Below are 135213 nucleotides of genomic sequence, written 5' to 3'. Positions count from 1 at the left end.
CAGTCCTTCTTACTCATTGAAGTAATAGGTTAAAGCTCTGTTAGCTTATTTGTATCTTTTAGACTAACCCATGCTGTCTATTGACCTTATTTTTGTGGGTTGGACTCAAGCGGTCAAGCCGAGGGTCGACTGAGCCATTTCTATCTTTAATAAGTTTATTTCTTAAACTTGGTAGAATAACTTTTTTTTAAAATGAGATAGTGATGAATTAAGCCATTCTTCTCCACAAACTAAATAAAAAGTCAGAGAGTAAAGATAATACACTACCTTGTTCGTGGAAATTTTAGTTTTTGCCATTTTCTACTGAAACAAGGTACAGGCATAGTGAGAATTGCAATCAGTACACGCCGCATCTTTGAATGCTCTAGTTTGATTTTGGTGAATTGATGAAACCCTAAGTGCTAACCTAGTTCATCTAAGTGATCATGAGATAGGTAATATTATTCTAAGTGATGAAGCAACGGTAAAGATCATGATGATAGTGATGCTATGGTGATGATCAAGTGCTTGGACTTGGAAAAAAAGAAAGAGAAAAACAAAAAGCTCAAGGCAAAAGTGAAATTGATATGAGCTTTTAGGTTTAGTGATCGAGACACTTAGCGAGTGTGATCACATTTAGGATCGATATCCGTACTATTAAGAGGGTGAAACTCGTATCGAAATGCGGTTATCAAAGTGCTACTAGATGCTCTAACTCATTGTATATGCATTTATGATCTAGTGGAGTGCTAACACCCTTGAAAACATTTGTGAAAATATGCTAACACATGTGCATAAGGTGATACACTTGGTGGTTGACACATTTGCGCAAGGGAAAAGAAGATAGAGTTGAAAAAGAGTTAGTCGCGCTGGTCACAGAGTGACCGGACACGTCCGAAATTGGGACTGGATGCGTCCAGTATTTTATCCAGTCTTGGGGTAGTCAGACAGAAGTGATCGGACATGTCTAGAATTAGGATCAGACGTGTCCGATATTTGGACCCGAGGTGAGCGACTAAGTGAAAGTGACCGGACTCTGGCTCAGTGGAGTGACCAGACGCTGATGAGTTATTGTTCAGCGTCAGATCAAAGTGATATAGCCCGAAGTAGGATTGCAGAGAGCGAACGGACACGTCCGGTCACCACACCGGACGCGTCTAGTGTGAACCAGCAAGTCTTGGGTTTTCAGCGCAATAATTCATCGGACGCTGGTATCGTCCGGTCCGGTGTGATCGGATGCGTCCGGTCGGCCCAGAGCGGCTCTAGGAGCTCTTTGGACTTGACCTGACGCCGCGTCTCTCGGGTTCGGTCGTTTTCTAACTGCTCGTCCGATCACGTAGTATTACTGTGCACAGAGATAGCCATTGGGCGCCAATGGCTAAACAATTTGAAAGGGACACGTGGCGGTGCACACGACCTGTGTGTTCGGTCGTCCCGCAGTCAGCCCAATAATTGAGCCAACGGCTCTATTGTTTTGGGGTGTCTATAAATATCGTTTGGTCGGCTCTAGCTCACACTCTTGGCCATTTGCATTGACATAGCAACCTTGTGAGCTTAGCCAAAGCCCTCCCACTCATCTCCATCTTTGATTCATCGTCTATGTGAGATTGAGAGAGAATCCAAGTGCATTGCTTGAGTGTTTGCATCTAGAGGCACTTGGTATTCGTGTTTCGCTGCGGGTTTGTCTTGTTGCTCTTGGTGGTTGCCGCCACCTAGACTACTTGGAATAGCGAGGATCGTCGAGCGGGGATTGGTGATTGTCTCTGGCTTCGATCGTGGTGTTTGTGAGGGGTTCTTGACATTTTCCTGGTAGAGAGCCAAAAGATACTCTAGTAAATTGCTCGTGACTTGTGTGATTCTCATCCTGTGTTGGTTGTGTGGCACCCTATTGAGGGTTTGGCGTGTGATGCCAATTAGCGCGTGAACCTCCAAGTGAGTGAATCACCACAACGGGGACTAGCTGTCGGCAAGCAAGTGAACCTCAGAGGAAAAATCATTGTGTCTTAATTATCTCCTTGGTATTCATTGGTATTCACTCATTGGTCACTTGCCACAGCGGTATACCTCTCTACCACTCTCTTGTATTTCTTTATACATTCACTTGGATAGAGCTAGTGATAGTTAAGACTAGATAGTGTATCATTTAATTGTATTACTCTCACTAGGTTGATCACATAGGTGTATATTAGTGACATAGCTTTGTTGTGATATACTAGAGATAATAGAAAATAGAATTGGGTAGGTGGCTTGCAACCCCAAGTATAGTGCTAGCGCAAAATTCGTTTCGTCATCTTATTGACTAATCATTTGTCTTAGTGTTGTTGTAGAAATTTTTAATAGACTATTTATCCCATCTAGCCATTAGGACCTTTCAATCTTTAAGGGCCTATTTGGATCCTTTAGTCTATGGATTAAAGTTTAGTCCATATCATGTTTGAATGGAGGGACTAATGGTCATTAAGGCTATTGTACAAGGATCAAAACGTCCCCAATTAATACACACAATCTTTATTTATTGGAATTAGGGAGGGGTACGGGAGTCTTTTTAGCCGTTTAGTCTTCTTTGATCACCCCCATTGGATTAATAATGGACTAATTAGTTTAGTCACGCTCCAGACTAAAGTTGTCACTCTCATCCAAATAGGCCCTAACACGACGAATCTTGTACCAATAACTCTGGCGTCTCATTTTTGCCACGTCTTCAGTACTTCACACGTCCAGGCGTCCTTTGAATGGACTCAGTTTGGCGTCTCAATCTTCCATGTCTTCAGCTTTTCACCTGGCGGTGGATGCTAGTATGCTACCACATCTTTGGATTTCGATCGGCGACACCACTAATGACCAAATCTTGCACGGATCAAACCATATTTCATCTACGTTTGAAAATATATACTCCTTTCGTTTTAAATTATAAGATGTTTTGGTTTTTCTAGATACATTACTTTTCCTATACATGTAGACATAGTGTATATCTAAGTGCGTAGTAAAAGTTATAAATCTAAAAAAAACCCAAAACGTCTTATAATTTGAAACAGATTGAGTACTAGAGAGGACGAGAGCTTCATATTTTTTTTTCCCTGCCCTTCTATAGAACTTTACACTTATCCTGTGCTATTCCAGAAAACACATTTCAGAGAACTCTCCATCCCTCCACCTGAACACCTTGCTCTATAGATCCAGGGTAGCCACAGGTATAAGAAAAAAAATCTCTATTTCTATCTTAACTGAACCTGCTACTCCTGTACTCTTTATCGTTAGCAACTAGCACTATCGTTAACAACTCGCTGCACAACTTGACAGACGGGAGAGAGCCTAAAAGACCGTTATTGGGTGCGAAAACTGAGACCTCTTGCCGGCCAACAAGAAGGAACTATGAATCCTCAAACACGATTGATCTTTATCCGTAAGAGCAACACTGGAATAATCTGTTTTTTTTTTTACACTGGCATAATCAAATGAATAGCGCGGCGAGGCCGCACCTATTTTCTAGTGAGATATTTGCCTGATCTGGGCACAAACTTTCCGCACCAAAATTCTATTGCCCACAATTCAGTTAATGATTGACCAGCAATTCTTATAAACACAAGCCGATGGGATCTTTCAAAAAAAAAAAAGATTTCGGAGTAGACCACTACCAAGGAGGCAAGCTTACCATTACTCTGTCATGCATCCAAATGAGCCCAAACTATGACAAAGTTGGCTCAGCCACAAGCGAAAACGGCTGTATTCAAATCTTGCACCTTCAACGTTTTTGTATAAGAATATAAAGTGATGGAAAAGAATAATGGCCACAATTACATCAAGCTTAGCACGAGAAAACATTTCCTCTTCCTCAAAGTCATGGTCATTACTCATTACCAATTACCACAAGAATCCTTGGATAGTAGGGCACACACAAGTTTTTGCCGTCCTACAAAAGCAAAAGTGGATCGCATCGATCCAAAACACTTTCATACTGACCTGCACTGTATAGTTTCCATTCACAACCTCCTCCATATCGACCTCAGCATCTGTGCCCAGCAGCAGCACTAACAGGAAGATTATACACAATTTTTGCTGCTGGGTACAAACTTTACACCTACAGTTTACATACATCTATATGTTACCACCCTCTGACTTGTATACCAATTGCTATGCTGTGTACATTAATATGCATGTACCTGCACAAACCTCACAACAGGAATAACTCGCTTGAATGACCCTATTTTGCTGGATGCTTGAAGAAAGATCCAGCTATCGACATCCAGCTCCCCGAAAACAAAAACTTCAATATTCCTTGTGCCTGAGGCATGAACAGAAAAAAATCCTGAATATCTGATGTTGGAAACGACTTCAACAGCGGCTTCTTACTGTTTTCATATTCACCAACGAAGCTCGAACGCAATATGACAGCAGAGCCTAACTGACTGCATTGTACCTCTGCTTCATTAGTTGGTGCCCCATCATATGCTGTGGCAGCTTTTCTGAGTAAACTGAGAGATCAAAGATACTTTTAGGCAGCTGGGGAGGCCCAACAATGGACATTGTGATGTCTGAATGGGCACATTTTTCCTTTCCATAGATGTTATTGCAGACGCTTTTCATGAAATCTTCTTTGAGAGAACTTGTGCAGATTTGAATATTCCTTCTGTAGACAAGACCCCAGAAGAATACAACATTTGGCTCAGTGATGGTATGATCAACTTGTTCCGAGGGATCTGGGTCACAGTAAATGCCAAGACTCTCCAGCTGCAGAACATCATTGGAGAGTTGAAGATCAACATTAAAGCTACTACCCAGAATGTGGCAAAGAAAAACACAAATGCACAAAGAAAATGTGAAATAACCTTGAGAAGAAGGTTGCGGAATCGTGATTTCACCCATCCAACCCAGTCACGCAATTCTTCATCCAATGGAGCAGAGAGAACTATGCGGAGAAAGCATTTGTATCTTGCACCGTATGGAAAAGATGCAAATAGCCAACTCCAGTCAAAATCAGTACTTCTGGTATCCTGTGGAAGCAGCAGATGAAATATTACCAACCTGACAATTAGGGACACATGCAAGCCTTAACCCTACATTGCACCAATAATAGAGCAAGGTTCCAAAAAACGCTAGGCGCTAGGCCACTGGCTAGCGCCTAATCGCGATGAAAAGTTTATGTTTCAGTAACACAATAGCTATGTATATGGAGATGCAGCTGCATATATGAAAGAATAAATGAGAAATAAAGAGTTATGTCTATAAAGCCCACTCAGACCATTGTCTTAGGAAAGCCCACAACCCATCTAAGCATCATATAGCCCATCTAAGCACCATATGTGCTACCGGTGCCCTAACAGCCAGCACCATTCCAGCAATTCCCACCCCACCGCCGCCAGTTCTCAGGTTTTGCGCAGCAGCTTCCGCTCCCTGCGCTCCCATCCTGTCCGCTCTCTGCCCCATGGCGCGCTACCTCCGCTCCACTTGTGGGCAACCTCGTCTCCTTCTGCTCCCCCTTCGTGGTGCACGGCCTCCACTCTCTCTGTTCGCGGACATGAGGCGAGGCAGAATCGAGCAGAGGGCAAGCAAAATCGAGCGACATGGACACCATGAGGTCCTAACCCTGTCGCTTCTCTTGTTTTCTTCACCATAGATGGGTCTTTCAGCTCGCCCCCACGTTTAATTGGACGCCTATACCCTAGGCGATGCACTCGGGCTCTGTTTCGCGCTTAGTCGTGCCTAGGCGAGCGTTTAATGATGTTTTTTCGAACATTGGGGGTGAAATGGAACTGTTGACATTTAGCATTAAGACTTTACCACATAACATATTTGGAGAACTATCAGTGAGTAAAAATCTAAACCATAAACACAGCAACTGATCCAGAGAGCTAATTTGGTGGGTTGGCATTGGGTGGGTCCCACGGTGGGGGCAGGGACGTGGGCACATGTAGTGTCTTCCTGAGTAGTTAAATGGTGAAAAATTATAGTGCCTTGTGGGGAAATGAGAAATTTATTGAGCCATGTCCACCCTGGACTCCGAGAAGCCAACACACCCAGAAATTGCATTGTAAGACACTATAGCTATCCAATATTCAAACAAAACCAGTTAAACCCTTCCTATTAAGAGAAAATGGAAACATGGCCACACGAAAGGGAAATTCATCAATTGAAAAGAGAGCCTTAAAATAAGAAACAACACCTTTCAGTTTAAATTACTTGGTAGCTTGTAACAAAATGCTACAAAGGAAATAACTTGCAACCTCAATTGATAAATATACACATTCTAGCAATTTGTATATAATATCCCAGCATGGTGTGACAGTGGAAACATAAGCAAGGAACCTTTCAGGGAGAAAAAAAAGCATCAATAAAAAAAAAACAGCAAGAATAGCTGTACCTTTGTCAAAGCATAACCACGCCGAAGTTCTTCTTTGATTTTGCTGAAAGTACTTTCTGTTGTACTAGAGGAGCAAAATTCTGGTGGATTACAGGGCAACATTATGGGCATGAGAGAGCACCCATCAGGACCCCGACAAAGAACTGGTGGATCAAGCAAACTCACTGGAAGAGGCCAAGGCCAGTGAACAAAAATATCGAAGAACAAAGACAACAAAGTATTTATACTAGCATTCGGATGTCTGCGGCAAACATATGCAGCAAGAATCGTCAAATGAATTCCAGCGAAGAAGCCAAGTAGCTGAAATACAGAAATACCATCAGGCAATCAATAACAGAGTAATTGTAGAAAATAAAGGACATCATAATCGACTGTAGACAAAGCACCTACATGGCAATGAAGTCCTCTTCTTCTTGCCCATAGTTTGAGGCACCGCAACAGATATTGAAATTTCTGCATTGATACTCCATGAAAAGGTAAAATTAGAATAGGAAGAGTGGTAGCAAGAAAGGTTTAAAGAAGTCATAAAAAGTGCAAGTATGCAACAGTGCTAACAAAAAAGGACATCTGATTCAGCATTGTCAAAACACATTAACCGAGACTAAACTGAGAAATATAGGATGTATATAACGAACAAAGTGATACAGTTGGAGACAACCAATAGGTCCCAGATACAAAAAGGCACAGAGTAAACAAAATAAATGAAGGAAAATGGTACATGGATAAAACTAGTGAGGTGGTTTTTGGACCTTCATATTAGGAACTAATTGAATGATTTGTCTATTAGCACGAACTCCAGATAGACATCTCCAGCTTGGCCCATCCACATTCTCTAGCACATGGGGATCAAATGCATGCATAGCCTGCAGTGTACAGCCAGTGAGAACTTAAAATAAGCACCAGATATCATGTACAGCATTTTGTTCTACAAACTAACCAATAGTTTAACGAATTCAAAGTAATAGTAAAAACACATGATGGGCCAGGGAGGACAGAGTTATGATGTAGTACACCTCCGTTTCAAATTATAAGACGTTTTGATTTTTCTAGATACATTGTTTTTCCTATGTACCTAGACATGTTGTATATCTCTTGCGCAAAAAAAAAGACATGTTGTATATCTAAGTGCATAGCAAAAGCTATGTATCTAAAAAAAAGTAAAAACGTCTTATAATTGGAACGGAGGGAGTATAGCATAAGGACATCAAAGATAATTTCTCACAAATGTTACCATGCTTTGCTCAATCACGTGAAAGACCCAAACATGTTGAAATGAATGTACTAACGTACAATTCATTAAGGTGCTGGACTGAAATTTCTTGGTCTTATGAATTAGGCATAGATTTCAAAAGATATTACATATGCCTCACTGCATGCTACCAAAAGTTGTGGCAAGCAATAGCTTATCAAGGTACAGCATGACCAAGACGAAAGCAGTGTTACAGGGTGGGCAGACAAAAAGGATGTTCTGAGAAAAGTAGAAATACAAATTACACTGAGTCAACAAATATAACACATTTAATATATAAATATATAATGTAGTGAAAGACCGGATGCTTACCTCTGCAGCATTGATCACTGGGAGTTGAACATAAGGAAAGTCAACTAAAATCCCATTGAATTTAAAACGCATCAATGGAACCTTAGCTCCTTCAATTGAATGCAATTCTGATACTTCTGGCCTCCCTTCAAGCATTTGTCGCAGGACAACAAAAAAATGGTGCTGAAATCAACACAATATTCTGAGTAAATTTCAAAATTTGTCAGCAAAAACAAAATACAAAATTGACACTTACTTGCAGTGTTGCAATATAAGGACCAATACAGAGGACATCAATATCAGATTCAGGTCCATATGCCTTCAAAGTAGAAAATTTTTAGTCAAGGTTTGTCATAAAAAGATAAATCACAATATTCAAAGGAGCAACTACAGAAGCATACCATATAAAGTATAAACAAGCAAACTCAAATTATAATTCTCCATAGCTCAGCTGCTTTACATGCAATTAAACTATCAAAAGCTAATTGACTCAAGGTTCAGAAACTTGCAACAACGAAAAATGATGGCATGCTAATAATGATTTGGAATGCAAAACAAAGCATTCTACGCACAAGTATCATGTTCATTCTTGAAAACTTGCATACAGTTATCAATACAAATTCATATTTAAAACTCTTTCTAACTCCCTGATTACCTGCCTGGATTGAACTTCTGTTAAAGCTTGCAGAGCACAGTTGCACACAGTTTATACAAGTTCATGCGTACTATTAACCATAGAAGCAGACTTGAACAAAAAAAATTCTCCCATGCTCCTTAAAGTCGTACAAATGTCATATTTAGTTATGCACTTTTAAACTTTAAACACATGGCAGCTATCTTTTTTACATTGAGATTCGATATCTGAAAACAACATGAGTAGACTTATGTTTTATTAAGAAAAGAAAAAAAACTTGACCCCAGGGAATAGCCTTCCCAGAGGCATTATCAATAGAAGGAGCCTCAACCACACAAGCCCGAGAAAGGGCCCCGAACCCTGACTTCACCCATACTGCCACACCGTAGCCCAGGCCGGTATCCTGCAACTACTATGTGGATTGCCAGTGAGGGAACTTTTTTCACGTGCAAACCAGGGCCAGAAATTGACCAGCGTCACCTCCGGAATGTGGGTCCTACCGCCGTGTTATCAGCATGTTTGTTATTGCTATGTTTTATATACAAATTACAACACAATTTTGCTGAGACAAAGTGTTTTAGAGGTCATGTATGCCCAAAACAGCACTTCTTTCTGACCGGAGAGAACTTAATATGAGCAGCAACTCTCTTCTTAAATTTATGACTGCATGTTTTGATTAACCTATCAATCATTGGGCTTACATTAGTGTGCATAAGAAACACAATCAGACAGATCACTCAACCAGATCATTAACTCAGCAAGCTCAGGAAACAAATGACAGAAAGATTGAGGAGCTATATGCTGCTTGTATTTCTTTGGTGAAACACTATCAAAGTCGTCATAATTGGCAGATTTGTCAAAGCAGGAGACACCCTTTACTAAACTGATCATGTCACATATGCAACTCCAACACATACTTGCACAGAAGATAACTTGTGGAAATAAAATAAATAATGTAACAAACTAACAGTACTGCATGGCTAGCTTATAAACTTAATGCCTTGCTGGAAAATATCAGGGCAATTAAAGACTCGTGATATCAAATTCAGCAACAATTAATTTGTTTAAATAGAACACAACATACAAAAGATACAGTAAATGCAACACGGACACTACATATCATTCTAAATCAATACCATGAACAATTAAACATTTAAACTGGATGTTACATCACCATAAAGGTTTCCAAGAAATTGTGGACAAATTTAGCATCATCCTTACCCCTAAGGCATAGGAGCCAAAGGTCAACACTGTGGCTGATGCGATCCAGTGCTGTTTGCCCTGCTCGTGCGCCACCCTCTTTGCCCACTCCATCACTATCTGCAACAAAATCACAACCAGATCAAAACATCAATTTCAACCGGCATTGCAAGCAGAAGCCTTTAAGCCCGAAACCCTAACCCCCATTACCTTGCCGAGCTCGCGTACTACCCGCTCCCTCCTCAGCTCGTCCTCTAGCGAAGGCACAATCCCCGCGTCGGAAATGAACTACACCACGTAAAACGTCAGTTCCCGAAATCAACCACGAATGCACACGAAATTACACCATAAGGGACAGCCGTGCGTGCGAGCTTTAAGCTCCAGAGTTCACCTTGAGGAGGGAGCGGCTCCGACACTCGTCCATGTAAACGATGACCTCGCGCGGGAGCGCCATGGGGATCGGGCGCGACAGGAGCGCCCCCGGGGGCGGGGGACCGGGGAGGTACATCCCCGTCGTCGGTGGGATCGGCGGTGGAGGCGGCGGGCCCATGAGCAGCACGGGGGCTAGGGTTTGGGTCTCGGCCCTGCGGGCCGCCGAGCCCCCGACAGCGAGGTCCAGTGCCATTGCTTCTGGAGCGGGCCGCTGGCGAGGGAAAGGAGGCGGCGGTCGGCGGCGAACCGGCCGCGATTTGCCGCCGCGTTGTTGAGTGGGTGGCGGACGCGGAGACGACGACGCGAACAGAGCTTCACGCTTTGTTGTCGCTTTGAAATCGTTGAGACTCGAGACCGCTTTGGGGTTTAGTTAGAAAGGGCATGGACCCGAACGGAACGGGATCGGAGAAGGGGAGGGAGGGAGGGGAGACGGGGACAACCACGCGAGAAGGATGGAGTTTATACTTGGCTCGTTGGGGGTTTGGTCGGCCGGAGCCGGATGGTAGGAGTCGCGAGCCGGCACGGCGGAACATTTTTTTTTTTTTGACAACAAACGATTCCATTTCAGCAGCGAGACGCTGCAATAAGTTTTACAGACTGAAGGGATACATCAGTCAGTGCATCATAGGGGGGCACTGAGTATAGTGGCTCACGTAGGAGCACACAGGCTGTAGAGCTGAATCAGAGAGATCTGAGGTAGCAAAAACATTGGGAAGTTGGGAGCGTGCCACGCGCGGTAGCTGGCTGGCTGGCTGGCTCTGCCTCAGGATGGCTGGCGAGGAACGAAGGAAGAGGAAAGGTCAGGTTGCTGATTTGGTCTCTTTAAGTTTTTATTTTATATAAGGTTGTGTGCTCGCTTTCAGAGCTGTCAATACTTAATAGATTAACAATATTATATTGTTGTTGGCTTTCTATAAGTTCACTTTCCTAATTCTAAAGCTTCATGGTGTTGTTAGTTGTTCCTATGGACCCGATTTTTTTATAATTTGGCCATTTTTTAAGAAAATTTCTGTTTAGCTCTGTGGGAGGCTGAAAGCTCTAGTTTGGTTTTGGTTAATTGATGAAACCCTAAGTGCTAACCTAGTTTATCAAAGTGATTATGAGATAAGTAGCACTACTCCAAGTGATGAAGCAATGGCGAAGATCATGATGATGGTGATGGCATAGTGATGATCAAATGCTTGAACTTGAAAAGAAGAAAGAGAAAAATAAAAGGCTTAAGGCAAAGATATAAATAGTAGGAGCTATTTTGTTTCGGTGATCAAGACACTTAGCGAGTGTGATCACATTTAGGTTAGATAGTCATACTATGAAGATGGGTGAAACTCGTATTGAAATGCGGTTATCAAAGTGTCACTAAATGCTCTAACTCATTGCATATGCATTTATGAACTAGTGGAGTGCTAATACCCTTGAAAATGCATGTGAAAATATGCTAACACATGTGCACAAGGTGATACACTTGGTGGTTGACACATTTGAGCAAGGGTTAGAAGGGTTAGAAACTTCACCGGCGGAGTGTCCACCGGTGCCCTATACAGAAAAGACAGGGGTTCATAGAGTGACCAGACGCTAGTGGTGCAGTGACCGGACGCTGGGTTCAGAGTCCGGCCAGTGACAGCAGTAAGCACACGGTCTCGGTCTTGTGACCGGACGCTGGCGTGTAAACTGACCGGACGCTCATGGTCTAAGTCCAGTCAATATGTTGACGTACGCTGACGTGAGGCGTACAGAGGAAACGTTCAGTGACCGGACGCCGGGTGAGTCCGGTCGAGCATGACCGGACGCGTTTGGTCGTGAAATTTTGCGTTTGGAACCTTACTGGAAACGACCGGACGCTGGGGTCCTGCGTCCGGTCACTTTCTAACTGACGCGTCCGGTCATCACTTGACCGTTGAGATCGGGCGATCAACGTTTGAAGCCGATGACACGTGGCAAGCATCGGGCGACCGGACGCTGGAGTCCTGCGTCCGGTCAGCCCGTGTTGTGCCCAGTGAAGGGGTACAACGGCTCTATTTCGTGGAGACTTCTATTTAAGCCCCATGGCTGGCTCAAACTCATTCTCTTGGCCATTTGCATTGACATAGCAACCTTGTGAGCTTAGCCAAAGCCCTCCCACTCATCTCCATCATTGTTTCATCATCATTGTGAGATTGGGAGAGAATCCAAGTGCATTGTTTGAGTGATTGCATCTAGAGGCATTTGGTGTTCATGTTTTGCTGCAGGATTCACTTGTTACTTTTGGTGGTTGTCACCACCTAGACGGCTTGGTGCAGCGGAGGAGGATTGGCACGAGTCGGTGATTGTTCGTGGCCATCTCCAGTGATTATGAGGGATTTGTACCTTCCTCGGCGGAGCGCCGAAAGGTAACTCTAGTGGATTGCTCGTGTCATTGAGTTATCTCACTTGTGGGTAGGTTCTTGCGGTGTCCAAATTGTGTCTTAGCCGCCAAACCACCAAGTGTTGGTCAACACAAACGGGGATGTAGCGTGTTGACAAGCATGTGAACCTCGGGAGAAAATTGGTTGTCTCTTGCCATTTGGTATTCTCCTGATGATTGATTTAATATTCACCTTGTGATTAGTTCACTCCTCTACATGACGATATAATCACCCTACTCACTCATTTATATTCTTGCAAACTAGTTGTGGCAAGCTCTTTAGTGTAATTAAAATTGAGAGCTTGCTTTGTTATTTTAAGTTCATCTAGTGGAGCTCTTTAGAGTAGCAAGATTGAGAGCTCTTAGTGAGTAGTAACATTACAAGTTGTGTGCCTAGTAATCATTGCAACTAGAATTGTTGGATAGGTGGCTTACAACCCTTGTAGAGCTAGAGCAAGTTTGCATTTCGCTATTTGTCATACTAATCAAAGTGCTCTAGTTGATTTGTAGATTTTTAAATAGGCTATTCACCCCTATCTAGCCATATTAGGACCTTTCAAGTGGTATAAGAGCCGTGGTCACCGTTTGATTGAAGGCTTAATAACCTCGGTGTCAAATTATGGCTCAAATTGTGTTCAACCATGTGGAGGGCAAACCACCGTTCTTTGATGGCATATGCAATGATTATTGGAAGAGAAAGATGAGGATGTATCTTGGTTCAATCAATGATCAAGTATGGGAGGTGACGAGAATGACTATGCTATCATTGATCCCGATGACCCCATCAACCAAGACAAAACCAATAAGCAATGCAATACAATGGCTCTCAGCACCATATACAATGCCATTGATTATAAGGTATTTGAGCAAATTAAGAATTATGAAAAAGCAAATGAGGTGTGGAGGAGATTGAAGGAAACATATGAGGACACACTGGCGGTGAAGAGTGCTAAGTTGTACATTCTCAAGGATAAGTTAACAAGCTTCAAGATGAAGAAAGATGAGAGCATTCCAGAAATGTTCCATCGGTTGCAAGTGATTGTAAATGACTTAAATGCCTTATGAGAGAAGATCAAGGATGATGATGTCTCTCATCGGTTCTTAATGTGCTTACCTTCAAGATTTGAGATGTTGAGATTGCTTATCATAAGAGGAGGATTGAAGGAGATTACCCCTAACCAAGTACTAGGTGATGTCATGACCCAAGAGACATGCCATGTGGAAAGAGAGGGGGATGACAAGGATGATAAGAATGAAGAAGAAGACAAGAAGAAGAAGAGTATAGCATTTAAGGCTAGGTCATCATCATCCAAGAACAAGGGCAAGTCTAAGAAAAAATCAAGTGATGATGATGATCTTAGTGATATTGATGATGAAGCTATGGCCCTTTTTGTATGCAAGATGAGAAAATTCATGAAGAAGAAGGGCTATAGTGCAAGAAAGAGAAGAGATCACACAAAAAACAAAGAATATATGAGAAGATGCTACAATTGTAAGAGTTTCGATCATGTTGTAGCACATTGTCCCTACAAGAGTGATAATGATAAGGATGAGAAGAAGCACAAGAAGGATAAGAAAGAAAAGAAGGAGAAGAGAATGACCTTCCAAAAGAAGAAGAAGGGTGGAGGCTATATGGTCACTTGGGATAGTGATGGCTCTTCAAATAGTGATGACTCTAGTGATGATGGCAAGAAATCTATTAAGAAAGCACTAGCAAGCATCACCATCAACAACAAGTCCTCCATCTTCGACACTCCTTCGACATGCCTCATGACAAAACCTACCAAAGTAAAATATGATGTGAGTGATGATGATGAATGTGAATGTGATGCTTGTAGGAGTAATGATGATAATGAGGAGTACTTTAAGGAGGAGCTCATGGACATGTGTGAGCAAGTGCATACTTGCTTTGAGATAAAGAGACAAGCGAAATCCACAGCAAAACACAAACACCAAGTGCCTCTAGATGTAATCACTTAAGCAATGCACTTGGATTCACTCCCAATCTCACAAAGATGATGAATCAATGATGGAGATGGGTGGGGGGACTTTGGCTAAGCTCACAAGGTTGCTATGTCAATGAAAATTGCTAAAGGTATTAGCTTCAACCGGCCATGGGGCTCAAATAGAAGCCTCCACGAAATAGAACCATTGTACCCCTTCACTGGGCACAACACGGGCTGATCGGACGCTCCAGTCATGTTGATCGGATGCTGGACCTCAGTGTCCGGTCGCCCAACGATAGCCACGTGTCCTGAACTCAATAGTCACTGAAGTTGACCGGATGCTACGCTATAACTAACCAGACGCTGAGCCACCAGTGTCCGATCGTTTCCAGTAAGGTTCTAGAAACGCTTTTCGCCCACCGAACATGTCCGATCATGCACGACCGAACCCTTCCATCGTTCGGTCAGAGACCCTAGCCTCTAAGCGTTGCCCAACAATAGGACCAGACACATCTTGCCAACGTCTGATCGCTGAGCGACCCAGCGTCTGGTCGTTTGACCGACGCCAGCATCTTCGCTGTAACAACTGACCGGACGCGCTGATTCCTTTGGGACCAGCGTCCGATCACCTTGTGACCAGCGAGACTAACTCCTTTTTACCTCTAACTTCTTCACCCTTGCTTAAATGTGCCAACCACCAAGTGTATCACCTTATGCACATGTGTTAGCATATTTTCACCAACATTTTTAAGGGTGTTAGCATTCCACTAGATCCTAAATGCATATGCAATGAGTTAGAGCATCTAGTGGCACTTTGATAACCGTATTTCGATACGAGTTTCACCCCTCTTAATAGTACGGCTATCAAACCTAAATATGATCTCACTCTCCAAATGTCTTGATCACCAAAACAAAATAGCTCCTATGGTTTATACCTTTGCCTTGAGCTTTTTGTTTTCTCTTTCTTCTTTCCAAGTCTAAGCACTTGATCATTATCATGGCATCACCTTCATCATGCTATGATCTTCATTTGCTTCACGACTTGGAGTGTGCTACCTATCTCATAATCACTTAATAAACTAGGTTAGCACTTAGGGTTTCATCAATTCACCAAAACTAAACTAGAGCTTTCACTTTGTCACTCCCAAAGTTAACTTTGTAAAGGGCAATGGCCGGTTTTATAATAGATGCAAGCAAGTTGGGCATGTATAGCAATATTGCAAGATTAATAAGAACAAGCTACCTATTGTATCCTCAATTAAATTTGATTCTTGTTACATGCTTGTTAAGGGTGCCAATAGTGTGAAGGCTAAGTTCATTGGTACACCTATTATGGGCCCAAAGAAGAAGGCCATTTGGGTACCAAAGACCTTGGTAACAAACCTTTAAGGACCTAAGCAAGTTTGGGTACCTAAAAAGAATTGATCTTTTTTTGTAGGTTAATTATAAAGCCAGAGGAAGGCATTATGTGCTTGATAGTGGGTGCACACAACACATGACTGGTGATCCAAGAATGTTCAATTCAATCAATAAAAATAAGAGCAATGGGATTGATAGTATCACATTTAGTGACAATGGCAAAGCAAGATCAAAGGGCTTGGTAAGATTGTAGTATCCAATGACTTGAGCATTTTCAATGTGCTACTAGTAGAAAGCTTGAACTTCAACCTTTTGTCGGTAGCTCAATTGTGTGATCTTAATTTTAAGTACATATTTGGTATGGATGATGTAGAGATTATAAGTGTAGATGGCTATAACTTGATATTAAAAGGATTTAGATATGAAAATCTATACTTGGTTGATTTCAATGCTAGAGAAGCTCAATCGACAACATATTTGATCACTAAGTCTAGCATAGGTTGGTTATGGCATAGAAGGCTTGGTCATGTTGGAATGAAACGATTGAACAAGTTGATTAAGCATGATTTAGTTAGAGGTTTGAAAGATGTCACATTTAAGAAGAATAAGCTATGTAGTGCATGTCAAGCCAGAAAACAAGTTGGTAACACATATCATAAGAAGAGCATGATGAGCATATCTAAGGCATTTGAGTTGATACATATGGACTTATTTGGACCAACCACATACACAAGCATTGGTGGAAACAAATATGGATTTATGATTGTGGATGATTTCACTAGATACACATAAGTATTCTTTCTTGTTGACAAGAGTGATGTGTTTGCAACATTCAAATCATTTGTCAAGGGCATTCATAATGAGTTTGAAACAACCATCAAGAAAGTTAGAAGTGACAATGGTAGTGAATTCAAGAACACTAGAATTGATAACTTGTGTGATGAATTTGGAATTAGACATCAATTCTCAGCCAAGTACACTCCTCAAGTAAATGACTTAGTTGAAAGGAAGAATAGAACTTTGATTGACATGGCAAGATCAATATTGAGTGAGTACAATATGAGTCATTCATTTTGGGCCGAAGTAATCAACACGGCTTGCTATTATAGCAACCGCCTCTATTGTCACCCCATGATGGAGAAGACACCTTATGAGCTTTTGAATAGAAGAAAACCCAACATAGTATACTTTTGAGTTTTTGGTTGTAAATGCTACATATTGAAGAAAGGCACTAGATTGAGCAAGTTTGAAAAGAAATGTGATGAAGGTTTCTTGCTTGGATATTCCACTGCTAGCAAGGCTTATAGAGTTTGGAATTTGGCTAGTGGTACTCTTGAGGAGGTCATGATGTGGAGTTTGATGAAATAAATGGTTCTCAAGAGTAAGATGAGAATCTAGATGATGTAAGAGGCACTCAATTGGTCAATGCAAAGAAGAACATGGACATTGGTGATATAAGGCCTAGAGAGGTGATTAATGTTGAAGATGACAAGAATCAAGCGCTCTCTAACTCAAATGTGCAAGCTAGTAGTTCCTATAATCAAGTTCAAGCAAGAACTAGTGATGACAAAGTGCAAGATCAACAACAAGTGGCTAGTTCATCATCTCAACCAAGTGATCTATCAAATGCAAGCAATCAAGTGCAAGTGCTTCAACCAACCAATGTTGCAAGAGATCATCCCTTGGATACTATCATTGGTGATATTTCAAGAGGTGTGCAAACTAGATCAAGATTGGCTTCATTTTATGAGCATTTCTCATTTGTGTCATCCATTGAACCTAAGAAGATAGATAAAGATTTGAAAGATGTTGATTGGATCAATGCTATGCATGAAGAGCTAAATAACTTTACAAGAAACCAAGTATGGGAGTTAGTTGAGAGGCCTAAGGATCATAATGTGATTGGAACCAAGTGGGTCTTTCAGAACAAGCAAGATCAAGATAGGACAGTAATAAGGAACAAAGCAAGATTAGTGGCTCAAGGTTACACTCAAGTTGAAGGTCTTAACTTTGGAGAAACATATGCTCCGGTTGCAAGATTGGAAACAATTAGGATCTTGTTAGCCTATGCTTGTGCCCATAACATCAAGTTGTACCAAATGGATGTGAAGAGTATATTTCTCAATGGGTACATCAATGAGCTTATGTATGTTGAGCAACCTCCCGGTTTTGAAGATGAGAAGAAACCCAACCATGTTTATAAGTTGAGAAAGGCTTTGTATGGATCAAAACAAGCACCTAGAGCATGGTATGAGAGATTTCCTACTCTCTAAGTGATTTAAGATGGGAAAGGTTGATACCACTCTCTTCACCAAGAAGCTTGGGAATGACTTGCTTGTAATCCAAATATATGTTGATGACATCATTTTTGGGTCAACAAATCAAGATTTTTTGTGAGGAGTTTGGTAAGATGATGGCAAGTGAGTTTGAGATGTTCATGATTGGAGAGCTTAGCTACTTTCTTGATCTTCAAATCAAGCAAATAAAAAATGGCATATTTGTGAGTCAAAGCAAGTATATCAAGGACATGCTCAAGAAGTTTGGAATGGATGATAGTAAAGCTATTAGTACACCAATGGGGACAAGTGGAAGCTTGGATAATGATGCTAGTGGCAACATGGTGGATCAAAAGATGTATTGGTCTATGATTGGAAGCCTACTTTATGTGACCACATCAAGGCCGGATATGATGTTTAGTGTATACATATATGCTAGACTCCAAGCCTCACCAAGAGAAAGTCATTCGAAAGCAACAAAGAGAATATTGAGGTACTTGAAGCATACACAAAATGTTGGATTGTGGTATCATAAAGGAGCAAGATTTGAGTTGATTGGATATTTGTACTCCAATTATGTGGGATGCAAAGTTGAGAAAAAGAGCACATCGGGCACATGTCAACTATTGGAAAGATCGCTTGTGTCTTGATCATCAAAGAAGCAAAATAGTGTAGCACTTTCAACCGCCGAAGCAGAGTACATTTCGGGTGGTAGTTGTTATGCTCAATTACTTTGGATGAAGGCTACTTTGAGTGACTTTGGAATTAAATTCAAGCAAGTGCCATTGCTATATGACAATGAGAGTGTCGTAAAGCTCACCAATAACCCAGTTCAACATTCAAGAATAAAGCATATTGATGTCCGCTATCATTTCATAAGAGATCACCAACAAAAAGAGGACATTTACATTGAGAGTGTGGGCACCGAAGATCAACTTGCCGATATCTTCACCAAGCCACTTGATGAAAAGAGATTTTGCAAGCTAAGAAATAAATTAAACATACTTGACTTCTCCAATATGTGTTGATGCACCCCCATTATATAACATGCCTCTTCTTTGAGCAAAGCAAGGTAAAGTTGATTGACATGTCATCCATCCATTGCTAAGGACTTGTTTAGTGCATCTAGTCATTCCTATTATGTCCTAGGCTCATTCATTAAAATCAAATGAATTTGATGCTTGTATGGTACCACTATTGTTTGTATGTTTGAAATGATCTAGTGGTAGCATATGACATGTTTATGGGCTTGTAAACCTAGTGTTTGATCTAGAAAATAAGCTACAAGTGTTTAACTCAATATGGTACAAGATAACCCTTATTTGGAGGTGTGAAGAAGCTTGTCTTTGAAGCAAGTAATCTAGATTGACATTGGGAAAATGATCCTTATTTCATATGGTTTCTCCCCAACCTATCTATAATTTGAGCTCACCGTTTGTGCTAATTGTTGACAAAGGGGGAGAAATTCACAAAGATAGTAAGATAGAAGGAGCAAACAAATGAAATGAAATGACATTGACATTGCAAGGGGATCATAAAAAAATGCACATAAATAGGGGGAGCAAGCTCATAAACTTGTATGTTGCATCTAAATGTGTATTTCATATATTTGCTTACATGTCACAAGTTCTAAATTTCAATATCCATGCTTGTGTGGTGTATGCTAGTTATATGCTTGAATGGTGAAATAAAAACTAGCATGCATAGGCTAAAGTAACTAGACTTATGTTCATTTTATGGAAACTAGACCCTTGCTTGTAATGGTGATCTCATGGGGTATTCTAGTTTTTATGTATGTATAGTTACTAATGGTGCTAAGGATGGTATATTGGTGCACTCTGATTGGTATCACGCTTCAAAGGTCCATCTCTTATACCTTAACATCATATAGTAGAAATTGTCTCCTATATTTCCTATCTAAACATATATGCAAGCTATAATCCAAACTCTTAGCACATATGTAGGGGGAGCAATTGCTACCATTTGGAGTTCATGAAACTTGTCCATATTCTTTTATACATGGTAAGTATGCTTGGGCAAGCAACATGGATTCAATTAAATCTCAATTCATATCTTTGTGTAAGGGTTGTCATCAATTACCAAAAAGGGGGAGATTGAAAGCTCTAGTTTAGTTTTGGTTAATTGATGAAACCCTAAGTGCTAACCTAGTTTATCAAAGTGATTATGAGATAGGTAGCACTACTCCAAGTGATGAAGCAATGGCGAAGATCATGACGATGGTGATGGCATGGTGATGATCAAATGCTTGAATTTAAAAAGAAGGAAGAAAAACAAAAGGTTCAAGGCAAAGGTATAAATAGTAGGAGTCATTTTGTTTCAGTGATCAAGACACTTAGCGAGTGTGATCACATTTAGGTTAGATAGCCATACTATGAAGAGGGGTGAAACTCATATTGAAATACGGTTATCAAAGTGCCACTAGATGCTCTAACTCATTGCATATGTATTTAGGAACTAGTGGAGTGCTAACACCCTTGAAAGTATTTGTGAAAATATGCTAACACATGTGCACAAGGTGATACACTTGGTGGTTGGCACATTTGAACAAGGGTTAGAAACTTCACCAGCGGAGTGTCCACCTGTAGAGTGTGAATGGTTCGATGGTGCCACCGGCACCCTATATAGAAAAGACAGGGATTCACAGAGTGATCGAACGCTGGTGGTGCGGTGACCAGACGCTGGGTTTAGAGTCTGGTTAGTGATAGCAGTAAGCACACAGTCTCGGTCTTGTGATTGGATGCTGGCATGTAAACTGACCAGACACTCGTGGTTTGTGTCCGGTCAATGCTGACGTACGCTGGCATGAGGCGTACAGAGGAAACATTGAGTGACCGAACACCGGGTGAGTCCGGTCAAGCATGACTGGACACGTCTGGTCGTGAAATTTCATGTTTGGAACCTTACTGGAAACGACTAGATGATGGGGTCCTATGTCTGATCGCTTTCTAACTGATGTGTCCGGTCATCACTTGACCGTTGAGATCGGGCGATCGGTGTTTGAAGTCGATGACACGTGGCAAGCATCGGGCGACCGGACGCTGGGGTCCTGCGTCCGGTCGAACTGACCGGAGCATCCGGTCACCCCATGTTGTGCCCAGTTGAAGGGTTGAGATGGCGACTAGAGGAGGGGTGAATAGTCTTTTCTAAAACTTAATCGCGTCAGCTAACCGATACAAATACGGAATTAAAACTATCGGTCTAGCCAAGACTATACCCCACTATATATGTTCACTAGCACCTTGCAAAGATACTAATTATGCAACCAAGGTGTCGGGCTAGCTAGAGCTCTCCTAAACAATTCTAAGAGTAAGGTTACACAAACCTATGCCACTAGTATTTTAAGCAACAAGAGAGCTCCTACACATGCTAGTAAGCAAAAGCACAAAACTAACTAAGCTCACTAGCAATGCTCAACAACAAGGCAACCAATGCCTAATTAGAGAGTGCAAATACTTAGCTACAGAAACTAAGCAATGTGACTAACAAGGTTACTAAAACCAAATTAGCCACGCAAGAGAGCTACTTCTATGCTACATAAGTAAGAAGGTAATTAGCAAGCTACACAAGCTATCTAATTACAAGAGCAACTACACAAGCTTAATATGTATAAAATTAATTGCAAGCTTATGTAATGGGGATGCAAACCAACAGGAAGAACAAGGTTGAGACGATGATTTTTCTCCCGAGGTTCACGTGTTTGCCAACATGCTAGTCCCCGTTGTGTCGACCGCTCACTTGGTGGTTCGGCGGCTAATTAGCATCACCCGCTAAGCCTGCACGTCGGGCACCGCAAGAACCTACCCCTTGAGTGAGGGTAGCTTAATGACACGCTTTACTAAAGTTGCTCTTCGCGACTCCCGCGGGGCGAGCACAAGTGCCCCTCACAAGCACTTCTTCGGAGCGTCGCACAAGCTTCTTGCACGCTTCGACGGAGACCACCACCAAGCTGTCTAGGAGGTGGCAATCTCCAAGAGTAACAAGCACCACCGGCTTGCAACTCGATCACCTAGTGCCACTCGATGCAACATCATGATGCAATCGCACTAGAATCGCTCACTCACACAATCGGATGATCGCTATCAAGTATGTGTGAGATGGAGGGCTCCTAAGCACTCTCAAGCATGGATACAAAGTCCCCCAAGGTGTTCCACACCAGCCATGGCCGAAGGCCACTTCTATTTATAGCCTCAAGGGCTAAACTAGCCGTTACCCCTTCACTGGGCAAAAATCGGGCCGACCGGACGCTCCGGTCGTGTTGACCGGACACTGGACCTCAGCATCCAGTCGCCCACAGACGGCCACATGTCCCGATTCCAACGGTCACTTGACCAGACCGGATGCAGCAGCTTCAACAGACCGGACACTAAACCCCCAGTGTCCGGTCGTTTCCAGTAAGGTACTGACCTCGACCGGATGCGTCCGGTCACACTTGATCAGACGTAGCCCAGCGTTCGGTCACACTCCAGCTTCTGCGTCATCGTACGTTAGCCTGACCAGACGTAGCCTGCCAGCGTCCGATGCTTTCAGACCCAGTGTCCGGTCAGTTGACCGACGCCAGCGTCTTCGCATTCAACTTGTTTTCACTTCTAACTTCTTCACCCTTGCTCCAATGTGCCAACCACAAGAACTTGCATCCGGCGCAATAGAAAATAGGCATTCCATTTTCCCAAAAGTGCCTTTAAAGATGTGCCAATACCACCAAGTGTACACCACCATATGTATGTGTGTTAGCTTTTGACAATCATTTCCAAAGGATGTTAGCCACTCAACTTGCCACGCCACTCGATCCTAGCGACGATGCAAAGTTAGATCACTCGAGTGGCACTAGATGACCAATATACAAACAAGTTTGCTCCTCTTGATAGTACGGCCATCTATCCTAAACCCGGTCATAAACTTCTTTACACACCTATGACCGGTGAAATGAAATGCCCTAGGTTATACCTTTGTCTTGCGCATTCTATTCCATCTCCTCTAATGTTGATGCAACACATGCACCAACACGATCAATAATGATATAATCCACTTCATATCATCACATGATCATATTGGTTCATCGATCTTGACTTTACTTGCTCTTCACCGTTGCCATCGTCCATCGGCGCCAAGTCTTGCTCAAGCTTCACCGCCACGCGGTCCATCACTCCAAAGCCTTCGACTTGCCCTTCACGCTTGCAACCGGTCCATCAAGCCAAGCCTTGTCTTGATCTTCTCCACCTTGATCACATGACTCAATGTCATGTCTCATGTGCAATAAGCTCCGTCATCATCACATGTGTGAGCTTTGCAACATCTCCAAGCCATTTTCACCTCCATGGCATATGTTGCTCATACACATGTACCTGTGGACTAATCACCTGTGTATCTCATATAAATACAATTAGTCCACCTAAGTTGTCACTCAATTACCAAAACCAAATAAGGACCTTTCACCAGTGAAGGGGTATAATGGCTCTATTTCGTGAGGGCTTCTATTTGAGCCCCATGGCTGGCTCAAGCTCATTCTCTTGGCCATTTGCATTGACATAGCAACCTTGTGAGCTTAGCCAAAGCTCTCCCACTCATCTCCATCATTGTTTCATCATCATTGTGAGATTGGGAGAGAATCCAAGTGTATTGCTTGAGTGATTGCATCTAGAGGCACTTGGTATTCATGTTTTGCTGCGAGATTCACTTGTTGCTCTTGGTGGTTGCCACCACCTAGATGGCTTGGTGCAGCAGAGGAGGATTGGCATGAGTTGGTGATTGTTCATGGCCATCTTTGGTGACCGGAAATGCCTTCGACCCGTTGTGTCTGCCTAGTGGTGTTCCAGTGCCCATGTGCTTTTGCGGCGATCCTTGCAAGGAAGCCAAGTCCGATAAAGAGGACACATATAAGCAGAGGTATTGGATGTGTGCCAATTTTGCGTTTGAGCCTACACTTCATCGGCGCCGCATTAATAAGATGGTGAGAAATTGATGTTGTTTAATATTTATTTTATGTCAAATGAAGTCTTGCATGATTTATTTGTTTGTAACAATTGCATTTGTTGCGGACCCCTCCACCACTCTGTGATTTTGAGTAGTGGATCGACACTGAAGACAAGGAGTGGATGCAAAAACTGTTACGGTAGGAGGCAGATGACTAAGAGATGATGGAGAAGAAACACAAAGAGGAGGCTCTAGAAAAGGAGCATAAGCAAGAACATGAAAGGAGGCGTGTTGCTTCACACATGGAGGAGAGGGAGAGGAAGCTTGAACGTGTGCTCCAAGCGAAGGCAGCGATGGAGGAGAATCCCGATGCCCAAAGGAAGGGAAAGTGGCCTCGTTGCACTCAGTAGTCTTCATAACTTGCTAGTTCTATGGTATATTCATGAACAATGTTGTCAAATCTTAGACTTTGCATTGTGTTGTCATGTAATGCACTTTTAGTTTGTCGTCATGTACTTCAAATGTTGTTATATTGATTAATGTGCTCTATTATTGGACCTTTCATAGTGTTGTTGGTTTCATTATTTGTTGTCATAATATTGAGTTTAATATTGCATAGGTAGTGAAACGAGCTCACGTAGTGCAAATAAAACGTAACGAAGTAGTGGATTACCTAATTCAACACACAACACATGAAATGGTGTCCTCCTCCTCCCATCCGTCCTCCCTGGCTTCCCCTCCGTGGAGGCGTCGTGCCCTCCCTGGATGCGTGGTGGGCACCTAGGCAGGAGCCCAAAGTAATGCGTGCTACACGCAAAGACCCATGGATCGACGCAGTACACTGGCAGAACCACCTTGGAAGCCGCCCACGTGCGTAGAAGTGCCTCGTTATCAAGAACTCAAAGGGCGTTCCTGAACCACACGATGGCCACCCCGACACCGCCTCTCCTCAAGCTCGACGACGTGTACCTCTGGAAGGCCTCATCTGCCACTACGTAGGCCTCTTTGGCATTGAGGGAAGGCACCGACAACGCCGCACCGTGGGGGCAGGGGCAGGGGCGGTGCCACTACGCCAGCGAGGGAGGAGGGGACGACGCGTCGAAGGCGAACATGGCCTGCTAGCGGGCACCTGGGCGGCGGGGCTAGGGTAGGGGTGGCAGTCGGTGCCTCTGGTGCTGGTGGTGGGGGAGGAGGCGACAGCACATCGGAGGTGGATGTGGCCTGCCGCTGCGTGGCGAGCACCGTCGGTGGCGGCTATGGAGGAGGAGGAAGAGAGGAGAGGGATGGGGAGGCAACCGGTACGTGGGGGACGGTGGGCGGTGGAGCGGGCGATAGCTGGCGGAGGAGGCATGGGCGACGATGGGGCTGGCTGGCGGTGGCAGTGAGAGGGAGAGATAGAGAGCATGAGAAAGAGAGAGAGAGAGCGCGCGAGAGAGCTACGGCGGCCACATATGGTTATCCGGTACCTCGGCGCCAGAATACATGGCACCGAGACGCCAAGCTTGGCGCCATGTATTCTAGCGTCGAGGTACCAGCCATGTCAACGCCACGTAGACTGCCCTGGTGTGCTTGGCCAGGCACCTTAGAGCTAAGATCTATGGTGCCGAGACGTGTTACCTCGACACCATGAGTCCTGGCGCCGACCCCCCAGGGTCCAAAGATGTGTTTACGTCTCCCAGGGGATCAAACGTAAATTTTCTTCAAAAAGGAGCCAAATTGTAAAAAAATTAGGTCCTATGGACCACTTTTGCTCGTCGAAATCCTCTTTATTATTGCATAAACAAAAGTAGAAGAGACATCATGACAATTCAATATCAAATCCCTATCAAAACAAACATGTGGAAAATAATAAAGTCTTAACAATAGAATCACATCTTCAAAAAAAAGGATCAAATTAGGTCCAATGTGGTCCAATTTTTTGTAATTTGATCCTTTTTTTGAAGAAAATTTACGTTTGGCCACTAGGAGACGTAAACTCATCTTTGGACCCTGGGGGTCGACGCCAGGACTCATGGCTCCGAGGTAACATGTTTTGGCGCCATAGATCTTGGCTCTGAGGTGCCTGGCCGTGCACAATAGGGCATCCTAGGTGGCGTTGATGTGACCGGTACCTCAGAGCCACATATCTTGTCTCTGAGCTTGGAGCCGTAGATCTTGGCTCCAAGCTCGGTGCCAAGATCTATGTGGATCCTAGCGCTGAGCATGGATTCAAAACTCAATTTGCTATGTGGCCGCACTATTAGGACAAACCAATCTTTTTAACGGGGCACATCTATGTGTTTGTTTTTTTGGTTTAATCTCTAATATAAGGCATGTTAGGGTTAGTCGAAGGAACTATGTACCCTTGTTTGGCACATGTTCTCACATACCATTTCATGTGCTTGTTGTTTGCTTTAATTACCTAAGGCATGTTGGGTTTAGTCCAGGACCTCTGTACCCTGGTTTGGTACATGTTATCACATGCCATTTCATGTGTTGTGTGTGTTGATTTAGGTAATCCACTACTTCGTTACATTTTATTTGCACTACGTGAGCTCATTTTACTACCTATGCAATATTAAACTTAATATTATGACAACAAATAATGAAACCAACAACACTATGAAAGATCTAATAATAGAGCACATTAATCAACATAACAACATTTGAAGTACATGACGACAAACTAAATAACGCAGAACATGTCCTAGGTACGTCCATACTTAAAGTGCATTACATGACAACACAATGCAAAGTCCAAGATTAGACAACATTGTTCATGAATAAACCATAAAACTAGCAAGTCATAAAGACTACTGAGTGCAACGAGGCCACTTTCTCTTTCTCTGGGCATCGGGATTCTCCTCCATCGCTGTCTTCGCTCAGAGCGTACGCTCAAGCTTCCTCTCCCTCTCCTCCCTGTACACAGCAACACGCCTCCTTTCCTCCTCTTCCTTGTGCTCCTTTTCTAGAGCCTCCTCTCTACGTCTTTTCTTCATCATCTTTGTGTCCTCTGCCTCCCACCGTATCCGTTCCTGCATCCACTCCTTGTCTTCCGTCTTGATCTTAGTGTTGATCCACTGCTCAAAATCACAGAGCGGTGGAGGGGTCTATAATAAATGCAATTGTTACAAAACAAATAAATCATGCAAGACTTCATTTGACACAAAATAATTATTACACAACATCAATTTCTCACCATCTTGTTAATGCGGCGCTGACGAAGTGTAGGCTCAAACGTAAAATTGGCACACATCCAATACCTCTGCCTATATGTGTCCTCTTCGTCGGACTTGGCTACCTTGCAAGGATCACCGCACCAGCACATGGGCACTGGAACACCACTAGGCAGAGGCAATGGGTCGAATGCATTTCCGGTCATCTGGCCATAACTACAATTGAACTAAATTTGTTCTAAGAACCGAAAGCAATGAACATTAAACCCTAAACCTAGGGTTTTTCCATTTGTTGCACATAAATAAAAACATAATATAATACGATGATAAGAGATTACCTTGGCTTACTAGCTTTACCACGCTTTGGCATCCTACCGTTACATAATACAAAAAATAAAAAATCACTTCAAACATTAGGTAATAACGTATCTAGGGTTGCAAAATAGACGTAATATATACCAAATCAATGCGTAAAAAATGATAAGGGGAGAGAAATACCTTGCTTGCGAAGATGTATGGATAAAATCCAAGTATCCAAGGTCAAATTCGTCGATTCAAGAGATTGGGACGGGTTAGGGAGAGAAAGAACTCGAGAGGGAGGAGGAAGAAATGAAAGCAGCCTCGGAAAGGAAAACTTGGCTGTGGGTTTTGAATCTATGCTCGGCGCCAGGATCCATGGCTCCAAGCTCGGAGCCGAGGTCCACGGCTCCGAGGTCGGAGCCACAGATCTTGGCGCCGAGCTCGAAGCCAAGATTTGTGGCTCCGAGGTACCGGTCACATCAACGCCACCTAGGATGCCCTGCTGTGCACAGCCAGACACCTCAGAGCTAAGATCTGTGGTGCCAAGACGTGTTACCTCGGAGTCATGAGTCCTGATGTCGACCCCCAGGGTAAAAATGAGTTTACGTCTCTCAGGAGGCCAAACGTAAATTTTCTTCAAAAAAGAACCAAATTGCAAAAAATTGGGCCAATGTGGGATGGCTTGATGATGGGCCCTAATAATTATATCGGAAGAAAAGAAGCCAATCTATTTGGAAGGGTAGAGGAAAGGAAGGAGTAGTTTCTTTTGTAGTGTGCAGTGGAAAAATTTGTAGATTCACATTTAGTAAGCATGTCACAAGCTTATCTAGGCAAGTGTCAATTGATTCTTTAAAGCTTTATGGTTCATATTTTTTTTCTACGAAGTAGAATAAGTTACCACCTTCAACATTTTTTTCTTGAAACAATGGTAAATCTATAGCAGAGAAGAAACTAGGCTCTATGCTCCCACGTAGAAGTGCACTAGCCTCATTTTTCCCTAACCGCTCTTAATTTCTTGCTTATCCTTCTCACAGGCTCAAGTACATAATTTTAGATACATTTAACTACTATATATCCTTACCATTGAGAATCCAAGTCGCTACGTTTTGAAGTTACTGAGTCCATATAAGTGGTACTCATGAAATGTATATCTATATTGCAATTTTCTTATATATAAGTTGACTGGTGATATTCATTCAAACGAAAAAGTGATTTAGAAACGATAATGAACCTTGAAATGTGACAGTGTGCAGGAGAGACAAGGGAACATGTGCTTGCCTTGGTCCCACCAAAGGAACCGCTGCGGTCCAAAGCCGTCCCAGAAAAAAAACACGCGCCGCCAGGTCTCCAATGCTTCTCTCGAGTCTTGAGCGAGTACAACTACAGTCTACAGCGACCAAATCGTAAGAAGCCCCGATCAAATGAAATCGACAAATCCTGCTTAAACCCCCACACCTGCACACATTTATCCGCTCTATTTCATCACAGCACGCACCACTCACAGCAGCTGCCGTGACTCTCGAATCATGTCCGCGCCGCCGTCGCTCAAGGCCCCGGCAACCGCCGTAGCGGGCTCTCCGCGCTCGGCCGCCGCCCCGAGAACAACCGGGCTTAGCAGCGCCCGTGCTCTCCCGACTCGGCGCCTCCGGTGCTCAGCCTCCGCCGCCGTGGCTGGAGCTTCCACCGAGGTGACGATGCACGCCTCCACCACGTGGAACTTCCCGGAATCCTGCTAGTGAGGTATTGGTTGCTTGTGACTTGCGGGCTGTGCCGTGTTGTTCAGATGGCTGATGCTCCGCTGGATTGGGCGGGGAGGTCGCTGGAGGAGTTGCGCAGCTTGCCGGACCACGACACGTTCTGCTTGATGGCGCTTGCGCCGCTGGACGGGCGGTACGATCGCTTCGTCAAGGAGCTGATGCCCTTCTTCAGCGAGTTTGGCTTAATCAGATACCGCGTTCTCATCGAGGTATCTGACATTTAGGACAGTTTGAGCTCCTTGCAAACACTGTATCTGCCTGCAATCTTTACTGGTGTATCTGTGTACAATCTTGATTGGAAATTGGACGCTTGAGAGCCTGTTGCTGGTGTTATTGTCAATGTTGCTTATCTGCCGCGCCTTTCTTGTTCTTCAGATCAAGTGGCTACTGAAACTTTCTCAAATTCCTGAGATCACTGAGGTGCCTCAGTTCAGCAAGGAAGGCCAGGCCTTCTTGAATGCTATTATTGAGAATTTTTGCATTGACGATGCGAAAGAAGTAAAGAAAATCGAGAAAGTAACCAACCATGATGTGAAAGCCGTCGAGTACTTTCTGAAGCAAAGGTGCAGCTCAAATCCAGAGATTGCAAAGGTTGCAGCTAGGATCTTAATGTGTCTAGGAGTAATTATTTCTGGTTAGACTTTAAGCTGAGTGGCTTCTTGAACCTGTTTCCAGGTGTCGGAGTTCTTCCATTTCGGTTGTACCTCTGAAGATATCAACAATTTGTCACATGCATTGGCTCTGAAAGAGGGGGTAAATAGAGTTATGTTCCCTGCCATGATCGACATATACAGAGCATTGTGTTCCTTGGCAACACAAAATTCAGGCTACCCTATGTTGGCTCGAACTCATGGGCAGGTATGACTTATGAAGCCACCTTCACCGTAATATTTTATTACTGTTATACAGCAAGAACAAGAAGGTTTTTGTACCCTTAGTTTGAAGCATATCTTCTCCATAGACAGCTCTCAAAGGCCTTCTATGTTAGATATACGATATAAAATAATTACTTATCGGGGCTTAATGTTTTGTAACTTTGCCTGGTTGATGTAGCAAGGTGATTTTGAGTGATAGTAAATTGATAAGATCATAATGAAAAAGAATGGAATTGAATGATTGATCAACTCATTCAGCTATTGCCAAGGCAACATGGGTGGAGGAAATAACAAAACCTGCATTATGTATCAACATAGTCTAGGAAATTTTGAAAGATTATTATACTATTCTGGCAGGTAATCTTCAACCTTTCCATTTGTACAGGAAAAGGAAAAAATATTTCTATAAGTAAAAAAAAATGATCTTCAGCAGTGTTGCATTGTGGAGTACAGCTTAGTAATTCTTTCGATGCAATATTGAACACAGTTGTCTTGTTCAATTGCTTGTATGTTAGTGGAATGCGTTTTTCTTTGCCAAGAAAGACTTGATTTGGATCCTATCTTAAATTGTTTTCAATTCGTGCATGTAGCCAGCATCACCAACAACCGTGGGAAAGGAGATGGCAAACTTTGCGGCCAGATTATCTGATATAGGAAAGAGTTTCTCGGAGGTGAAGATACTAGGGAAGTTTGCTGGTGCTGTCGGCAATTACAATGCTGATGTGGTTGCATATCCTGAAGTTGATTGGCCTAAGGTGGCAGAAGAATTTGTTAGATCCTTGGGTTTGCAGTTTAATCCCTACGTGACTCAGGTGATCTATATTCTTTATTTTGACATTTAGTTTCTTCTCTGCTCTTCAATGTTCTTGCACAATTAGGGAGGCTTCTCAAATTCTAGGGCCATCAATGTTGTTGGTTCTGATGCAGTTTTATCCCTTTTACAGATTGAGCCTCATGACTACATATCGAAGCTCTTCAATCTATTCACCCAGTTCAACAATGTGTTGACTGATTTTGATAGAGACATGTGGTCCTATATATCATTAGGATACTTCAAGCAGGTAAACTAAAAAGGGTTGACACTACAGTTTGGGAGGATTAAACTTGTACTGCGAGGAAACAAATTGATGGTATTGATTTTTTATCTTTCATATTAACTTGCAACATCTTCCAAAATTCTTTTTTCAGATACCAAAGGCTGGTGAAGTTGGTTCTTCCACTATGCCTCATAAAATCAACCCCATTGATTTTGAAAATAGCGATGGCAATTTATGTCAGGCAAATTCTATATTATCCAGTATAAGCATGAAACTGCCAATATCCCGGTTGCAGGTATTGTCGCTAATCATCAATTTCAGTTTTTCTAACATGAGGTGTCAGGATGAAAATCTGGTGCCTGTATTCATGACACCTATGCGCGATTGAATCTTAAATTATACTTACCATCTCATTAGTATATACGTATACTAATGAACCACCATGTTGTATCATTGACAGCGTGACCTGACAGACTCAACTGTTTTGAGAAACTTGGGCATGGGATTAGGTCATTCTCTATTGGCTTACAAAGCTACCATGCGTGGAATCAGCAAGGTTCAGGTAGGTGGCCCAGAGATTGTCCTTTGTCTCGTTACAGATGATATAGTTGTCCTTCAATATAGTTGATGCATGTTTAATTTTTAGTTTATGATTATTAAGTACTTGCAGAATGCTTATTGATCAAGCAGATAGACCTACCTCACCACTTGCTCTTTTCACAAGTTTTGGCTTGATAGGGGAAAATACACTATAAATTAGTGGTGACTGCTAGGCGTAGGCGTTTAACCAACTAAAAGTTCACACCACTCAAACCAGCTGAGGATAACTGACTTTAGGATATAAGGATGTTCCTTTGTGCAGTGCTCAACTTCACATACTTGTATTCTTAGACCATTGCATGGGAATTTCAGACGTTACTCTTCTTTACTCTACCTGAATAACTTGGTTAAATTTTTGCATGCATTTTTAGTAATTATGATCAGGCTAGAACTTCTGTGCTGAATTGGTGCCTATACAGGTGAATGAATCGCGTTTAGTTGAAGACTTGGAGCAAACTTGGGAGGTCCTTGCTGAGCCAATACAAACAGTAAGGCATCTGTTTTCTTCTGTCTATTTCCCCTTGAATTCCCTGTTCTGGTTGCTGTCAGAAAGTGCTTATTGTGTGCGCATCAGGCATGTATCACGTTACTGTTATTACTCTTTGTAGGTGATGCGAAGATATGGAATACCTGAACCTTATGAGAAGCTGAAGGAACTGACGAGGGGCCAAGCTGTCACCAAGGACAGCATGCAGCAATTCATTGATGGTCTGGACTTACCGGAGGAGGTTCGATCGAAGCTTTCAAAGCTAACCCCACATTCTTATACTGGGCTAGCAGAGGATTTAGCCAGAGACATCGAGAAATGGGTTGATCTGGAATCTGGATTTCAAATCAAATGAGCTTGCATTTAAAGATGGATAACCTCTCCACAATTTTTTCCTTTTTGACAACGATGGAGAAAAAAAATAACAAACAGGAACCCTAGAAAACAAAACTTCAATGCGCCGTGACCTCTGAATTGTCGACCATGATAATTTACGTGGCTCCCATTTATGATATTTTTGGCACATGTAAAATGCGCCTCTAAGGAATTATGCTAGCTGTATCTTGGCAGAAAACTATTCGAGCTAAAAAAGTTGCTTGCTCGATTTCTTATAAGTACGGAGTTGTTTTGCAACGCCTGGTGCGGGAAGCTAAAAATGCTTATATTATGCTATTTTTATTGGCAACATATCAGGTGAAAATAAATTAACCTGTGCAAATTTGAAAACTACCAATCAGGACCACTAGATGTTGATCCAATGGATGGGGTTAGAGGGCTTAAGCGCAAAAAAAAAAAAAAAAAAAGACCGGCGGGTGGGAGGCTTAAGCGTAAAAAAATCTCACCTCTCATCCCATCGATTGAATGGGCATCTAGTGGTCCTGATAGGTTGTCATTTTTATTTAGTTGCCGCATACAATACTAAAACAAACAGTTTCTCTTTCGAAGTGAGAAAGCAGACTTTCTGTTAAGTTGTTTTGTTGAGATCTTGTGGGATGTAAATCTGCCGTGCCGCTTCGAAGCTACAACAATTCTGCAGATGCACTGCAGTGATGTTTTCGATTTTCGGAATGATGCAAAAGCAGACTTTGGTTATCGGAAGCACTGAAATGATGCAAAAGCAGACTTTGGTTATCGTTGGATGCTCACATTGGTTCCACACGCGTTGATCCGTATACAAAGCAATTAAAAAATCCTATTCGCTGGGTCGTATTTGGCTTATAAGCCATGACTTATCAGTCAACGAACCGTATTTTTCTCTTACACCAAACCAGCCAACGGTACCTTCAACCATGACTTATAAGCCAAACAAATCCAAACGAACATGACCTAAACTTTGGTTATCGTTGGATATACTCACATTGGTTCCATACGCATTGATTCGTATGCAAAAAGCAAATAATGCTCGATAGCGACGGAAAATGAGGTTTACGAACTTACCAGTCAGGCAGCCATCCAGAGGTTATGTGGTATCGACACCAGAGGTTGTGTGGTTGTGCGCGGTGTTTATCCTTATCCGGGCCCGTCCAGCAGCCACTGCTACCAGCTCCCGAAAGGAGGTTTTTGCTGCACGGCACGGAAGACGGCGGGGTGAATCCTTCCGTGCGTTTTGCTTGCCGGCGACAAACACAGCGTGTTGGCCGGACTCCTGACTCTGGGAGCCTGGTAGTGGTAGCGTTAGGAGATCGGGCGTTGCTGCCGACGCCGCCACACATGAGATGAGAGCAGCGGCGTCTCTTCCTAGTTCGCTTGGCGCCGTGGCGGGCGCCCCGGCTCGGCTGGGAGGGACCGCGGCTCCTGTGGGTTTCGCGGATGGGAGCATGATTGCTGCTGGCTGGCAGCTGGGCGTTGTTGCTGTGCTACTGCAGTTACTAACGTTAGTAGGCTAGCCGATTCTGGCAGGAACGCGAATGCGACGCGAGTCATGTCTGCAGATGCTTGGAGTTGGCCCTTTGCATACATGTGGGCTGGCGCATACAATGGGATTATTATCGGGCAATCGACTTTACTACCAACAACAAAAATCGAAACAACGAAGAGAGAAGATGTAGGGTTCCGTGTGCGATGCAGGCCCAAAGGCTGAACCAACCCGTGGTTACGATCTTCCCAGGACTTCGACACGAGGAGTATGGTCCAGATGGTGGTCATGCCCCACAAGGAACGGGATAGGAATAGGACAGGACAGTAGCACGAGGCCTGTATTACTGCACTACTAGTACCTCCGGTTTCAGACGGGAGGAATGCCAATGCCAGAGGATGGCAAATGGCATAATTCTTCATTTAACAAAAATAATTCTAGTATTTCTATTAGGAGTACACTGACTCGGCTGATTAAGATAAGAAACTGAGATATTTTCCCCGCAACTAAAAGTCGTTCCGTTCCCACCACGCACCTACTAAGCCCTCCAATTTAGTAATCCCCTCCACAACCCTCGCTACAGTAGCCTGCTCCAAGTCATACAGATCCCCAAATGGCGGACAACCGACGGTCAAATACAATCATAGATCACATCCTAGTTACCATTGCCATGACAGTAACTCTACCAAATAATATAACAAAGCTAATCCACCACAACCACACGCAGTAAACAAAAACGAAGAAATCGCATGGAGACGGATCCATACTGGCAGCAGCAGTACTTGCTTGGCGGCACTGCGAAGTTCGTCAGAGCGTGCAGCCGCAGCAGAGGAAGAAGCAGCACATCATGGAGACGAGCGCGACGGACTCGACGGCCGTGACGACGCCCCAGAGCGCGGCGTCCACCAGGAGCGGCACGTCCCGCACGAGCTCGGGCCACCGCCGCGCCGCAGCGCCGAGCTGCTCGGGGCGCGACCGCTGCCACTGCCACCATTCCTGGACCTGGACCCGGAGGTGCGCGGGCGGCGAGGGGAGCAGCGCGGCCAGGCTGGGCAGGCCGAGGTCCGGCGGCCACCGGAGCATGGACACCAGCCTTCCCCCCATGGGCCCGCCGAGGCGAGGCCACGCGGCGGCGGCGGGCTCCACGCGCGCCGGCTGATTCCCTTCCTCCGTTCCTCTCGATCCCGGCGCAGGGGCAGGGCGCACTGCGTCGGCGTCGGTCGGCCGGTCGCTGTGTCGCAGGCGCGCAGCGGCTGTTCTGTTTAAGTGGCTCCAGGCGTTTGGTTGGTTTGACACTTTGTTTGGTCTTGACGGGGGCGGATGACGTGACGGCGGTGGTGTAACGTGTTCTGCTGCTACTTCTGTCTGCTTGTGTTGTGTGGCGCGCCGTGCTAGGCGTGGCGGGGCGTGGGTTTTCTTTCTGCCACGAGGGGCGCATCGCAATCACGGCGGTGGGCCGGTGGGTCTGGCACCGAGGGCGACCGTCTGGGCTGCCCTGGGCCTGCAGGCCTGGTGCGCTCGGACGGGTCCGGGTGGTTGATGATGGATCGCAGGAGGCCCAGCCATTGCCTGATAGGTTTGTCTTGTGGGTCAATCATCATCCTGAAATATATAGGGATATTTGGATTGAGGTCATTACAATTCTTCAAGTTTTGAAAAACGCCATTATAAATCCTCTATCCGGAGATAGGCCATTATAATTCCCGTTATCCCTGAACCTTGCCATTTTGTACACATGCCGCGTACTGGGGCCCACTGTCAGCACCGTATGCGTACAGGGACGCAAACGAGCGTTATCTATCGGCCTCCTCTGTTAAGCAGCTCGCGTCGCTCTCACTCGCTTTCTCCCCTTCCTGTTCCCCTTTCTCAGCGACGAACCCTAGCTCGGCGATTGAAGGCGACGGCGGCGACTAGCGCGATTCAAGGCGGCGGCGGCTGGCGCGATTGAATCGATTCTGCGGCGGAGGTGCAGACAACGGTGGCTGGAGAACTAGAGTAGGTGGCCGGGCAAGTAAGCAGACGGTGGTGGTTGGGGTCCTAGAGGCGACCGTGCCTGGACTGAAGGCGATGGAGCCCCCATAACCCCCACTGGTGCTCCGCGGCAATTGGTGGCGGCGGTGATGGAGGACGACGACAGTAGGTACCTTTCTTGCACTCTTGATGTCGTTTTGTCCATCATAGTGTTGGGATTAGGGTTCGGATTAGGGTTATATGTGCTTGCTAGTGTAGATGTACGCCATTCTGCATATTTACAATTTCATTTGCGTTAGGTGTGAGATGTTCGTGCTAGAGGTTAAAGTGGAAGCTTTCGCTTCCAATGGCTCTGATGGGAGGAAATTGTACATGAAGGAAACTATTGTTAAGTGGGATGTCGAGTTTGGGAGTTTGACACTTGAGTTGCTGCTGAGTAGTCTGTGTAAAGAGTTGAATTTATCTTCTGCTCAGAAACCTACAGTGTGGTTCTATGACAAAAGATTGCATGAGGATGTTAGGTTAGCTAATGAGATTCAGATGGTTGATATGTTTGAAATGTACAAGGAGGAGAGGAGCTGTTAGGTTGTAGTTGGAGTGTTTGATAATGCAGCTTGTTTAGATGCTGAATTTGATGCACTGGAGCCACTTTGTGTGGTTCCTCCTGATGTAGAGTTAGGCAACCTTGATGCTAACATGCCTACAGAGCCTACAACCAAATGCAATGTGTCTGTTGATGACATTCCAAAGGCAGCTGCTATAGATGTAGATGTAGTGCTTGATATGTTTCATAATGTTGAAGAATATGTTGGAGTGGATGATGAAGCTATGTATATTCCAGTGCCAACTGCACAGGCAACTGGGAATGCAAAGGCAGCTGATGACAATGCACAGACTGACAATGCACATGCATCTAAAAATGCATTTACTTCTAGTATTGATAATGATGATAATGTTGTTCTTGTTGTTGATGAGGTAGAGGTTGCCAGGTTGGTGAGAAAGACCCACTGGATGTTCATGTTCTGCATCATCCTTTGAATCCAAAAATCTAGAAGGGGAGCTATTTTTTGATATCATTGCATTTAGGAAATCCAAAAGGCATTACGCTGTTGTCAAGGGTTTTGAGTTTGCACCTGGGGTCCGAACAGATAAGACAAGGTTTATTGCGAGGTGTGCTGCTAGTGACTGCCCTTGGCGCATACATGCTTCTACCATTTTTGATAAGAAAACTATACAGGTAAGTTCATATCAACCTTATTATGCCTTGTACATGTCAATATGTGTGACTAAGTCATTGTAATATGTCTTTTTCAGATCAAAGTCCTACCTGCCGAGCACAACTATCCTACCACCAAGCTTAGAGAATGAAAAATGGCTACCCAGGGTTGGTGTGCAGACAAACTTGGGGATTAGATTAAGAAGAACCCAACTAAGGGAGCCAAGGATGCTAGAGACAAGTTGGAGGGTGATTTTAGCATAAAGCTGAAGTACTCAAAAGCATGGTCTGGTTTATAGCAAACTCAAAACCACATTCATGGTAAGTATGAGGAAAGCTTTCAACACCTTTTCAATTGGGCTGCACAGATTAAACTTAGTTCTCCTGGAAGTAGAGTACAAATCGAGTTAGAGAAGGTTGGTAAAAAGAATAGGTTCAAGAGAGTATTTGTTGCTTTGAAGCCATGCATTGATGGCTTCTTAGTTGGTTGTAGACCATTCATTGGTGTAGATGCATCTTGTCTGCATGGAAAATATACTGGACAGTTAGCTTCAACTACTAGGATGGATGGGCACAACTAGTTGTACCATATTGCATATGGAATTTTTTACTCTGAGATTGAGGATAACTGGAAGTGGTTTTTGGAGAATTTGCACATAGTCATAGGAGACCCTCCAGGTCTGGTGTTATGCTTAGATGCTTGTAAAGGGTTAGAAAAAACTATGGGGACTATGTTCCCATAGGCAAAGAACAAAGAGTGCATGAGACACCTATATCAAAACTTCATGAAACACTACTCAGGGGATGTCTTCACTAAACACATGTACTCTACTGCAAGGAGCTACATAGAAGGGCTTTTCAAGTGGCATATCTAGCAAATCTATGAATTCACTCTAGGTGCAATTGACTTTCTAGAGTGCTATCATGGCAAAATATGGTATAGGTGTGCCTTCTCAGAGGAGAGCAAGTATGACTACTTGACAAATAATGTGTCTGAGAGTTTCAATGCTCAGATTAAGCAGTTCAAGGGACTTCATATCCATGAGCTAGTGGACAGACTTAGGGAGTTGATAATGGAGAAGAGGTATGTCAGAAAGAAGATAGCACAACAGTGGGAAGAAGGCATACTATCAAGTGTTATCAAGGAACTTAACCTAATAAGCAAGAATCTCAAAGTTGTCAAGGTTGCAGTAAGTGATGAAGACTTTGCAAAGGTGACTATTCTTGATGACTAGAATAACCAGAAGAGGTGCACAGTGGACTTGAAGAATCACAAGTGCTCCTGCAGGGAATGGCAGATTACTGGGAAGCCATGCAAGCATGCCTTGGCCTAGATACTATCAAATAGAGGCGTTAAAATTATAGATTATGTGCATGAGTATTACTCTATTGCTAGATTCAGAGCTGCATATGAAGGAAGAGTTGAGCCTATGCCAGATAGAACACAATGGCCTAAATTTTAGCTTGGGTTCAAAGTACATCCACCTTTGCTTGGGAGAGGAGCAGGCAGGCCAAAGAAAGTAAGGATAAGGGGCTGCCTAGAGAAACAAGCCAGCAAGAAGAAAGTAAGGAGCAAAAGATGTGGAGGTTTTGGACACTTCTCCAAGACATGCAAGCTGGAGATGATAGGTGAAGATGGTGAAACTGCTAGAACAAACAAAAGGTCAGCAATCATTTCCATTTAAATCTATACTAATTTTTGCATTTCATTTCCATTTAAATCTGTACTAATTTTTTTATTTTATTTCCATTTAAATCTATACTAACTGAAGCTGTTGTAATAGAAAGAGGCAAGATGAAGTTGACACTGCTGGCCCATCCAAGAAGGCACCTAAGAAGAAGGCAACTAAGAAGAAGTCACCTAAGAAGAAGAAGACACCACTAAAGAAAAAGCAGAAGAAAGATGCAGCTGCTCCAGCACCTAAAGTGGTTAAAAGCCTCAAGGATTTGTTGTTCTTAGTGGAATAACCTTATTGGGGTTTTGTCATTTTGGTGGCCTGTTAAATGGTTGTCTACTGGCCTATCATTTTGGCGCTGTGACGTAGTAATCTAAACTTGGTGCTATCATTTTGGTAGCAATCTGAACTTGTTGGCCTTCTATGCATGGCACTGTCATATTCCTATTTTGGCACTATGATGTAGTAGTAATCTAAGGTGGTTGGCTGTGAACTTGTTAGCTCCTGTAATGTAGTAATGGCCTATGAACTTGCAATATTGGCCTTCCTGAACCTATTTCTGTGAACTTGTTTGAGTTTAAGTGTGTGTGTGTGTGTGACTTGTTTATGTAATATTGCCTGAATGGCCTGTGAACTTGTTACAACTATCAATTATATTAGCATTTTCTGTTACATTGTGCAAATTTTCTAGTTCACGGTGCAACTAGTTTTTGATAGCTAGTGATTGAATGTGTCGATAGAATATTATTGGCAATCCTCTGAGGGGGTATCCCACGAAGATAGATTGATCGGCAGAGATGCGTGTAATCGAGAACAAGAAGGCAATAGAGATACAAGAGTTAGATAGGTTTGAGCCATCAGCACAACGTAATACCATACTCCTGTGGTCTGTTAGATTGTATTGGCTATCGTATAATATTGCGTGTCTTTTGAGGGGGTCCCTGCCCGCCTTATATAGTCTGGGGGCATTGTTACAAGTCGATTAGATCTAGAAGATAACCAGAAAGTAATAACAGATTACAGGAATCATGGGATCATACGTATCCTAACAGATCTTGTAGTATCCTCAGGATATCTTCTTGGTGTCTTGCAGGGCGCGCTGAGCAGCGCCATGCTCCACAAGGCTTCGTCTTGTGGGCTAAGCCACCCCTAGAACGTAGCCCATGTAGTCTGCCATGGGTATCCGAGATTGTACCTCCCATAGAATGCCAAAAGCATTTATATGATAGCTAGTGTGTGGCTTGCTGTGGCCTGCATTTGTACTTTGTGGCTAGCTTTTGGTCAAATGTAATAATTAAGTAGTAGTCCTTGTGGCTAGCTTTTGAACCCTAGAACTTATGCCCTTTTGTGTGTGTTGTTAGTGAACAATATTAAGTAATGTACTTGCTACTATACTGATGGTCTTGCTACTCTATTGTGATGTGTAATGTGGACATTGAAATGCTACCAAAATCATGTCAAAATGCTGCTGAAATCTTGACTAAAATCAAGTCAAAGTCATGCTAAAATTCTAACTAAAATCAAGTGAAAATGGTACTAAAATTAAGACTAAAATCATTGCAAAATGTTGCTAAAATTCAGCCTAAAATCAAGTCACAATGCTGCTCAAATTATGACTACAATCAAGTCACATTGCATCACAGTCAGACAACAAACACATAACTTCAAGCAACATCCATCCATCCATTGATTCATTCTCAATTCATTACATTAAGACTGATTCACAGTCACTTAAACATTTGGGCAACAACTAAACCTAGCAGTGCACCAACAAGCACACCGACAACAACAAATAGATCCAACACAATCTGCAATTTCCTATGACCTAAATCCTACCTTGGTTCACTAACACTGTCCTGCCTTAGATGAACATCACCAAGTGGCCATGCACCAGTTTGCATCTTCATTTTCCAAACTTCATTGACAACACTGTCCAGACTCTGCTTCACTTCAGCTAGCTGTTCCTTCAAATCACCAATGTCATCTCCACCATGAAACGGCACCTGCTTCTGAATCTGCTTCCCTTGCTTTTGAGCCTCTAATCACACAAAGGCTTTGTACTATTCCTCAGACCGGATCCATCCACATGTTGTTGGATCACCCTGCTAACCCTAGATCAGTTCAACTAAAACCAAATCAGAAAAAATAAAAAAAAACAATGCAAATCCTCACCTTTTTGTTGTTGGGGCACTTCATGAACCACTCGTTCAACGAGTTTGGTTGCTTGCTCTGGATTCGGATCAGAGGAACATGGCAATCGGGGCAGTCTAGTAGGGGGGCCTACCCCCTTCTGGTGCCACCAGTGATGGAACTCGAGCTCATATCCACGAGCCCCTTGCATTACCGTCGTCGAGTCCCTGCTGCGCCGTGTCGCCGTCGGGTTTGCCACCATCGCCGTCACTGAAGTCGCCACCACCACCGCTGGGTTAGGGTTTGAGCAAGGGCGAGAGAGGGGGGAGTGTGGGAGAGTGAGACTAAGGAGACAGCGGAGGTAACCGAGCCATTTACTTGAGGAATGAAAGACATACGGATACGGTGCAATGTATGCCACGTAAGCCTGTGAGCGGGCCCAAGCATTCGGTGGGTGTAGAGTGTGGCATATATCAACGTATGCGAAAATTGTAATGGCATGCTTCAGGATAGATGAATAGTAATGTCAAATCTCAAAACTTCAAGAATTATAATGTCCTCAATCCAAATATCCCAAATATATAAATGGAGGACATGCTCTGTACTTCATCAGCTTCGACAACATTTTACCTTGCCACGTTTAGTGGAGCAAACTCCAACACACTTGAATTATAAAAAAACTCCAACACCCTTGAGAAACAAATCAAGCAAGCTCAAGAGAGTACCTTTATCTCCGCATCTCCTTATACCTATAAACACTTGAAAACCCCTTCGCAAAAAGGAACAAACTTGACAAACTTTAAATATAAAACATAACAGGGAATGTATTTATGCATGTTTATAATCAAACAGTTGTGGATGTGATCCTAATGGGTGTGCACCCGCTTCTACATGTCTGAGGTTTTCCTAATTATTCAGACAAATTCAGTTCTATTACTAGGACTTAGGATCTGTTTGCTAGATCTCTACCATTACAAAATGTATATCTAGATCTGGGATTCACCTGGATCTATCATGGAATAGCTCCACAGTGGATCAAGGATCCTAGAAAGTGTTTGGTGCAGCTCTAGTCTCTCCTCTATCTCATTGTGACCTAAGGCCCGTGCGTTAGCTCTTCATCCTCTTCCTTTCTTCCTACTGCTTAAGTCCCCTTCCTACCGCTTGAGTCCGCCTCCGCCACGGCAGGGCCTCTGATGCCTCCTCCCATGCCAAATCCAATTGATCTAACCATAGGCGCAATGGATGAGTGGCTCCTGGTGGACCTACTTTGCGTGCGTGCTACCTGTGTCTATCGTGTGGTTGCCTTTGATCAAGCAGGCGCTGTGTGGTCGAGGTCGCCTTCTGTGTGCCCTAGGGTGTGTGGCTTATGGTCGATAGGCCGATGACATAGGGGGGCTTCTAGGGAGCCGCCTCCCTCGGGGAGCCATGCGGTGGCTATGCGCAGCCATGGGGATTTTTTTATTTTTAATCTTTTCTAATCAATATTTTAATACTAATCCCCAAAAAAGTTTTTGCAAAACTAACCCTTTTGGTCATGCCAGCGCGGCTGGTGTGATAGTACCACACTGCCGCACCACATGCACTGGAGCAATAAGGGGAGCCACGCTGGCGTTGATGGTTGACTAGAGCTAGCGTGGCATAGGATGGGCCTCGGCCTGTCACGCCAGCGAGGCTAGCATGGTAGGCCCATATAAGTGAGTGGCCCACCTCCTTTTTCCTCCCTTCATTTTGGCCAAGCTCGAGGTGACCCATGTTCTTTGTCTTCTCTTCCTCCCATCCTCTATTTGTCTTTGATCAAGTTTGCATTTGCATTTCAGGTTTGATTGGTCTCGTGCATGAGGTATGACTCCCTCACCTCAGTTGTTTTTTATGTTTAGTTGATGTTTATATACTGCTCTGGTTTACACTACTGTGTGCAATACTAGCTTTCATTTGGTTTAATGAAAGTTGCTTTGGCTAATCACATGTATTTTATTATGGTTTATGTCACAGTTGTTGGACTTTTATGATTTTTGTGATTGGTTTTGGTTGGCACTGCATTAGGGTTGCCAGCCATTATGGAGTGTCGATGCTACTAACTACTCTAGCCAACGTGGAGCATTCACTACCTTCTATCACTGTGGATTGCCAGATTATGTAAGTTCTCATGAAAACAATCTATCTCTAATCTTGTATGCATTTTGCACATACAATGTTACACTTGGAACATTTGTTTTTTGCAGAGAGGGTTCCCATCTTGTGACTTTGAGGAGTACAACTATGGACCCAAATCGTACTAGCCTTCTGAGTATGAATTTGTAGAGTTTCAAGCAGGCATTAAGCCATGGCCATGCACAAAGATGTCGGATCGTAAGTGCAAGTGTGGCATCAAGGCTCACGAAGGAGTTGTTCCATCTGAACTAGGATACAGATACTATTGTGGCAATGCTTATGGAGGGCCATCTAAGTTATGGGTGAGTTGACTAAACTGATGAAGTTACTATATGAACATAGGCCACTGGTTTGTTTGCTCATTGCTTTGTGTTTGCTTAGGTTAGGAGGATATGCAATTGAGAGGACTTCCCTGGTCGTGGAGAGTTACTAGAGAGGCTAAAGATACATTCACCTCTTGAAAAGGATAGGAGGTGTTGGATGCGGGAGGAGAAGCAGATAGATTTGAGGATGAGATACGAGGTATAAATGCCATCATGGAAGACCCATAACACGATTTTAGAGGACTTTCCTCGAGTGACCGGTCGATAGCTGAATTTTTACAATAATGAGGCTGAGTTGATGAGCTTCTGGCGATAAAACAAGGAGGTCGAGGATGCGAGGGAGATGACCTTTTTCCACAAACATTTGAATCATCGCTTATGTGAGTAATTGATTTCAAAATTTGTTTTGACTTGTGCGTGTTCTTACAATTGTTGCCAATGAGACATTGTTTTGTTCTTGTAGTCCTCGATGATGCATTGAACGATGGCCATATCCCCGCACCCATAGAGGATGATGATGATGATGATGACAATGATGACCATGACCATGACGATGATGATAATGATGATGAGGATGATGAGTAGTGTTTCCTCTCAACTAATGCCTACAAGGTGCAGTACATATTTTTTGCAAATGCCAATAGGTTTGGCATTATGTAGGTCTTGTATATGGTAGATGTAGGATTGGTATGATAACATTGCTTCTTTTGTGCAAAGGCAACAAGATCCATACATATTTTGCAAATGGCCATGGGTTGCAATTTGGTAGTAATTGTTCATGGTAGATGGAAGATTAGTGTTAATAGTAGTGGTTGTATATGCTAGATGGAACACTTATGTAAGTGATGATGATGATGCTGACCTTGAGTTGTATGAAAAATGCTTTGAACTCCTTATCACGTGTAATGCTTCGAACTCGTTATGGTCTGACTCCTTATGGTGTGTAATGCTATGTGAACAATGTTTAACTTTGCATTCGTGGTTTATGATTTCAACAATTCCTGCAATTTCAACTTTAGTTCAAAACATTATGAATCTTCCACTTTTCATTTCTCTGCCTCTGAGCGCGTAGACCCCATTGACATCCATTCTTGCAAAGCATCGTGTACCTCTTGTTCTTGTTGGAGTGGGTCACATAATTTGGTGCACTTTTTCAAAAAAAAACATGAACAAAATTCAATTTTAATGACATAGAGAGAGAGAGACGGTGTTTTTTGGCTACTACTGGTGGCTATGCACTACTCCTACAGTACACTAGATGCACTCTACTTATCTCTATCTCTTTGCGAAGAAAAAGTTTACTACAACCTCAAAGATTTCGAAAGGAGAGAGAGTGTGTACATGTGTGTGGCTTGTGACCTTTGTGGATGCAGGAGACGAGAGAGTGCAGTAGGGATGTAGATGCCAGTATGGGGAGGGTGGCAGGGCATGTTATTTCTAGGATTGTCATGCCAGGTTGAGTGGCATGACAAGCCTACCATGCCGGAGTTGATGGCACGACAAGGCTATCACGCCAAGCACGGTGGCACGACGAGGAGGCACCGGCCAGGCAAAACTAAACTGAAAACATGGGTTCACTGGCATGACGTTGTCATGCCACCGTGGTTGGCGCGACACTATCATGCAACTCTCACTAGTTTGGTTCTACCTAGGGTGCCTCCTTGTCACGCCACCATGGCTGGTGCGACAGTCATTTGCATAGTACTCCGTGATGGCTATCACGCTAGCCAGTCTAGCACGACAGGTTTGGAAGCAAATTTTTTCCTTTTCTTCCACACCTCTTAACACAGATATACAATTGACACATCATACATAGCATATAATAGTTCATAGATGCCCAACATGGGTCACAAGTCAACAAATAATACATGACCAACATACCATATAACATCAAGTCCACATAGTTCATATGCGACAAACTTAGTTCACAAAGTCCACATAGTTCACAAATCATTGACAAAGTCCACATACTTCACAAAGTCCACACGACGAACATAGTCCATAGTCGACATAGTTGTACCATGACCAACATAGGCAACAAAAGAAGCACATAGTTCACAAAGCATGCTTGAGATTAAGGGTTAGGCGTGAAGGGTTCTCGAGGACGACGCAAGTGGCCTGGATTTGTCGGTTGGAGATTAGGACTGCCGACGTTGGAGTGGTCACGGGCACATCCTTGCACATTTCGTCCTTGACCTCGCCGCAGGCGTTGGGATGAACTCTACACAAAACATATACAAGATAGGGCCTTTATATCGCCAGTGGACCATATGAAATCATGTAGTAGTTGATGATGACACATGCACCTAAGTTTGTGTACCCTAAGGAGCATCAGCAAGTTGGGAACCCGACAGCTCATCTTGCTCATAAGTTGGATCATCAATGTCATCATCACTACATCATCATCATCTTCCTCATCCCTACATCTTGCACGGGAGCTCTCCGATCTATCAATCACCGCCCTTTTGGCTTGTATGGGTTTGTCATCCTTGGTGGGATCCGGGAGATGGCACTTGTACATCTTCTGCTCTCATGCAACTCAACTTACGAGCCATCCATTGATAGGATGTCAACACCTTCTGCAACCATGGTCATGTGAAATGAGAAGTGCTTACATATCATTTCGGGTGAGTAGGAAAATACATAGGCATACAGGTACTACCTTAGCAAATTCTTCAAGGTATGAATTCTCGATCCCTGCTGCATGTCCAAGGTAAACTCCTGCCTCATTGGAAAGGTGAGCTAGCTAAGTTGCCTAGATTACATGCATAATCATCATGACCACGTACTTTTCAAGTGAAGCTACGTGAAGGCATAGTTCAAATGAAATGCTTACCATGTAGTTCTCAAGTGGCGCTCTCTTCGGCTGCATGCTCGTCCTTGTCATCACATCATAGGGGTCGTCGTCATCGCTCCCTTCTTCATCTATTGGAATGCTTGACATTGGTGGATGCACACTAATTCTTGTGGACCTATGAAGCCATGCTAGGTACTCACGATACTCGTTGATCACACAACAAGCCCCATTACTCAGTTTTAGCCTCTCTCTAGCTTCCCACTGTTGCATGTACTTTTCATGTTTAATAAACCAGTTATTGCCACCGAACCTTTTCCTCCTCGAACACCTGCAAGGACACATATTACATTTTGAGGACTTGTACGAAGCATGCAATGGTCAGTCATGATACATGCAAAGTCTAGCTTACTCATGCAACTATTGGGTTGTCGACTCGTGCTGTAGAGGGAAATTTTATTTCCTATCAAACTACTTCATAACTCTTTGGGGCAGGTGGTGCTCCACCACATACTACAAGATCATCGGTACATTGGATTTCCACAGCACCTTGTTAGCCTCAACATGTGGGGCCATGTTCAACTCCCATATGTCTCGCTTATCATATGGATCCCATTCAACCTATAACTTGAATTACTTAGTACATGGCCTTGTTCATACTTTGGGAACAAAAGAAATGGAAGCATCCGTGGTAGAACGAACCTGATTTGGAGTTAAGACATCCAAATCATTGGAGTATTGAATGTAGCGACATTGCGGCTGACCCCAAACCAACTTAATTCCCCTCCAAAGGTAGCAAATGGGGGGCGACAGTCACCATGTGTCCAAGCCTGAAAAATGAAACAATTTTAAGGATGTCACATAGTGCATGCAACATATGAAACACATATACCAAATAAATGCAAGGTACTTACCAGAACTTGGCCTCTATGCACCAGTCCGATAGTAATGCGCTCTCAAATCCAAATCTAAAGCAAGTATGTGCAACCAACTATGTTTGAATTGGGGTTGGCCCTCCTACATCGCTCACATAGCTACCAATATAACCAAGCAAGAGCGAAAGACCCCCAACTATATTGGACGATGTTTTCCCATGGCTCACACAGCTAGGGTAGGGCCATCCATGAGATGGTGTTCCTAGAAGCATCTAGAAAGAGGAAGCTTGCAACCATGTGCCATAGCCAAACACGAGCATGTCTCTCAATGACATCCGCTGGTGCATGGGGTAGGCACCTATTAAAGCGCTGCTGCAACCAGGCTGAGCTGACACCTAAAGTCTTCTTACCCTTCTTCCCTTCTTCAGGGTCGGGTGGTCGGTGGCTGGTAAACTGCTCCACCATATCCTTCCAGTTCTTTGTATCCATCATGCCTGTCACTATTGGACCATACAAGTGAAGGCCCAAAATGTATCCAACGTCTTGCATGAGCATGGACATCTCTCTAGAGGGTAGGTGGAAGCTATGGGTCTCTAGACACCACCTGTCGATGAAGGTGGTGATGAGGGAACCATCCATGTTTGGGAGGCTAGCATTGATAGCTCGAGCTAGGCCCAAAACACTAGCTCCGGCTCTTGATAGGTACTGGGCGTAGGGCTCATCCCACTCGAATGGTCGGTGAGTTTGGAGACGCAGCGGGACCAAGGCCTACAAAAAACAACGTTACAATCGATAGCGGGGTTAACACATTATACATGACAATGAAATATTGTGTGTAAATCACTTACCGCACTCTCGTCGACCATCAAGTGCACTCAGTGGTCCTTGTCATAGTAGGTCTCAAGAAGGGGGTAGTGCGGGTGTGCCATGCTACAATTGTCAAAAAGATAACACAAGATTACAAAATGGAAAAGGTAAATGAAACATGATAAATGGTACAAAAACAATGAACAAATGCATGGAATATATAAGCAACACCTATTTTAATCTATGTACCACTAGTACTCCCATTTTGTGTTTCTAATTTCTTTGACTTCTTACGCTTGTTATGTGTGGCATCAGTATGACCGATTTTGTGGCATTTGGAGCAACAGACCTGCCCTGGTGCCTCATCAGTCGCCAAAACCATACATGTCTTCACCATACCTGTTCGGTGCATCCTTAACTCCTTAAAGCCACTTTTTCTTCCTTCTACCCTTCTTTGTCTTTAGATGGTCTAGGTCAGGAACATAATCCAACCCATAGTACTCGGGCCATTATGTCGGATCTAGGTAAGGCTCGAAGCTCGACTCCCACACTTTGAGAGTGATCGACATGAGTGTAGGGTCGAGATGGCAGAATAGAGGGGGGTGAATAGTCCTTTCTAAAAATAAACACACCAGCTAACCGAAATAAATATGGAATTAAAACTATCGGTCTAGCCAAAACTACACCCTTCTACCTAAGTTCACAAGCACCTTATAAAGATTCTAATTGGCAACAAAGGTGCCGGGCTAGCTAGAGCTCACCTAACCAATTCTAGGAGCAAGGTCATACAAACCTATGCCACTAGTACTTCAAGCAACAAGGAGAGCTCCTACACAAACTAGTAAGCAAAAGCACAAAGCTCCTAAGCTCACTAGCAATGCTCAATAACAAGGCAACTAATGCCAAATTAGTGAGCGCAAATTACTTAGCTACACAAACTAAGCAATGTGACTAACAAGGTTACTAGAACCAAATTAGCCACGCAAAGGAGCTACTTCTATGCTACACAAGCAAGATAGGAACTAGCAAGCCACTTGTCGGGGACCAATACTTGGGTACACAAAGAAGAGGAGTTGATACCCATCAACGCTAATTCATCAGAGTGATCAAGAACGCAACTACATGTCCTAGTAGGCCCCACCTCATCCAAACCACCAAGGCTGTAGGCTCCATTTCGTCTGATCATCTAACCCCCGAGGGTTGGGAACACCTCAGGCTGACTCCCAAGGGATGGCTCCGCCTCGCTTGACATCTGATAGCTTGCTCCGCCTCGCCCGACCCCTGAGGGTTGGCTCCGCTATGCTCAACGTTTGAAGGATGGCTTAGCCTCACCCGATGACTAAAGGATGGCTCCGCCTCACCTAACATCTGAGGACTAGCTCTGCTTTGCATGACCCCCGAGGGTTGGCTTCACCTTGCCTAACATTGGAGGGCTAGCTCTGCCTCGCCCGATGTCTGAAGGATGGCTTTGCCTCGCCTGATGTCTAAGGACGGGCTTCGCTTTGCCCAATCCCCAAGGGTTGGATCCACCTCGCTCAATGTATGTGCACGACTCCTCCCTAACGATGCCTGCAGATAAGGCAGGGCACTCAAGTCAATCGCAATACCGAGGATCATACCCTACACGCTTGTAGGAAACTACCATCATGATATGACAAGAAGGGCGCTTTGAGACCTTCTAGGCTTGTCAGAGCCCAAACAGTGTTGTAGACACCGATATTTGTCTTATAGTGTTGTGGGCACCACCATTTGCCCTTGGGTGTGGATCCAGACAAAAGCTCATGACAACCACTATAGTCTAGGAGGAAACTCACATCACCTATAGTAATGGACATGCGGTCACTACGTTGTCTGCTCCCTGTATGGCCACGGATTAGCACCCTAGTCTGCCGTGCCACCCTCTGGGGTAGGATGGGACATGACAACTTGCTGATAATGTTAGGACATGGCATCATTAGTGGATAGATGCCTAGCGTGGAGCAATCCCTAGCACCGCCTACCATGTCAGTAGGGCTCACACAGAGAAAAAGGAAGATCCAGCATCTTTAAAGGACCTCCTTTGCCTCTAGGTTTTCTCCCATCTATAATCCATGCTCTCCCTTGGCCTATAAAAGAGAAGGCAGGGCACCCCACTAAAAGGATTGATTCAACACATCACGCATCACATCACACATAGCTGAGCAGCAACCAAGCTCTCAGTACCCATTCGACCTTTCCATCAGAGACTTGGGACCTGTCCCTCTCTCGCCCATTTGTAACCCCTACTATGAACTTTTCAGTGCTAGTAACATGAGTAGCAGCCACAAACTAGACGTAGGAACATTCTGCCCAAACCAGTATAAATCTTGTGTCTTTTTAGCACACCATCCAGGCTAGACGCACAATAACACAAATTTATTCATTGGTGTTTACTCGAAACACTGACATTTGGTGCACTAGGTAGGGGGCTTTGCGTGTCTCGACATTAACATCAGGCCATAGATGACTAGTCATGGTATCAGCTAGGTCCCAGGCATGCACGTGCGCTTCGAGGACCTAGACTTCATCATCACGGTGGGAGGAGAGTTTGCATTAGCTCACGCCGCCATCCAACCTCTCCCCTTCATCGGCCTCGACATAGTCGATGAGGTGGTTGAGGAGCTGTAGCTGCATGCACCGGGGGCCCACGCCCCTAGAAACAACAAGCTCCTCAACTATGGGAGGCTTGAGCCCTAGCTCGGTGTCTCCCTAGGACCCTAGCTGTCCTAGGAGGACATGTGCCACCTCACCTTCTCTTACGCCAATGACATGGTGTGACTCGCTGGAGGGGAACCCCTCTCTCTAGAACACCTCATCTAGAGCAACCCGATAGTGCTCCCATTCGGTCTCCGCAACACCGCGAAGACCATTAGCCACATTGTGGCACAACATATGATTCCACCTCCCATGAACAACAAATTTGTGGGGTGATGGAACACATCATGGAATCTTTCCATGACCTCCTCGTAGAGGAGCCAGAGTCACCCTCTGGCTCTAACTCTAGTAGGGGGAGTCATCACCCCTCTCGCGAATGCTTCATGATGGGTACCCCCGAGGGACACATCAAAAGCATCCACGGGGAGGAGGCTACCCCAACAAATGACCTCGATGACAAGGTCAAGAGGGAGACAGCAACCCCACCTCGCATGCGGGTGGAGCAGCTAAAAGCCCGACACCAAGAGCTTGAGGAAGCGAGTCTCCAGCTCAAGCAGGAGCGCGCGTAGCTCGATCGAGAGATCGAGCACCATGGAGACGGTGGTCGTGCACGTGCCATGGCCCATGACATGAACCGAAGGATCATCGTGGACAATGAAACCCTCCCTCGCTTCGTCTGGGCAAGCCAGAACATCACCGCCATGATGGCCTTACTCCACGGTCTTCTAGAGATCATGATGCCCAAGGATCATCGGGCCCACCGCAAGATTCCCACGCTGCTCGAGCATGCGGTGACACAGCAGACTGAGAGCTTGTTGTCTTAGTGACATGAGCTCAACACTAGCTAGCGCACGCTCTCTGAGTGCCTAGGCAGGGATGATCTAGTACACCAGGCACCATAGGGCGGCAGGCAGCACACCATGGTCCTAGTGCATCAGTGTCTCGGCCACAAACATGATGCATGTGACACCCTCAATGCTCGTAGGCGTACCCACAATGACCCAAGAGAGGGAGCTAGTTGTGGCTATCACCCTCGCCATGGCGGGCGCTATGACAGCGATGAGGACTAAAGCCTGAGCCCCGGCCTACCGGGGCCTCAGGCCTTCGCCCAACACATCCTCAATGCTGCCTTCTCACCAAGGTACCAGCCACCAACCAACATCCCGAAGTACTCTAGGGAGATGAACCTCGGACTCTGGCTTGAGAATTATCGGCTTGCCTACCAAGCCGGTGGTGCGGATAATGATGATTTCATTATCCATAACCTTCCACTATTCTTGGCCGATTTGGCATTGTCGGCACAAAATTTCGTCCTATGCCGAGGGAACATGAGTAAACCAAAAGGGTATGCTCGATGGAGCTAGAGATCCGCCTAGCTTCAACATAGGGATTATCGATCCTGTGCACTCCTCCCGAGGCGTGCCAGTCAATTTGACGCTGCAATTAGCAAGGAGAGAAAGCTAATTAGTAATTTAAGACGAAACATGCTGGTGTTGCTAGACAGTCCCAAATGTGTGGCTCTGAGAGCCGATGTGGAAGGAGATCGACTAAACAGCTGATTCCAGCATACTCATAAGAATAAATCAGTTAAAGCTCGTGGAGTTATGGAAGGAAAATCGGTTATCGTTCAGGATGAATCTCATTATTTAGACAAATATTAATCAATGGCAATAGGATATCAATAATAATCAGTTTATGCTAAGCCAATAACTACAAGAAACTGAATCTCTTTTTATATAAAAGAAGCAACTCCTCATCATTTAACCATTTAATAAAGATAAATCTAATGAACATATAAGATCTCATCTATCGTTATGACCAGTGGGGCATGAGGCAGAATCATATAGGCCATAGAAACAGCGATAAATTTGACGACCCTAACTTATTACTAATATCAGTGGGGCATGAGGCAGAATCATGTAGGCCATAATACAATAGTAAGATCATGGGGCTAACACATCTTTCAATCTATCTTTACTTCAATGGTCTCGTGACGTGAACTGCATATGTGAAAGCTCTCGATATCGGCTAAAACAGCCGATTTAGGCATAGCGCACAGTTAAGGTCATGTCTTATTAGGAATAGATCTACCAAATAATGGTCTCCACTCCATAGTGCTAATAGTGGGGTGTGAGGCAGAATCACACAGGCCATGAAACGGTTTTTGTTAGCCAATAGATCTATTCAAGACCAGACATGCCTTAACTGTACACTATGCACGATCAAGATTGACATAAAATAGTCGATAAAACATAACTCATCATTTAAGTTGCAGATTAGATCAGTTTAGATTAACAAATGATGGGTTAAACAGGATATAAGGCTGATCTAGATCAATCCCAATCAAGCAAAGTGATATTGCTATAATTAAATAAATAATGAAAGCAATAAGTAATATTGGTAACTTCTAGGGCACATACAAGCGCCTTGGGATCCCATGGGACCTCCAAAAACTGCCGACAGAAGGTCGATGAGACCCTCCATGGGTACATCCAACATTTCTCCTAGCAGTGCAATGAGCTACCTAACGTCACCGACGCTGATGTTATAGGTGCTTTCCTGTCCAGGACCACCTATGAGTCCCTAGTTCACAAACTAGGATGCAACGGCCCATGAACCACCAAGGAACTCCTTGACATCATCACCAGCCATGCCTTGGGCAAAGAAGCGGTCAGAGTGATCTTTGACCACCTCAAAGGCAAGGTAGGGTGGGATGAGGACACCGGCAAAGGCGCCTCCAATCGTCCCACTAAGAAAAAGAAAAAACAATAGTGCGAGGGCTCGCTCGTGGCTGCCGTAGACCGTAGGGGTGGTCGAAAGCCCATAGAGGGCACTCTGAACCACTTTGAGAAACTACTCGAGGGACCATGCCCAAACTATGCCTTTTCCATTAAGCATCTATACAAGGACTATGGCCTCATGAGGCAGTTCTTGTCTGGAGGCTCGAACAAAGGGGAGCATGGGATGGACCTTGACCCAACCACGGACAACGCCGATGGGAAAGATAATGGCTTTTCGATGCTAGATGGTTGCCTCATGATCTTCGGAGGGTCGATAGCCTATGACTCCAAGCGCTGCCAGAAGGTTGCACACCATGAGGTCTATATGACCAAGCTAGCCATGCCTGTCTTCCTCCAGTGGTCAGAGTCCGCCATAACCTTCGACTAGACTGACCACCCAGAGAGCATCCCACAATGGGGGAGATATCTGCTCATGGTTGACCCATTTGTTAGTACATAGAGGCTCACCAAGGTACTAATGGATGGGGGTAGCGGCCTCAACATCATGTACGCCAAAATGCTCGACACCATTGGCATCGACCGAGCACGCGTCTGGCCGACCAAAGCACCTTTCCAAGGTGTCCTACCTAGACAGCAGGCCTTGCCACTTGGGTAGGTCGATCTATCCATCACCTTCAGGGGTCCATCCAACTATAGGATGGAGACCCTCACCTTCAAAGTGGTTGGGTTCCATGGAACCTACCACACCATCCTAGGATGACCATGCTACACGAAGTTCATGGTTGTCCCCAACTACACCTACCTCAAGCTGAAGATGTCAGGCCTAGACGAGGTCATCACTATCGGCACCACCTTTCAGTGTGCCTAAGAGTGCGAAGTCGAGTGTTGTGATCACGCCGCAGCAATCGTCGCCTCCACAGAGCTCGTGGCCCTCAGGAAGGAGGTCACCGAAAAAGCACCCGACCCCAAGAGGTCAACCGGGTCCTTCGAGCCAGGGGAGGGCTCCAAGGAGGTCCTTGTAGACATCGGGAGCACCAAGGACAAAATGGTGTGCATTGGTGCCATGCTTTCCTCTAAATAGGAAAGCGTACTCGTCGGCTTCCTCCACACCAATAGAGACATCTTTGTATGGAAACCCTTAGATATGCTAGGCATTCCGAGGGAAGTCACCAAGCATGCCTTGAAGATCCACCCAAGCTCCAAGCCGGTGAAGCAACGCCTATGTCGCTTCGACGAGGGGAAACGTAGGACCATCGGTGAGAACATTGTAAAGCTTTTGGTGGCTAGATTCATCAAGGAAGTATACCACCTAGAGTGGTTAGCCAATCCCATTCTTATATGAAAGAAGAGTGGGAAATGGAGGATGTGTGTTGACTACACAGGTCTCAACAAAGCATGCCCAAAGGATCTGTTTCCTTTGTCGTGCATAGACCAAATAGTTGACTCTACCTCGGGGTGTAAAACCCTCTACTTCCTTGATGCATACTCTGGATACCATCAAATCGCAATGGAAGAGTCTGACCATCTCGCGACATCTTTCATCACCCCCTTCGGATCGATCTGCTACGTCACCATGCCATTCGGTCTGAAGAACGCTGGGGCTACATACTAGCATTGTATGCTCAAATGTTTCGAGGACCTCATTGGGCAGACCGTTGAGGCCTATGTTGATGACATCATGGTCAAGTCCAAATGCGCTGACCACCTCATAGCCGATCTTGAGTAGACCTTTGCAAAACTCTAAGCAAACAACATCAAACTCAATCCCAAGAAGTGTGTTTTTAGGGTCTCGAGGGGCATGCTGCTTGGCTTCCTCGTCTCCGAGTGTGGCATTGAAGTAAACCTAGAGAAGATCTCAGCCATCACAAGGATGGGCCCAATTTAGAACATGAAGGGAGTACAACGAGTTACAAGATGCCTCGCCATGCTTAGCCACTTCATCTTGTGCCTTGGTGAACAAGGTCTCCCCCTTTATCGTCTTCTAAAGAAGGTCGACCACTTCGAATGGACATCTGAGGCCCAGGAGGCACTTGACATGGTCAAGCTACTTCTGGCGACGGCCCTGATCCTGGTTCCTCCTACCAATGAGGAACCTCTTTTCCTCAACATCACGGACACCACACAAGTGGTCAATGTCGTCCTAGTAGTGGAGGGGAAGAAGAGGGGCATGCCCTCAAAGTCTAGTGCCCTGTGTACATCATCAGCGAGGTCCTATCCGACTCAAAGACCTGCTATCCCCAAATCTAGAAGCTTTTGTACGCTGTCCTCATCACCAAGAGGAAGCTATGCCACTACTTCGAGTCACATCCAGTGATAGTCATGACATCCTTCCCCCTCGGTGAGGTCATCCAAAACCAGGATGCCATGGGAAGAACCATGAAATGGGCACTCGAGTTGATGGGCCAGGGCATTGCGTATGCCTCCCAGACGGCCATCAAGTCCTAGGTGTTGGCTGATTTTGTCACGGAATGGACCAAGGTCCAAATGCCACTAGTAGTCATCGATCAAGAGTATTGAACAGTGTACTTTGATGGATCGCTAATGAAGAAGGGCACCAACATAGGGCTAGTCTTCGTTTCTCCCCTTGGGGTACGCATGAGGTACATGATCCGTCTCCATTTCCCCTCCTCCAACAATGTGGCTGATATGAGGCGCTCATCAACGGCCTACCCATTGCCGTCGAGTTGGGCATCCAATGACTTGATGTTCGAGGAGATTCCTAGCTGGTCATTGACCAAGTCACAAAGGAGTCAAGATGCCACAATGCCAAAATGGCCACATACTGTCAAGAATTTCACCGATTAGAGGACAAGTTCGATGGCCTTGAGCTCAATCATATCCTGAGGCGCCTCAATGAGGTGGCCGACATGCTTGCGAAAGCAGCATCTAGCCAAGAGCTGGTGCCAATGGGCGTCTTTGCCAGTGACTAGCATATGCCCTCGGTTCGCTACGTGGGGTCGAAATAAGGCAGTGATGGTCCATCCAATCCAGGCCTAGGGGCTAACCAACCATCGGCTCCATCTGGCCCCGAAGTCATGGAGCTCAAAGAGGACCCAGTGATAGAGCTTGACCCTCTGGTCTACTAGAGGACGCTCTACCTCAACTAACTCCTCCGTGATGTGCTACCGATGGACAAGACGGAGGCTCGATGACTCGTACGTCGTGCCAAGTCCTTTGCTCTTATAGAGAGCGAACTCTACAAGCGAAGCCACACCAGGATCCTATAGCGCTGCATCCCCATCAAACAGGGGAAGCATTTGCTGAGCGATATCCATGGTGGGGGCTATAGTCACCAGGCTGCACCTAGAACCTTGGTCAAAAATGCGTTCCAATAGGGCTTCTACTGGCCCACCGCTGTAGCCAACGCTGAGCAGATCGTGTGCACCTACAAAGGGTGTCAGTACTATGCTCGGTGGATTCACTTATCGACCCAAGCACTCTAGATGATCTCTATCACATGGCCATGATGTAACACCCTAGGTGTTAGCCTTGCATAAATTGACTTGCATTGCATGAGCATGAGCATCAAGCATTCATATTTAAGCTTTTACAAGTGAAACATTTGATTGAAACATATGCAACATTGCTTGTTATTTTATGTTTCTTTGTATATATGTGTATGATCATGAGTGAATACATGTAAATGGTTTATGTGAGTCACTAAAACATATTAGCTACACCTAGGTTAACAAATGGAACATTGTTCATGAAGGTCACCTTTCATGATCAAGTACTTAAGTGATGTTATGTGGACTTGGATAGCCCTATGTGTGACCAATGCATGTAATGAGTGTGTGACCTTATGAATAGCTTAAACATGTTTAGAAGATCATTATGAACAACTTTGGTATTCATGGTTAGGGGTAATTTGGTCACTAAGCCATAGTTTGAGTGTATACCATCATTTGAATGTAGCATGTTTGATCAAGTTTGAACTATGTGCTAGAGACCTTGCATGGAGGTGGTCACTAAAGCAAAGTTGTAGTATTTGGCTTGAGGAATAATTTTTATTTTTGGGCCATGAGGTAATAGGTGCATAGCTTAGTCTTTTTGAGCTCCCAAAAATCAACAAAACACTATTTTGCAACACAGAATTTTCTAAGTCTTTTTCTGGTTTTCAATTGCACTGGCTCAACTTAGAGATGATATTACTGTGTATTGGTTGGGAATTAGAGATTGATTCTTTAATAGAAGTTGAAGATGGTATATAGGTCTACGACTTTTATTTAGATTGTTTTCGATTTTGCTTCACGGTTTAGGAGAACAAGCGTCACCAAATCGCGCTGTTAGGCTGCTCTCTCGCGCTGATGAACGAACTAGATCAGCGTTCAGTGGCCAACCGGCATCAGGCTTGGGCCGCCATGTGGAGCCACTGGCGAAGCCACGCGTCGCCGATGCCCAGCCCAGCGTGTCCACGCCAGGCCAGTGAGCGTCTTTATCACCCCCAGCGTCCGCCCGTTACGCCCGCACTTGCATTTCAGTTTTTTGGCCTCCTTCTTCGCCTCAGCGCAGCCACCACAGCAGCCGCCATCGCCATTTCCATCACAACTGCTTTGCTGAGCTCGCCTGCACTCACTGCCGCCCTAGTTTCCAATCGATTGCGCTCATAGCTCCGCCTCACCCTTCTCCACCTTTCCCACCTTGCAGCGCCCACCATCGTGTCTTTGGTAAGCCACTTTTCGCTTTGTGCCATCACGGGTACGCCTTCGCCGGAACTCTGCCATGGCCGCTGCCGTGGCCATGCCCCGTCGGAGCACCTCTAGCCGCCTAGGTCACCTGGACATAGTCACATGGTCACCGTGGTTCTATAGAGCGCTTCGCCTGGATTCGCCATGATCGATGACGGTCGGCACACTATAGAGCAGCGCTGCTGTGCCGCCATGGCCGGCGACGAGCCTGCTCCGCCACACCAGCACCGCCACCACTTAGGTCACTAGGCTCGCCTTGCTCTATAGATCACGTTGGTCCACTTGCCTTCACCGGAAAGTTCGCCGACGATGAGCCGTGGCCGAACAGCATCGTTTCAGCGCCGCTGCCCTGCTTTGTTTCATTGACATGTGGGGCCGATTGATAGTGGGTCCCACCTGTTAGCGATAGAAGTGAAGAAAGCTAGTCCATTTATTCCTGTTTTTGTATACAACTTTGAAAATTTATAAGTTGAGCTATAGAGATCCAAAATTTGTGAACCAAATTTTGTAGTGTTCCTTGAGAAGTGTAGTATTTATGAAAAATATGATATTAGCAATGGTAGTAAAGTTTCTAGAAGATTTAAAATGAAACTTGAAATGTGTTTTTAAATGTATGTGAACTTATTTAATTTATATCTAGAGTTCCTGTGCTCCAAAAATTATGAAATTTATGTGGTGAGCTGTTCTTGACAATTATAAGCTTTGGTAAAAATTTGAGGGTCAGTGCATGTATGGATTTGTAGTTATAGATTTACCTTTTATAATTAGGTGATCCTTGTATGAGTTTTTATAAATTATTTATGAATCCAATATTCATGAAATTTGTTGGAGGTTATCCTAGTACCATATGGATGCTAAAAAAATATAAAATATGTTGCTTGACACTTTTCACTAGGGTTTTCTATTTATGCTATTTTAAGCCTTTATGCCTTGTCCTTTTTGTGTAGGGTGTTTTACTTGCTAAAATGGAATGAAACTTTTACAATAGCCTATTGGTAGCACTAGTAAGCCACCGTAAAGTTTTAAGAATTTATGATGCACCTTTGGTATATGTTTATTATTTACCCTAATTATTTAATTAAATTAAGAAAGACAATTAAATAATTAGATTATGATCAAGCATAATGTTTTCTATGGTTTTTATGTTGCATAGTAACTGTTGATATCAGTGGTAAGGCTTAGAAGCCATTGATTGTACACAAATGACTAATTATCGCTTTATCATTCAAATACAAGACTGCATGCATAGTTTTGATCGCATGGATGATTTCATATAGATATTGGTCTCTACTGTAAAACTTGTTAATAAGAAAGTTGTAGATAACTTTCTAATCTACCTGGTGTTAAATTTTCACAGTCATAGGACTTAGGGTTTTCGAGTTTGAGCTGTTACAAATTTGCTGTCCGAAAGGTTTACTTTCTAGATAGATTTGATTGAATGATTTGTTTGCCCAATTTAACTCCTGAATCACAGTGAGAGTATTAAAGGAAAGTTGTAGATAATTTTATAAGATTTCTAGAAAGTCTAAGATCACCACATTTGGATAAGTAGAACTTCAGTTATGAGTAAAACAAGTAGCTATTGTTTTGTGATATAGTAAATGCATTGTTGAAGTAGTCGATTAAATAAGCAAGAAGAGATATGCACGTACTCAGTAAATGTGATGCACTTGTTATTTCTTTAACACCATGTTGTTAAAAATGCTTGCAAGAATCCATTCATCATGTATCATCATACTATACTTGCCAACATGAATGCAATCGTATTATCTCATGTCACACTCATGCATCTAGGATCAACAGAAGAGATAACATTGCTGGAGTTCGACGAAGGAGAGGAAGGGGACCAGCAGGAGGTTCCTTAAGCCATAGCTCTTGAAGGCGAGGAGCAGATCCTAGAAGAGCTTCCGGAGTGCCCTGACCACCGCCCTACTTCCTTTCTGAAAGGTAAACCCCGGAGCATTCTAAGTCTTCCAGTATTTTACAAAATATTACCCAAGTCCTTATGATTGATGCATTAGGTTATAAGAGCTAATTGGAACCACTTGATGTATATGAATTCCTTGTCTAGATATATACACCTTTAACCCTGTGTAGGTCTAGGATCGAATATATGCTTAGCCATGCTTAGACCGGTAGAAGTCGGGTGATTTTCTGTCACCTGTGAGATATAGGTGGATACCACAGCATGGCTGGCTATATTTGCTATCGTGGAAAAGAACCATGGGGTAAAAGTAAATCAAGGCCGAGCGGAGTCTATGCGTAGGCTGACTCATATGATTTTGTCTGTGCTGATTAAGGACCATACTATTGTTGGCGTTGTTTGATAAGATTGAACGCATGCCTATCACTTAGCTGGCCGAATAACTCGTTTCGACTGCGAAGCCGAGTAGCTCAACTCAGGCTGGGCTCCATTCTATTGTGCGCTCCTTGCAGGGAGCCAGACTGAGCCCAAGGGCAGGCTAGGCTTGAATGTCCTAGCATTTGGTGTCCCCGATTGTGCAGCATAGTACGAACCCGCAAAATATGTACCTGAGTTGTACCAAAGGTGACCTAAGGTGACCGTTGATCTGGTCTGTCTGGGTTTGTGTTAGGAATAAATTCTTAGCTGGTTAAAAATGATTCAAATCGCTGTCTCTCCCGGATAGTGAGAAACTTGGCTAGTACCAATATCGTAGTAACTGTATTATGGAACATGATGGTTCACATGAACATGGATTTACAATACCGGCTATGGTTACTAGTGTATGCTCTTAAAATGATACACCACATGTTTGGCACAGGATAGTTGCTAATTTAGAGATGGATAGTCATAATTAACTTGATAACATAATTATAATTGTATAATTGATTTAATCGCTTTTTATGTAAAATGTTGTCAAGCTATCTCTATTTATACAGCCTTGCATGATCCTTGGAGTCATTTTATTTCTGGTTTATGATGGGTAAGTCTAGCTGAGTACCTTCTTGTACTTAGGGTTTTATTTCCCATTGTTGTAGATGGCACTATGTATCATGATTATTGCAATAGTTGCTTCTATCCCACTATGGATGAGGAGTAAGCCTTAGGTAGGCTTCTTTATTAATCCCTCTACATGCTTTTATGGACTGTGATCATATGTTGGCACTGTATCAAACTATGTTGGCAAATGCTACTTTCAAACTTAATTTGCTTCTGCTTTTATCTATTAAACTTGATTTGTAATAACTTTGTTTCATACTCTGATAATGAAAATGTATCTGTAAACTTTATGTAATATATGACATGTATGTTGAATCATGTACGATCTTGGTTGTTGTAAATCGTTTATCGAGACCCATCGTGGTACTCGACGGACTACTGGGTTTATATGGGTTCAAGTATGATAGTGCGACCGCTTGTGGGCTGCCATTGTACTTGTACTCTTATAAATTGGTCAGTTCTATGACATTCATGGTCTGGGAGGGTCCCTAGAGGCTATACCCACCTGCTTATCACCATAGACAAGTCAAAGTGCATAGAAGCTCAGCCAATCTCCACGATCAAGTTTGAGCAAGCTGTGTTGTTCTTCCTCGACATCATCCATCACTTTGGAGTCCCAAACTCCATCATCACGAACAACGGCATGTAGTTCACCAGAAAGAAGTTCCTTCAATTCTGTGATGAATACCACATCCGGGTCAATTGGACCATCGTCGCGCTCCCCCGAATGAACGGGCAGGTCGAGCATACAAACGGCATGGTCCTACAAGGCCTCAAGCCTAGGATCTTCAACCGGTTGAACAAGTTTAGTGCATGTTGGGTCACCGAGCTTCCTTTAGTACTCTAGAGCCTAAGGACAACCCCTAGTCGAGCCACCGGCTACACACTCTTCTTCATGGTTTATGGCTCCAAGGCTGTCCTCCCAACCGACCTCGACTATAGAGCACCAAGGATCAGGGCGTACAATGAATAAGGAGCCAAGGCAACCCTCGAGGATGCCATGCACCAGTTGGATAAAGCATGGGGTCAAGCCTTCAACGTCAGAGACCTAGTCCTCCGCCTCATACAGAGCAACATGGATTGCCACAAGCCCTCCCCACTATGGGAGGGACCGTACGTAGTTGTGGAGGTGCTCCATCTAGGCGCCTACAAGCTAAAGACCATCGATAGTGAAGTCTTCACCAATGCCTAGAATATTGAGCAGCTACATCACTTTTACCCCTAATAAATGCACACTTTCTCTTATTAGTTTCGTTATCAAAACCCCCGATCCTTTGTGACATCTGACCCCAACAACAACAAGGGATTGGGCCTCACTCGGGGGGCTGATATGAGTATATTTATCCTACAAACATTCTCTGTGCCTACCCCCTTTTCTCATGTTAATGCCTAGGAGCTAGGTTTTTGGGAATAAACTCTGAGTATAACTGGTTGGACTGCGAGAAACATATGCCCCAGCGGCTACAACACCTTGGCTCACCAGCATGATCAGAGCTGGCTCAACCGCTTTGAGCTTTTATGACCTTAACTATGGAAAGGGTCGGAATGCACTAAACCTTTTTTACAAAATGGGAGGGAAGAGCTAAAAAGTTGTTTGCTATAACAAAGATTAAGAGCTTGTCCATTTTGCACAATTTCATCGCTTGGCTTACCTATCTGACTAAATTCTTGCATAGGATGTTCTCATTCTCTATGTCCGCAGGAAAATCTTGTCTCAACAGGTAACACGAGTCAATCAGACGGCTTGGCCACTAACGAGAAACAGGTAAGGAGCAGATAGGATCACGCTCATATTCGGTGGAGGTTTTCTGAACCCATCACTCCTATTATCAAGGTAAAACCGGTGCCCAGGTCAATTGAACGGCTCAAAACCACCACCGAGAGACAAACACCCTTACTTACTTACTTCACGTATTAATTTCGATACCAAGCCTTCGAACCTAGCAACGGTAGGGGTTTGGGCATCGCTCAGGGCTGGCGAGAGTGTCTATTCGCTAGGCATTCTCTTTGCCTAACCCCTCCTTATGTTTAACAACTAGAGGCACGATGTATGGGTGCAAGCTTTGAATAAACCTGCTTAGACCGCTAGGACCCTACACCACAGTGGCTATGTCATTTTTGCTCACCAGCGCAATCAGAGTCTTTGTCTCCGCACTCTAAACCTTAACCTCCACCTTCTCGGGAAGGGTTTGGAGGGGCCTACCCATGAAATCTCCATCGAGGAGAGGCTGTCAGGTCACCTAAGTCGATCGAATGGCTCGGGCCATTGCCGAGAGATAGATACGAAAGACTAGGATGCTCGTGTAGGTTACATGGGTCCCATCATGAACGTTGGACTTGGATCCCATATGGACATATCCGATAAGAGCTCCTAGGACCCATTACTCATGCTACCGAGGTAACATTACTGACCCTTGCTTTTTCTTTATATGATCATTCGTTCATCCATTTTCATCTCATACATCCAAGCATTGCATATGCAATTGCTGCATCACAACACTTCACGTTGTGTCACGAAATGGTAGTCATCTCATTCGATATGAGCAGCGATCGACCGAGGTTCAAAGGTTAGCCCACGAAGGGCTCGAGGCTGCCTCGTGTCAAACTGAGCCAAGGGAGAAAAACTGAGATGAGCCCCAACGATGTTGCCCGACCCTGCTCAGAAGCGAACAAGGACATCTCGACCTTTCTCATTTGATTCTAACCTTGAGCCAAGCTCACAGAATCTTCATCGAGGAGAGGCCAACGGGCCACTCGAGCCTATCGAATGGCTCGAGCATCTACCAGGAGGCAGGTTAAGAAGTAGTGGAATACCACATGAGGGCTCTATCGACCCCATCAGTGGATGACGGACCTAGATTCCACTCAAACATGCCTGTTAGCAAGCTCACCGAGTGTGACACTCGAGCCATTGAGGCAAGTGTTGTTAGGTTAGCCCCTCTGATTGTGGAAATCGAGGATGGGGTGACACATGAAACACGGTTGACCCCTATCAAACCCCATAGGGTTGAGGGGCTCGAGCCGCCCGATCCTAGATCGAGAGATCGAGGTTCGAAGGTTGGCTCATGAAGGGCCCAAGGATGCCTCGTGTCAAACAAAAGCTAGAGGGGGAAAATGCACATGAGTGCTAGCGGCCTTTGCCCATCCTGCCTAGAAGCGGACAAGATCATCTCAACCTTCTCATTCAATCTAAACCTCTAGCCGAGCCCATAGAATTCCCATGGAGGAGGAATCTATTGGAAGGCGGGTTAAGGAGCCACGGAATGCCACACAAGGGCTTTGCCGACCACATCACAAGTGATGGAACCAGAATCCATTCGAACATGCCCGTTAGCGAGCTTACCGAGCGCATCACTTGAGCCATCAAGGCAAGTGATGTTAACTCAACCCCTCTGGTTGCGGAAACTTTGAATAGGGTGACAGTCACAAAAATGAGCCAACCCTCGACTGAATCCCTGCTATGCGCGGGGGGCTCGAGGAAGGTTGGATTTGCAAGGAGACCGAATGCAGGGTCGTAGAACAATAGCTAAGATCCTAGGAAGGGACTACGTGTGATTACAAGAGATGCTTTCTCCTACTAAGCTTCGCTATCCTCTCCTCGATTTTTAGTGACATCCAACCCCAGCAACGACAAAGGGTCAGATCTTACTCGGGGGCTGATAAACGTATAAGTACACCTTTTCTGAAATAGTCGCTGCATCAGACCTCTTCCTCATACTAAGCCTAGAGGCAAGGTTTGTGGAAATGAACAACTGAGCATCCCTGGTTGGACTACAAAAAGCCTACACCTCGGCGGCTACGGTGTCTTTGCTCACTAGCATGATCAAAGTTATGCTCTTACACCTCGAGCCCTACAGTCTTAATGAATGAAAGAGTCGGAATACACGAGCCACTTTTTCGCATACAAGAATGGAAGAAAACAAGTTCAATCAAACAAAATGAAGTTACAAAATTGTTTTTACGATACATAAGGGTCAACACTTGTCCACAGATTACAATAATGTTCATCCAACCTATATGACTAACTATCCCCTCTAGAGGAGAACTATATCTTCAACTCTGTTTGCTAGGTCTTGCCTAAGAGGAGCCACCACCGTCTCTATCTCATCCAGCTCAGAGGCTTCGTAGCCAGGTGCAAAACCGAGGCTCATCGTCTCCAAGTCGATGTTATCCGTGTAATGCGAACGAGCAATTACAAAGGCTTGGGTGACCCCAGTGCAAATAGCATCCCTCTCGAGCTAGTGCACCCGCGCCGTGATATCGACGGCATGGGTCGCAAGTGAATCGGTCCCCTCTAACGGCACCACCTCTAGGTCATCACAGACCACTTCGAGGGTGGCGCTCAGGATACCAAGCTCATCACTCTCTGTCTGAAGGTTCCTCCTAACCTTGGCAAGCTCCATGGCTAGCCCGGTAGAGACGCCCTCGGCCTTTAGCCTCTAGGTTGTAGCGGTTTTGAGCTCAGCCGAGGGAGTCGATCCTCTGATGTGCCTCGTCGCACTCTCGGACGGCCTGGTTGTGCTCCTCATAGGCCATGCCACACTCCGAGTGGAGCCTCCCCATGGTTTGGAGCAGCTCATCTTGCTCCTTGCATAGCCAAGCGACCACCTCAGCATCCTAACTCACCCTCTGCTCTAGGGCTGCAAGCTTCTCCTCGGCCACTAGCTTTAGCTCCTGCTCCTTCTTGGCCTCGGCTAGGAGGTCAAGGTTCCACTAGTGGGTTTCAATGTCCCTCTAGAGCAGTTGGTCCCTCTCCCTCCTAACTCTGGTGGCCTCCTCCTCATCTTGCCACACCCTCATCGATAGGGCCTCGAACGCCCTCTCGGTCTCCTCCTCATGTCGATGGGCCTCGGCCTCCTGTAGTCAAAGACTGTCTGCCTCCACGGCTAGGGGAGTTAGCTCGACCACCCTCTGTTGGGTGATAGCAAGCTAGGTGGCCACATCCCCACGCAGCTAGGCCTCTTCGATGAGGTAGTCCTAGTTCTCCTTCTGCTCACAAAGGAACCGGGATTTCTCCCAGTTTGCGAGCAATAAGGAACTAAAAAAAGATGATGGTCAGAACACAAAAATACATGAAGAAAAAGGAGGGCGAGAGGCAAGGTCGAGTGAATACCTAGCCAGTGGGAATGATGACTTCGTGCAGGGTGCCCTAGACATGGTCCAAGGCTTTTAGCGTGGCCACAATCCCCTCATCAAGACTCTCCTGCTCCACGCTCTTAGTAGCATCGTCGAGGGCGATGAGTGTCAACGTTGGGTCTTATGGGTTCATCCACTAGAGCAGGGGCTCACCCCACATGGGCGAATGGCTACCCCCCGATGTCATGACTAGGGACGATTCCCCGCCGGTCCACTCCACCACTGCCATGATGTCTAGGAACCCCTCGGCCGTGTCGCCCTCCGTTCGGCCCACATCGGGTGCTGTCACTTGGGCTGCCGTTGGTGCGGATCACGCCACTGCCTTGAGCACCACCATAGTGGAATCCAACTATGTCTAGCCTATCATAGCCACTACCACCTCTGCCTGCATCGGCGGGGACTCGACCGGCGGCGTCGTGCCCCTAGTGGTTGGCGCCACAAGCGCGAGCAGCAGCGCCATCCACCCTGACATCGGTAGTGGAATCGCATCCCTCATCGACAGTTCAGCAACCTTCGAGGGCGTTCTTTCAGCCCTGGTGCCCACTTGTCCTACCGAGGGCACGGGAGCCACCACGAGCGGCTCCTGATTGACTGACAAGGCAGTAACACCAGCGTCGTTCCTGCCCAAAATGGGTGCCACGTCGACTGACGGCCACCGCCTCGCTTGAAGGGCGATGCTTTTCTTGGGCGCCAATGCCAAAAGGTTGCGCCGCCTAAAGACGCTGCAAGAAATAAAAGGCATAAGTCACATTGAAAATAGAGAAAACAAAGGAGTTGGTGACTTACATTGGCGCTATTGGGTGGTGGATACGTTTGGGGGATGCCCCCCAGGTCCCTGCTCCACCTCATCGGGGCAGGGTAGTTTTGAGCCTACCCCCTGCTCCTAGGTAGAGGGGCTCGCCTTCCTTGTGTCTTGGGGCGTGACGGTGGAGCCACCCCCCAAAGCTGGCACCTCAGACGCGACAGCAGGCCTGCTTGCCCCTGTTCTCTCTTAGGGCATAGTGGTGGAGCCACCCCCCTCCATTAGCACCTCGGGCATGGCGACAGATCTGCTCGCCCCTGCTAGCTCTTGAGGCGCGGAGGTGAGGCCACCCCCTCTACTGGCACCTTGAGCGTGGTGGCAGATCCACCCGCCCCTGCTGCTCTAAGGGCAGGCTGATGGTCTAGCCCATCTCTGTCGACCTCATGGATGAGCGGGTGCCTGTTAGCATGTCCTCGCTCTCTAGGCCATCACGCTCGATGTCATCAATTACCTCATCATCTTCTTCCTCCCCTTGCTCCCATGCACACAATTTCTGCTGCCTCTTCTTTCTCTTGTCCTCCTTTGCTTTCCTCTATTGCTCGACCTTAGTGCGGTTCACCGCCCTCATGGACAAATCCCTCGACAATAGAGTTGGGAGATTCATAAGGATGAGGTCCCTCAGCTGGTCCCCCAAACTCAATGTCAGTATCAAGGGGTTGGAAGTTCAATTAAAGAAGAAGGCACGAGGAAGAGAAACCTAACAAGGACAATGTACTCTGGTTCTGGCCATATTAGGGGATGCCCCAGCACTGGGTACACAAAATCAAGAGGGGCGCCCGCACTGTCTTGAGAAGGCTCCATCGCCTCCTTGATGTATTGCGTGACTTCAGGGGGGAGAGTGCCTCCTCGGCAAACGTCGTCCTGTCGAATGATGCCCCAGGCGAAATCGCGTATAGGGGAAGCGAATGCCTCATCAGTGGTGCCACCCTCCTCGTATGGTAGGCGCCAATGATTCCCGACCCCTTTAGCCCCTTCTCCATAAGGAAGCGAATGGTGGTGAGATGGGCCTAGATCCTGTTCTTGTCCTTCTCTGGGACACCCCACTTCCTCCATGAATCTAGGGCCTCTTCGATTAAGCGTCTGATAAACTCCAGCAAGGAGGCGTCGGCATCGTTGTTGAGATAAAACTAATGTGAATGCCACCCCTTGTTGGAGGTCAATAGCCGCATTGCCGGGTAGTCGCTGACCCAGTTATTTCAAAGCTGGATGCTAACGCATCCCATCGGCATATTCAGCTCCTACCTCTTCTCCCTCTTCTTCTAGAGGGTGATGGCGAAGAAGTGCCACCACAAATCAAAGTGGGGGCTGATCCCTAGGAATCCCTCACATAAGGCGACGAACATCACCATGTGTTGGATCCCATTGGGGTTGAGGTGCTATAGCTGAAAGGTCCTAATATGGATAGAGGGGGGTGAATAGCCTATTTAAAAAATCTAGAAATCAACTAGACCAATTTGATTAGTATGACAAATAGCGAAATGCAAACTTGCTCTAGCTTTACAAGGGTTGCAAGCCACCTATCCAACAATTCTAGTTGCAATGATTACTAGGCACATAACTTGCAATATTACTACTCACTAAGAGCTCTCAATCTTGCTATTCTAAAGAGCTCCACTAGATAAACTTAAAATAACAAAGCAAGCTCTCAATTCTAATTACACTAAAGAGCTTGCCACAACTAGTTTGCAAGAATATAAATGAGTGAGTAGGGTGATTATACCGCCATGTAGAGGAGTGAACCAATTACAAGATGAATACTAAATCAATCACCAGGAGAATACCAAAGGGCAAGAGACAACCAATTTTCTCCTGAGGTTCACGTGCTTGCCGGCACACCAGTCCTCATTGTGTCAACCAACACTTGGTGATTCGGCAGCTAAGAGGTGTTGCACAAACCTCATCCACACAATTGGACACTGCAAGAACCTACCCTCAAGTGAGGTAACTTAATGACATGAGCAATCCACTAGAGTTACCTTTCGGCTCTTCGCTGGGGAAGGCACAAGACCCCTCATAATCACCACAATCGGAGCCAGAGACAATCACTAACCTCCGCTCAACGATCCTCATTGCTCCAAGCCATCTAGGTGGCGGCAACCACCAAGAGTAACAAGTGAATCCTGTAGTGAAACACAAAAGCCAAGTGCCTCTAGATGCAATCACTCAAGTAATGCACTTGGATTCTCTCCCAATCTCACAATAATGATGAAACAATGATGGAGATGAGTGGGAGGGCTTTGGTTAAGCTCACAAGGTTGCTATGTCAATGCAAATGGCCAAGAGAGTAAGCTTGAACCAGCCATGGGGCTTAAATAGAAGCCCCCACGAAATAGAGTCGTTGTACCCCTTCACTAGCCACAACTCAGGGTGATCGGACGCTCCAGTCATGTTGACTAGATGCTGGACCCAGCGTCCGATCGCCCGATGACAACCACATGTAACATTGCGTTCAACCGAAGCCGCCCGATCTCAACGGTCACGACATGACCGGACGCTTCAGCACAAGTGACCGGACGCTGAACCCCTAGTGTTTGGTCATTTCTAGTAAGCTCCCAGAGACGGCAAACCTTGACCGGATGCGTCTGGTTGACCTTGACCAGACGTTGCCAGCGTCCGGTCAGTTCGAGACCCAGCGTCTGGTCAAATGACCGACGGCCGATCTACACTGCCATGCCTGACCGGACATGCCGGTCCCCCTAAGACCAGTGTCCGATCACTTTGTGAATTAGCGAGACTGACCCTCTTTCATCTCTATCTCCTTCACCCTTGCTCAAATGTGCCAACCACCAAGTGTATCACCTTATACACATGTGTTAGCATATTTTCACAAATATTTTCAAGGGTGTTAGTACTCCACTAGATCCTAAATGCATATGCAATGAGTTAGAGCATCTAGTGGCACTTTGATAACCGCATTTCGGTATGAGTTTCACCCCTCTTAACAGTATGGCTATTGATCCTAAATGTGATCACACTCGCTAAGTGTCTCGATCACTAAAACAAAATGGCTCCTACAATTTTTACCTTTGCCTTGAGCCTTTTGTTTTTCTCTTTCTTCTTTTCCAAGTTTAAGCATTTGATCATCACCATGCCATCACCATCATCATGATCTTCGCCATTGCTTCATCACTTGGAGTAGTGCTACCTATCTCATAATCACTTTGATAAACTAGATTAGCACTTAGGGTTTCATCAATTAACCAAAACCAAACAAGAGCTTTCAGCAGCTCTATCTTATAATGGCACAGCAGTCCTCGAAGGAATCTATGGGTGGGGGTGGCAAACTCACGCTCATGGAAGCACATGAATGAGACGATGTAGCCATCGGGCGACGACGACATATCCTCCTCAGTGGGTAGCCAGCACTCCTCGGCGGTGGTCTGCATGTAGAGAAGAGCACGGTAGACAAGGCCCTCCAGGCGCTGGAGGGTGATTTCAGAGTGGCACCATGGCTCCATTGGAAGATGGGGGTGGGTGGATGCAAACTTGATGATGGCTAAGATGCGGATGCGGGGAGCTTAGGCGATTGGCGGCGGAGGTGGCAGATGCGAAGGCAAAGAGGCAAAGTATGAAACCCTAGGGGCGAACCCTTTGGTTTTATGGGGGCAATGGATATGAGAAAACCAACTATCCACCTAGATCTCCGTGCCTCCCATGATCTACCACAACATCACGCCATGGGATATGTGCACGTAATCCCTATCCTTTCCTTCAAAAAACCCGTCAAACATTTTGCCTCCCTGGGTGGACCGGGACTCATTATGAGTAAGAGGAATATGGATCAAAAGCGCATCTACAGCCCGTCTAGGCCTAGGAGTCCAACGGTTGGCCCATCAATAGGTCAAACAACTGCTCCAAACACCCCTACAACAAAGGGTGGAAAGAGCTAGGCCCTACAAGTGGCCAACGCCCAGGCGCACAAGCGCCACGGGCACCTCGGCCCATGATTAAGTCTCAGTCAGGCTTACCTTGACCAGATCCCCACAAACAGGATACCGGGACCCCAATCGAACTATACAGCTAACAAACCAGCAAAACTCATGACCACACCCATGAAGGGTCTGACCTTGGCAAAAAGGGAATCGCCATCCATAGGGCACGCCGTGGGCGACAAGAGAAAGCAAAGGCCCATAGAGTCCTCCCTTTAGAAAAAACTTCCAAAGGAGTATTCTACTCCTCCATAGGCTCAGGGGCTACACCCACTGGGTGTGCTCATGCGCACCCGCTGGCAAGTCAAAAAAACCTCCAAAGGAGTATTCTACTCCTCCGTAGGCTTAGGGGCTACACCCACCGGGTGCGCTCACGCGCACCCGCTGGCAAGTCAAAAGATCCCCCAAACAATTCTACTTGAATCGCCTGGGGGCTCAGGGGCTATTGTCGGGGACCAATACTAGGGTACCTGAAGAAGAGGAGTTGATACCCATCAACACTAATTCATCAGAGCGATTAAGAACACGACTACATTTCCTAGTAGGCTCCGCCTCGTCCAAACCACCAAGGCCGCAGGCTCCATTTCGTCAGATTGTCTGACCCTCGAGGGTTAGGAATGCCTCATGCTGACTCCCGAGGGATGGCTCGACCTCACCCGATGTCTGAAGGATGGATCCACCTTGCCCGACAACTGAAGGATGGCTCTACCTCGCCCAACGTCTGAGGACTGGCTCTGCTTTGCTCAACCCCCGAGGGTTGGCTCTGCCTCGCCCGACGTCGGAGGGCTGGCTCCACCTCACCCAATGTTGCAGGGCTAGCTCCACCTCGCTTGATGTCTGAAGGATGGCTCCACCTCGCCCAACATCTAAGGATGGGCTCCGCTTCACCCGACCCCCGAGGGTTGGCTCCGCCTCACCCGATGTCTGCGTGCGACTCCTCCCTAACGACACGTGTAGATAAGGTAGGGCACTCAAGTCAACCGCAATATCGAGGACCATACCCTATATGCCTATAGGAAAGTACCATTAGGATATGACAAGAAGGGCGCTCTAAGACCTTCTAGGCATGTTAGAGGCCAAATAGTGTTGTAGGCGTCGATATTTGTCTTACAGTATTATGGGCGTCGCCATTTGCCCACGGGCACGGATCTTGATGGAAGCTCACGACAACCACTACAATCTAGGAGGAAGCTCACATCACCTACAGTAATGGACGTGCAGTCACTACACCGTTTGCTCCCTGTATGGCAGCGGATCAGCACCCTAGTCCATCGCGCCGCCCATCGGGGTGGGATGGGATATGACAACTTGTTGACAATGCTAGGACATGGCATCATCAGCAGACAAACGCCCAGCGTGGAGCTATCTCTGGCACCGCCTACCATGTCAGTGGGGCCCGCATAGAGGAAAAGGAAGACCCTGCATCTTTGAAGGACCTCCTTTGCCTCTGGTTTTTCTCCCATCTGTAATCCCTGCTCTCCCTTAGCCTATAAAAGGGAAGGCAGGGCACCCTACTAAAGGGATCGATTCAACACATCACGCATCATATCACACATAGCTAAGCAGTAACTAAGCTCTTAGTACCCATTCAACCTTTTCATCAGAGACTTGGGACCTATCCCTCTATTGCCTATTTGCAACCCCTACTATAAACTTTTCAATGTTAATAACACGAGCAGCAGCCACGAACTGGACATAGGGACATTCTACCCGAACCAGTATAAACCTTGTGTCTTTTTAGCACACTATCTGGGCCAGATGTGCAATAACACAAATTTACTTGTTGGTGTTTACTCAAAACACCGACACTACTAAAGCTAAACTAGTTACAAGAGCAACTACACAAGCATAATGTATGAAATGTAAATACAAGCTTGTGTTGTGCGAAAAGCAAACCATCGAGAAGATGATGAAGACAATGTTGACACGGTGATTTTCTCCTAAGGTTCACTTGGTTGCCACCAAGCTACGTCCACGTTATGTTGACTGCTCACTTGGTGGTTTGGCGGCTAATTAGCATCACCCACCAAGCCCGCATGTCAGGCACCGTAAGAACCTACCCATAAAGTGAGGGTACCTCAATGACACGCTCAACTAAAGTTGCTCTTCGCGATCCCCGTGGGGTGACCACAAACCCCCTCACAAATGCTCCTTCGGAGCACCGCACAATCTTCTTATGTGCTTCAACAAAGTCATAAGCCACCAAGCCATCTAGGAGATGGCAACCTCCAAGAGTAACCAGCACCACCAACTTGCAACACGATCGCCTAGTGCCACTCAATGTAACCTCATGATGCAATCACACTAGAATCGCTCACTCACTTGATCAGATGATCACTATCAAGCACAAGTGAGTTAGAGGGCTCCCAAGCACCACCATATAAGCCACCAAGGCTCTAGTGTGCTCAGCAACCAGCCCAAGCCCAAGTTCCACCTCTATTTATAGCACCCAAGCCAAATAGAGCCATTGGAGCAAAGCTGCTGGTTTCTGCAAGGGCACCAAATACAGCGGTGCCCTCCCTAATGGTCAAATTCCAATGGCTAGAAGGTCACCGGACAGCTAGGGGCGGTGCACCACCATAGGTGTGCAGTGACCCCCGGCCAACTATGCGAAATACCAGCTCTCTAGATAAAAAGGGGTGGTGCCCTAGTGGTGCACCGGATAGCCCTTGGCGGTGCCACCGCCCTCCTCACGGTGGTGCACGTTGGACACGGTGGTGACCAAGTCACCCACGCTGCTGCTCTTGGCATCGGTCTAGTGGGCACCACCCTAGGGGTGGTGGTGCCCCCCAGGGCACAAACCAACTCCTTCCTCTCGGCCTCTAGGTGGGCACCACCCTAGGGTGGCGGTGCCACTGGACCAGGGGTGGCGATGCCACCCAGGCAGCACTCCGAGCCTGGTTTTGCCTCCTCTTCTTTACCAACTTCTTCACCTTTGTAAATGTGCTAACACCACCAAGTGATCACCAACTTGTGTATGTGTGTTAGCTTTTCACAAACATTTTCCAAAGGATTAGTCACTCAATTCACCACGCCACTTGATCCTAGCAATGATGCAAAGTTAGATCACTCGAGTGGCACTAGATGACCGATATGCAAATATGTTTGCCCCTCTTAATAGTACGGCCATCTATCCTAAACTCGGTCATAAACTTCTCTACTCACCTATGACTGATGAAATGAAATGCCCTATAGGTTATAACTTTACCTTGCGCATTTTATTCCATCTCCTCTAATGTTAATGCAACACATGCACCAACCATATCACAAATGATATGATCCAGTTCATATCATCACGTGACCTTATTGGTTCATCAATCTTGACCTCACTTGCTTTTCACCATTGCCTTTGTCCATCGGCGCCAAGTCTTGCTCAAGCTTCATCGCCACGCGGTCCATCGCTCCAAAGCCTCCAACTTGCCCTTCACACTGACAACTGGTCCACCAAGCCAAGCCTTGTCTTGATCTTCTCCACCTTAGTCACATGACTCAATGTCATGTCTTATATGCAATGAGCTCCTTCATCACATGTGTGAGCCTTGCAACAAATCCAAGCTATTTCATCTCCATGGCATAGGTTGCTCACACATGATGTACTTTGGACTAATCACCTATGTATCTCACTCAAACACATATTAGTCCACCTAAGGTTGTCACTCAATTACCAAAACTAAACAAGGACCTTTCAATGAGGTAAAAAGGAGACATGAACTTTTCACTTTCCTAGTCTAGACCCCTGCATCTGCAAGCTGTGATGACATGCGAGCAAGGCACATGGAAGAGTTGTGGAATATTACAAGAGCATTCTGCTTTGTCAAGGTCAACCCTATAATTCCTACCACCGTACTTCTCACCACCTAGGTTTGTCCCTCCGGCTGACCTAATATTGTAGACTAACCTTGATGGCCCAAAGGCCTCCCCCACTTGGTTGGAAGCTATCATCTCTGAGAGATCCAAGTGTTTTCTACTGGCTCTACACCATTTCTCTTTGGACACTTTGCTATGTTCCATCGATTCATAAAGTATTCGTTGCATTTCCTGAACGAGTACTCCACAATACCTAACATGGGAACTACATGGATACCCTTGAATACCTTATTGAACGATTCTAAAGAATTGGTAGTCATCACGTAGTATCGAAAACCTCCTGCATCGAATGCAAGAGCCCACTTATCCCTTTGATGCATCCGATCCTCAAGCCAACTCTTTGCCCTAGCATTCAGGACCTTCTGTAACTTCGCAAGAGTCTCTTCAAACTTTTCCTTTGTTCGACACCCACACAATGACTTCAACTTCTACACTACCTCCTTTTTCTTCTGCCTCCTCCATATGTTTGCAACAAAGTGCCTCATGCACCACCGATGCTTAGGAGGAGGGCATCCATCTACATGCTCTTTCATAGTTGTCAAGAGACTGTGATGTTGATCTGAGATCATGCACATGTTCTGAGATGAATGGAGGATATTCTGTCTCACAAGCTTCATCAACCAACACCAGCTGTCGTCGTTCTCACCCTCAGCCAAAGCGAATGCTAAAGGGACAAGTTGATTGTCCGGGTCTACTCCAACGGCAATCATCAATACACCCCTGTATTTGCCTATCAGGAAGGTACTATCAACAAGTACTAAGGGATGGCAATGCTTGAAGGCCTCGGTGGACTAAGCCAAACACCAAAAAACTCCCTGCATAACATGCTTCGGAACGCCATCCACGTCCGTGACAATGCGACCCACATAAGGATACCACCTAAGGCCTAGATTGAAGTGTTTCATGGCACTTAGAATCCTAGGAACTTGGTTGTACGCCTCTTTCTAATCGCCCCATAGCAACTCTATAGCATGCTGCTTTGTTCGCCATACCTTTGAGTACTTCACTCTATAACCAGTGAATCCAAATATAGTCTCGATCAAGCTTGAAACAGATGTGTCGCTATCGGCCCTAACCGAGCCAACAAGACGATGACCAAGGTAACATGCTATATTTTGGTCATGCACACCCTTCGGCTTCGAAGATCGACACATGTGAGGTTGCCTCACATTGCGAATCTTCCACTTTTCATTTCTCAGCCTCTGAGCCCATAGACCCCATTGACATCCATTCTTACAAAGCACTGTGTACCTCTTGTTCTTATCAGAGTGGGTCACATAATATGGCCCGTGAAACCTAATGGCATAATCCATCCAGAAATACTTGAGATGCTCCAACGTATCAAATACTATTCCCTTCTTAATCTCCACATCCTAACTATCTGGTACCTCATCGACCAACAACGTCAAACCAATGTCACATATTGCCTCGTCAACCGTACTAATGTCCATAAAATTTGGTACCAATTGTACCTCCACATGGACAACCTTCAATTGCCTCAATTCGACGTCATAGTACTCCATTCTTAATGACCCATCAGCTAGGACTCCTATTACGTCCGCAAACCCTCCCTCACAACAATCACTTTCGTCCTCGCTGCTAGGCTTGGACCTATACTCATCCTGCAACACATCATCCGAAGTACTTGGCCCCGAAGTCAAGTCATCTTCATTCGTCATCCTCCGATCCTTGGGATATGTCGTCCATATCATGTGTTCCATCTCCGTTGTCATCGTCCTCATCAAACGTTTCTTCATCGAAATCATCATTCAAGGCACCAGGCTCACATGACCTATCAACTTCTTTAACGACAACCGCCTGTAACTCTTTGTCTTGGGAAAGGTTCTCTATGGGCTCCACATCCATATTATCATCTACAACCACCACAATTGGGCTACACCCCTTCTCCACAACAACTTCCAAGCACTTAACACCACTACTCTTGACAACTTCTACGTAGTTGTTCCATTCATCCTCACATGATAAAGACATCCACACATAGTGTGCTCGTTCCTTCCTATAGTCAAATCGACCTCTCAATCTTAGTGGACACCTAAATTTATCCCGGCATTGGCTAACCAAACCATCAAAGGTAGGAGGTGTACTAAAGAACCGAATATATTCTTGCATGCTTTCAAACTCTCCATTTCCTTTAACTTTGCCACCATAAAACAATCACACTAACCGATCCATCTATAAAATAGGAACGAACACATCAACAACACATGAATACACATTTCAAAAATAAATAATATCCATTCACTAATACACTACAATAGGTCCATTTCAACAAAGGCAACATACTAACCCATCCAAATCTCCCATGCATCAACTACCTAGGTCCATGCAACACGTAGTTTACGTCAAATCCATGGGAAGAGTATATCCTAAACCTAATCAATGCAGCAAATTTTAACAACTTATGCTACAAACATTGAAAGCCTCCTAAATTTCCTAACCCTAGTCAACCAAGAAATAAGCTAACAAACCAAGAAATCGAGAACACGGAGTTTTACCTCGCAGTGTACTGCACTCCACAGAGCTAGGACGTCCACTCGTCGGGGCGGCGGCGGCAGTGGCGGGCGGGTTCGCGAGCAGGCAGGTGAGAGCGAGAGAAAAGAAATGGGCCGGGCCGACCAAAACCTAACTCGCCTTGTCGCGCTAGCCCGCCTGGCGCGACAGAGCTGTTGCACTAGAGTCGCTGGCGCGACAGGGCGGGGCCCACGCTTCGCCACGCCAGGTACGGTCAACGTCGGGCGCCACCATGGCTCGGCTTGTCGCGCCGCGCATGTGGCGCGACAGCGTGGTACTGTCACGCCAGCCACGCTAGCGCAACCAAAAGGGTCAGTTTGTGCAAATAGTGTTTTTTGGGATTAGTATTAAAATATTGATTAAAATTGGATTAAAAATAAAAAAATCCCAGCCATGGCGGGCGGCAGCATGAGCTCACGATGCCGTCGACCTGCATTCGTGTGCACGGGAAAGAAGAAGATGACGCTACGAACAAAAAAAATAGAACAAACCGTTTTTATGTAATTAATGGTACGATGGGTAATTTTCTGCTCTACCAATTTAGTGAGGCCCTGTTTAGTTCCGAAAATTTTTGGCTTTTGGCTACTATAGCACTTTCATTTGTATTTGACAAAAATTATCCAATTATAGACTATTTAGACTTAAAAGATTCGTCTCACGATTTCTCGATCAACTGTGTAGTTAGTTTTTTTTTCGTCTACATTTAGTACTCCATACATGTGCCGCAAGATTCGATGTGACGGAGAATCTTGAAAATTTTTGGTTTTTGGGTTGGAACTAAACGGGGCCTGAATCGATATATCTACCATTTTGGTGGTGCAGATCGGAGCTGCTGGATCCAAACGCGTCTGGCTAAATTTTTTTACCCAGATATAGTTTCAGTGAGTACGGTGGAGGCCTTTATATTAGGAAAAGGCACGGTCGTTTATCTAAAGGAAGCCGCTTTCATAACTCCAATAACCCGCCTTCGCACCGTCCTACTCCTGTCTCCCGCACGGCGCCTCGGCTTCACGCTCTCGCGGACCTGCTATTTGTCAGTGCAAAATTCCCAAATATACGAACGACCCCTCCAGAACAAAGGTAGGGTTTGCCTCCTCCACCCTCCTCCCGCTCTCCCGCCTCCTCCTGGGAACCGCGCGAGCGAAGGACCGCTCGTCGTCTCTCGCCGCCGCCGCCGCCGCCGCCGCCGCCATGGGGACGGAGCGGAAGCGGAAGGTGAGCCTCTTCGACGTGGTCGACGCGACCTCCGTGTCCGCCAAGCTGGGCCGCGCCGCCTCCAACGGCGCCGCCGCCACCGCGGCGGGGGGCAGCCCGTCTGTCAACCGGTGGAACGGGCGGCCCTACACGGCGCGGTACTTCGAGATCCTCGAGAAGCGCCGCACGCTCCCCGTGTGGCAGCAGAAGGAGGAGTTCCTCCGCTCCCTCTGCGACAACCAGACCCTCATCCTCGTCGGCGAAACGGGAAGCGGGAAGACAACTCAGGTACTGCAAACGCTACAATACCCATACGCCTTCTCCTATGCAGCTATGCCCTGCTGATTAGGTTACTGGGATGTTTGATTTTCTTATTATATCGTTTGTAGCTAAGGTTAGGAGATAGTGCTATTATAGATTGCCCAATCGTTCCGTTGGTAAAGTGCTCAGACATATTTATGCACTTGTTTGCATAACTGAGGCCAGGTTATTGTTCGCTTTGTTATTATTATATGATATTTGTCCATAACCTTAAGAACAGGCGAGGGCTTGGTGCAAGCGGCAGAGTTTTACCGCCTGTGACTGGAAGGTCCCGGGTTCGAGTCACGGTCTCCTCGCATTGCACAGGCGAGGATAAGGCTTGCCACTAACACCCTTCCCTAGACCCCGCACAGAGCGGGAGCTCTCTGCACTGGGTACGCCCTTTTTTTATATTTGTCCATAACCTTGCTCAACACTTGTGATGGTTTATTTGGGTTATATGTTGAGCAGATCCCCGATTAGTGTACTGGATGGCTTGATTTTCTTAATTCTATCTATTGTTTATGGCCAAGGTCAGGGGATAGATGTTTTAGGGGCTACCCACTTATGGGCATGGAAAATTGGTCATTTGTTTGTGTAATGAAGGAAAGGCTATGCTTATTATGATCTTATTAGTTTCTCTATAAATTGATTTGAACTTGTGGTCCTTGTATATGTCATTCTCGCTCAATTAAGTTGTGATGATTGATTTGCGTTATGTTGAACAGATCCCCCAATTTGTTCTTGAGGCGGAAGGCTTAAGTAACCGTTCCATGGTTGCCTGCACTCAGCCACGGAGGGTCGCAGCAATGTCAGTCTCCAGGCGTGTGGCGGAGGAGATGGATGTTACTATTGGGGAAGAAGTGGGTTACAGCATCCGGTTTGAGGATTGCAGCAGCCACAAAACTGTTCTTAAGTAAGCCTTTTTATATGTCTCTATGTTTCGTTTAAGAACATGATTAGATGCACTATCCTTTTGGCAGATTGATATGGTGTGTATGTTTCTTTTCTTTTTTAGGTATTCTGATCTAATCCTGTTGTGTTGAACACTATTGCTTCCTATCAGATATTTGACAGATGGTATGCTTCTGAGAGAAGCAATGGCAGACCCACTTTTAGAGAAGTACAAGGTGATTGTTCTTGATGAGGCTCATGAGAGGACTTTGGCAACAGATGTTCTGTTTGGGCTTCTGAAGGAGGTTCTAAAAAATAGACCAGATTTGAAGCTTGTTGTTATGAGCGCTACCCTTGAAGCAGAGAAATTCCAGGGTTACTTCAGCGGTGCACCTTTGATGAAGGTGCCTGGGAGACTTCATCCAGTTGAGATATTTTATACCCAAGAACCAGAGAGGGACTATCTAGAGGCTGCTCTGAGGACAGTTGTGCAAATACATATGTGTGAACCTGCTGGTGATATCCTTGTATTCCTTACTGGAGAAGAGGAGATTGAGGATGCATGTCGGAAAATCAATAAGGAAATTAATAATATGGGAGATCAGGTTGGCCCAGTTAAAGTCGTGCCTTTATACTCTACACTGCCCCCAGCCATGCAGCAGAAGATTTTTGAACCTGCTCCTGCCCCATTGAAGGAAGGAGGTCCTCCTGGAAGGAAAATTGTTGTGTCCACCAACATTGCTGAAACATCCTTAACTATAGATGGCATAGTTTATGTGATAGACCCGGGGTTTTCCAAACAGATAGTTTACAACCCAAGAATAAGGGTGGAATCCCTCCTGGTGTCACCAATTTCTAAGGCAAGTGCTCATCAGAGAGCTGGTCGTGCTGGACGAACGCAGCCTGGGAAGTGCTTTAGGCTATACACAGAGAAGAGTTTTAATGAGGATTTGCAACCACAGACATACCCAGAAATTCTTCGGTCGAACCTGGCAAATACAGTTCTTACCTTGAAGAAACTTGGAATTGATGATTTAGTACATTTTGACTTTATGGATCCTCCAGCACCAGAAACTCTAATGAGGGCCTTAGAAGTTTTGAACTATTTGGGTGCACTAGATGATGAAGGTAATCTAACACAGTTAGGTGAGATGATGAGTGAGTTTCCCCTGGATCCACAAATGTCAAAGATGCTTGTCATCAGTCCAAAGTACAACTGTTCGAATGAGATCTTATCAATATCTGCCATGCTGTCAGGTATGTTAATTATCACTAAAGGTTAAGAAATTGCATTTCTACAAATTATCTTGTCTATATGTTTATCTGGACTACTTTGCTTGTCAGTTCTGTTCAAGCAAAGTGCCAGGTTTCTATTATAGCATGTGAGCTTGCATGCATACTACTGCATGTGCGCTTAGCATCATTTTCTTGTGCATTTCTTTAATGGGCTGTCATCAGCAACTGTCATTCACCTGGCTTCTTGGGCTATTGGTCGAAATGATCATACAGTTTAGGCTGATGCAGATAATTGCTGTTAGTTGAGTTATTCTGACAAAGCAAATGGTATCGTCTCGCCTCTTTGCATCTGCTGACCACCGTGGACTTCGTCTGTTATTACCATATTCTTTCTCTAGTACCCAATTGCTTCCTCCGGCCTAGGGAGGCTCAAAAGGCTGCTGATGAGGCGAAGGCTCGATTTGGCCATATTGATGGGGACCATCTGACGCTTCTGAATGTATACCATGCATACAAGCAAAACAGTAAGTCCATTAGCCTCATTCAATTAGGGATGCATGTCGCTACGGGTTGGGCTTATGGACCTATCCTTGTTGAACCACCTGTTGAAAGTTAAAGTGAACCACTAATTTCAGTGGAGGCCTTGAGTTGGCTCAGTTGCATCCATCTTTTTCCCTTCCTAACAGTTATTTTATTGGTGATGCAGATGAAGATGCCCAGTGGTGTTACGAGAACTTTATCAATTCCAGAGCACTTAAGTCTGCAGACAATGTCAGACAACAGCTTGTTCGCATCATGACTAGATTCAACCTCAAGATGTGCAGCACGGATTTCAATAGCCGTGAGTACTATGTCAATATCAGGAAAACCATGCTTGCAGGGTATTTCATGCAGGTCGCTCACCTGGAACGAACTGGACATTACCTGACTGTAAAAGATAACCAGGTTTCTATTTTCCATGTTCAAAGAATCTTAAGTTTTCTTGCTTAGGGTGTGGTACTGAAGTCTTGTAACCCTTCCTTCCTTGCTAGGTCGTCCATCTTCATCCCTCCAATTGTATGGACCATAAGCCAGAGTGGGTCATCTACAATGAATACGTCTTGACCACCAGGAATTTCATCCGCACAGTCACTGATATCCGTGGGGAATGGTGAGTTGCTACTACCTGAACAAAGCTGATCACTTGTTTAGTTTGACCATTTGAAGATGGATATGTTGATATTTTCTGTGTGACTTGTGTGCAGGCTAATTGATATTGCGCCACATTACTATGATCTGAGCAATTTCCCGTCATGTGAGGCCAAGCGTGTTCTTGAGAAGCTGTATAACAAGCGGGAGAGGGAAAGAGCTGCAAATAGAGGCTGAAGTTGACACTTCCACAAACCTGGTGCTTCATAATTCCACCGCAGGTCTATCCAAAACCCTTATACGAGCTTTGGTTATCACAGATAGCCGCCCCATTTGTCATAGGCAAAGGCGTCAGCATGATGTCTTGTACACCGCATTGCCTATTGTGTTTCATCAGCATGATCATTATGTAGACAGCCTCGAGAAATCCTTTAGCAGCTCAATTAGTCGTGGTGCAGATTAATTGTGTGCCAGTCTCCGTATTTTTGTATGCATCAGACATTTAAATTTTGCGTTTCTATGTGGTTAACTGGTTATCCTTGGTTGGAATGAAAATTCACTGATTTTGGTTTATTAGCTTAGCTGGGGTTATGTATACCTACTTCCGTTTGCAGGAGGAAGGGTTGAACGAGGTTGGCACTGAAGAAAAGTTCCTGACCCCCCTGTGTGATACGACAAGGATAAGGAGAGATTAGAAAGAAATTGGATTGCGTTTATCTAATGTGTATCAAAATGGAAACTTTTATGTGGGTACAATGGGCACTTGCCAATATGACAGTGGGCGCGTTTGGTTCTCCGCCGCGCCACGCCACAGCAAAGTTAAGACTGCCACACCGACTGACATTGTGTTTGAATTGCAAATAAAGTTAGGCACACCAAAAGCTTTTGCACTAATCTACAGCACCAAATCTCAATCCACGTATTGTTTGAACTGCAAATAAAGTTTGGCACACAACAAGCTTTTGCATTGATCTAAAGCAGCAAATCTCACCACAGGTGTGGCGGTCGTTTTTGGTACAAGTGTGTGCCTTCCTTGCCCAGTTATCATCTTTGATAAGTTTGAATGGACAACACAGTTTCTTTCTAAATATCTGATGATTTTGCTTTGATCTGAGTCAAACCATTTCAAGCACAAAAAAAATACTCTGCCCATTTAAATTGTAGATCATTCTGGCTTTTCTAAATCCTGGCTTTTACTATGTATCTAAATTTAATATATATCTAGGTATCATTCGCAAATATATATATATATATATATATATATATATATATATATATATATATATATATATATATATATATATATATATATATATATATATGCACACACACACTACCTTGTAGCTGGCTACAAAATAACTTATTCTGTAGCCACTTTGAGTTACAATAATTACTATGTTAATTTACGAGATTATAGTAACTCCTTGATAAGTGGTTTACTATAACGTTATGGTAAATATCCTTATATGTTATAGTAACCCAATTATCATAAATATGCATTAACATTATCGTAAATTAGTATATAAAATTATCATAAATGATGGTGCCTATAGAATAACTTATTTTGTAGCTGGCTACTGAATATATATGGTGCATTTGATATACTCTCGGGAGTAGTTACTCCCATAATCAATAAATCACATTGCGTATGTATACATACTCATTTATCAGTTTGAGTATGTTGATATACTAATATTAAGATACTCCAGATATTTACTATGTGAATTTTTTTTCAAAAGAGCATATATTTTTTAATATATTACTCCCTCCGTTTCTTAATATAAGTCATATAGATTTTTAAAGAAAATTTTAAAATATAGCATATGTTCTAACCAATCCCTTAGATTTAGGAATTTTTTTTTCTTAACAGAACGATTGATACTCTGCCTCCATTCGCACCTAAATTACGAATGAGTAAACCGTAAACATGGTCAGATTGCTACTTCTAGTCGTATACATGGTCAGGTTACAAAGGATACATGGATACATGGACCATAAACAAGCACATGCAGACATCTAATCGTACCCATGGTCTGAACAAAACATGCATCAACTCGAGTAGCAGATTACCTTAAATAGGAAGATGAGGAGGCCATCGTGTCACAGGTGCACGCCCACGGTTGCGACCTGTTAGTCCCAGGCGAGCTCGCCCACGTAACTGCAGTGCGTCCTCCCTGCTGGCGCCCACGCCATGAGCGCCGACCATGGCGCTGTTGACGATGGACCACACCCGTTGCGCAAGACCATGGCGACCACCGAATAGCGGGCCACCGAGTCCTTCGCGGACGTCAAGGACATGGCCGTGTCCGTGAAGTGCTTGTCCCGTGTCGCCGTGACCACCTAGTCCGGCGTGGCCGTCCCCTTCTTCTCCACCGTTGCCATACGACTCTGTCACTTCTACCTCTGTCAAGATAGCAAATCCGAATTATGCACAGATCGCGAAACGAATGAAGAATCTATTGCACAAACGATGAATCAAAGTGGGAAAACCTAGTTAAGCCACTCGTAGTCGTAGTTCAACTCGGCAGCATCCTCCTCTGCCTCGTCGCCGAGGGCATTCCAGTTGATCCACCCGGAGCGGCGACCAGCCATTAGAGATGTCGAGCTCGAGCGGGAGACGGGTGAGAAAGCGATGGGGAGAATTTATAGCTCCAGGGTCGCTGTTTACAAAACGAAAATTTCTGATCATTGGCGCCATTGTGATTCCCTCCTCTGCTGGAATTTTTGGATGAGCCAAAAACTTCCATCGCTTTTCAACTTGCCGAGGCTTTTCCCTCTGCCGCGCGGGAGAGAGAGTAAAATACTCATTCAAAATGATGCTCGTCGGTGTCGCTGAGTCCACTGCCTGTCCTGCGCTTCCCTCTGCATGCCGCGTCGTCGCTCGCGGGAAAGGTAGGCGGTGGGTCCAGCGATGAGGGGAAACCAATCGGTGCGTGTGTGATTTTTCTTTTTTTCCTCGGTCCCACATACTTCCTTAAGTCGTGCGTTAATATTCGTGCTAAAAACTATACGGCTTATATTAAGGAACGGAGGGAGTATATAATACCATGATAGTAGCATATAAAATAAGTATAATCATATACTCTAAGTATACATACATACTTGTCATACATAGTACTTTAAATGGTCTCATATGATGTATACTCCATCTACATACACTTCGTCGAGTCATATACGCTCTAAATCTAAAGATATACACATGAGAGTAACTACTCCCTGGGTTATATAGGTATGTAACAGAAACTATGTACTTAGAATGAAGTACTAATGATTACAATACTAAAAAGGTACTATTATGTCATAAATATTGATGTTTTTTTTTCAATAAATTTAGTCAAAGTAAATTTGATTGATTTAGAATAAACCTAAAACACCACTTATTTTGGGAGAGTATAATGCTTCTGTGTTCACAAGTTAAAATAACATGACACGGCTTTAAGGATATGGAAGCCATGAGCGATTTCAGAGTTCAGGAATATGCATATGCATTCAAAGCAAGAAGCCATTGCAGGATGATTCCCTAGTAACCGGAGGAAAAACATGAGGCCGTTCTGCCTATTTCACGCTTTAAACAAAAAAAAAAAAAGGAGGAACCATTCTGTCTATCTGAAACTTTTAAACAAAACAAGGAACAAAATCTGATTTTCACAGCCGACGTGATCACTCGGTAAGTCGGTATGCGTTCCAAGCCTATACAGGGATATATATTTTTAATCATATCCCCTCTTGGGATTGGGGTTCACTCATATGTTACACTCTTCGAGATCTTCTGCCTTGCACATCAACTTTTTTCTTCACCATGGAACTCAGTTAAAACCTGACTCCATTGAGAATCCGTTCGGCTTACCCCATATTCGGCTTGTTCGGCTTCTTTTTTCAGCCAGAACAGTATTTTTTCTCTCACAACAATTCAGCCAGAACAGTATTTTTCAACCAATTTCAGCCAAAATTCTGCCAGCCGAACGAGGCCTGAATGAAATAGCAGGTTTCTTAGCAGTCCATGCAGTGTCGCCTTAAATTTGCTGTCGATCAGGCTCTGTCGTTCTAACTAATTGAACAAAAGAAAAAAGGTAATAACTAGACTTTCTAGTATCCTGCAATGCCAATTAGAACAAATGATACAAAGTACAGTGCAGCCGAAATGGCAGTTCCTGCCACAAAATTGTATGAGAGGCGCTTGTTGTCACGATTTGGTACAAATACCATCTTCAAGGTATTAGTCAATTCGAAGAGCCTATGGGAAACCTGCAGTGGTAATACATGACAACGTGTAAGTTGCTGCCGACTACCGTCTTCAGTATCTTACATAGGGCAGATCTACATACCGCAACATATATAGCAGTAGTGAGCATGAAATTGAGCAGTGGATAATTTGGGATTATTGACAATAGCCATTTTGGTTGGCCATTGGGCACACTTGATCTGCAGAAGTTAACAAAGCAAATGAGACAACATCAGTCGTTGACAATGTGAATTTTTTTTTTTCCTTGGTGCAAATGGAAGGACGAACTACAAAGAGAAACAGCAGATGGTTACCTGAGCCAGATATGGAACTGAGATATGTATGTCTCTAGTGTAATCTTTCCAAGCCATCTGGAACAGCCAAATGAACAAATACAGGAGTCACAAATTCGCACAACATGACTCAAACGTTAAAAGATAAAAGGTACAGCGCATTACACAAAACCAAAACTTACGCAAATAGTGTGAGGGAGAAGCTCCTGAATTCTTGAGTGAAGTTGCGTAGGCATATGTAGACACTTTTGAGTACACACACAGCCATGCAGCAAATCAGATTTTGCACACTTACAGACCCCCAAAAAATGTATTAGAAAGGTAAGGTACATACGTTATGGGGATCCAGGATGTATATGGATGCAGCTTGTTGTAAGTAATCTTATCCAGCTTATAAATGTATTCATACCACAAATAACCAGCCTGCGATCAACACACATCATGTGTTACCGAAAGTAATGTGTTTAAAAAATCGACAGGTGTTTGATAATTACCGTTAATGATACTGTAACTATTGAGGCCTTAATATAGAGTTTGGTTCTCATTTCAGTTTCTTCCAGCTTCTCCATCCACTTCTCAACCTGAGACAGGATATTTCATCAATGCCAAAATAGAAAATACAACTTTCTTTTGCTCTCTTTCAAACAATTGTAAGCTGTCTCTGAATACAATAAAAAACATATGGTCGAAAACATACAGTTGGATGGTAATATGCATATATCATCCCAATAATCCAAATGTAGCGATCCAGTCCAGATCGGAATTGCCATTCATGCAACCGGGGGAGATCTGGTTTAGAAGGATCGGTATAGCCTGCATACAAAGGCAAATAGCATTGGCCATCTTTTGGAAGGAAAATACAAGGGATACCCATACCACAAAAGGTTTGGGAAGGAAACTTACCTAGAAGAAATGTGAATGGGCTCCATACTATGTCAAAGACACCTGGAACTTCCCAAACCAGGACAACTACCAAGAAGCAAGCAACAAATTTCATTGCCATCACTGATCTAATCTCATTATATTTGTTTAGAATTCCAAGAGCACCATAAACCATGAGAGTGAAAAGGGTGTGCATAGGACAAATATAATAGAGTGTATAGTCATTGTTCAGGACAATGCAGCAGAATATAACAAAGAAATTGAGGCGCCACATCATCTGTTGCAGGTGCGACCATGTTAGGAAAACTCTAATGTAAAGAATCAGGAACAGTGGGGGTGTAAAGATGCACCTGAGCAAATCTTCCAAGACTGAAATCCTTCCTCACATAATAATAAGAGAAATTGCCAAATCCAGTCATCCAGACATATGCAGCAATGAACACACGGATTGCATTGTATATTTCTTTAGCATTGAAGTAATGGTACATCAAGAATAGCACCTGGAAATTAGATAAAGTAATGCTGAAGGCTGTTGCAGGCTGCTAGTGGTAGGACCGTAGGACAGAAATTGAACCCAGTATCATATAGTCCATAAAAGGAAATTCTCGAGCAAATCAAAATTACACGCAACTTAGGGCAGAGAAATGAACCTTCACAAGGTAGTGTGGTGTCAAAGTTAGCATGGCAAAGCTTTGGTGGTAGGACAGGTCAAAACCCTATGTTTCACAATTAATGGGTGCTAATGACCAAATTAGCTTATTTGCAACTCAAGAGAGGTCCATAACCATGAATGGACCATCAAGAGCATGATAAACCATACATGCTACTATGCTAGCTGTGCCAGATGAGAGTAGATGCTTATAACTGCATACATCATACTTCTAAAGTTCTGATGTACCAATGCTCATACATGAACCGTAGCTACTCACCCAACTATGTTTATGGGCAATTATTAAAAACAATTGTTTCTGAGACCCAGGAAACACTGCAGAAGGAAGATAAAAGTATGATAAGTACCTGCATCCAACCCTTCCATTCTTCGGTTTGATGCCTATTCAAGTACAGTATAGATTTTCCTGTGAATGCTGACTTGTCCTGATGGACCTTAAAGGAAGTCATAGCTGCTACGATGATAAGAAGAAAGTAGAGGAAAAGGAACAGATCTCGGCTGTAATTCTGCAGATGAAGCATACAAATAAAAAGGTTGGTGGGTTAAAGCGTTACAGTATATATAATGGCACATGAAGAATGCACTGGGATATTTTTCATCAATCTGAATAATTCAGAAATTTTGAAAGGTTCTAACAAATGGCAATTTTATTAATATGTCAATTAGGCACATGGCCAGACTGTGTAACAATATGAGCACAACAGTACCTTGGCAGATTCTCCGAGCAAGTTTGTACGATCACATATGTAAAAATAAAGTAGATACCCTCCAAACTCAGATCTGAAAACACCAATGCAATCCAGTTAGCAGAATAATGCAACTAGGAAGCATGAATGATTGGAGGAGCAACTGTAGCTTACATTGCCTTCAGTGTTAAACGGTTCTCCAGAAGAAGCATCTGGTCCATGAAGATAAGTCTGTTGAACCCAACATTTTCCTTTTGTCAGAGACTCAATGCCTTCGAATTCTGATATTGAGAAATTGTAAATTTGTAATTTATAGAGAACCTGAGCATTTGTGATGTGAGGGAAGTATAAGCTGGCTTTGCAACCACTGATTGGCCGCCCTCCTCCAACAACATTGTCTGGTCTTCTGCTTTGACTGAAATGTTATCCATTACTGCTAGATTGACATCTGAATGTCTACTGACAAAGATGAAGAGCCAGAAACTCAAATAAGACTCTTATAGTTATAATGGTCATTGTGATGTTACTATATATACTGCAGTCTCAGTCAAAGCAACAAAAGAGTGCATTGCAATAGGCATCCCCGGACTTTCAAAATACAGAAAGCACTGCAAGTGTAGGACATCTAAAGATAAGGTTCTTTTAACACAAGCAGTTTCTTTTACTCGCAGACAACATTAGAAATAATATATACTACCTCCAGTCAATATTACTTATTGTTTCAGAGAGCCAAATAAGCTTATAGTCAGTTGTGTTTGGTTGTAATAAACAACAAGTAATACTGACAGGAGGGAGTACCATTATAGCACTTAGAATCTTTACAAAAATAGCAGATTCTCAGGATCAAACTAACATTTACTTACGTTTTAATAGTAGCAGTATTCTTCCTATGGAAGAGAACCTCAGCATACGCCCATGCTGCGAAAACCCATAGAAAGCCCAGAATAGCAGAAACCTGCACGCAAAGCAAAACAAAGATCAGTTAGTTCCAGAGATGGTGGTCCCAAATAAAATAAACATCATATTGCTAGAACGTAATGGCAGCCTTAAGGTCCAAGATCTCCAGATCCACAAACTACATAGTACAGAAGCAATTTGCAAATTCTCCAACCTTTAAACCCTAAAACCCCGGATATACCAATTTTCGAGCAGCACTGCTGAGTGGAACCGCCACCCTATATTTGGTGCAATAACAGCAAAGCTGACATCAACCTGACCAGCCCTACTTGATCCACCACAAGACCACAACACAAGAAAGAAGAAACTAACCACAAACAAAGTAACAAACCAACCCACATTAGAACTTGTTTGGATGGACTCATATCCACTTCAAACCACGTGTGGAGTGAAAATTCAACTAAGATCCACCCCAATCCACTCCGACACACGTGGATTGAGATGGATACGAGTGCATCCAAACAAGACCTTAGCATATGCGAACTTAACACTTGCATTAGCAGTAAGTTGCACCAACCGACCAACGGGACACGTGCACCCAACAACATTCAACGATCACAGCACCCCTCAAATTTGGCAACTACTGTGCCAAGCCCAAGCCCAAGCCCGCAGCATATGATCCAATCGCTCAACCCGCGCGAGAAATTCCAGATGCGTCGATTCTCCAGCGCTTCTCCGCGATCACCAAAAGCTCATAACCCAGCGCGCGATTCAGCACCGCAACCGCGTACGAACCCACACCCAGCCGGCGCCGTCCCATTCCCCCGCTCCCCGCTCCCCGTGTCCCCAAATCGAGCCACCCATCTCAGCAACCCCGCTCCAATAGTCTCGAAGCCACGGCAATTCCCAAGGGATGCCGCACTGCGGAGGAGCAGCAATTTCCGGGCCAGCGCCCGGCGGAACGGATCGAGGAGGCGCGAGTTAGGGCTCGGCTCACCTGGCCGGGCGTGACGGCGGTCGAGGGCTCCATGGCGAGACTGCCCGCGGACGCGACAGCCTCCGCCATTCCTCTGCAGCATCCGCCGGCCCGAGCCCCCCGCTCGGATCCAAACCCAAGCGAGCAACGCGAACAAGAGGACGGAAATTGGGTGAGAGAAAAGAAATAAGCGCGGGTTTATGTGGGAAATGGACTCGCCGGTTTAAAGCGTCTGGTGGTGGACGACGGAGTGGGAGCCTCTCTGAGGCTGCCATGTGGGACTCGGAACGAGTACTTTTGGTACTAGAGCCACTGACCGTGGGATCGGGAGAAACTCCCTGAGCCGCGGGGCCCGCAGACGGTGGGTCTCGGAAGTGACGGTGTAATAACTAAAAAGTGGCCGGCCCAGAGTTGGGTAGGTTTAGGTGAGACGTGAGATGATAAGTTGGGGAAAAAATATTTTTCTTTTGAAACACACAAACGGAGTGCAAAATGATCCTTGTTAACGTAATGTTACTACAGTGTGATACATCCCTGCCCTTGTGGCCTTGTCGGTCACCTGGATCTTGGTGCATTTTGCATCTTGCTGCGGCAGCGCCGCGTTTACCTGTGTTTTGGTGTTCTCGATGATTAGTATACTGGTTTTTAGATTTCGATGCACTGAAAGCAATTAACATCTTGCCCAGCGGAGTCAGCTCGTCAAAGCATCAGATTCTACAGAAAGATCTTTCTTCTGTCAGTACGTGCTGTAATATATCTTATTGGATTGCCATTGATAATTGTGATAGTATAAAACGAATGATTAGGTCCACTTTTGGCTCCTCAACTATTGCGTTGGTTTAATTTTAACCCTCAACTACAAAACCGTTCAGTGCCGATAACTTAACTGTCAAAACCGTTTACTTTTAGGCAAGGTTGTTTTGTCCCACGTCGAGCGGTTTTGACCGCATCCAGTTTGAGCCCCGCATGGTCACCACCGGCACCTTCCCATCCAGCCTAGCCTCCGCGTCTATCCGCTCCTCGCCGCCCAAGTACGGCTGCACCAGGACGACACCGGCAAGGCGGAATGGGTTGGAACGCGGCGGGGACGAGGACGCGACGCCGGCCATCATCCAGCGCTGCGCCACGTGGTGGGCGATGTTGGCGCCGGCGCAGTCCCCGACGAGGAAGCAGCAGGAGAGGTCCACCGGGACGGCGACGCCGTCGGGAAGGCCCGCGGAAGCGAGGTGCCGGAGCACGTCGACGCCGTCCTCGTACGCGGCAGGGCAGCGGTGCTCGGGGGCGAGATGGTAGTCGACAGACACGACGACGGCGCCCAGCTCGCGGCAGAACCGACGACACATGGCGTCGTAGGGGACCGAGGCCGCGGAGAACAGCGCGAAGGCGCCGCTGTGGAAGTAGACCACGACGGGGAGCGGTGAGGCGGAAGCGGCCTCCGACGGCGAGAACACGCGCGCCCATAGGCCACGCGACGCGTCCACGTCGGTGGACCGGACGCCGTGCATGTAAGGGCGTGCGCTTGCGCGGGCACGACGGGCGAAGAAGCTGAAGAAGGGGTGGTTGATCGTGCCGTCACGACGCATCGAGAAGCCGGCGACCACGTTGAGACACAAGAGCTGGGACCGCACCTTCCACGGCAGGGACGACCTGCGCGGAGCGCTCGGCGCTCCTTCCCCGGGGCCAGCGCCGGCGGCTTCCATCTCGCTAGTGTAGCTGAATCGCACACCTAGCCAACCACCGCGTTTGAATGGGATCCAGCCCAGCCCAGCTAGTCGGCCACGCACCTCGCGCACGCAATCGCGTATCGTATCTTAGTTTGAACGAAATCCACATCACTTTCCGTTGACCCGGCTAGCTTACGGGAGGAGCTTATGAGATCGATGCACACGCCGGCTCTTGTTGTAGGTCAGCGGCGGGGAAGGGCAAGGGCAAGGGCGAGAAGTGGCAGCGGCAGCCACGGTTCGCATTCATGACCAAGAGCGAGGTCGACCACCTCGAGGACGGCTACCGGTGGCGCAAGTACGACAAGAAGGCCGTCAAGAACAGCCCATGCCCCAGGTACGTGGTACTCCTACGCATTGATACATACATACATGCATAGCACGTATATACAGTTACCCTACTGCACTGCACGCACCTCTCACCGATCTTACTCCCATGTCTGCATGAGCTAACGGTGGAGGTGCAACCGCGCGTGTGATGGCGCATGCAGGAGCTACTACCGGTGAAGAAGCGAGTGGAGCGGTCATACCAGGACCCGGCGGTGGTGATCACCACGTACAACGGCAAGCAGACGCACCCCATCCCAGCCACACTCCGTGGCAACACCCACCTCCTCGCCGCGTAGCTGCACCACCATAGTGGCGGTCACCACCACCTCGGCGCCTTGCCGCCGCCACCCCCGCTGTCGTAGATGGGCGCGCTGTTCGGGCGGGCCTCAGGCGGCGGCGAAGGAGACGGAGGCGTCATCGACACACTGGGGCTCCTGCCTCCGCGCAACCAGCACGCCATGCCGCCGGCGATAGGCCTCGCGTCATCCCGTGGCATGAGCAGGGTCCGCCTCCCTGCCTTGGTACGTACTTGGAGCAGTCGATGGAGGCGCTGATGGTGTAGGGGATGCTAACGCCGCACTTGGAGGGGATGCTGGCGGCGTTGCCGGCGTTGAGGCCGCTGACACGTCCGGCGGCGCGGCCACGACGGCGATCGTCACAGTTGCTGCTTGTTGCCTGCTGTGCTGTTGCTTGCTCTGCTTTGGAGCCACGTGGGCTGTGCGCTCCTCGCCCCTCCCTCCCTCGCCGCCGGCGAGCCTCCTCCTGACCGGATTGGCTGTCGGCCGTCGGCCCCTGTGGCATGCTCTGCTATGGAGCCGCCCAGGGACTGGGAAAGGTGAAGACGAGATTTTTATGGGTGCTAAATACAAATGTTATGACTTATGTGAATAGTAGTATGGAGTGAAGGTTAGTTTCATGAAAATCCAGGGTCTCTTATGCAAAATGCGCAGCGCGCCCTGGGCCTACCCTCCTGGGTCTGCATGCTCCCGGACGTGGTTAAAACCGCTCAACATCGGTCAAAACAGTCTTGCCCCCGCGCCAGGTGCTAAAAATGAACGGTTTTGATAGTTGGGGTACCAGTACTACGGTTTTGTACTTGAAGATTAAAATTAGACTAACATAATAGTTTAGGGGGCAAAAGTGGACTTAACCCTAAAATGAATGGACTGCGTGGTGACTTGGGATTCTCAGCGCTGTACGTGCGGTGCCTCGCAGAATTACATATACGGAGACCCATGGACGGTGCTAAAGTTTAAACAATTAAACTGCGGTCTAGAAAAGAAAATTGCAAAACACTAGCTTGAAGTCAAAATATGCAGCGTAGGCTTGTCCAGAGATTCCAACCCAAATACCCCATGTCCGTACCATGGTGAGTGGCAAACTGGCAACGCGGTGAGGTTAATGCCTTCGGGACACATCTACGGAGTATTAAATATAAACTAATTATGAAACTAATTGTACAGTTTACTACTAATTTGCGAGATGAATCTTTTAAGTCTAATTAGTTCATGATTTGACAATGTGATGCTACAGTAACATGTGCTAATGACGGATTAATTAGACTTAATTAATTCGTCTCGTGAAATACTGACGGATTCTGTAATTTATTTTTTTATTAGTGTCCAAACACCCCATACGACACCCTCACGTGACGCCTCCTAATTTTTAATCACTGTATCCAAAACACCCTCTTATTATATTAAGCTAATAATCCAGTTTCTGCATGCGAAGTGCCTACCCCCCCCCCCTCCCCCCCTTAGCACGACGAAGAGTCAAGGATGAGGTTCCAACTCCAAGATGCACATTATACCTCGTTGTCAGACTACCACCAAAAGCACAAAGTCGTTAAATACTGGAAATTTCACTCCTACTAAGGCTCTTGCAGCTACCAGGCTACGTGCCCTTTCAAACCGTGTATAATTAGTTGCCTACGAGGTCACACTGTGCATAATCAGTTGCCTATGAGGTTTGGGGATATGCAGGACCATATTTGAGAACCCCCCCCCCCCCCCCCAAATAAGTTACCTTGGTAGTTGGTAAGAATTGTTTCCAAGGTGTTTTTATTATTTTAATTAAAATATCTGGTAATAATAAAAAATAGTTCTAGAAGACAGACTCTCTAAACTAGGCGGGCACTTCTAACAACTGTCTCCATAAATGGTAGGGGCCACACAAAAATGCATGTCTCCGAAAATCATTTACAGAGGTGGACCCTAACACAACCGCCTTTGAAAATCAACGGTTAACGGCTGTGGTAATCTTATGATGCCCATCTCCGTAAATCGATTTTTGGAGGAAGATACTTTAAATGACCGTTTCCATTAATTGCTATTAACATATAGACGGATGTTGTAAGCGTCTGTCTCCATAAATCTATTTACAGAGACGGACTTTGAATGTTCACATGGTTAATACCAAAGCTCTAGTGACCAACCTGATCTACTTTTTTCTGTTGTTAAGTTTTTTTGAAGTTATTTGATGTCTCAAATATTTGTTTTAAATTCACATATTTTAAGATTTAAATTTTTTATTTTTCAAACAGTCTCGAATGGAGACTTATCATTTACCAAAGTTATAGTACTTGATAGATTTATAACTATATAGGTAAAACTTTTTAATTTAAGTTCATTTAGTAGCCTAAATATTCAATACAAGATTACATAATATTTGTACATAAAGATAGAATCCTATGTATATTCACAAACAATTTAGTGGTTAGTGGTAAGGTGGTGTCGACGAAATATGGTTGGCAGTCTACCGAGGGGTATATCCATGGTAGTAGATGAATCGGTAGAGGTGCGCGTAATAGGAGTCGGATGGTAACACAAGCGCAGAGACAACGATTTAGACAGGTTCGGGCCGTCTGATCGACGTAATACCCTACGTCCTGTGTCTTTGGTGTATTATATTGTATATGAGATGAATTCGAGGGGGTCCCTACCCGTCTTATATAGTCTGGAGGGTAGGGTTACAAGTCGGTTTAAGTCTAGATCTATTCGGCTATATGGTAAGTATTTACATAAAAAACAATATCTATCATATCCGAACAGATCTTCGTTCATCGTCAAGATGTCTTCTGATTGCCTTGCGGTGCACGTCGACTAGAGCCGAGCACTGTAGGTCTTAATCTTATGGGTTGGATCTCCCCTGGTGGTGCAACCCATGTCCATTGTCGTGGGTAGCTAGGGTTATACCCCCCATAGCTAGTCTCCGAACGCCTTATATCCACTGAGCAACGCCGTCTTGAGCAGGTCCAAGCAGTTTGACGTGAAGCCGATCAGTTTAACTAGTGACCCGAGCGATGGAAGTCGAAGCCGACCAGTTTAACTGGTACGTAGATCTCGGACTTAGCCAAGTAAGACTTGCCCAAAGGATGTAAGGGGCTAAGATAAAAATTTGAAAATTCTCCACCTTAGGCGAAGTGTAGCCACTTAGACTCCGTTTGTGAGGAATCATCTATGATTTAGTCAATAAGGAGGGTAAATCAAGAAAAGAGCACCACATTCACTACTAGGTGAAGTGTAGCCACTTAGTCCCTGAGCCTGCTGGAAGATAAAGAATGAATCTTGTAGCAGGGTCAAAGAAAATATATCTGAAAGCTTGTCGATATCATCTGACATGTGCGTATCAAGACCCAGATGTGCTGCCCAAGATCAGCACCCTGATCCAAACATCATGGAGCAAGCTGGTAGCACACCAATAAGAGATAGCAAGATCCGACCGCTAAGGGAGTCCCTAGCTTAGCTGGCGACTCTTACATGAAGAATCCGAACACTGAGTCCCCAGCTTAGCTAGCGATGAAGCGACGAATAATTCAAACGCCGAGGAGTTCCTAGCTTAGTTGGCGATGCAGTGACGAACAATCCGAACGCTGAGGAGTCCCCACCTTAGCTGACGAGCCCCCAATGTAGTTGATGATAAAGCAACAGACAATCCAACTAGTTGGTTGGTGAAAAATCAAGTACCAAGCAGCCTAACCAACTGGTCGGCGGCGAAGTGAGCGCCGAGTAGAAGTGAACGCCGAACAGTCCAACCAACTGGATGGAGACAAAGTGAGCACCAAGTAGAAGTGAGCGCCGAATAATCCAACCAGCTGGTTGGCTGGTTGGTGATGAAAGTCATGAACCTAGCGGTCCGACCAGTTGATCGGCGGAGAAAATAGCGGCCTTACCAGAGACATTAACCTTAGGTGAAGTGTACACACTTAGGCTTCGTTGGCGAAGTTAGATGATCATCATCCATGACTTAGTCAAAGAGGATGTTAGTTTTGATACATGCGCCGCAAGGTGCAATGTATACATTGTAGTCCCCGAGCCTGACAGTAGGTGAAGAAGACACCTGGTGTTAGGATCAAAGAATTTCAACGATCACTTAGTCAAAACAACCAATTCCCAGCTTAGTCGAGCACACAGCTAGTCCCCAGCTTAGCTGAAAAACCATTAAGAAGAAAAAATAGTACATTTGCCTTAAGGTGAAGTGTACACACTTAGTCCCCGAGCCTGCTGTAAGATAGAGAAACATCTTGTAGCAGGATCAAAGAATTAAGTGTAAAGGATAAAGTCCCCATACTTAGCACTGGGCATATGTAGTAAAACTTAGAGAGTGCTAAGCACTTAAAAATGGAGAGTACTTAGCAATTGACCGCGATGAATTTTGGAGAGTGCTTAGCACTATACCATGGCAAAATTGGAGAGCATGGAGAGTGCTTAGCACTATACCATGGCGAACATGGAGAGTGCTTAGCACTATACCGTGGCGAATATGGAGAGTGCTTAGCACTTAACCATAGAGAAAATGGAGAGTGCTTAGCACTTAACCGTGGCGAACATTGAAGAGCATGGAGAGTGCTTAGCACTATAACATGGCGAAATTGGAGAACATGGAGAGTTCTTAGCACAATACCGTGGTGAAATTGAAGAATATGGAGAGTGCTTAGCACTATACCGTGGTGAAATTAGAGAACATGGAGAGTGCTTAGCACTATATCGTGGCGAAAATTGGAGTCCGTGGCAAAAATTAGAGACCATGGTAAAAAATGGAGACCGTGGCAATATTTGAAGATTGTGGCGAAAATTGGAGACCCATGGCGAAAATTGGAGACCGTGACGAAATTTGGAGACCGTGATAAAAATTGAAGACCCGTGGTGAAAATTGGAGACCATGGACAGTGCTAAGCACTGTACCAACGAGACGTGGGGGCATCCTATCTCGAGATGTTTATGCACGCTTAGGAATATATGCATCACCGAGGAGCCGCTACCGATCGCCCATGGCGTAGAGCGCTACTGCTCATGCATACTTGGGTGCTAAATCAAGGACAGGGCTGCTTTTGGGTAACGCGATTGAGAACGCGACTAGTTGGCGGTGATGAAATTGCCTAGCCCTTGAGCTTTTCTGGCCTGTCGCCATGGCGGTGGTCGCTGTTGTGACAATGCAGTTCTTCATGGCAGTCATCATCGTGTTGCGGCGTGGCTTGATTATGACTCAAGCGGCTCGCTTAACAGCTCACTTGGTGGCTCGGTGGCATGGCGGCACGACGGCTTGATGGCTCAGCGGCTTGGCGACACGGTAGCACGGTGGCTCGGTGGCACGGTGGCTCGGTGGCACGGCAGCTACACAGAGTCATAGGCAAACAGGCGTGATCGGAGCCTAGCGGAGTCAATTCGCGTAGGGAGGCGAAGCCCTTGAGCGTGTCCAACTGAGGCGAGGGCGTAGTCTGATTTTAATGGCGATAGTATGCGTCATCTTTAAAGATGTTTAGCATGGAGAAATACAAAAGATAATTAGAGGAAAATTACAGAGAAAACAACAAATGAAGAAAACATCATGGAGAAAATCATTATTGAAATGCATAAATACATAAGGGGTACATATCTTAGTAGGATGTCTCAAGGGTAGAAACACCTGATGTGTTCGATGTGCCAGGAGTTAGGAATGTCTACACTGTCTTGATAGTAGAGTCTATAGGATCCTAGTTGGGATCGCCTGCTCCTCCGCTGGGACCTTCGGCGATGCAAGCCTCCATTCTGGCCAAGAGATCCATCGTATCAGCAATGCACGAGTCCTTCTCTTTCACAGTCATAGGCGGTGGAGACATTGGCACGCAGGGTGAGAACGCCCTATTCTGTCGGGATCTTCAACACTAGGTAGACATAATGGGACACAGTCATGAACTTGGCGAGAGCTGGTCGGGTAAGGATGGCATGGTAAGCGGTGTCGAAGTCGGCCATGAATAGGTTCACGTACTCAGTATGGAAGTGGTTGGTGGTCCTAAACTGGACTGCCAAGGTGATCTACCCCAAAGGTTGGGACGCTCTGCCAGGTACAATACCCTAGAATGGAGAATCAACAGGGATGAGATTGTCCTTTGTGAGGCCTAGCTCAGTTAGGGCTCCGGCGAAGAGGAGATTGAGGGCACTCCCACCGTCGATGAGGACCTTCTTGAACCGTATGTTGTGGACGGTGGGATCCAGCATGAGTGGGAAACGCCCTGGGTATAGTATATCCGCCCACTGGTTGGCCCTACTGAAGGTGATAGGGTATTCCGACCAGTTTAGATATTTAGGATCGGCGATCGTGTCATACTTGGTGATCGACATGACCTGCCGAGCGGTGAGTTTCTGCTGGTGTTTGCTCTTAGAGGTGGCGTACCCTTCGAATATTGTGGTGACGGTCTTGTTGGCATCTTGGAAAGCAGGTCGTGCGTTCTTAGGACGCTCCTCCCCCTTGCCGTCATCTGACTCGTCATCCTTGCGTGTCTGCCCTTTTCTGTTGTTCATCGTGGAAAGCTTTGGCCATGCCATGGCATTGCCGCATGGTATGCTTGCTGTTCTTGTGAATTAAGCATGGACCATCAAGGAGTTCTTCATAGGCAGCATTGAAATTTCACTTAGCGCAAGGCTGCTCTACGTTGTCGATGGAATTTTTTGGTCGGCGGCGACATGGCTGTGTAGTCCTTGATCCCTCTGGCCGATCATTATGACGGTGTTCGTGATCATCGTAATGCCTGCTGCGATCTTCATAACGTCATTCTTCACAGCGATCATCATCACGACATGGGTGGCAATCTGAGTGGGAAGCACGAGCAATGTCATCCTTGAACTGCTAATCAACTTCTTCAGAGTCTGCGTACGAGTTTGCAACCTTGAGGAGTTTGCCGATGGTCTAGGGCCTCTTACGGTAAAGTTTGGAGCATAGCTCCTGACGGTGATGGAGTCCTCTGGTGAAAGTGAAGATGGCCTCACTGTCTAGCCAATTCATGGGTGGCCACATCCAATTTTGGATGTCGTTGACCAGGCCTGAGCTGCTATGAGCAACACTTGGATCTTGAGTACCGCCGATGTTGGTGGGAGTCTTGCCAACTCATGGGTGGCCATAGCCAGATTGGCACTCTGCGTCTGCTCCACTTGTTGGTTGTCCACCATGAGGAACTCTTGTTGGAGATTACATGCGATAGGTGGCGGGCCACCTCTGGTGGCTTGGGTGGTGTTTTCTACTTCTTCATTGCGATGTTGTTGGTGATCAGTGTTCTTGGCTTCATGCTCATGGCGCTGGACATTGGTCTCTCCATCGATAGCAATGTTGTCGTGGCTAACCATAAAAAGCTCTCTCCTAAAGCCTAGAGGGAAAGATGGACAGTTGCTAGTAGAGCCCTCATAGTATGGCTCAGGGCTTTCCCCTAGGATTGTATGAAGCGTGTCATCCAAAAGATCTATTTGGATTTGCACCATGTTTACCATTGGCACAAAATGGTCGGCCTCAGGTAAGTCGATCTGATAGAGGTCGTTGATGTGGCTGCGCTTGGCATGGTTGGTGAAAAGATGGTGCACGACATCCCAACAGATTAGACCCACACCCACCAGCCTAAGAAGAATAGGGCTTTGGCATGCTCTCCGTCGGGGCGAGGAGTGGTCGGCGTTGAACGGTACGCCCTTTCGGAGTTGCCATGATCACCAAATCTTCATCTTGCCACCTCGGACGACATGCACGAGCAGGGTGCTCTGCATTAGTGGCATGGTGACCTTGGAGTGTAGGAACTTCGTCGCTCACTCTAGATTGATCTAAGACCGAATCCACGAGGAGCCAGCATTCCGCTAAGCGGTCTATGACCCGATCGATGGATGCGATCAGATCGTCATTGCTGATGGATATCCTAACCTAGTGGCAGGACGTCGGGATCAAAGATGTTGTTGCAAGTGTTAGCGTGATTGGCGCAAGGTGATCCTACATCGCTTCCATGATCTCCTCGTTGCCGCCGAGGCCGATGATCCAAGTCATAGATCCGACCATGAAGATCTGGCCAGGCTCGGGAAAGGCCATGGAGCTCAAAGTGACCATCTTTTTGGCCATGGAATCAGCACGCCCACCCCCTATCTGGCACGCTAGTGTTGACAAGATTTGATCGGTAGTCCACCGAGGGGTATGCCCATGGTAGTAGATAAATCGGTAGAGGTGCGCATAATAGGAACCAGATGGTGATACAAGCGCAGAGACAATGATTTAGACAAGTTCAGACCGTCTGATCGACGTAATACCCTACATCCTATATCTTTGGTGTATTGTATTGTATATGATATGAATTCGAGGGGGGTCCCTACCTGCCTTATATAGTCTAGAGGGTAGGGTTACAAGTCAGTTTAAGTCTAGATCTATTCGGCTATATGGTAAGTATTTACAAGGAATACGATATCTATAATATCCGAACAGATCTTCCTTCATCGCCAAGATGTCTTTCGATTATCTTGCGGTGCACGCCGACCAAAGCCGAGCATCGTAGGCCTTGATCTTATGGGCTAGACCTCCCCTGATGGTGTGGCCGATGTCCATTGCCATGGGTACCTAGGGTTATACCCCACATGCGGTGTACGTGTATAGAATCCTAACCAGTGCAGGAGGTCAGTTCAACGTTTTGAGAGTCGAAGGAGACAATTTTTCAGTTTTAAAATTCAAGGAGAAAATATAAACTACGACGATATAGGTAGGAGATAAAAATGGTTTTCTGATTTATTTTGTTTTACTTTTCGTGCTGAAAATCTGCTGGGATTTGGCCCATTAAGGGCCCACGAGTTCCTAGTTGTTCGAGCCGATCAGATCAGAGATAATTGGAATTTTACCATTATGAAACGTGGGTTTCACTCTTTTGCCATCCCTAAAAAAGGATTCGCTCATTTGCCACTATGAAACTAGACACACTCGCTAGAATGCCCTTTCTGTATTTTGTTGCCAATTTTTTTTTAATTTTCACGACCTCTTTTCTTTACCGTTTGCCCCTGCTCACTAGCAACCATATCTCTCGTATCCAATCCATTCGATCCCCCATTCGTTTGGTCACAGGACAGACCGACGCCGCTAGGGTTGACGCATACTCACTGAGAGCCCCCAGCCGCCGCCCCGATGCGTCCGCGCTAGCCCACCTCTTTGGCTGTCTCCCCATAGCTAGCCAGGGGTCCTGGCACCGTCGCCCACACCCGCGCTACTCCAAGTGCTGGATGGACAACCACTGGCCAGATCTCATCCTAGGGTATGCATTCTTGCTAGCGTGTAGATTAGCCTCTATTAGTGTAGATTAGCCTAGCACATGGTTCACCATAATGCCTGCTTCTTTTGTGAGCCTAGTGCGATTCTACATACCTTCTTCGTTGTCTCACGAATGCTCTACTACTTAGCTTCTTTTTTACTAGTGCTCCCATATGATAGTTTCTGAGTTGTGAACTTGAATTGCCTAGTTTTTAGACCCATCATTAAATTGAATTAATCTTTCTTGTTTTCAATGGTACTGGACAGTTCGTGATAAACCTATGGCTTTTGATTTATTAGGGTTGACCCTCATAACCCAATGCCTTTTCATTTATTAAGTTTACATGCTCATGTGCTGTTTTTCAATGATAAAATGGCACCTAGGCTATGCTCATGTACATAGAACTTTAAACCATTTTGGTGGTAATTAAGAAGTAAAAAAAGAATAATTCTTAGTCCTCTAATTTATGGTGGTAATCTAACTTTGGAGATCTCCTAATTGTACCACTTTTTTTCTTGTACTAGGCTCGATGGAGAGCCTGAACTTAGCTTAGCAGCGGTAGAACCTCTTGCACAATAGCTACGGACACCTCTTGTTGATTGGGATACGCTATGCATTGAAGAAAGTCGAGATGAAGAGGGAAGAATAGAGATGGTGGATGATGAGGTGATGTATGCATTGTTGGGACTTAGGCTTGAGGATGAGGAGGCTGATAAGGCAAGGGAGGTAGCTAGGAAAGTTTGCGGTGAACAAAACGACGATACTTGAGAAGTTGGTACAACTGGGACAACCATTGATGTTGATGACTATTTACCAGGGGAGAGGACTGTGGTGCATGATCCAAATCTGCCTAGAATGGATCTTGGCATAGTGTATCCTAACATGAAGGAGTTTAGATTGACTATGAGACAATTTGCTATAAATGAAGAGTTTGAACTACACATTATCAAAATAGACCCAACTAAATACATTGCTGATTGCAAAGGATAAGATTGTCCTTGGCATCTTGTTGGGCGTAGACAACCTGATGGGTGCACCATTTTGGTACTAACTTGCATTTTTTGTCCTTTCTATTATTGTTTGCATTCACTAATTAATTTTTTTGCAGGTGACAAAGCTTATTGGTGACCACACATGTACATCAAGTGCTAGGAGGAAGACTACGACACCAACCAGTGCTTGGGTTGCTACAACGACAATACATCACCTTAGAAGAAAACAAGTATGGGTTGTAAGGAACTGCAAAAAACTTTGCAAGGATGAGCAGAAGTGCCAAATTCATTATGACACTGTTTGGAAAGGTAGGACAAATTGCTTTGAGAGAATTGTATGGCAAATGGGAAGATAGCTTTCGGCTAGCTATTCAATTGGAGGGAAGAGGTACTGAAGAAGTCTCCAGGCAGGTGTTATTGAGATTAGGCATTAAGAAGGTAGACGACATGTTCTATTTCTATAGATTTTTCTGTGCACTACAACCTTGCATTGAAGGTTTCTTAGAAGGATGTAGGCCATACCTTAGCATAGACTCTACTACACTTAATGGTAGATGAAATGGTCATTTAGCTTACTGCTTGTGCTATAGATGGTCACAACTGGATGTACCCAGTTGCTTTCAGCTTCATTGATGGCGAGACAACAGATAACTAGACTTGGTTTATGACTCATTTGCATAAGGCCATAGGAGATCTTCTTGTTTTAGCTATCTCGTCAGATGCATGCAAAGGTCTAGAAAATGCAGTTCAGAAAGTGTTTCCTAAGGCTGAACATAGGGAGTGGTTTAGACATCTAATGAACAACTTTATTAAAATGTATGGTGGTGATGTATTCTCTAAGATGTATCCTACAACTAGAGCTTATAAACAAGAAGTTTGTGGTTACTTTTTCAATTCAATTGTTGAAGCTACTCCTGATGTGTTGGTTTGGCTGGAGGCTCACCATTATAAGCTATGGATGAGATCTACCTTCAATCATGACATTAAATGTGATTATATCACTAATAGCCTTGCTGAAGTGTTTAACAATTGGATCAAGGACTAGAAAGACCTTCCTATTGTGGAGCTTGTAGACAAACTCAGAGAGATGATAATGGTGTTGTGGGCAAAAAGGAGAAGAATTTCAGAAAGGCTTCATGGGAAGATCCTCCCAGCAGTCATACATCAGTTGAAGGCAAGAACAAGAGGACTTGGGCACTTGACTATTGTAGACTCTGGTAGTTCTGCCGTAGAAATTTGGGACACCACAAACACTAATAGTAGACATGTTGTGAAGTCATATCTTCATGAGTGCACCTGCCTTGAGTGGTAGCATACTGGTAAGCCTTGCCAGCATGCTTTTGCTTTGATAACAAGTGTATAGTCCGCTAATGTAAATTTGGAGGATTTTGTGCACGAGTATTACTCTATTGAGAGGTTCTAGGTAGCCTATAAGAGACTTATAGAGCCATTGCCTGATAGGTCATAGTGGCCAGATGTTGATTTGCCATTTGTGCTTAAGGCACCCCTTGACAAGAAGGCAGCTGGTAGGTATAGAAAACTTAGGATGAAAAGCTTCCTTGAAAGTAGTGGAAGCAAAGGAAAGAAGGCAACCAAGGAAGCAGCAAACGAGGTAGATAAACAAGCTGTGAATGAGGCACAAAACGGCAAGAAAATGGTGATTAGAGGCAAAAGGAAGTGCAAGAGATGTGGAGAATTAGGCCATGGTGAAACAAGCTACAAATGCCATCTTAATAGGACTAAGAAAAGGCAAGACCTACTATATTCACTTGCTGTCCTAAATTGTTGTGCTCATTAACTTGAATATTTGTCTCTAAACTTGCAGGCAAAGGAATCCAAGGAAAAATACAACAAAGTATGGTAAGAATGCAAAGATCCCAACAAAGAGAGCAAAGAAGGGAGGGGACAGTGCTGCTGAACCAACACTGCAAGAAATGGCAGCACCAGCCCCAAATCCTTCCAATGACCAAGTCTTGGCACCAGCAACCCCAAATCCTTCCAATGCCCAAGTCTTGGCACTAGCAGCCCCAAATGCACTCTCCAACCCCATAAGGCTCACAAGAGAGCAGATCATACAAAACAGCCCCATTAGGGTGACAAGAGGGTATGCAACCGATTAATTCTCATTGTTTTATACTTGTGTCGGTGTTTCAGACCGGGGGGTCCTCAACCAACCAGTGAATTTATCCCGCGTGCTCCCAATTCCAGATGGTGATGCAAAGAGACACAAGGTTTATACTGGTTCAAGCAATCGATGCCATATGTCTAGTCTGAGAGATCGATCTTGTATTCCTTGCACCGGGGTGCTTGTAGTAGGGGGTTACAAGCTAGGTGAGAGAGGGAGCTGGTCCCAGGTCTTGGCAAGGTGTCATGTGGGCTGACTGAGACGTTGCTCTCAGGTGGCTAGGCTATGTGCGTGTGTGCGTTACTAGGTGTTCTTCCCTGTCCATCCCCCCTAAGTGGCCCAAGTCCTCTCCTTTTATAGCTGAAGGGAGGACAAGGACAGTACATATGTTAACTATACGGCATCATGCCAATAGGGGTGGCATGTCCGAGCCCTGTTGCCTATTCCTGTGGTGGTGTGGCCATCGGAGTGGTCTGTCCTTGGAGCACTAGGGCGGCGTGGTAGTCCCATCTGATCCTATGCGTCGTGGGAACCCCGGGATTACCTCGGAGCGGGTGCGGCGATGGACGTGCAAATCACTGTGGATGGACTATGCGCGAGGCCGAGGCTTGATCGGTGCCGAGGCCACACCGCAGTGGGGAGGTCTCGGTGGGCATGAACCCCAAGATGGCTGAGACCTTGGTGTATAGTGCCGAGGCCTCGAGTGGGCGGCTGATCTGATGCGTCGGTTTGGAGGCGGTGATGACCTAGGCCAAGTTACCTATGCGATGTTGTTTTCGAGGCAGGGATCGTGGGACACAGTGTAGTGTGGGCGCTGATCGTGGGTACAACATCAGAACACAGTGGCCGGTAATCCCCGCCGTGCCCTGTCCCAGTCGGTATGGCGCTAATGTGACCTCAGGTCCCGTCGGCCATTCTGTGGCGTCGAGCCCCCGTCCGACTGAGATTGCGGGAGTGGTTGAAGTGTTAATGAGACATGACGCGCTGTCGGGAGGGTCGGTCGAGGCGGGGGGCTATGGCCGCGGACGAGCCAGCCTCGAGCGACATGGAGAATGAGGCCTCGTGCGAGATGGAGATCGGACTCCTTGCCAAGGCCTTCCGTGAGAGGCCTCGCGCGATACGGAGAATGCACCCCCTGCCGAGGCCTTTCGTGGAGAGCCTCATACGAGGCGGAGTTCACGTCAGGATGTCGAGACCTCTTACGCGAGGCTCGAGGCGAGGCGGAGGTCCCGGTGGGTCCAGTCATGGCGGGTGAGGGGCCCATGGCTTACCTTCTAGCTTTATTTTTTGATGGGACTTTAGCGACCCCTTTGATGTTTGCTCAGGGTACCTCGTTCTAAGGTACCCGACAGTAGCCTCCGAGCCTCATGGGGAGTGCGTGCACTCTCCCTAAGGGTTTGCCGAGGCTTGGTTTATACCTGCTCCGTAGGAATTGGGTTTTGTTTTTTGAGGTTTCGGTGGGTGCACGCGAGCGCACCCGCGCGGGTGTAGCCCCCGAGCCCCTGGAGGAGTGGAGTTACTCCTCCAGAGGCTTTTTTCATTTTCGCGTTTGAGCGAGTAGTTCCTATCGCATTTGCTGAGCCTAAAAGCACAAGTTTGGGTTGCGGGGGTCTCGGCGAGGCTGCAGGAAGAGCCCTCTAGCCTCCGCACAGAGCAAGAGGTTCGTCAGGGGCCCCCCTGACTTTGGGTACGACCCTCATGCTTCCATTTCGCTCAGAAGGAGGGGTGGAATGCGCCAGGCTACCCTCGATGGGCACGAGCGTGGACACTTCCGATGAGCTATTATCGGGTGAGTCCGAGTGGAGGCCCGTACCCTATTCACTAGGGGATGGCTAGTGGTCCAGAGACGCACTCTAAGAGTACCAGAGGGCTTCTCTAGTGGGTGCCGAGGCCGTTCACTGGGCCTCGGTGGCTCGGTGCCTCCCTACGGTGGGATCCCATTCGGAGACTTCCCTGCCGGTCTCGGACATGACTTAGGACGCCCCGAGCGACTGTTCGCTTGGGCCTCGGCCATTCATAGGCTCGCCCTAAAGCCGTCCCTGACTCTGTTGCCCTGGGGCAGTTGTCAAAACCTCTTGGAGGCCAAGCCTTCAAACCCCTAGACCATAACAGGCTCGGTGCCCTTTATCGTGTTTGTAACGAAACCTCTAGCGTGGATTTAGACCGTTTGTCTTTATCTTGGGTGTCCTGGCCTTTTCATCCAACCCTCACACATCCTTTTCGTTCGGACGGAGGGTTTGTTTGCTGAGCCTATTCTGGTCTCGGCAAGGTTGCAGGAAGAGCCCCTAGCCTCTATATGAGAGGGCCGTCGGGAGTTCCCCTAGCTTTTTATACGCCCCTCGTGCGTGAGGGTTTATTTACCGAGACGCCTTTGGGCACGAGCCCAGGTCATGGGGTCTTGGCATATTTGCAGGAAGAGCCCCCTAGCCTCTGCACCGGGTGAGAGGGCCGTCAGGAGCTCCCCTATCTTTTTGTACAACCCTCACGCTTTCTTTTCACTCGGAAGGAGGGTTTGTTTTGCCGAGGCCCTTCGAGTGCGAGTCGGGGTCGCTGGGTCTCGGCAAGGTTGTAGGAAGAGCCCCTTAGCCTCTGCATAGAGCGAGAAGGCCGTCGGGGTTCCCCTGACTTTTTATGTGACCCTCACGCTTCCTTTTCGCTCAGAAGGAGGGGTGGAATGTGCCTCGCTACCCTCGATGGGCACGAGCGGTGGCACTTCCGGTGAGCTGTTATCGGGTAGTCCGAGTGGAGGCCCGTACCCCGTTCGCTAGGGGATGGCTAGTGGTCCAGAGACACACTCCAAGAGTACCAGAGGATTTCTCTAGTGGGTGCCAAGGCCATTCGTTGGGCCTCGGTGGCTCGGTGCCTCCCTACGGTGGGATCCCATTCGGAGACTTTCCTGCCGGTCTCGGACATGACTTTGCGTGTCCCAAGCGTTTCGCTTGCTTGGGCCTCGGCCCCGTATAGGCTCACCCGCGGTCGTCCCTAACTCTATTATCTTGGGGTGGCTGTCGAAACCCTTTAGGGTCCAGCCTTCGAACCCCTGGATCGTAATAGGCTTAGAGCCTGGTTCCTTCATACAAAAGGAATAGGCCGCGGGGAATATCTTCCTTATTGGCTCGGTAAAGGGTGGCGCGCCTTTTGAGGTGGTTTCATGGGGAGGCGAAACGATGCCTGCTGCCATAGTGGCCGAGCGTGACGTGGTGGATGGGACGTAACTGTCCTCGCATTTAATGCGGGAGGTGTGGGCGCGTGGGCCGGCAAAATTGGCTCGTGGTTAACTGCGCCGGATCGGGGGAAAACCTCTCCGATTTCGTCGCCCATTCGTTTCGCCTCCTCCCTACATAAATACCCGAAGGGTCCCACCCCTCCTCGTCTTACCTTGCCTACATTAGCACTGCCTCTGTCGAGCCACCGCTAGAGCATCGGGTGCCGGGAAGAAGAGGAGAGAAGAGCGAGCCTAGGGAGAAAGTGAGAAAAAAGCGAGAGCGTGGAAGAGAGAGAAAAAACTCACCACCGCACTCGATTCCTCCATCGCACCCATGGCTGGCGACATCGTCGTTGTTGAGGTGGACCCCTGGGATCCGTCGGATGTCACCGAGGAGATGCTTTAGTCGCTTGTCGACGGTGGACTCCTCCGCCCAGTGACAGACCCCACTATGCCGGAGTGGATTACTCTGTACGGTGAGCAGGAGCTGAGGCCTCGCGACGGCTACATCGTGAGCTTCGTCTCCTTCCACGAGCATGGCCTCGGCGTCCCGGTGGATCGGTTCATGCGGGCACTCCCGCACTACTACGGCGTGGAGCTCCATAACTTTAATCCCAACTCCATCGCTCAGGCGGCTATCTTTGTTGCTGTCTGCGAGTGGTATTTGGGGATTGCTCCCCATTGGGAGTTGTGGCTCCACCTATTCCGAGCGGGGCACACTACTAAGCCGACGGGCATGTTGGGTAAGAGGAAGGCGATGAGGGCCGGCGGCTACACTCTCCAAGTGCGCCAGGACCGCCAGCACCTCTACATCTCGGCCCAGCTCGTGTCCTCCAACCGTCGGTGGTATATGAGCTAGTTCTACCTTCGTAACGATGATGGGGGACTTCCCCCTTACACTGGGCGGATTGTGGGGAGCTGCCCGGAGAGATGGAAGTACGGCATCCCGAAGGACGACCAGCCCAAGCTGGAGCCGCTCCTGGAGGGGTTGGCAAGGCTGTGGGGCCATGGCCTCACCGTGGCTGTGGTCGTGGCCGCCTTCCACCGCCGGAGGGTGCTGCCGCTGATGGGTCGGCAGCGGCGGCTATTTGAGATGAAGCCGGGTGAACCCATTGAGGGCATCCGGATGTCCTCCTCCACCCTTTCCGATGAGGAAATTCTTCGTCAGGTGGGGGAGACGGTAGAGGTGAAGCTGAAGGGTGGCAACTTGACCCCCTTCGCAATGCAACCGTCGCGGGGGTTCCTTTTGCTGGTAAGTCATGTGCCGCTGTAGCCTCTGAGCCTCCTCAGTCTCCCCTTACCCCTTGTTCCCTTATGCGCGTTTGTCATTCCTTCAAGGGATGAGGGACGTGCGCTCCTCTCCGCCACCCGTTCTCGAGGACGTGAGGCGGTGGGCGATCAACCGCGCACACGCCGACGCATAGAAGAAGCGAAAGGACGCCAAGGCGGCAAAGCGCACAAAGCACATCCTCGCGCGTGAGGAGCTAGATAAGCACCGCCGTCAACAACGGAAGGATGGTCTCCCGTTGGAGGAATCCCCATCGACGTTGCCGTCGATGGAGGCCTCGGACGGGGATGACGGGGGCGAGGTGGGGCGAGGTCCCCTGGACCACCTTCCTGACATCATGGAGGTGGCGCCTGGGGCATCGGCAAGCAGCCTGGCACCCCTAGGAGGGGGAGGAGAAGCGGACCCAGGGTTAGCGGTTGCCTGCTCCGAGGCCGAGGCCGACACGCCGGAGGCGCGGGCGTTAGGCAAACGCGCTGTCAGCCCGGTAGGCTCGGCGGCCGTGGTGGAGCAGGTGGCGGTGGAGGCGACGCCACCGCCCCCGCAGGGGATCGAAGGGGTGCCGAGGTCCGCTGAGGACCAACTGGCGTCGATGGATATGGAGGCAACGCCTCTACCGCTGCCTCCGCCGTTGTGGACGAGGTTTGCCATGGCGAAGCGGTTGCTGCCCTGCTCAAGGTAAGGGTATTTTTGGTAGGGTCGTAGTGCCTTCCGTTCGCTTTTTTGGTCTCATGGTGACCCTGTAGGTTAATTTTCCTTAGTCGGAAGCGGCCTGCAGACGACCTTCCCTTGGCGCCCCTTAAGGCGCTTAAGGCGAGCCTCGGCTCCTCCGCCCACTGGGTGGTGGGGGCACAAGCCGCTGTCCAACGCGGCGCGGCATCGATGAGGGTCGACAAGAAAGAGCCGACCGCCCAAGGAGGGGCTGCCGAGGCGGCCCCTACAAAGACGAGGGAGGGGGCGCTTCTGTCCCATGGGGGCGAGGCTCACGAGTCGGATGGGGCTGGCATGCCCTTGGTTGCTGAGGCCCCCGGGGTCTCCGAGGCTGAGGCGACGGAGGATAGGGTGCCCAAGACCGCCGAGACCACAGTGGCCGTGGTCGGTATTTCTGCGTCCTCCGAGGCCATGATGGCGGAGGCTAGAGCCCCCAAGGCCGTCAAGGCCATAATTGTGAAGGCCGAAGCCCCTGAGATCACTAGGGCCATCGTAATGGCGGCGGGGCCATCCGTCTAGGAGGCGGAGATGAAGGCGGTGGAGGCCTCGGTGGCACCCTTGGTTCAGGGGCCGCCGCTGTTGCGAGAGAGCGCTCGGGAGGCGGAGGTCTATCTGATCTCCTCCGACGATACTTCCTAGGCGCGGGAGGTGGTCGACGCCGAGGATGCTGGTGTCGTTGAACAGCCGGCGCTAGTCTTGGACGAGGGAAACTCGGCCCTTGTGTGGGCACGACCCGAGCCTCACGGGTGGGATCACCCACAGGTACTGTGGCAGAGCCAGGATGACCCTAAGGGGGAGCCTCAGTTCACCCTCGAGGATGCAGCTGAGGGCGGGCGCTGGGGCACCTTTGAGCAATACCACTAGCTGGCGGAGGGGTCGCTGTGGACGGCGCTGTTCGTGGTGGCCGACGAACTACCCGGAGTCGCCTAGGAGCTCGAGACCCAGTCCCTTGGGAAGTCGGTCTTTCTTTGGCGGGAGAGGGGCATCTAGGACCAGCTTCAGCAGCAGAAGGGCCTTCTTGCCGACGCCAATGAGCTCCTATCAGTGCAGAGCGCGGAGGTGGAGGACCTCCGCCTTCATTGTGCCGACACGATGGTCGAGGCGGCCACGGCCCAGGCGTAGCTCACCCCTCTGGCGGTGTGGGTGAAGGAGTTGGGGGAAGAGCTCACCCACGCAGTCATAGATCGGGATGCCTTCAGGTCCCGGGCTGAAGAAGCGACGGCCTCGGGCAAGGCCCTCGACGGGCAGTTGGTGGCAGAGGAGAGTGCGCACCAGCTGACAAAGGGTGCTCTGAATGAGGCCCTTGCTGCGGTTGAGGCCTCGCAAATCGAGGCTGTGGTTTGGAAGGGGACGGTCGAGAGTGAGTTTCAGTCCCCTTGTTTTGTTTCCATTTTCTTATGTTTGCTCCCTAACTTCCTTGTATGACACAGAGCTAGGAAGTGAAGCTTCTAGGGCAGCCGAGGCTTCTTAGATCGAGGCCCAGCGGTTGAAGGAGAAGGTCAAGGCCTGTCAGGTCGAGACCCAATGCTGGGAGCTAAAGGCCAAGGGTGAGTTTCCGTGGGATTCCATCCCTAACTTAGGTTGTTTTTTTCCCTCGCTCGACCTCATTCCATTTTCCGCGGTGCAGAGTCAGAGGCGGAGATCACTCGGGCCACCGAGGCTTCCAGCGCGGTGCAGACGGTGCTCGAGACCAAGATCAGGGAACACGAGGCGCTGAAACGTGCTGCCCTTTCCACCTGCGAGGCCTTGGAGCTCGAAGGGGTTCAGTCAGGTAGCTCCCTTGGGAGCCGCTTGATTGCGCTGAGTAGCCAGATGCGCGAGCGGCTCCGAGGGGCGCTGCACATGGGTGTCAAGCGGGCGTTGGCCGTCATCTCCTCTCACTACCTTGGCGTCGACCTCCCAGCCATCAGTGATGGCTATGTTCTGCCTGATGATGAGGAGGAGGCCGACACGGCGATCATGAAGCTGATGGAGGCGGTAGAAGGCCCTGGCACGGCGCTGGCGATGCTCTTCGAAGAGGAGGTGGTTCCTCCCCTACCAACTGCCCGTGCTAAAGGCCCTGAGCCTTGATCTGGGCCCTAGGGGCTATGTAAAAATAGAATAGGGGTTATTTTTCATATCATAACGCTTGTGACCATCGAGGCCTTTATTTTTGAAGTATTTGTGTTTCTTAGTTGTTTTTCTTATGTTTCCGAGCCTCTACCCTTTGTTGCTCCTGATCGGATTTCATTTGCAAAACACCCCCTTGGGCCTAAGCCGTCCTTTGAGCGAGAGGTAGTGAGGGAGTGCCGTAGCCCGAAGGCGTAGGCCGTCTCATGACTCTACCGACCTCTTGCTTAGGGAACAGACCTTGGTCCGAGGAGTTTTTACAACTGATTCGTCAGAGCCTGCTAGAGTCTTGGTGTAGGAATTTTTGCGAAAAACAACTGAAGAATGGTGCGTGGGACCTAGGGAGGAGTCCCCCATCTAGCCCCCTAGGGAGGCTCGGTTCTGCCGAGGCAGAGCCGAGTCTTCCTTGTCGTGTTACTATACTGCCGAGACCTACGATGGGCTCGGGGGGTTTCTCGAAAAATTAGACCAACTAAAGAACGCTTTTTAATTGTATTTCGAGAAACGACATATACAATGCTTGGAAATTTAGGGATAAAAGCGACGTAGCTGTTCTATGTTCTAAGCGTTGGTGCAGACTTCGCCCTTCTTGTTGGCCAGCTTGTAGGTCCCGCGCTTTAGTACTTGGGCGATGATGTACGGTCCTTCCCATGGCGGGGTCAGCTTGTGGCGACCCTTGTTGCTCTATGCTAGCCTCAACACCAGGTCGCCTACCTTCAAGTCTCAGCCTCGGACGCGTCGGGCCTGATAGCGCCGTAGGCTCTGCTAGTATTTGGCCGAGTGTAGTAGCGCGACGTCTCAGGCTTCCTCCAGTTGATCAAGGGCGTCCTCTCGGGTGGTGCGGTTACTTTGTTCGCTATAGGCTTGTAGCCTCGGGGAACCATATTCCAAGTCGGTGGGGAGGATGGCCTTGGCCCCATAGACCAGGAAGAAAGGTGTGAACCCCATGGCTCGGCTTGGAGTGTTCCTCAGGCTCTAGATGACTGACGGGAGTTCAGCGAGCCATTTCTTGCCAAACTTTTTCAACCAGTTGTGAATCCTTGGCTTGAGGCCTTGTAGGATCAAGCCATTAGCACGCTCTACTTGGCCATTGGTCCTTGGGTGTCCTACAGCCAACCAGGCCACACGGATGTGGTGGTCGTCACAAAACATCAGGAACTTTTTGCCGGTGAACTGCGTTCCGTTGTTAGTGATGATGGTGTTGGGGACCCCAAACCTGTGGATGATGTCAGTGAAGAACAGCACCGCCTGCTCGGATTTGATTCGATTGATCGAACGAGCCTCGATCCATTTGGAGAACTTGTTGATTGATACCAGTAGATGGGTGTAGCCCCTAGGGGCCTTTTGCAGAGGCCCAACCATGTCAAGCCCCCACACGGCGAATGGCCATGTGATGGGGATGGTTTGTAGGGCCAGGGCTGGGAGATGTGTCTGTCGAGCATAGTACTGGCATCCTTTGCAGGAGCGTACTAGCTTGGTAGCGTCGGCAACGGTTGTCGGCCAGTAGAACTCTTGGCGGAAAGCGTTCCCTATGAGCGTCCGAGGCACCGCATGGTGCCCACAGGCGCCTATGTGTAAGTCCCAAAGTAGGGCTTGGCTCGCCTTGGCACTGATACATCGTTGGAGGACACCTAAGGGACTTCGCCTGTACAATTCGTCATTGTAGAGGGCGTAGGTCTTGGCTCGGCGTGCAAGCCATCACGCTTCGGTTCTGTCATCAGGAAGCTCCCCCCGATCAAGCCAATCAAGAAATGGGACTTGCTAATCCGCGTCCTGATCAGTCTACGGAGGCTCTGTGTTGATTTCCATGACCTCAGGCTTGGTCGAGGGGGTCTCGACAGTAGAGGGGGCATCGAGCTTTGCCATGGGTTCCACAGGTGGGCCCTCCTCTGTTGTCGAGGTGTAGCCAATGGAAGGTTTGTGGAGGTCTCTGGCAAAGACGTTCGGGGGACCGAGGCCCGTGCCGAGGCCATCTTTGCTAGCTCATCGGTGGCGTTGTTGTACTTTCGCGCGACATGATTTAGTTCGAGACCGTCGAACTTGTCTTCTAGGCATCGTACCAACTTGTAGTAAGCCTCCATTTTGGGGTCGAGGCAGTTTGACTCCTTCATCACTTGATCTATGATGAGCCGCGAGTCGCCTCGGACGTCGAGGCGCCGTGCCCCAAGTTTGATGGCGACTTGTAAGCCATTGATGAGGGCCTCGTATTCTACCACGTTGTTGGAGGTGGCGAAGTGGAGCCGCACCATGTAGCGCATGTGTACTCTGAGGGGCGAGATGAACAGCAGACCCGCGCCTGCCCCGGTTTTCATCAGGGATCCATCGAAGTACAGGGTCCAGCACTCTGTCTGAATTTGAGCAGGTGGCAGTTGGTTGTCTGTCCACTCAGCCACGAAATCAGCCAAGACCTAAGACTTGATCGCTTTTCGAGGTGCAAAAGTCAAGGTTTCCCCCATAAGCTGGCTATCCTGCCCGAGGCCTCCCGGTTATGAACTATCTCCCCTAGGGGAAAAGATGATACCACAGTCACTATGTGAGACTCGAAGTAGTGATGCAATTTGTGTCGGGCCAGGACCACAGCGTAGACCAACTTCTGGATGTGGGGATAGCGTGCTTTGGTCTCGGAGAGCACCTTGCTGATGAAATAAATAGGTCGTTGGGTGGGCAGAGTATGCCCCTCTTCCTGCCTTTCTACCACCACGGCAGCGCTGACCACTTGGGTTATTGCGGCGACGTAGAGTAAAAGGGCCTCGTCCTTGGCCGGGGGTACCAGGATGGGAGGATTTGTGAGCAGCCTCTTGAGTTTGTCGAGGGCTTCTTTGGCCTCGGGGGTCCAGGAAAAGCACTCGGATTTTCTCAAGAGTCGGTATAGAGGCAAACCTTTTTCGCCGAGGCGCAAGATGAAGCGGCTCAGGGCCACAAGGCATCCCATGACCCTCTGTACTCCCTTGAGGTCTCTGATTGGTCCCATGCTGGTTATGGCTGAGACCTTCTCTGGGTTGGCTTCAATGCCGCGTTCCGAGACTATGAATCCCAAGAGCATGCCTCAGGGGACCCCGAACACACACTTCTCGGGATTGAGCTTGATGCCCTTCTCTCTAAGGCATTTGAAGGTTATCCTCAAGTCATCGATGAGACCCTCGGCCTTTCTGGTCTTGACCACGATGTCGTCTACGTAGGCCTCGAGGTCTACCTAATGTTGTCACCAAAGACCTGGGTCATGCACCGCTGGTACATGGCACCTGCGTTTCTAAGGCCGAAGGGCATCGTCACGTAGTAGTACATGCCGAATGGTGTGATGAAAGAAGTCGTGAGCTGGTTAGACTCTTTCATCTTGATTTGATGGTAACCAGAATACGCATCAAGGAAAGACAGGGTCTCACACCCTGTGGTGGAATCAACGATTTGATTGATTCGAGGTAATGGGGAGGGGACCTTTGGACAGGCTTTGTTCAAACCGGTGTAGTCTACACACATCCTCCATTTCCCATTTTTCTTCTTGACTAATACGGGGTTAGCCAACCACTCTAGGTGGGACACTTCCTTGATGAACCCAGCCGCCAAGAGTCTCTGTACCTCCTCTTCGATGGCCCTGTGCTTTTCCTCGTCGAAGCGGCGCAGGCGTTGCCTCATCGGTCTAGACCCGGCCCGGATGTCCAGGGCGTGCTCGGCGACCTCCCTCGATATGCCCGGCATGTCTGAGGGACTCCATGCGAATATGTCGGCATTCGTATGGAGAAAGTCGATGAGCACGGCTTCCGATTTGATGTCGAGGGTGGCGCTGATCCTCAGCACTCAGTCATCGAGGTAGGCGGGGTCGACCGGGATGAATTTGATGGCCTCGGCGGGCTCGAACGCCCCCGCATGACGCTTGGAGTCAGGCACCTCGCCATTGAGTTGGTCAAGGTGGGCGATGAGGGTCTCGGCCTCCGCTAGGGCCTCGGTGTACTCGATGCACTCGATGTCATAGTCATATGCATGTTCGTACGTGGACTCAATTGTGATGATACCGCTAGGGCCTGGCATCTTGAGCTTGAGGTAGGTATAGTTGGGGACTGCCATGAACTTGGCGTAGCACGGCCGCCCTAGGATGGAGTGGTAGGCTCCCCCGAACCCGACTACCTCGAAGGTGAGGACTTCCTTGCGGTAGTTGGAGGGGGTGCCGAAGCAGACAGGAAGGTCGATGCGCCCGATGGGTCACGTGCGCTTCCCTAGCACGATGCCGTGGAAGGGGGCGACGTTGCCTTGGAGCCTCGACCGGTCGATCTCCAAGAGCTCCAGGGTATTGACATAGAGGATGTTGAGGCTGCTGCCTCCGTCCATCAACACCTTGGAGAGTCGGGTGTTGCCGATGATCGGGTCGACAACTAGTGGGTACTGCCCGAGATTCGGAACATGGTCAGGGTGGTCATCTCGATCGAAGGTGATCGCCTCTTGAGACCAGTCGAGGTACTGGGGGGTGGCCACCTTGGCCGAGAAGACTTCTTGGCGTTCCCTCTTGTGCTACCATGCCGTAAGGCACACCGAGGGCCCATCGAAGATCATGAAGGCATTGCGTACCTCGGGGAACCCATCGTCCTTGTCTTCGTTCTGGTCGCCGGTGCCCTTCTGCTTAGCGTCGTCATCGGGGAGCCCGAGCCTGGCGTAGTAACGCCGCAGCATGGTGCAATCCTCGAGAGCATGCTTGACCAGGCCCTAGTGGTAAGGGCAGGGTTTCTTGAGCATGTTGTCGAAGGGCCTAGGGCCTTTGAAGCCTCGGGGGTTCTTGCGTTCTGCGGCCACGACCAGATCAGCCTCCAGGACCTCTTGCTTCCCTAGGCGCCCCTTTTTCTTTCTCTTGGGGAGGTGGGAGGCTGAGGCCTCGGGGCCTCGTCCCTCCGCTTACCCTTGGTGTCGCTGTTGGGGAAAATGGCTCCAATAGCCTCTTCACCCGAGGCGAAGCTGGTGGCGATGTCGAGGAGCGCGGCAGCAGAGCGTGGCACGTTCCACCCTAACTCTCGAACCAGTTCTCGGTAGGTAGTGCCGGAGAGGAAAGCCTGGACGATCTTCGAGTCACCGACGCTGGGCAACTCGGTGCACTGCTTGGAGAAGCGCCGAATGAAGTCTCAGAGAGACTCATCCGGTTTCTGGCGACAGCTCTTAAGATCCCAGGAGTTCCCAGGGCACATGTATGTGCCCTTGAAGTTCCCAATGAAGATCCTAACCAAGTCACGCCAGTCGTGGATTTGCGAGGGAGGAAGGTGCTCGAGCCAGGCTCACGCCGAGTCTGACAAGAGCAAGGGGAGGTTGTGGATGATGAGCAGGTCATCGTCTGCACCACCTAGCTGGCAGGCCAGGCGGTAATTGGCAAGCCAGAGTTCAGGGTTGGTCTCGCCGCTGTACTTCGCGAGATTGGCTGGTTGCCGAAACTGGGCGAGGAAAAGAGCAGCGTGGATGGCCCTGCTGAAGACCCAAGGGCCTAGCGGTTCAGGGGAAGGACTGCGGTCCTCCCCGCTGTCGTAGCGACCGCCTCGATGTGGGTGGTAGCCCCAAGCGGGCCCCTCATTGTCGTGGCATCATCGCCTACTGACCACCTCATGGTCTCCCTGTACCTCGCGTTGATTGCCGAGGCAGTCCAGAAGCACGGGGACCCTATGGGCTATCGGCGCTCGGTCGGGCTCGGGATGAGCCAGGGCTTCCCTGTCCTGCCGGGGCGGTGCTGTGGGCAGGTTCGAGGCGCCCCCATGCCATCGGGAGGCAGAACTCTCGGCCTGCTGAACCACGGCGGTCTCTAGGAGATCCCAAAGCTCGCCGTGGACCCGCCGCCCCTCCGTGGTAGAAGGCTCAGGCATTGCGTGGACCAGCATTGCCACAGCCACGACGTTTTGGCTAGCGCGATTGAAGACTGGGGGTTGCTCACTCCCTTCGTCGTCATGGATGCGGTGATGCACATCGTGAGCCCTCCGTTGGGCTCCCCCGCCTTCGCCGCAACCTCGTTGTTCCTGTTCGAGATTGTCTCGAAGCTGCTGCAGAAGGAGTTGGTCTTATTTGACCTTGGCCTAGAGCTCACGGAGCTGTTCTAGGTCTGGGCGCTGAGGTCGCGCAAGAGCGACGTTCTCATTTCATGCGGCCGACAGGACAGCGCGTGGAGGTGTGGTGGCGCCCACACCTAGGCGAAGCGGGGAATGGCTACCTGCCCCCTCGTCCTCTTCGCCCTCCCACGGCATCCCGAGCCCGACCTGAAAACACTCACGAGTGGGGTCGTAGGTGCCTTCGTCATCGGAGTCGGAGTAGCCGAAGTAGTAGTCGCTTGCGGCCAAGAACTGGCGCAAAGCCCCAGGGTCATGGAGTCCGGAGAAATCCACTCCGGGCCATGCCTCGTCCTCATCCGAGGAGTCGATGTGGGTGCTTAGGTCGAGAGCGAAGCACTGGCGACGTTCCGAGGGATCCTCGTGAGCGGCAGTGTAAGCGTAGGTGTAAGAGGCGACGGCATTTCTCAACCCAAAGGGGTATGGGGATGGTGCCGTCACCAGATTCTACTCCGCTAGGGTCGGTTCTTCAGGGAGTGGTGGAGCGGAGCTTGACGACTAGGCATCGCCGCGTGCCACTGGCGATTTTCCTTCGTCCAAGCTCAGGCTAGACAAGTCCCCAGCCAGGGACCCTGTGCCAACAGCTGGTCGTAGGATATCTGCGGGGAGTGGCGTGCCGCCCTGGATTCACGTAGCGTCGGGGTGGCCTTGCTCGCGTCGTGCTTGGTGAGCATGGCGAGAGCGGCCGCCCGGGTGCCGCCTGTGCCTAGGCTGCCAGTGCATAACTTCATCATCGGACGGTGGGGCTCAAGGAGTGAGGAGTACCATGTCGTACTCATGCCCTAGAGATATGAACTCTAGGCTCCCGAACCAAACCACGGTGACGAGACGCAATGGTCGTACGGGGTCTGCCATTCGGAACTTGCTGGGATGACAAAACTGACACGAAGAGGCCCCTACCTGGCGCGCCAACTGTCAGTGTTTCGGACCGGGGGGTCCTCAACCAACCAGTGAATTTATCCTGCGTGCTCCCAATTCCGGATGGTGATGCAAAAAGACACAGGGTTTATACTGGTTCAGGCAATCGATGCCCTACGTCCAGTCTAAGAGATCGATCTTGTATTCCTTGCACTGGGGTGCTCGTAGTAGGGGGTTACAAGCTAGGTGAGAGAGGGAGCTGGTCCCAGGTCTCGGCAAGGTGTCGTGTGGGCCGACTGAGACGTTGCTCTCAGGCGGCTGGGCTGTGTGCATGTGTGCGTTACCAGGTGTTCTTCCCTGTCCGTCCCCCCTAAGTGGCCCAAGTTCTCTCCTTTTATAGCTGAAGGGAGGACAAGGACAGTACATGTGTTAACTATGCGGCGTCATGCCAACAGGGGCGGCATGTCCGAGCCCTGTTGCCTATTCCTGTGGCGGCGTGGCCATCGGAGTGGTCCGTCCTTGGAGCACTAGGACGGCGTGGTAGTCCCATCCGATCCTGTGCGTCGCGGGAACCCTGGGATTACCTCGGAGTGGGTGCGGCGATGGACGTGCAAATCACTGTGGACGGACTGTGCGCGAGGCCGAGGCTTGATCGGCGCCGAGGCCGCACCGCAGTGGGGGGTCTCGGCGGGCATGAACCCCAAGATGGCCGAGACCTTGGTGTACAGTGCCGAGGCCTTGAGTGGGCGGCTGATCTGATGCGTCGGTTTGGAGGCGGTGATGACCCGGGCCAAGTTACCTGTGCGATGTTGTTTTCGAGGCAGGGATCACGGGACACAGTGTAGTGTGGGCGCTGATCGTGGGTACAGCGTCAGAACACAGTGGCCGGTAATCCCCGTCGTGCCCTGTCCCAGCCGGTATGGCACTGATGCGACCTCAGGTCCCGTCGGCCATTCTGTGGCGTCGAGCCCCCGTCCGGCTGAGATTGCGGGAGTGGTTGAAGTGTTAATGAGACATGACGCGCTGTCGGGAGGGTCGGTCGAGGCGGGGGGCTACGGCCGCGGACGAGCCGGCCTCGAGCGACACGGAGAATGAGGCCTCGCGCGAGACGGAGATCGGACTCCTTGCCGAGGCCTTCCGCGAGAGGCCTCGCGCGATACGGAGAATGCACCCCTGCCGAGGCCTTCCGTGGAGAGCCTCACGCGAGGCGGAGTTCACGTCAGGATGCCGAGACCTCTTGCGCGAGGCTCGAGGCGAGGCGGAGGTCCCGGTGGGTCCGGTCGTGGCGTGTGAGGGGCCCACGGCTTACCTTCTAGCTTTATTTTTTTATGGGACTTTAGCGACCCCTTTGATGTTCGCTCGGGGTACCCCGTTCTAAGGTACCCGACAACTTGTACACGAGCAAAAAAATGACTCATAGTGGTACTTTTATTGCAGCCGACTCCACACACTGCTAGGTGAAGGTGTGGATCCCATCATTGCTGCCTCACCAGACAAGACAGTCCAAAAGAGGAGCCCAGCAAAAAAACCGAAGCCAAGAAAACTGAAAATCAATTGATGCTTTGTGTCTGGAATGTTATTGTGGCTATGAAATTGTATTTGGACCTTATCCTATGTATCTGAACATATATCTGGACCTTAGTTAATTTATCTGGACCTATGTTATTGTAACTTAAATGGTGTGAACCTTTATGGAAACTACTATGTTATCTAGACCATGAAATTGTGTGAACCTTTATGTTATTGGAATGTTAAGCCTGTTGAGCATGTGTTCTAGGTATGAGATTCTTAATGTTCTATCCAAAACTGATGTCATTTTTTATGTCAACATGATTCCATGTGACCATGTTGGTTATCTTGCTTCTTCACTCAGTAAAATGCTATAGCTGTTTTATCTGGACATACTTCCACCACTGCTGAATTTTAGCTGTTGTTTTGAGTTCAAGTTACAGTTGTTTCTTCTGGGGACATTTTACATCCTAATATTGATCCTGAGGAATGGTTTCGTTCCGAAACAAAAATCGTTCCATATTTTGTATCCATTCAATATACTAGCTGCTGTCCAAATTGTGTCAATGCGTTTATAACCTGGCCCTGCCATGCTTATAGTTGTAGTTGCTGCCATTATGGTTAACATTCTACGATTCCTGGCATCAATTATTCCAAGTAGTTTTGTGCTTCTCTGTTGGAATGGCCTCACACACACAGGGAAGCCTGAAGAGATTTGGGACAGCTACCTAATTGGTAAGTAGAAAAGGTATTTCAGTTAATAGTTAGTCTACTTGACAATTGCTCGTGGTGGAAAAATGAAATCCTGCACCAGTTGTTCATTGGCTCATTACTTGGTACATATTTGCACTAGAACATGCAATAAATAGTGGTTATTTCTGCAGTTATGGAACATGCACTGCATCTCTATAAGATGAAATATCCAGGCTTCAAATATTTGAGAAAATAGTAGTACACTTATCAGCTTTTAATTATGCCTTTTATTTAATCATGTCTGCATCTCTACGCTTTTGAGTTGCCCTCCAAACAAATTATAATGAATAGCTTAAATGTTAAGTATCTGGTTCTTAAATATTTCGCACATATCATCTTGTCAGGCTCTTAATAAATCTTCAAAAAAGGCAATGGAGAAGATCTGGGCTTCAGAAGGAACTATTATTAGTGAAAGGTCTTCAGTGTACAGGATACAGATGCTAATAAGCACTGCCACACCTAAAAGACCATAAAGGTTCACACAATTTCATGGCCCCACCATTACTGATACAACACAGTTCTAGAACACAATCTTGCTTCACTTGCTAATAAGCACTACCACATCTAAAAAACTATGACAGTCATGACTAAACAGAGCACCACCAAAAGCTGGACCAGATCGATAAGCTTGTCCATCTTAAGATAGATCCTATCTTCATAAAAAATCAGCATTTTAAGCTTCATTTCTTCTTGACATTTAGTTTCACCATGACCTTCTAATGGCACTGCAGCTAGCAAATCTTCTTTAAGCTTCTTTGCGACTACTTTCTTGTACTCTTTCAACCACCTAAAGAATGGACATTTCTTCACTGCCTGTGGAAATGACAATACATAACACAATTTATCTCCAGTTTATTTATCCAAACCTTGTCACAGTACCTAGTTTATCCAGTTGTATATGACAATAAACAACAGAGCAATATATACTCACAAATTCATTGTAGTTTACGTATTTGAAGAAAATTATGCTGTTGTTCTTCTAGGAATTGCATTCTACTACTTTATCACCACATTCTGGGTATGAAATCAGGGGATCCCACTAGGGCCAAATGGATACAGAGAAACGACGGTTGTTGGGATGAACGATGAACTAGACGAACCCTCACCCATAGCCTGGCGTGTGCGGCGGTGGCCTAGGGAAGAGCACCCGGACGGGTAGGACCAGCGGCCGCAGATCCAGCGACGGGGAGAGCGGGGACCTGCTCGTGGCGACGCCTGCAGGCTAGCGTAGACGCGTCGGGGCGGCGACGGCTGTGGTTGGAAGAGAGCCGTTGAGAACTTGGAGTTGCGGCGGCGGCGGCGACGGCGGCGGCGGCCGTGGGCGGACCTGGAGTTGAGCCAGCAGAGGCGTCTCCCAGCCAGGGCTCTCTGTGAACTCCCATGAAGAGACCGTCAACGAGTGAAACGAAGAGATAAGGCTCAGGGGAAAACGGGAAAGAAAAGAGGTAGCGAAAATTAAAAAAAAAGCAACAAAATACAGAAAAAGCATTCTAGCGAGCGTGTCCAATTTTATAATGACAAACGAGCGAATCTCTTTTACGAGATGACAAAAGAGCGAAGCCCATATTTCGTAATGACAAAATTCCAATTATCTCGTCATCAGATCAGGTCATCACAGCGGGCCACGCCACCCACCAACTGCATGTACTCCAGTTTATGGAACACGTTCGCCAGCCCACCTAGCCTGCGCAACCTGCAGCTTTGAGCCGCTTGCTCTCCCGCCGGCCGTCCGCCCGCCGCAGCGCGCCAGAGCCAGCTGACCATGCTCACGGTGTCCCTTCTGGACGCGCAACTCTCCCGCTGCCGCTCCGCGCGCCACCTCCTTCAAATCCACGCGCAGTTCCTCGCGTCGGGCCTCCTCGCTGACGCCTACGCCGCCAGCCGCCTCCTCCTCTTCACCACCTCCGCGACCGCCGCGCGCCTCCTGCCGCAACCGCTCCACCACTCCCTCCAACTCTTCCGGCTCGTGCGCAGCCCCAATGCCTTCACCTGCAACACTCTCCTCAGGGCGGCTCTGCGCCAGGGCTTTCCCCACCTCTGCTTCCCGCTCTACGCCTCCATGCCCGCGGCGCCCGACACCTACACGCACCCGCTCCTCTCCGCCGCCTGCGCCGCCAGAGGGGACGCGAGGGAAGGCCAGCAGGTCCACTCCCACGCCGTCAAGCACGGGTTCGGCGACAACCTGTACCTCAGGAACGCGCTGATGCACATGTACTCTGCGTGCGGCTGCGTCGCGGGCGCGCGCAGGGTGTTCGACGCGGGACCCGTGTGGGACGCCGTTTCCTGGAACACGATCCTCGCCACGTACGTGCGGGACGGGAATGTCGAGCAGGCTGTCAGGGTGTTTGCGAGGATGCCAGAGAGGAGCGCTGAGGCGGTGAGCTCGATGGTGGCGTTGTTCGCGAGGAGAGGGATGGTAGAGGAGGCGAGGGGGGTGTTTGACGGAGCGGAGCATAGGGATGCGTTCACGTGGACAGCTATGATCTCTTGCTTCGAGCGGAATGATCTGTTTGTGGAAGCGTTGGCTGTGTTTTCAGATATGCGTGAAGAGGGGTGGCCTGTGGACGAGGCAGTGATGGTCAGTGTGGTCGCTGCTTGCGCTAAGTCAGAGGTGATTCAGAACGGAGAGGTGTGCCATGGGCTGGTTGTCAGAGCTGGCCTTGGTAGGCAGGTGAATGTCCAGAATGCGCTGATCCACATGTACTCAAGTTGTCTGGATGTTGTTGCAGCACGGATATTGTTTGATAGTGGTGAGAGTTTGGACCACTTCTCCTGGAACTCGATGATTTCTGGCTATCTGAAGAATGGCCGCATCGAAGATGCAAAAGCGTTATTCGGTGTGATGCCTGACAAGGACAATGTTTCCTGGAGTGCAATGATAGCTGGTTGTGTGCAAAATAACCAGTCATCTGAGGCGCTCACTGTTTTTGACAACATGAGAGCCCATGAAATCAAACCGGATGATGTTACGCTTGTTAGTGTCATCTCTGCATGTACTAATTTGTCTGCTTTGGAGCAAGGGAAGTTAGTGCATGACTACATTAGGCAATACCAATATAACATCACTATCGTACTTGGGACTAGCCTCATTGACATGTACATGAAATGTGGATGCATGGAGGCTGCACTAGAAGTCTTTGACATGGTGGAAGAAAAAGGAACACCTTGCTGGAATGCTGTCATTGTGGGACTGGCCATGAATGGCCTTGTTACAAGATCCCTCGACATGTTCTCTGAGATGGAAACCTCTGGCATTGCTGTCCCCAATGAGATAACTTTCACTGGAGTTCTGAGTGCTTGCAGACATGGTGGCTTAGTTGAGGAGGGCCGTCAATTCTTCAAATTGATGCAGAACAAGTACCATATTATACCAAACATCAGACACTATGGATGTATGGTTGATCTCCTTGGACGTGCTGGGTATGTCAGAGAGGCTGAGGACCTGATTCAGAGCATGCCCATGTCACCTGATGTTCCAGCATGGGGTGCATTGCTTGGTGCCTGTTGGAAGCACGGCGATAGTGAGGTCGGGGAAAGGGTTGGCAAGAAGCTTGTCAAGCTGGATCCTCATCATGATGGGTTCCAAACTATGTTATCTAACATATATGCTTCAGAGGGGATGTGGCAGTGTGTAAAGGACCTAAGGGGTTCCATGAAGCAACATGTAGCAAAAGTTGCAGGCTGTAGTGTGGTTGAATCATCACATTCTTCATGAGATTCTAGCATGTGATGGTATTAGAAAGCAGAATGCATAGAGTGTAAGTTGACATGTTAAATACTTTTCCCTATTATCATAATTGCAACATTCATCCTTTGAACATCCACCAAGTTCAGATAAAGCTTGCATCACTGCCTTCTCTTCCAAAAGCATAATAATTATTCATCTGACAATGAGCGAGGAGCAACACAATTCGTCAAGAGGTGGTTTTCTGTTGCAAAAAAAGATATGCACAGACTAATTACTTTTCTGTCCGAGGTATGTACTTGTTATGAAAAGATCAGTAATTGATTAGGAAGGGGTAAGAATAAAAAAGGATTTTGTATGTAGGTTGTGGTTGGTTCATATATACTAATTTTCACAAAAGTAGAAATGTTTTGGTCTAACTTGATATTATATATTTCAGTTGGAACTTTACACAAATTTGGGTGTAAGTTGACATGTTAAATTATTTTGAAACCTGACAGGCTAGACCCTCATGCTGCTGTAATTGACATGTGTATCCCTCCTATTTGCTGCCAAACATGTGTATTTATATGAAACTACAGCTTTTTGGTAATTTTCATTAAAATATATGGAGTTCTTGGAAATCTACTAATAGAAATAGCTATCAAATTAGAAACCAATTATTTAACTATTTGATTAAAGTATGTATCTAACACATTAGTAAGTGACTGCAGTAATATTATGACTATACCTAGTCCAAAGTAATCTCAAAAGGCTTGAAAGTGTTGAGGTAAATTGGGTGGGAGGCAACTTATATGGTTTTAGATCTTTGAAATATTAAATTTTGGCATGTCAACTGAAAACCCCTTTTTTTGTATTTTTACAGATCAACTTGGTAAAGTGCAAAGCAAACAACAATAGTAATTCTTTATTTCTCATGCATCTGTTGAAGTATTGATTCTGGTTCCAACTTGTGTACCCTGATAATTTCATAACTCGTGTTTTCACAAACTGTCAGAAATCTACAAAAAGTTTACATAGACACATAGGTTGGCCATTAACAGGTGGGTCCTAAATGTCAAACAACTATGGGTGAGAGTCAACTGTTAGGTTTTTTAACCAGTTTTTAGCAAGATTAAAGGAGTTTAATGAAAGATTATATTAAAGCTCATGTAATTTAGGGTAACAAAAATTGAAAATGTAATCTTGTGATAGCTCTAACAAAAAATATGTAGTTTCTATTTTGAGAAATTTACTTTAAGTACTACTAACTCCTTAGTGTAAAGATGTTTACAAGCTGTATATGTACCCAGAGTTGAAGCATACTTTACTACTATATGCATGCTGTAGGTATTTTGGCTTTGATGGTACTCCATTTGGTCCAAAGTAGACGTCATATTTGCTCAATGTACATACAGAGAAAAGATATTAGTTTCTTTACATTGCCTTGCCCCTAGTTGTTGTCTCTTTAGCTTCAGTACCGGGAAATAATTAATAAGGTTATAGGGTTATTTGGTGAAGAAAATATTACCTTGTATAAACTTACATGATTAGTAATGTTTGAAAATCAAAGCTTACTGCCTAAAATGGCTTCTATTTTGGAGTTTCAGTCAATAGTTTACTGGAGTAATTCATTGTATGTAGTTCCAAACATTATCCTCAAGATTTCTATTGGCTCGGCAACAGTCTCATAAGTTTTCCTTCTAGTTCTAACATCACTCATGTGATTGATGATTGAGGTCCAGCTAGAGGGGATCAACATGACTTGCTGAATCAAGTATATATGACTTGAAGGGATACAAGTATGCATCCAAGTGAGTAGACTTTTCTTTAGTGTCTGAAATATCCCTAGAAGAACCTTTCTCTCTATTTGTGATGTTTTGAGAAAATCTTAACATTTCCATCCTGTTCTTTTTACACGCGGAGGAGAGAAACTATGGAACGGCATTTGAAGTCAACAAAACCATTGTGTTATTTTAGTGAAGTACCAGCTATTAAGGTTGATACATTCAATAGAAAAAAAATAAATCTAAACCTTATTGACTGACAGAACCATGTGCTAGACTGAAGACAATCACCACTTGAGCTATATAAATAACATAGTTGTTAGGATGGATGCTCAGGTACGTTAGAATAGAGTTATGTACTCATTCTGCTGATCCACGAGATGCGGACACCTTACATGTTTGTTATAGATTAATTGAGATCTTGCTGGCTCATAATGATCGGTTCATTAAGTATTCCAGTGGGCTGGTCCAGTTGAGGTATTCCGATGTCAAGTGGCATTGTTAGTCAATGAAATAACATTACCATGATAGATCTGTTTGATGTTATGAGAAACCACATTTAATTATTGGTAACATCCCTTTGCACATAAACAAATATATGTCAAATCTGATGAAATCATGTAAATAATTGTGATGACACCCAAGTGTGCCTAATGATTTAGTAATATGTACTGGACTGATCTAAATGTTAGTGAGCCCAAGCAGCACGATCGCTAGCAAACTGCAGCTGCAAGGGATACGATCTGCTTATTTATTGCTTGATTCAGAAACTAATCCCTGACATGGAAAGGAAACTAATCCTGTCTCTAACTGGTATTATATTGCGAGGAAGTTTCTAGCTGGTAGCAAATCCCAAACAAACCAAATATACTAGTATTATCTTTAATTGGTATTAAATCTCACCAAACATCTAACTGAAGTACACTACTCCGTAAAATGTAAGGAGAAGCCCACGTGCTACACGCCATGGGCACTGTTTTACATGAATATCGGCTCCGTTCATGTGCCCTTAAACCCGGCTTGATCCGCTTCTTTTTTCATCCGAAACAGTGTTTTTCTCTCACAATTTCCTCCAGCATTTCTCCAAACCATCCAAATTCCTCCAGAATTCCTCCAAGCGAACAGACCAGCGGAGTTTGGCCGCCGCTCAGCCTGGCCACAATACTAGAAAAAAATTTAACCGTCTGATCTTTCTACGTACTGGGTTAACCCCACCTTTTATTACTGTAGCCAGCCCCGCGTGTCATCATTTCAGTGGCCTGGGAACAAATATCTCTCCACCTCCTTCTCGGCTCCTCCGACCAAAAAAAAGGCCAGCCTCTCCTCTCGCCTCCTCGGTCCTCCACTCGCCCGTCGCCAGCCTCCGGTTTCCTCTGAGCTCGAGCGCTCCCGCTCGTCCATCCCGCGCCCTCTTCTTTCCACGGTTCCTCATTGGCTCTTCCGTCTCTCCTCCCGCAACGGCCATCCTCACCTGCGCCGCCACCATGTTGTGCCCTAGGGTTGGCAGGCCTGATCCCTGCCGCCTCCTTGCCAGGAGCTAGGCCTGGCCGACATCACTCCCCAGGTCGCGACGAGCCGTAGAGCTGGTTGCCCTCGCCTACGATGCCGTCACATGCCCTAGGGCTGGCCGTCCTCGCTCACACCGCTGCCCGACGGTCCCTACGACCATCTTATTGGTAAGATTTGATACTTGGTTTGTTGATTTGGTATACCTAGTACTGGTTCCATCGGTATGTATTTTATTTATTTTTTGCCAGTTGCATCGACACTTCATATGGGGGTAAATCAATAAACGCCCTGGTGCGAAATTCAGATATGTGTATGATCCAGAAATGTCGTGTCTATGATTACCACGCATACATGATTTCAAAAGTATGCAGAGTAGATGTGTCCTGCACCATATAAAAAAGCTCCAATCTTTTAGTTTTTGTGCATGACAGATCTACATTAAACTCCTAATATTGTTTCCATGCAAAGATTAAACATATTTTTTACTTGCGCGTTAACCAGGTGATTTGCCGGCGCGCACGAGGGTGCGCGTGATGGACTAGTAAGTAGTAATCAGTCAAGGACCTGGACATGACAAATCAGTTGTTTTTATTTTAATAATAATATAGTAAAGAGGCTAGTTGTTGAGTCACATACTGAAATATCATTAGAGATATCTATAGTCTAACACATATATATCATGTTACTTGTACTCCAAGTTGATCTTGACTATATATATGAAAGTCACTCCCTAGTTGGGTGTGAGGTGTTCCCCTAATTTTCTACATCTAATTCTCTACATGGTATCAGAGCCCGGGTACCCTTCCGGCTTCTTTCTCTGCCCTAACCTAAGCCGCTGACTCCACGGCGACACCGGTTGACTCCAAGTCAAAGGTGTCTGCCACTGATGGAGCTCTAGTTGCTAGCCCTTCAGACTACCGGAGTCTTACTGGTGCCTTACAGTACCTCACGCTGGCTTGGGCGGACATTGCCTACGCCGTTCAGCAAGTCTGCCTCTTCATGCACGACCCGCGAGAGCCGCATCATGCTCTGATCAAATGCATTCTGCGTTATGTCAAGGGCACTCTCGACGCCGGTCTGCACCTTGGCATTGGCAGCGCGTCATCCATCACGGCATACTCCGATGCCGACTGGGCTGGATGTCTAGACTCTCGACGTTCTACATCAGGCGACCGCGTCTTCCTTGGAGATAACCTGGTTTCCTGGTCTTTAAAACGTCAGACCATGGTGTCTCAGTCCAGTGCAGAGGCGGAGTACCGAGCTGTTGCTCAAGCAGTTGCTAAGTGTTGCTGGTTGCGCCAGCTGCTTGAGGAACTTCATATCTCGATCCCTTCGGCAACCATTGTCTATTGCGACAATGTCAGCTCGGTCTACATGACTGCCAATCCAGTTCATCGTCGTCGCACGAAGCATATTGAGATTGACATTCACTTTGTTCGTGAGAAGGTGGCTTTGTGGCAATTCAGAGTGCTACATGTTCCCTCAGCTCATCAGTTCACGGACATTATCACTAAAGGACTGCCTGTACAGTTGTTTAATGACTTTAGGTCCAGTCTCTTAAGTCCAGTTCCCTCCCGCTGTGACTTCGGGCAGGTATTAGAGATATGTATAGTCTAACACATGTATTGTAGGGTTATGAGGATGCTACGCTAGCTAAAAAACAAAAATTCGACCTCACAAACTAGGATCTACTTCTAGTTATAGATCACGGGATTACCACTAGACGCGTAGGTGTAGCGGAAGCGACTCGATGTAGTCGAACGCGTCGTAGCAGTGCCGTGCAGTTGCGAGGTCGTCCGTCTGTCCGTCCCCTTTGTGCGGTTCATCCTTGTGCTCTAGATACAGCACCTCCAAGGTATCCACACGTATAGGGAGGAAGCGTTGCGCCTCTGGACTGCTAGGTCCACGAGGAGCAGCAAGCGCGGGTGTAGGATGGGCGGCGAGCTGCCAAAGGGCGTGGATTGCTTAGCCCTATTGCCCACCCCGCATATTTATAAGCGTCCCTAACGAGCTCCCGAGTTGGAGGCCCATTAGTAACCCTAAGCCTTGTCTAATTCAGATCCAATCCGAATTAGGCTTCTAGCCCCTTAAGCGTGCGACCCTATGGGTTCACACACACATAGACATGGCCCGAGTACTCCTACTCGCCCATTAGTTGATAGCGGCCTCTAGCAAGGCATGTCAACTCCTATGTGTACGCAAAGATCATATCAGACGAACCACCATAAAACCACATACTTGTTATTCCCTTGCCTCACGATATTTGGTCCAACTCATAGGTTAACACTTAACCCAAGCACGACCATGTATTTCTTGATATAATCATTAGAGTGATCCAGTGATATCTCTCTCATATATAGAGAGGGGCAAATTCCATCTTGATTGTCTATGTCTCATAGCATGTTTCCCGATAAACCCGAAAACCACCTTTATAACTACCATGTTATGGAATAGCGTTTGATAGTCCCTGAGTAGGTCGTTTCACATCTTGAATACGTACAACAATCTCAGGTCTAAGGACATAACGTACATGATGTGAATAGAGATAATAACGACATCTCACGTTGGGTCAGTCCAGCCCCATGTCATACATGTGCCTACATTATTAGTTTGACATCTCCATGTCTATGACTTGTGAAACATAGTCATCAACTAATAATGTGCTGATCCATTATTCATGTGCGTCCTCACATGAACTTTGACCAGGGACAGCATTAGAATAACCATTCAAGTAAAAGAGTTTCACAAATAATTCACATAATTGCTAAGGTTGTCTTTAATGGAAATTCAATGAACTCATATTATATCATGGATACAAGGCAATATAATCATCTCTATGATTATCTCTAGGGCATACTCCCAACAATCTCCCACTTGCACTAGAGTTAATCTTGAAGATATCTAATACCCATAGCTCTTATGTGCCCTCATGCTTAGGCTGTGGAAGAGCCTTTGTCAAAGGATCTGCAACATTCAAATCTGTGTGTATCTTGCACATCTTGATCTCATCTCGTCTAACGAACTCTCGAATGAGGTGAAATTTCTGTAGTACATGTTTGCTCTTTTGGTGATTCCTTGACTCCTTAGCCTGCACAATTGCCCCATTGTTGTCATAATGTAGATTCAATGGGCTGGACGCATTCGGAAACACACCAAGTTCAGTGAGGAACCTCCTCATCCAAACACCTTCCTTCACAGCTCCAGAAGCTGCAATGTACTCGGCCTCTATTGTAGAATCGGTCACCGTCTCCTGCTTGGAACTTTTTCAACTTACAGCACCACCATTTATTGTGAACACAAAACCTGATTGAGACTGTGAATCATCCGTGTCAGTTTGGAAGCTAGCATTGGTGTAACCATTTACAACGAGCTCCTCCTTACCTCCATAGATTAGGAACACATCTTTAGTCCTTCTCAAGTACTTAAGAATGTTTTTAACAAGTGTCCAGTGACTCTCTCCTGGATCAGCTTGGTACCTGCTCGCAACACTTAGAGCATATGAGACATTTGGGCGAGTACATATCATGGTGTACATGATGGAACCAACTGCCGAGGCATATGGAACCTTACTCATGCGCTTCCGCTCATCAGCTATCGAAGGACACTGTTTATCGCTAAAGCGCATACCATGTGACATAAGCAAGAACCCTTTCTTGGACTGTTCCATGTTGAATCGTTTCAACACCTTGTCAATGTACGTATCTTGGCTTAATCCTATAAGCCTCTTCGATCTATCTCTATAGATCTTGATTCCCAAAATGTATGCTGCTTCTCCTAAATCCTTCATAGAAAAATTATTATTTAGTGAAGTCTTTACGGATTGCAACATAGAAATGTCATTCCCAATCAATAATATGTCATCCACATACAAGATCAGAAATATAACAGCGCTCCCACTTTCCTTCTTGTAAACACAAGGTTCTTCTTCATTCTGACGGAAGCCAAACCCTTTGACCACTTCATCAAAACGAATGTTCCAACTCCGAGATGCTTGCTTTAACCCATAAATGGATTTCTGAAGCTTGCAAATTTTTCCAGCATTGTTTGGATCAACAAAACCTTCGGGCTGTATCATATACACGTCCTCATCCAAATTCCCATTTAGAAAGGCTGTTTTAACATCCATCTGCCATATCTCATAATCTAAATAAGCAGCTATTGCTAGAATGATCCGGATAGATTTAAGCATCGCTACCGGCGAGAAAGTCTCATCGTAGTCAATTCCTTGAACTTGCCGAAAACCCTTTGCAACAAGTCGAGCTTTATAGATGTGAACGTTTCCATCCATATCCTTTTTCTTTTTATAGATCCATTTGCACTCTATGGGTCTAACCCCATCAGGCGGGTCAACCAAGTTCCAAACTTGATTGTTTCCCATGGAATCTATCTCGGATCTCATGACACTTTGCCATTTCTCGGAATCTAGGTCCATCATTGCTTCCGCATAAGTCACAGGTTCATCATTGTCTAACAATAACAAATCCCCACGCAACTCATGGATTCTTGCTGACCTTCATGGTTGTGGCGGGTCTATTGCCACGGGTATCTCAACTTGTTCTGCTACATTAGCATCACTCGTAGAGTCCTTCCCAACTGGCTCATCTTGAACTTCTTCAAGATACACCTTTTGTCCACTTTTCTCTCTTTTGAGAAACTCTTTCTCTAAGAAAACACCATTCCGAGCAACAAACACTTTGCCCTCTGATCGGTTGTAGAAATAATACCCTAAAGTTTCCTTTGGATATCCCATGAAAAAGCATTTGTCTGATTTGGGTGTTAGTTTATCTGTCATAAGTCGTTTGGCATAAACTTCACAACCCCAAATTTTCAGAAAAGACAAACCGGGACTCTTACTAGTCCATATCTCATGTGGTGTCTTAACTACTGACTTAGATGGTACCCTATTCAATGTGAAAGCGGTTGTTTCTAGAGCGTATCCCCAAAATGATAACGGTAGGTCTAACTGGCTCATCATAGACCGAACCATGTCCAACAAAGTCCGATTACATCACTCGGACACGCCATTTCTCTGAGGCGTTCCAGGTGGCGTAAGCTGTGGAACAATTCCATAACTCTTTAGATGATTGCTAAACCCGTGGCTCAAATATTCGCCTCCACGATCAGATCACAAAGCCTTAATTTTCTTGCCACATTGATTCTCTACTTCACTCTAAAACTCCTTGAACTTTTCAAATGTCTCAGACTTATGTTTCATTAAGTAGACAGCCATATCTACTAAAATCATCAGTGAAGGTTATGAAGTATTGGAATCCGCCTCTTGCTGTCGTACTCATTGGTCCGCACACATCAGTATGTATGAGTTCCAGCAAGTCTACCGCCCTCTCAGGAAAACCTGTGAAAGGCGTCTTGGTCATCTTGCCCAGCAGGCAAGCCTCACATGTCTCGTATGATTCAAAATCAAACGAAGTTAAAAGCCCATCAGAATGGAGCCTCTTCATGCGATTCTCACTTATGTGACCTAAATGACAATGCCACATATAGGTAGGACTTAACTCATTAAGCCGAGGCTTTTTAGCACTTATATTATAGACAGGAGCATCTTCAAGATTTAAAATAAATAATCCATTCACAATGGATGTAGAAGCCACAAACGTGTCATTTTCAGAGATCACACAACCATTGTCTTTACTGGCAAATGAATAACCATCCTTCATCAAACATGAAGGTGACACAATGTTTCGACTTAAACTAGGAACAAAATAACAATTATTTAACTCCATAATAAATCCTGACTGGAGGTGGAGTTGCATCATCCCGACGTTCAACGCAGCAACTCTTGCATTATTGCCCACGCGGAAATCAACTTCTCCCTTTTCCACGCTTCTACTTCTTATCATTCCCAGCATCGTATTGCAAATATGAGCAACCGATCCGGTACCAAATACCCAAGAATTAATATAAGAATTAGCAAAGAAAATGTTTGTAACATAAACAACAAGTGTACAAGCTGCGGGAGTACCTTTACTGCCGCGATCTTTTATGGATTCTAGGTACAGCTTGTAGTTCCTCTTCTAGTGACCTTTCCCATGATAATGAAAGCACTCAGCATCAGCAAGTGGTCTAGCCTTGGGCGTAGGTGGGTTTGGCTTAGAGATCTCATCTTTAGCCTTGCCCTTTTTCTTCTTCCAAGAATTGCCCTTCTTCTTAAACTTAGGCTTGTTTTGGACCGCCATCACATGGCTACTGCCAGCACCTTTCTTGATATCAGCCTCTGCTGTTTTAAGCATGCCACATAATTTATTCAAGCCCTTCTCCAACCCATGCATATGGTAGTTCGTGACAAAATTTCCATAGCTG

At 46.6% G+C, this 135213-nt stretch overlaps 6 protein-coding genes and 2 pseudogenes across 12 annotated transcripts; 4 read left to right on the top strand and 4 right to left on the bottom strand.

Annotated features, from left to right (window-relative positions):
* Positions 1-3807: 3807 nt before the first annotated feature.
* On the bottom strand, positions 3808-10590 carry LOC136546058 (nuclear poly(A) polymerase 3). 5 transcript variants are annotated; one of them, XM_066538048.1, is made up of 11 exons: positions 10103-10590; positions 9922-9999; positions 9733-9831; positions 8134-8196; positions 7899-8060; positions 7087-7200; positions 6728-6790; positions 6338-6637; positions 4806-4970; positions 4397-4707; positions 3808-4261 (listed from the first exon to the last, which is right to left on the bottom strand). In XM_066538048.1, exons 1-11 carry the CDS (start codon positions 10334-10336, stop codon positions 4246-4248), a joined length of 1605 nt encoding a protein of 534 aa, XP_066394145.1. In that variant the 5' UTR covers positions 10337-10590; the 3' UTR covers positions 3808-4245. The 5 variants fall into 5 exon arrangements, with proteins under 5 accessions (XP_066394145.1, XP_066394140.1, XP_066394150.1 ...); XM_066538043.1 differs by having other exon boundaries at positions 3808-4707; positions 10103-10587; XM_066538053.1 differs by lacking the exon at positions 7087-7200 and having other exon boundaries at positions 3808-4707; positions 10103-10589.
* A 17498-nt stretch (positions 10591-28088) lies between these two features.
* Positions 28089-32990, top strand: LOC136546050 (uncharacterized). Its single transcript, XM_066538031.1, has 10 exons — positions 28089-29178; positions 29274-29456; positions 29623-29838; positions 29923-30105; positions 30713-30934; positions 31067-31183; positions 31311-31454; positions 31620-31721; positions 32179-32247; positions 32368-32990. Exons 1-10 carry the CDS (start codon positions 29017-29019, stop codon positions 32599-32601), a joined length of 1632 nt encoding a protein of 543 aa, XP_066394128.1. The 5' UTR covers positions 28089-29016; the 3' UTR covers positions 32602-32990.
* Positions 32991-34515: 1525 nt separating this feature from the next.
* LOC136500149 (uncharacterized) lies at positions 34516-35962 on the bottom strand (annotated as a pseudogene).
* A 42399-nt stretch (positions 35963-78361) lies between these two features.
* Positions 78362-83083, top strand: LOC136546036 (probable pre-mRNA-splicing factor ATP-dependent RNA helicase DEAH3). 2 transcript variants are annotated; one of them, XM_066538024.1, is made up of 8 exons: positions 78362-78856; positions 79597-79784; positions 79935-81019; positions 81397-81522; positions 81705-81943; positions 82030-82148; positions 82243-82407; positions 82741-83083. In XM_066538024.1, exons 1-7 carry the CDS (start codon positions 78566-78568, stop codon positions 82361-82363), a joined length of 2169 nt encoding a protein of 722 aa, XP_066394121.1. In that variant the 5' UTR covers positions 78362-78565; the 3' UTR covers positions 82364-82407; positions 82741-83083. The 2 variants fall into 2 exon arrangements, with proteins under 2 accessions (XP_066394121.1, XP_066394113.1); XM_066538016.1 differs by lacking the exon at positions 82741-83083 and having other exon boundaries at positions 78363-78856; positions 82243-82699.
* A 2721-nt stretch (positions 83084-85804) lies between these two features.
* On the bottom strand, positions 85805-90984 carry LOC136500135 (protein REDUCED WALL ACETYLATION 4-like). 2 transcript variants are annotated; one of them, XM_066495532.1, is made up of 15 exons: positions 90774-90984; positions 89743-89834; positions 89201-89335; positions 89054-89110; positions 88901-88973; positions 88541-88699; positions 87874-88023; positions 87545-87800; positions 87339-87454; positions 87136-87222; positions 86976-87064; positions 86824-86886; positions 86663-86719; positions 86452-86548; positions 85805-86371 (listed from the first exon to the last, which is right to left on the bottom strand). In XM_066495532.1, the coding sequence occupies exons 1-15, from the start codon at positions 90840-90842 to the stop codon at positions 86213-86215; spliced, it is 1659 nt and encodes a 552-aa protein (XP_066351629.1). In that variant the 5' UTR covers positions 90843-90984; the 3' UTR covers positions 85805-86212. The 2 variants fall into 2 exon arrangements, with proteins under 2 accessions (XP_066351629.1, XP_066351627.1); XM_066495530.1 differs by having other exon boundaries at positions 89201-89338; positions 90774-90981.
* Positions 90985-91657: 673 nt separating this feature from the next.
* On the bottom strand, positions 91658-92452 carry LOC136466459 (probable carboxylesterase 18). Its single transcript, XM_066464876.1, has one exon. The coding sequence runs from the start codon at positions 92450-92452 to the stop codon at positions 91658-91660; it is 795 nt and encodes a 264-aa protein (XP_066320973.1).
* An 11092-nt stretch (positions 92453-103544) lies between these two features.
* On the top strand, positions 103545-121231 carry LOC136500126 (uncharacterized; annotated as a pseudogene).
* Positions 121232-123610: 2379 nt separating this feature from the next.
* LOC136500118 (pentatricopeptide repeat-containing protein At2g22410, mitochondrial-like) lies at positions 123611-125831 on the top strand. The gene has a single exon (XM_066495521.1). The coding sequence runs from the start codon at positions 123698-123700 to the stop codon at positions 125648-125650; it is 1953 nt and encodes a 650-aa protein (XP_066351618.1). The 5' UTR covers positions 123611-123697; the 3' UTR covers positions 125651-125831.
* The last annotated feature ends 9382 nt before the right edge of the window (positions 125832-135213 follow it).

Source organism: Miscanthus floridulus, chromosome 1 (genome assembly GCF_019320115.1).
Source record: "Miscanthus floridulus cultivar M001 chromosome 1, ASM1932011v1, whole genome shotgun sequence".
Classification (NCBI taxonomy): domain Eukaryota; kingdom Viridiplantae; phylum Streptophyta; class Magnoliopsida; order Poales; family Poaceae; genus Miscanthus; species Miscanthus floridulus.
The sequence above is the reverse complement of the archived record's forward strand: the minus strand, read 5'-3'. Positions and strand labels throughout refer to the sequence as shown.

What these genes read in the sequence shown, in the direction of transcription:
- LOC136500135 (XM_066495530.1), bottom strand. Translation starts at nt 90,842, where the DNA reads ATGGCGGAGGCTGTCGCGTCCGCGGGCAGTCTCGCCATGGAGCCCTCG. An exon ending in CCGCCGTCACGCCCGGCCAG is followed by an intron (nt 89,835 to 90,773) that starts GTGAGCCGAGCC and finishes CTTTGCGTGCAG; the next exon opens with GTTTCTGCTATTCTGGGCTT. An exon ending in CCCATTCACATTTCTTCTAG is followed by an intron (nt 87,455 to 87,544) that starts GTAAGTTTCCTT and finishes CTTTGTATGCAG; the next exon opens with GCTATACCGATCCTTCTAAA.
- LOC136500118 (XM_066495521.1), top strand. Translation starts at nt 123,698, where the DNA reads ATGCTCACGGTGTCCCTTCTGGACGCGCAACTCTCCCGCTGCCGCTCC.
- LOC136466459 (XM_066464876.1), bottom strand. Translation starts at nt 92,452, where the DNA reads ATGGAAGCCGCCGGCGCTGGCCCCGGGGAAGGAGCGCCGAGCGCTCCG.
- LOC136546036 (XM_066538024.1), top strand. Translation starts at nt 78,566, where the DNA reads ATGGGGACGGAGCGGAAGCGGAAGGTGAGCCTCTTCGACGTGGTCGAC. An exon ending in AGCCACAAAACTGTTCTTAA is followed by an intron (nt 79,785 to 79,934) that starts GTAAGCCTTTTT and finishes GCTTCCTATCAG; the next exon opens with ATATTTGACAGATGGTATGC. An exon ending in AATATCTGCCATGCTGTCAG is followed by an intron (nt 81,020 to 81,396) that starts GTATGTTAATTA and finishes TTCTTTCTCTAG; the next exon opens with TACCCAATTGCTTCCTCCGG.
- LOC136546050 (XM_066538031.1), top strand. Translation starts at nt 29,017, where the DNA reads ATGTCCGCGCCGCCGTCGCTCAAGGCCCCGGCAACCGCCGTAGCGGGC. An exon ending in TGGCTGGAGCTTCCACCGAG is followed by an intron (nt 29,179 to 29,273) that starts GTGACGATGCAC and finishes CGTGTTGTTCAG; the next exon opens with ATGGCTGATGCTCCGCTGGA. An exon ending in TTAATCCCTACGTGACTCAG is followed by an intron (nt 30,935 to 31,066) that starts GTGATCTATATT and finishes TCCCTTTTACAG; the next exon opens with ATTGAGCCTCATGACTACAT.
- LOC136546058 (XM_066538043.1), bottom strand. Translation starts at nt 10,336, where the DNA reads ATGGCACTGGACCTCGCTGTCGGGGGCTCGGCGGCCCGCAGGGCCGAG. An exon ending in TAGTACGCGAGCTCGGCAAG is followed by an intron (nt 9,832 to 9,921) that starts GTAATGGGGGTT and finishes ATTTTGTTGCAG; the next exon opens with ATAGTGATGGAGTGGGCAAA. An exon ending in CAGTGATCAATGCTGCAGAG is followed by an intron (nt 7,201 to 7,898) that starts GTAAGCATCCGG and finishes TGTACACTGCAG; the next exon opens with GCTATGCATGCATTTGATCC.